The sequence below is a fragment of the Ambystoma mexicanum genome, chromosome 1p (genome assembly GCF_040938575.1).
Source record: "Ambystoma mexicanum isolate Mex_15411 chromosome 1p, UKY_AmexF1_1, whole genome shotgun sequence".
NCBI classification, from domain to species: domain Eukaryota; kingdom Metazoa; phylum Chordata; class Amphibia; order Caudata; family Ambystomatidae; genus Ambystoma; species Ambystoma mexicanum.
Window position 1 is genome coordinate 520,364,899 of NC_090921.1, and position 144,179 is coordinate 520,509,077.

At 46.8% G+C, this 144,179-nt stretch overlaps 1 protein-coding gene across 2 annotated transcripts; it reads left to right on the forward strand.

The window, feature by feature from the left end:
- Positions 1-29,475: 29,475 nt before the first annotated feature.
- Positions 29,476-94,347, forward strand: DAPK3 (death associated protein kinase 3). Of its 2 annotated transcripts, none has more exons than XM_069649403.1 (9): positions 29,476-29,604; positions 63,813-63,946; positions 65,963-66,323; positions 75,220-75,349; positions 75,452-75,500; positions 88,965-88,991; positions 89,422-89,574; positions 90,047-90,092; positions 90,566-94,347. In XM_069649403.1, exons 2-9 carry the CDS (start codon positions 63,885-63,887, stop codon positions 91,106-91,108), a joined length of 1,371 nt encoding a protein of 456 aa, XP_069505504.1. In that variant the 5' UTR covers positions 29,476-29,604; positions 63,813-63,884; the 3' UTR covers positions 91,109-94,347. The 2 variants fall into 2 exon arrangements, with proteins under 2 accessions (XP_069505504.1, XP_069505505.1); XM_069649404.1 differs by having other exon boundaries at positions 63,813-63,968; positions 90,566-91,205.
- The last annotated feature ends 49,832 nt before the right edge of the window (positions 94,348-144,179 follow it).

Genomic DNA, 144,179 nt, shown 5'->3' on the forward strand with positions numbered 1-144,179 from the left:
TCACCCTTACAGTTGGAGGGTTTCAAGGAAAGAATAACCTTTTCGGTATCAATGATTGAGATGGTCTTAAAGCTAAATGGTTGTTGGGGGCGTGTTTCGATGGGTGAGCCGAGTGAAATGTGCGGAAAATGCATTTTTTTTCCCACATTTCGGACTTTGCAGGGGTGTCTGGGTAATACATTCTGGGGCGATGTGCGCAAATCATACCTCTGCGGATTCCCACGGGTGTCCTCTTTTCGGAAATGCATGGGGTTCCCTGTTTTCCTTGGTGGCTTGGACACCCGAGGCCCATATCTGTATGTTGTGCCGGTCGGCAGAGCGTCTGAAATTCCGGTCTGAAAACAGACTTGGGGTTACTTGTGTTTTAGGCTTTCTCCTTGGCGGCCAGGTAGGTGCACCCACACATGTGAGGTACCGTTTTCATCGGGACACCTGTGGGAACGCGGGACGGTAGGCCATGTATTGTGTTTGTGTGGTTTTCATAACGTTTTGACCTATTTGCTGGTGCCCTTTGTCTCACAACCCTTTCATTTCCCAAATGTGACCTACATTTAGTCGCTGCTTTAGGCACCATACTCTTTTGTAACCTGCAAAAGTCACCTACCCTTGAAAAGGTCTGTCTGTGCTCTTTCAAGAAATGTATGCTTGCCATTCCTCACAACATTGGCTTTCCCGATTTACACATGCTAAATGCGTCTGTTCAGGCTGTGAGCGTAAAACACCTGTGTACCATGGCTCAGTGTTTGGCTTGTGGTATTGCTTGTTTTGTAAAACACTACAAAAAATGTGTGCTCTCCTAACTGCAAGAGTCGGGGGAATGTAGCAGAGCATTGCTTTTCTCAAAATTCATAGAAGCCATTGCCGTACCAAGCCAACCATGTCCAAAAGTGCGGCTACAGTGGCATGTGCAAGCAGGTACAGTTGGCCAGAGGGGTTCATCTACTTCAAAAACCACAGGTACGGCTAAATGGCATACGCAAGCAGGTACTTGCATTCTGAACGACGGGGGCCTACCAACATAGCGACCATATTGAATGATGAAGGGACACTTATGTCAGATCTGAGTGACTTAGTGTATATGTTTCATACTTCTAGCAAGACACTGTATGCTAGGAAGAATACACAATTCCCTATGGAACTCAAAGCAAACCTATGCGATATGCCAATGCGCAAGTTAAATCAGAGCACCCTATACTCTTAAATGCCCCAATCACGGAAAAGGATATAATGAATGCCATTGCAGCGCTACCCACCTCAAAAGTCCTGGTATCGGATGGTTTAACCACGTTACTTTTTTAACGAATTTAGTCCTAAAGTGTCCATGCACTTGTTTAAAGTCTGGCAAGAAGCTTTCCAGCAAGGCTCCCTCCCTCCTTCTATGGGGAAGCCATGATTACGCTAATCCTGAAGCCCAGGAACGACCCCACTAATTGTGCCTCCTATAGACCCATAGCACAACGTGTGGTGGCATATATCTAGTTGGCAGATATGACTCTTGTCAGGAAGTTCTGTGGATGAGGGGGCAGATAGAAAAAGGGGGAGGGCGGTGTAAGGAACTCATGGTGGCAACACTAAAGACAGACACAAGTGATCACAGTTCAAGGGTGTTTATTAAACTGTATGCAGGTTGGAAAAACGCCTAATCTAAACCTATATCTAAGATAGGAGCAAGCGTCGACCATCAAACGAAAATAAGGCAGTCCTAGTGGCATTGTGTCAAATGAAAAAGGGCCTATACTAAGAAACCTATTGCCAAGCCTTCTAACTAATAGAAAAAGGGTGTGGGATAATTTTCAAAAAAAGAAAGAAGTGTTCACAAATAATATGTCAGGATATGGTAGCCTGGGTCTTCCTTGCCCACGTTTTGAGCATGGGGTAAGGTGGGATCTTAGAGCACAGCACAGTCTCGAGCTCTCCCAGCATGATACGACAGTTCTGTTTTAGCTTATCAGGAGCCTCGATGGCCAAGTCTCTTTTATCTTCAAAAAGTCTCTTGCCTTCTAGGGTGAGTAAAATAACAAACACAAAGTTCCTTTTCAGGTACCAATCGCTTTCCACAAATCATATATACAGTCCCCTTTCAGTGGGTCTTGGGTGATGACTTCCACCCCGGGAACCCCCTCTTCTGGGCTTGGATCCTAAAACAGTTCCTATCGATATCAAGGCCTTCAGTGGTTGAGTCTACTGTTTCCGAGGGCCTGATAGACTAAATGACTAACAAACGCAAAGTTCTGTTCTACGTATTCCTCAGGGGATTGTTAGGCAGAATCCTGTGCAGTGCCCTTAGGGACCACTACACACAATTAAGACTACAGTTGGTGATACAAGTTTTACCTTTGGTACAAGCCTGTACTACTATGTCATAGTGGTAGCAGTGGCGGAGCAGCCAGGCTTATCACAAGAGTATATGAGCAGTAGCAGAGATTACACAAAGGGACCACAATTACTGTGACTCAAGCAAACACTGACTCAAGGTTTCAGGTAGAAAAATATAAGTACATTTATTTTTAAACCATTCGTTATAAACACAACACTTCTATGAAACTGCAATAAAAACCACACATTAAATATACAACAACTAACCAATTCACTTTGTACAGTAAGTCTCAAGGTAAGTACCCTGTGTTGGAATGAACCGGTGTTAGGCACAAAACACGTTACCGCGAATACGATTGCGATCACTTTTTGACAGTTCGGTCTACTAAACAAACGTGTATCCGTGACATGAAATGCTACCAGGGCAAAAACACACTTAGCACCTGAGATACCCAGAGGGAGTTGGAGGCAAAAATCACAGGCAATATTTTGGTTAGGCAGGCAGAATCAAGAAACACTCAGAGACAGGAGTTCAAAAGTCAAAGGGCTGGAGCCAGGGTCGAAAGACGCCGGGGCCAGTTGCCGAAGATCACACGGTCAGACAGTTCACGATTCAACGCAGCCAAGAGTACTTCGATATTGTCAATGTTTGGAATCAAAAGTTATAAGAAGGAGAGAAGACAAGGGCAAGCCTTGATCATGAAGAAAAGGGATTCACCCAGTTTCCTCAACAGAACACAGTATCTTGTTCCAATGGTGCAGCTGGTGCCCTGGCAGTTGTTCCTGTTGGTTTCCTGCAGACCCACGATTCCTGGAGCTTCGTCGAGAAGGAAGGACGTCTGAAGGGGGTCTGCACCACACAGGGATGAGGCCGGCAGCAGCGACACGGAATAAAAGGTGCGCTCCTTAAAAACAGGCGAGGCTCTTCCGGTGGCTATCCGGACCACTACAGCAGTGTGCAGCGATTTCGACCATGGAAGAGGATCCTCTGGCTGAAGAAGATGAGCTGGTTATCCCCACCAAGCTCAAGGGAAGAAGACTCCGGACTGGATCTTCTCTGAGTCGTTGAAGGGCAGATAGCTCAGGACTGCAGCAGGGCTTCACCGGGATGGGGTAGTTGCAGCAGCCATTGTTCTGTCTGCTTTCCTTCGGTTCCTTGTAGTTCCAGTGGCGACTCTCTGACTTCTAGCCCAAGAGACCTGCCTTTTATGCGAAAAAACCCCATTCACGCAGCCTGGCTGTCAATCACCCAGCAGGGGGGTTGTCCAGCCCGGACAACTACCCTGGCCAATCATGACAAAGTGCAACTTGGGTTTCCTAGGATACCCTGGGCAGGGGGTGACTACACCCCTCCCTCACATTCAGCCCACCTAGACACCCAGGCGCCTTGAGGAGGGCTTCTGAGCAGAAGCCTGCCAAAAGACAGTGAACAAAGAAGGCAAACCTGGTTTGCCGCGCAAAGTAAAACACAAGAAGGACTTTAACAAAAAGAAATGGCGAATAAACCCAACTGGAGCAAAAAGAAAGACGATTTGGTCAAGCGGGTTTATGTTCGAGGCTAATATAATAGCCAAGAACAGTACCACGTTTATCTAATATAATCGCGGTAGAAAAGTTAGGGTAGATACCACTGCCACCAGCCAAGTCCAAATGCTAAAAGAGAGAAACAATGCTCTAGGAGGTACAGATAAAAAGGCATACGAGTTAACCCTTTCCAGTACTCCATGGAAAATGGGGTGTACTGGATCTGTGGTAGATTGACTAAGTAAAGTTAATGGTAACTTTACCCTTTTCTGGGGGACAGTAGTCGCCTCAGAAATGGAGTCGAGGGAAGTCTCAAAGACAACCCTGTGCCACGGCACTGAAGGTGCTGTGTGACACACACAAAGAAGGGGGTAACCGAAGTGGTGTACTTCAGAGTCCACACTCACAAAAACAGATGGAAACACATAGCAAAACACAGGTAAGAGTGAGGGAAAAGCTCTCACTCTTACCAAGTGGAGAAAAATAAACTCCAGAAGTCGAGCAAAGCTGCTGGGGGACTCACTGGGTGAGGGAAATTCGCCATATTTGAGAATTCTCCCTTACAGGGATGGCTTCAGCCCTGGGTGCCGCTCTTCCGGGCGCAGACCCCTCTTTGCTTTCAGCCTCCCTCCACCAAGTTCAATATGGCTTTCTCTTGGTTCCCAAATCGTAATGTCTTTTCTAACAGTTCATAGTGGACATCCCTCTACCAGGTTCACATTTGTCAAAGCACTGTTTTTTGGGACTTTAGACTTTGTCCCCTCTTAGTCAGCATCACACTTCCGGGTTCACTCTGGCCAACTTCACATCCACATTTACTTTCAACGTTTGCAGGATTTCTCCAGCATGGGGTCTGGCATGGATTCACATGCTCATGAATATTCCCTGTCGTGAGGCTGGGAATCCTCGGTAAAAAAAAAATCAGTTTCAGTTTCGTTTCTGAACTGTCTTTCTACTTGTAACCAATCACTGGTCTCGGGGTCATTACTGCCCCCAACCAGTGACTGCCCTCTACCTAATCCCCTCCTCTGGCAGCCATCTTTAGATTTTTACCACACGTTCAAGAGTCCTCGTGCTATAGCTCTCAAGCTTTTACTGCATTTTGCGATTTTTCGAAGAGTTTATTTCCGATCAACGGGGACCCGTTTCGGAATTTTCTATGCCCCTCAAGGGCACATTTTCGCTGAGATTTCACTTCTTGGAGGATTCCGGAGGACCTTTGAGGCCTACACCGCGTGGTCATGGCCCAGGACAAGGGAAACACGACTCCAGGACCCAAGCTGTTCAGAAGCTGCCCTGGATGCGGACTACAGAATGTCTTCAAGGAAGATGAGCACTCCCAGTGCCTCTACTGCCTTCACAACGACAAATCGCACATGGAGAAGGACTGTGCGTTTTGTAAGAACATGTCGGAATGGACAATGAGGGATCGTCGTACCAGACTTGCCAACTGGCTGGAGGGGATAGCCCCGGTCGATCCCGACGGCGACAGCCGAGGGGGAGCGAGGCAGCGACCCTCCCCACAAGGTGAAGGCCTCAGGTGCGCCCAAAGTCGGAAAGGCCCAGATTCACCCGGCTAATGCGTCGATCGAAGGAGTCGTGGCGGCCCTGGCAAAGCCTGTGGAGGTTAACCCAGTAGAGACGACATCCGGGCCTAGTTTCCCTGCCACCCCGGAGGGAGTCCTGTTTTCAGCCTATCAATAAGACCCCCGTGAAACCCCGGGTGGAGAAAGAGGGGGGGCACCATAGCCATAACAGACACAGATACCACCTCTGAAGATGAGCTGGCTGGCGTCGCAAAGATCCTGGACAAGAGGTTTGAGGAAGTCCGGTCCTACGGGAGGGATCCCAACGAGGCAGACGTAGAAAGAGACGGTGGAGCCGACAAGGAGCCGTGGACCGTGGAGCAGACGGAGGACCCTACTCCCCAGCCGTCGCTCCCGTCGCAACTGACAACTCATGCCACAGGACAACTCAGGAGCAATCTTGATGGCTATCCAGGCCCTGTGTATGGAGATAAGGACAAGATTGCCCTTAACCCCAGCGGATGATCCAGCAGCGCCTGGATCGTCGGGAAGCCCACTGAACAAGCGGAGGTGAATCCATCCTCCCCCCTCCTTTCCAGCCTTCACCTCCTTCCCCTCCACCGAGGGATGAGACTGGAATGGAGACAGTGACAACAGGGACGGACGACGGCGGTGGTGACGACGGGACGGATCTCCCATCACCTCCTGCCCGGGCCTCCCCTCCCAACGAAATTGGCTCTTTCCACACCATGATCGCCAGGGCTTCGGAGCTCTTCCAACTTTGTACCGAAGAACAGAAGAAGGAGGGCTTCCTCTACCAGTGACGGGAGGCCAAGAAGAAGAACGTCCTCTCAGTACCGTTACTAGACGACATCTGGGACGAAGGACTGTCGCTACTCAAGAACCCGTCCACAGCTCCTGCGAAGAGGGACCGTTATGAGAAGAAGTACTGGGTCCCAGATTCCACCCGATGTGCCTCAGAGCTCAGCTATCCCCGGATTCGGTGGTCTGCGCAGCGGCCAAGAAGAAATCGGCAGGGGCGACAGGATCAGCTTCCACTTCCCCACCAGACGGCGAGGGGAAGAAGCTGGACGCCATGGGGCGACAAGTCATCTCATCGGCGGCGACGACCATCAAAGTGGCTAACGCCCTCGCGATCGTGGCGCGCTACGACAGGGAGCTGTGGTTCAAGATCGCTCCCCTCCTGGACTTCCTCCAAGACGACAAGAGGGCAGAAGCCCTTGAAATCCTGCAAAAAGGTGAGGTGGCTTCGGACCACGCCATCACGGTGGCCACGGACATCGCCGACACCAGCTTTCGCCAGATGGGCAACAGCGTTTGCCTTTGTCCGCGCGGTTGGCGTAAGGCCACCGATTTCCGTCAGGACGTGCAGACCAGGGTACTGGACATGCCCTTCGACGGGAACTACCTGTTCGGCAAGGTAGTGGACGAGTCTCTGCAGGCCATCAAGGCGGACACCGAGACGGCCCGGGCCTTGGGTTCTCTCCAACAACGACGGTCGCCCTTTCGGACCTCCGGAGGCAAGTCTCAAGGTGTCTCCAAAGGATTTGGTGGCGGTTCCTCATCGTACCGCGAAGCGGCCCATTCATCGCCGCAGGAGGCCTACAGAGGCCGCGGCAAGGCCGGAGGACATCGTCGTCGCCAGGGCGGTCAAGGCGCCAAGGCCTCGGCAAAGCAGGATTGAACCGGCCACGTCATCGGGCCCCCACTGCAGCACCACAGTGGGAGGCCGGCTGGTGAAATTCGTCAGCGTGTGGGAGTCCATCTCCACCGACTATTGGTTGCTGGACGCGCTGGGCCGTGGGCACACTCTGGAATTCCAAAGAAAGTGTCCCCGTCTACCACCTGTGGCCAGGAAGGAAAACTACGTCCCACAGCTACTTCGGAGGTACGAGCAATGCTGAAAAAGGGTGTGATAGAACTTGTCCCGAAGAGGCTCTGGGGCTCCGGAGTGTACTCGCGGTACTTCCTCGTCCGAAAGAAGACCAGCGGTTGGCGACCCATCCTGGACCTTCGTCGTCTAAACAAACACATCAAGTCCCAGAAATTCCGGATGGTCACCCTCCAGCACGTGCTGGTACAGAAGGAGGAAGGCGACTTCCTATCGTCGCTGGACTTGGAGGATGCCTACGTCCACATCCCCATTCTCAAAGGACATCGAAAGTTCCTACGATTCGTGGTCCAAGGACAACACTATCAGTTCAAGGCCCTTCCCTTCGGATTGAAGTCATGTTAGGGTTGCTTTCTCTAAGTGTGTGTTTGAGGTGTGTTTGTTTGTTGTAGGAAAGGAGGTGTTAGGGTTGGCTTTTATACTTGCATGTGTGCTGAGCCAGGATTGATGTCACCATCAGAATGTAGGCTGTGAGTCTGGAGTGTGAGATTAGAATGTTTGGGGTTGAATGGGTTCTAACCCAGGCAGTTAGATTATGTGAGCCTGGGTGGTGGGAGCCAGTGGGCTCCTGTCCCTTTCCTCTTTATCTCCTAATGACTTGTTGACATCTGATCTTGTAACCTAAGAAGCTAATAAAGTAACCACTATGCGTACCTGGCCTGTGTATCCTGAGTGTCCCTTGGAGTGAACCCTATGACCAAGAGCCGGTCATAACAAGTCAGCACCCAGGATCTTCACCAAGTGCCTGGCACCGGGGGTGGTGGCGCGGCTGCGCATGCAGGGGATCCACGTTTACCCCTACCTGGACGATTGGCTCATCCGAAGCAAAGTCAAGGAAACTCGCCGTCGATCACACAGTGAAGACCGTCCAACTGCTCACGGATCTGGGATTCTCGATCAACTTCACAAAACCCCACTTGGTACCGTCTCAAGACGCCTTGTTCCTGGGAGCCAGACTCGACACAGTGGCGCAATTGGCTTCGCGGTCGGAGGAAAGGACGAAGGCCATCTTGGGCAAGGTACAACGGGTGTTGACCATGGACGTGGCTAGGGTGAAGTCCATCAAGTCCCTACTCAGCATGATGTCATTGTGCATTTACCGCGTGCATCTATGCAGGTTGCGGATACAACCACTGCAGGAATTCCTCGATGCCTGTTGGATGCAAACGGCGGGCAGCTTCAAAGACAGGATCTCACTCAGCGAGACTTTCCACCAAGCGATCTGGCGGTGGGGCACCCGCGCGCATCTAGCGGCGGGCATGGACTTCTAGATCCCGGCACATCAGGAAACGGTGACAACGGACGCTTCCCTGGAAGGATGGGGAGCGTACACCGGAGATCTCCACGCAAGAGGCCTTTGGCTCCCGGAGGAGAGGTCACTAAAAATCAACGTCCTGGAGCTCCGAGCCATGTTCTGGGCCCTCAGGTCATTCCTTCCGTCCCTCAAGGGCAAGGTGGTAAGGGTCTTCACCGACAACACCACCACAATGTTCTACATCAGGAAGCAGGATCTGTGGCACTGGGCCGTTGCCCAAGGGATGTTCCTGGTACCTTTCCATCTGGCAGGAATAAAGAAAACCATTGCCAACTCACTCAGCAGGGAGCTGCGCTCGTGCCACGAGTGGGAGCTTCGGCAGGATCAAGTGGATCTCCTATTCCGACGATGGGGCAATCCCCAGATCAACCTATTTGCGACGACGACGAATGCCAAGTGCTGGAGGTTCGCCAGCAGGTTTCCCCAGCCGGGGAGCATGGGCGATGCCTTCTCATTCCCGAGACGGCCTGTTCCTGTATGCGTTCCCTCTGTTGCCGTTGCTGCTGTGACTCAGTCAACTCAGACGGTCCTGGTGCAGGATGATCCTCGTCGCACCGGCGTGGCCGAGGCAGATCTGGTTCCCGGATCTTCTGGACATGTCAGCATCCCCCTGGTCAAACTACCAACAGACGCGGATCTTCTCGCCAGTGAAGGAGGCGCCATCCTCCATCACGACCCAGGATCGCTAAACCTGCAGGCTTGGCTCCTGCAGCACTAGAGTTCGGAGGGTACAATAACCCGGTGGACTGCAAGGAGGTGCTTGCTTGCAAAGGCCAGGGCATCCTCGACTCTCAAGTGTTATGGACACAAATGGAAGAGGTTCACTGTCTGGTGCCGTGCACAGAAGATTAACCCTCTGCGGATTACAGCCCCTTAAGTGCTGCCGTACTTGCTATCGCTGGCCAAGGCGGGGCTGGCACATGCCTCTATCAAGATCCATCTGGCGGCTATCTCCTGCTACACCAGAACTCCGGAGCGGTCATCTCTGTGGTCTCATCGCCTGGTGAAGGAGTTCATGAAAGGACTGTTCCGGTCGTTCCTGCCGGTGAAGGCCCTGGCCCCGGCGTGGGAGCTCAACATGGTGCTGACCAGGCTCATGAGGCCGCCATTCGAGCCTCTGCATTTGGCACCGTTGAAGTTCCTGTCGTGGAAGGCAGTGTTTCTTATGACCATCACTTCTGCACGACAAGTGGGAGAGATCCAGGCCCTCTCCTGTAAACCTCCATACCTGACATTTCACGAGATGAGTGTAGTGCTGAGGATGCACCCCCTCCTTCATGCCCAAGGTGCCGTCGGACTTCCATCTCAATGAGCCTTTGGTGTTACCTGCTTTCTTCCCGTCGCCTTCGTCGCCAGCTGAGAGGACTTTGCACTCGCTGGATGTGGCAAGAGCGCTGAAGTTCTACATGGACCGCACAAAGAGTCTTCGGAAGACATCACAGCTGTTTGTGAACTTTGGACCTGTGAACCAAGGGAATGCCCTCTCGAAGGCTTCCATTTCCAGATGGCTTCCGGCTGCATCATCCACTGCATCATGGTCTGTCACCGGTTGGCAAACCGACCGTTGCCCGGCCGTCCGAGGGCCCATTTAACCAGAGCGATTGCTGCTACCATGGCGTTCCTGTCTGGTGTTCCACTGCTGGACATCTGCAGGGCTGCTATGTGGAGGTTGACGCATACCTTCACGAGATTCTACTGCGTCGACCGGGATTCCAGGGAGGAGTCCAGAGTCAGCCAGGCAGTGCTGCGCAACCTGTTCGCCTGAAGGTGAGCCTGGTGAGGAGGTAAGAGATGCTTAATGTTGAGTTGTTGAAATGCTTAATGTTGAGCCTTGCCACCTCCCGTGGTTGTGCATGTATGTACTGCTATGTATTCTTGTATTCATGAGCATGTGAATCCATACCAGACCCCATGCTGGAGAAGGAACAAGTTACTTACCTGTAACTGTTGTTCTACAGCATGGGTCTGGCATGGATTCACATGTGAACCCTCCCTCCAACCCCTCTGCTGCTCTTCTCTTGGTCCTACTGCCACTTTAAGTGCTACCAAATCTGAAGATGGCTGCCAGAGGAGGGGCTTAGGTTGAGCACAGTCATTGGTTGGGGGCAATATGACCCAGAGACCAGGGATTGGTTACTACTAGAAAGACAGTTCAGAAACGAAACTGAAACTGTTTTTTTCTTTACCGAGGATTCCCAGCCCGACGACAGGGCTTAATATTGAGCCTTGCCACCTCCCATGGTTGTGCATGTGTGTACTGCTATGTATTCTTGTATTCATGAGCATGTGAATCCATCCCAGACCCATGCTGGAGAGCAACAGTTACAGGTAAGTAACTTGTTCCTTACTTCCCTTGCTTTCATATAGTTATTAGGTCAAAGGCTTTCGACTGCACAGGGATTTTGCTTGACCTCCTGTATGACCACTTTGAGCTATCTCGACGGCTCTCCTACGGCCTTCTGGTATCTGTAGTTTCACTCAGGGATCAATCAGAGTCGACCAGAGTTTCTCGAAGCAGCACCCACGTGTTGCAGGTCCCCTTCTGCAGCTGGTCTCCCCTTTACAATTTTTCTTTGAACTTCTTTTACTTTGCCACTTTGCAACTTTCATTCCCCACAGCCCGGTTCTTATCAGTTTTCCCTTCGACTCACTGGCTGTGATCAACCACTTGGTTTTCTTCGCAACTGGAGTCAAGGCCGGTACCATGGTAGCAGGATTCTCCCTCGATCCAGCTTATCAGTGTCAATACGCTCGGTGTACCTTTGACATCTGTTGCAGGACACTTGGGCTATTGTCCTCAGTCTTACGATTCCTTTTGCAGAGGTTTCACTGGGTTTTGTCAAGAAAGGCAAGGTCGTGTCTCTCCTCGTCTGCCTCTCGATGTTTGTCGCCTTTCTCCTCCTCTTGAACTGCCTGGTCTTGATAGCTGTCTCATTGTGCGGTCTGCCTCGCTCGTACTGTGCTCTCTAAGCTCTCTTGCTCCCCTTTTTATCCCTCTGGGGAAGGGAAAGGGCCGTCAGGTGTGTGTGATTCTGATAAATTGCCTGACTTTTGCCTGACCCTGGTATTGGGACAAGTCAGGTAAACGGCTCTGGTGTTAGTCCATTGTCTTTCATGTTGTACGAAAGTGTTCGTGTTGGAAAAGGGGGGGGCAGTGTTTTTGAATGTACTACGGAAGAGGATGGGGAAAAGGTGTTCAAGGAAGGGGGATACCACGTCTCACCCGTCAGTGTCCCACTCCCACTCCCCTAGGACACCCCATCCAGGTGATCCTCCCTCACTAGTCCACCCACAGGATCCAATAGCGATGGCCATGTCCCGGCCACCTGGACGACAGATCTCCGGAATTTAGCCAGGGTGACACCTGCAGGTTTCTCACCGCGGTTAAACAGGCATAGGGTGCAAGCTTTAATCGGCCACTGAGTGACTACTGTATGTGTTTTATGTTGAAGGGAAAGTGTGAAAGGGAATTGTATCTGGGCAATCACAAACAATGGAGGCTCTGCCAAAACTAGGGTGAGTTGGCAGTTAGTTGACAAGTTGTCCCAGCTTGATCATAACCCTGGGGAGTGGCTTCCTCTGAGGGTTTGACAACTGAGAACTGGGTCTGCCTCCCATCACAGTCTTCAGCTACAACCCAAACAGACTTGTTTCTGGGACACTGAGACTGCTAGGATCCCTCACTGATTGTTTCAATGTGTCCCTCCTCAGCACACGAGGGAAGCGGCTACATCCCTCATGCACAGCCACCACCCACTCACACAAATACTAGAGCAGCATCTTCTGATTCTAGAATAGGTCTCTGAAGTACAGGCAAGTCCCAGTTCGTTCCAGAACCTTGCTACGACCCACCTCAGCAAGCTCTACCCCATGAGGCAGACGGGCGGCTGTAAGCCCGGTCTGCCTCAGGGCGTCCCTCTGTATCAGGTGGGAGATAGGGCACCGCTGCCACACTAGCTCAGGGAAGCCTTTCAGAAGTTACCCTGTACTGGTGTAGCAGCAACGTCCTATTTAAATGAACAGCTCCAAGCTGCTGTGTACGAGCGGAGAGCTTATCACTTAACTAGTATGCCACTGCCACACCAGCATGGGCAGTCTTTCAAAGGCTGTCCCATTCTGGTGTAGCAGCAGTGCCCTATTGAAATGAAAAAAAGTCCTGCTCCCGTGCTGGAGCACCCAGAAGAAGGGACATTTGTTTTTATGAGAAGCAAATCGTAATATATTTTTCAGTTTTTCAGGTGTGGGCTGCAGGGGCCACTGCTCTTCCATTGTTTAGAATGGTAGGTATGTGCAGTGCATGTAACAGACAAATCACAGCAGACATATTAACCCTTTGTGCAATCTAACTGGGAATGGGAAATTAGGACCTGTAGGATACAAGTATATCTCTGTAACAGAGACATTAACACCCCTGGCTACATTACACGGACTCAACCTTACTTTTATCTTATTTGATTCATTTTTTATTTGACTTTTTGTTTTAGTAGAATTATTTGAGTACTGATTACATTTGAATTTTTAAGTTTTGGCTCCATGAGGTGGTGGTTTAGTTCCCCTCTGCATGTGAGCCAAAATGAATGCCCTAAATGATGACTAGGAGATAAGGCGTCAGGTTCAGTCCTTACCTCTTTGCTTCTGGACTCCTTTGCTGGAAAGAGGTAAGGCCTGTCCTTTCAGGTAGCCACCATGCAATCCGATTACAGGATAACAGGTAAGCACTACGGCTACCCCGGGAGCCAGGTCCCAGGGGGGGAAAAACCTTTAGGGGGGAAAAGAACAAGGTGCTGAGAAGACGTTCCAGGTAAATTTGTTATTCTGGGAATTTGTCTATACAGGAACCAGGAACAAGTAGAAAGCACAAGGTTGCAAGGCAAACTAGCGTTCCACAATACAAAACAATTGCAATGTGAGAAGCCTTCTGAATTACCTCTATTTATTTCCGGGTATCAGATGTTGCTGAGCACGTGAACGCGATGATGTCACCGTGTGGCAAGAGCGTCTGGGAGCCATCTTGGATCGAGACACAATTTGAAAGCGTTTCCAAAATTAAACCTGATCAGATGAGCGCCAAGTAGGCGAAAGCATGACATAAGGGTTGGCAGAGGCAGATATAGAGTCTGGCTTTTGTTTGGCTGAACTGTCTTTTGTCTTGGTTATCTGCAGTTAAAAGGGTTCGCATTTCCAATATTCATATTACCAAGCGTTTTTTAGGATCAGACAGCATGCGACCATTGCTAAACACAGTTGGCTATTGCTGACTTTCGCCAGCGTCCAAACCAACCACAGTTGCCTATCCCCAAGTCAATCATTGCCAACCATGGCCCACCATCCCCAATCATAGCTAACCATTGCCAAGCATCGCCAATCATGGTTAAGTCTTGCCGATCTTGGACAGCGATTGTGGACCATGGCCGACTATAGCCATCTGTTGAGACAGTAAGGTTGTTCTGTGGGTTGAGTCCCCACCACAGAGATCTGAGGAACACCTCTAGACTGCACCTTTTATACTTTCAGGGTCTATCAAAGACCTTGAAGTTATATGAGGTTAATGGTCAAGGTGTATTATTGAAGTGGCAAGAGTGCATTTAGTTTATGGAGGGTGTTTTGTCAAAGATTGTGTGAGAGAGACAGGTAGAGAGAGATAAAGACTTACCATTCCAGCACCCAATATGGCATCCAGAAAATCATCATGGAAGGGATAAACACGTTATAAATATAATCCCCACCTGTGGAACACCACCAATCACTGGGGCACCCTTGAACGGCATTAATAAGCATGCCAATTAATCTGTTTTTACATACTGCCTGCGCCTGCTGTATGCATCTCATTCTTAACAAATGTATGATATACAAAGCCTATAAGATAGGTAGACTGGTAATATTGCTGTGGAGAGGATTAATACACTTGCTACCGTGATCTCCATGTGAGCAGGAGTAGGGACAATTTTTATTTTATTTATTTAAAATATTTTCATGGTGAAACATATTCTAATGAGGCCTCACAGCTTCCACTGCCGCAAGGTTGATGAAATAGGAACAGTTCCACTTTCTAAGAGTATCATCTGGTATGGAAGACTTTCCTAACCAAGGGATTACACCGAGAACTGCACTAGAAGCAGCGAACATGCTTTAACAAGCTTGTGGCAGTGGGGTTTGAAAGGGAAGGCTTTATCAATCCTACTCACTGACAAATAATCCGGCAGGGCTTCTGTATTGATCTGCACAAAAGAGGAATCCATCAGTACAGTACTCCACTCATGCACATCTTCTGAACTAAGGACGTTAGACCAAAGGACATGCAGGAGAGAAGAGGTGGCACTTTGCAGCAGCACAACATCTCACTTATCTCCTGGCTCAGGGTCTGAGCCCAGGCCATTGTAAAAGGGAGGCAGCATAATGCGTGCCTGCTGCAACCATGCACCAAAGCAGTATCCCACTTGTGTTCGGAATTGAGGGCTTCTTACCTGCAGATGCTGTAAGGGGTGAGAAGCACAACCATGTATGCCTACTGTGTTGATGTTTCTGCACAGCCTACTGTGTTGCTCGCATCGCTCTGCCCCACGCCAGAAGGGCACGCTGTTCGTGGTTGAGGAGGCGTGTGAGGGTCTCGCACGGCGCTGCACAGAAAAGCACAGAGCGGCAGGCAGAGAGGTTTCTCCCATGGGGCTCTCCTGCTTGTGGAGTGAACTACACTATGCACACCAGCCGGGTGTGATAGCAGCATAGGTACTTTATGAAGAATAATACTGTATCTTGTTAACAATAACAAGACTATGGGCCTCATTACGGGTCTGGCGGTAACTCTGCCGGTAAAACTGGCGGGTTGCCGCCAGACCCGACAAAAATGACCAGCACCTGATTTCCCGGTAACACCAAGGTATTACAAACCTGGTGGCCGGGAAGTCAGGCGCCGGTAATTCTGTTCGTCCCCATTCCCATTGAGTCCAATAGGAACTCAAGTCCTATTGAGTTCCTTGAGTCCTATTGAGTCCAAGAGGACTCAATGGGAATGGGGACCAAGGAAGCAACGTCACCGTTAATAACGGTTTTGGTGCTTCTGTGAAACTCTGCGGGCGGGACGGCACCTGCCCGCAGAGTCGTACTGTGCCGGTCTGGTAACAACAGTGCCCGTAGGCTTGCCGGCACCGCTGTTACCGGGCTGGCACAGTCGTAAGTCAACTTTATGTGTAGAAATGCTCATTTCTACACATATCTCTCAGGCATATTACCTCCATGTTCCTCCTCCTTGTCCCAGTACCTACTTTTAAGGTATCAGCCTCTTTGACAGAAACCCTTCAGGTGTCAGCATATGAGGAGGGTCACACAGCTTGCAGACTTAATTGCTGCTGTAAACACGCTACTGGTGTAATAAAAATGCTGAAGCCAGGTCTGCATTCAGCCACTTAAAGGATAGTTCCGGGACTTTTTTTTAATTGTCCCTACGGTTCGGCCATGTGTTTTTAAGCATAACTCGGTAGATCGTAGAAAACTTTCCTATGGACCTTACCCGACTTTTCGTCCATTAACGCACTCGAAATCAGCCGCCATTTTCTGATAATCCTATCATTTCCCCCCCATCGACCTGGCTCACCTGCTTTTGCGGCACTAAATCAAATCCCCCGCCCCTGAAAGACTTTATCAAAACATTCATATTCCCCGCCTCTATCCGTGACGTGACTGTGCTGCGTAGGCAAACGCGCCCAGGCGTCTTCTACGCGACTCCACACAGAACCCGGAAATCAACACAGATCAGCTCACAACACAGCGCGCCACAATTGGGAATATGAAACTGTACTTTTAAATCAAACCGCAAGATTGTAAATTTGGTAAAGTACATTTATTTTACATCAAATGTTTAGAGAATATTCAGCGATTTTCATTTTTATTTGCTCACGTTCCAAAAAGTTCGTTTTGAGGCACGCGATGTTCCTTTGCTGTACACAGGATCTTAGATCATCTCACAATACAGCGCCACAATTCGGAATATGAAACTGTGGTTTAAAAGCAAACGGCAAGATTGTACATTTGGCAAAGTACATTTATTGGACATCAAATGTTTAGAGAATATTCAGCGATTTGCATTTTTCTTTGCTCTCGATCCAAAATAGTTCGTCTTGAGGCAAGCGATGTTCGTGTGCAGTACACAGGGTGTTGGTTTACGATAAAATAAGCTCTTCGGTCGCACTGATAATCGCATGGCTGTTCCAACAACGAGGCACTAGGCCACCACAACGGTCTGTATGTTGCATCTAGCCGTTAGTACCGCGTAAGGGCATACTTGTACTTGGCGATCGTCCCATAAAATGGTCAGGGCGGTAACGTTGTTCACGCGGAGAAGCAACTGGCGGTTGAAAAAGCCATCCGCCGGTGTCTGGTACTCGTGACACATACAATAATGAAGGATGTACCTGTTTTAAAAACATAAAAAATGAAATTAGTCTCACCATCAGATCTTTATTAAAATTATTCATTTTATATATTAGGTCGGGAAATTATTTCATAGCTAGGACAGTGCAACTGGGTATTATACGTCATTTCCAGTAACCCACCCCCTCTCCTCTGCCTTTTTCAGAGCCGCCTGAGCGCCAGTGGACCACTTCGTCACTGATATGATATAATATGGCATTTGCAACGCGCCTATACACAAGTGTTTCAAGGCGTGGCGAGGCAGGGAGGGGGGGGGACAAGGAGAAGACAGACAACGATCCTACAAGGCCAGGTGTCATTCAGATCGCGCAAGTGCAGGGGTAGGGGGAAGGTAAAAGTGCAAGGGGAAGGGGAGGGGGGAAGTGGAGTACAAGGTAAGTAGCATAAAATAATAAATACATAGGGCCAGCTGGTGGCGAGTGCAAGGTAAGTGCAGAACAAGTGCTGGGAAGGGGGGGCTGTAGGATACTGAGACAGTCCCCCAGTGCAGGGGTTGACAGGGAGGCAGTGCAGGTGGAGAGTGGAAGGGCCCAGGACTGAGGTCGCAGACAGTGGACCAGTTGTAGCAGGGGAGAGGGAGAGAGAAAGCAGAAGCAAAGAGTAAGGTTTTGAGGTGCTTCCGTAAAAGGAGATTGTTCTCCTCAAGATAGTGCGCGGTACAAAACAATATGCCATATTGAACGAACAAGTACAACTTAACCCGTCTTTAAAGCTACTGTATAGTAATTAAATTGCGGTATAAACTCATCTAAAGAGTTACTTACATTATGTTTGCATTTTCCATTGTGTCTGTGCGTAGGGCAGCCCCGAAATACCACTCCTTCTATGCCGACGTTATTTCTTCTAATGAACGAACATTAAATGGCTTTCGTTTCTGAAATTATATTCATTATCGTTTCTTACGTTATTGCCCCACACCCCCAAAAAGAAGTCTTTCGGGATGGTCCCGGCCTGTCAAGGTCAAATAACAATAGAACCTTATACTGAGTCGTGGGCCATTCCGGCACCCGAGCAAAAAATCAAAGCAGCCGACCTTCACTTTGAACGAGCACACATTCCTAGTTAGCTACATTCAGTGTAAGGCCATCTCACAGGACTTGAAATTTACACTCCATCTTTGTATTTTGTCTGCGTGCATTTGCAGCCCCAGCGAACCATAAATACGGAGACATTCTATATTTTTTGAAAAATGATTTATATTACTGTTTGGTTTAATTTAATGCGCAAATGAACAAGGGTGGAGAGACACATTGCATGTACACTGAGCAATCACTTTTATTTACACAATACATAGCTACACATATTCAATGGGCCTGCGACATGAGGAGACTCGAGAGCAAAGTCACAGGTGACACCCGGGTGGTTTGCACTACTGCACGGTGAAGGGAGGGGCAAGGGTGGAGAGACACATTGCATGTACACTGAGCAATCACTTTTATTTACACATTACATAGATACACATATTCAATGGGCCTGCAACATGAGGAGACTCGAGAGCAAAGTCACAGGTGACAACCGGGTGGTTTGCACTACTGCACGGTGAAGGGAGGGGCAAGGGTGGAGAGACACATTGCATGTACACTGAGCAATCACTTTTATTTACACATTACATAGATACACATATTCAATGGGCCTGCAACATGAGGAGACTCGAGAGAACAGACAATCAAATTACAATCATTTAAACCGTGATGTGTATTTCTCAATGAGCTCTGCTTTAGGTGGACATGGAACAGAGGCAATGTTGGGTGGCAATGCAGTTGTCCCCTGCACAGGTTCGTTCACAACTCCATGTATGTGCCTATCTAGGACATCAACAATAAGTCTCTCAATAAACTCATATTGCATATCCTCAAACACTGGTTTGATCACCCATTGTTTACTTCTTTTAGTGAAGGCCTTATTGTAGCGAAGCGTCCCTAAAGTTCCGGTCGTCCTACTTTGTTGACGGCCAACATTATGGTTATGTGCCAAGACCGCTAGAAGAGTCCGATTTATCATGCCCTCCATGCCAAAATGCAATCGTTTTGGCCTGTACTTTAGGCACATATTGTGGAACACCTCCAAATCTCCTGTGTGGCAGAATTCCGTGAGTCCCCTCAAATCTCTTGTTATAGTTTTATCAAATACAATCTTTTCAATGGCTTTGTGAGTGGGTGATGAAGGAATCAACCACTTCTTCTTCCGTGCCTCCTCTGTGGACAAATGGCCATGTTCACAATTGTGGAAATGTTGGTTTGTGTTCCAGCGGTGAAAGTTGCTACAGTGTAGCATTACTGACCGCCATTTTTCCAGTAGAATTTCCAACGACCCTCCACATGTTTTTGAGCTCCACCAAAGATGGTTGCTGATTGACTTGGACCACTGTGAAATACCTTGCATATCTTTTTTTTTACCTGCAGCCGACATTTTTTTATTGATTGTTTTTGCAAGATGCCAAACGTCAAATTGGTGATTTATATTTTTGTACTCTTCTCTCATTGTCTTGGCAATTGAAACGTGTCTGTCCGTGGCTATCAGGTCGATCACCATTCCCCGCGATTATAGTTCTTGCAATGATGCTACAAAGCCAACTTTCTCCATGGCCACTGAGGATGTACTTTGTGACACCTGCACGACCACCGAACTCACAATTTTCTTACTTTCCATGTCCTGAAAGTGGTAGGTGCAGTACTTGGCTGAAAATCCTGGGCTGTCGCACTGTCCATCACCGGCTAGCCTGAACCGTTTGCCCGCGAATGTACTATCAATAGACATTTTTTCCATTCTCCAAGCTTCGCTAATGGCTGGAAATAGATAATCGGTTTGGTATTTGTATAACTGAGTTTTCGCAATGAAACTGAAAGAAAGACTCTAACTTTTTAAAACTTGAACCACTAAAAAGTGCAGCCGCTGCACAAAGTAGATTGCCTGCTGGCAGTTGCCCCAGCATGGGTTGTGCAGACCATGAGAAAGGATGATATTTTGTACAGGTGGCATGTATTTTAAGGTTAGTGCCTCGAATTGCACGAGTCACATTAATCAATGGCTCCCCACATACTTCCCCACCAACCGAATGCCCACATTTCATCCGAATAATAATATCAATCAAACAACTATCGAATACAATGAATTTGGCCTCTTTCCTTATACTGTCACTCTGCATCCCAGCTGGTTCGGCCTGTAACGTTGAGGACATGTCACTCACATGAAAGGTAGAATCTCTGATATCGTCTTCCGCTATGTTCAGTGATATTGATGGTGTTTCATTGTCGTCCACTTCATTCTCTTCCATTGCAACATCTGTTCCTTCTCCGGCGATGGGTGAATAAAACAATTTCTTCAACTTTCTTGCGGTCTTAGTTTTTGCGGGTGTGGATTCTGTGAATTGATCTCTGACTGCATCCGAACTACCAGGAGGACATTCACTATCAATGGCTGGTGGTGGTATAGCTCCGTTGTCAATCACTTCATATTCTTCCCATTGGCACGATGCATCTCCAGTCTCAAGTCCCTGCCAAAAGGTTTGACAAGCAACATCTCTCGTTCGCTTCACTGTCTGTGTAGATCTAGTTCGTACACCCACTCGCAACTAGAGGACAGATTGGAAAAGGGATGTTCAGTTTAAACACAACTTACAGTATTGAACTATTAACAGTGAAAAACAACATAATATAGTGACCAGGACACTAACCTTCTTTTGCTTTCTTTTCTTTGAAACTTTCTTGCCTCGAACTTCAACATCAGGACGCTGTTGCTCCGACTCGTGTGTGCATGTCTCCACTTCCTCTTGCGCTGCAACGACTATATTTTCATGATAAGCACATCCATCACGCACTGACGCTCCATCGACTCCCTGAAACATAGAACTTTCATTAGTATGTATAATAATATTGAAAACACAAAATGTACTTGGGGACCAATACCCACGTACATCTCAATAGCAAAACACGAATGAACGCTTTGTGTAGAACATTCAAACGACAATTATTCACGCATTGTTGATCTAGTTAGATGGAACTGTCAAGATCCATACCTCGGGCTCCTCATAGACTTCCATTGATGATATTATTGAAGATGATGCTTCAGTAACTCCCTGAAACACAGTAATTGCATTAGTAGGGTTTTCTATTTTGTTAAAAAGAACATAAACTTTGTGCAGGCGTCAACGGCTCATCTAAATAGACCTGCACAAACGATCAGTTGTCTAAAATAAATAATGGATATGTAAATATGATTCGATTTGCTCGATCGTTGGAAGTGTCACCACCCAGAGATCTGCATCAACTACTAGGGGTGATGTTCTTGTAGAAGAAGCTCCGTCATCTCCCTGAAACATAGTATTTGCGTTAATAAAGAAGGAAGTATAGCGGATGTAATCACGTCATATGATTTCACTTGATCAAACTGTCAGTATCCATACCTCTAAATGCATAAGAACATCAAGGGACGATGTAACTGCGGTGCACACTTCTGCAAGCTGTTGCGCCGACCCGTAACTGCATGCTCCCCCTTCTTCTTGGACTAATGCTCCATCGACTCCCTGAAACATAGGACTTTCATTAGTAATTAACACAATATTGAAAAAAGAAGACACATAGGAGGGCGACGACAGAAGGACATATCAATGGCTAAAAACGAAAGAAACATTGTGTGTAACAATCACGCTACAAGAATGCAAGATCTGATGATCTCCATCGATGGAACTGTCCAGAAACGTACCTCGAGCATCTGAGTGACATCAACGGTTGTCGTCAATACGTTGGACTCCTCAGTATCTCCCTGAAAGACAGTACTTGCATTATTTTGGATAACAATAATTATAACTGAAAACAAAGACTAGAGGACGAGTACAAGGGTGTACCATTAGGTAAAATAATTACACGATAAATTAAAACTATTGATTTACATGCCTAAAACAAGTCAGTGGCAGAATAGCCAAGTAAGATTACCCGATAGGCGCTTGAAGTGGCTGATGACTGCAATAACGACACGGATGGAGAATCTTCCGCCTTCATATTGAGTGGATACATAAATGGGGAAATTATTATTAGCTAATGCTACACACTACCGCAAGGCCGAGAGATAAATACATAAACTTGACTCACCAGTGGAGGGATGTGGACGAATAGAGTGGGAATAGCGGTTGAGAGCAATTTTCGCCTCGCTCGCGGTGTGTTCTTCTTTATTAGCAATGATGTGGAGTACATGTCTGAGCTAAAGTGCCTGCTGCAGATGCGGTATCGATCACCCCTCTTGTCCGCAAAGACTTCTAGGACTCTACTTTCAAGCTCAGACGGTGGATATCCGCAATATCGGACCCATTCTCTTATCTGATCTATTGTCTTAGGGAAAACATGCATTATAATACCTTCAGATTTATTATGGGTCTTCGAAGGGCAACCGCCAATGGAACAGGCAGGCATTGTGGAAAGTTCTGAAAAGTAAAGATCAACAATTCTCTATGAATACCAATGTGTTAAAAAATTAAATGACACATAAAAGGTTCAATGCAAGGTTCTTTTTGGTTCTTGGAACTATACACGTTATTCACATGCGGATAAGTATTTGAATAACTTTAAAAAAATAGAAAAATAATTTCACTAAACTCAGAACATGTGACTGGTTCCTTGCATGTACTGTCTTGAACGAAAAGAAATTGGACGCAAAATGATTATGGTACATGGCCTTACCTTGACGAACAAACAGTTAGATGCAGGGATCAGGGTAGTTTCTTGTCGTAGAACAGGGAGCAGTTCACAGGTTGCAAACTGACGAGTTTCCTCGAAGTGGTCACGGAAGTTAACAGAGACGAAGAGCAGATAACCAGCACCTTCACGGGTTGACTAGCAAAGCGCAAAGAAGTTCTCATTAGAAATATGAAGTGGGTTATAAAGAATTCGAAACAGGGGTGTGTTTGTGAATGAATGACGTGTATATGTCGTGGCATTATGCGGTTTGCAGGGGGCCGTCCATCGTGAGGGGGGATGCTTGGCAGGAGACACGGGGTCTGGAGGTAGACATGGGAACAACAACCCATGCTCTATAGACCACTTTGAAGTGTACATGGTCTTTGGCACCTCTTGGCCTTTATCGCTCCCTGACAGCTCCACTTGCCAGCGCAAGTACCCCGGTGCGAACTGCCTTTGATAGGGCGGGGGGTGGATTGGGGCGGTGGTCGTGCAGACAAGACACAGGAAGACTCGTGAATGGAGACACTTATGTGGATTGCAGGGGGCCGTCCAGCGTGAGGGGGGATGCTTGGCAGGAGACACGGGGTCTGGAGGTAGACAACCCATGCTCTATAGACCACTTTGAAGTGTACATGGTCTTTGGCACCTCTTGGCCTTTATCGCTCCCTGACAGCTCCACTTGCCAGCGCAAGTACCCCGGTGCGAACTGCCTTTGATAGGGCGGGGGGTGGATTGGGGCGGTGGTCGTGCAGACAAGACACAGGAAGACTCGTGAATGGAGACACACTTATGTGGATTGCAGGGGGCCGTCCAGTGTGAGGGGGGATGCTTGGCAGGAGACACGGGGTCTGGAGGTAGACATGGGAACAACAACCCATTCTCTATAGACCACTTTGAAGTGTACATGGTCTTTGGCACCTCTTGGCCTTTATCGCTCCCCGACAGCTCCACTTGCCAGCGCAAGTACCCCGGTGCGAACTGTCTTTGATAGGGCGGGGGGGGTGGATTGGGGCGGTGGTCGTGCAGACAAGACTCGTTTGCCGCAGGGCCTCACCAAGGAGAGGCCATCTAACTGCTTGTAAGAGGCAGGCTGCAGGATCTAGTACATGGAAGGCAAGGGGGTGAGTTTATAAATACCTCACCCTCCCAGGAGAATATATGGGTGCAGTTCACCCTGGAGACCCTGGATGCCTAGGCAGTTAGTCAGCAGCAGGCTGGCCTGTGGTGGCAAGGCGGCACGGGCCAGAGGGGGTCATCTCTGTACCCGGTGCCCAAAAGGATGATTTATTATGATCAACCATATTGATTATTTACCTATAACCATGTTTTGTATCAATAAAATCCAACGGCCTTTTATTGCCAACGATTGAACAAAGTGGTGTGGTAAGTATTTTTGGGGGAGGAGGCAAGGCCGGGAGGCTTGATGCCAACCCGCAAAATAACATATGTATGTCTGCTGCATACGGGTTCAACGGTTATGTGGATTGAAGGTGGGCGGCCAGCGTGAGGGAGGATGCTGGCCGGAGACATGTGGTGTGACAAGACAAGGCACAGGAAGACTATTCAATGGAGACACACTAGATTCATTTAAAAAATCAAAACAACCATTGTTAAAATATATGTTGGGTTTTATTTTAGATCTTAATTTCAATTGAACATAAATAATAAACATTACACACTGTAAAGTTCCGGTTGTAGCACATCTAGGGAAAATCTGCGGTATTGTCCACTGTCGCTGGGGAAATGTTGTCTAATGGCAAGTACCGCACAGGCAGGTATTACTCTCCGAACGCGGTGTCCGAGCCTCCCGTGAAGCCACCAAGTGAAGCAACGATAGGCCACCAGCCTGTACCACCTGTGAAAATGAAAGATGCAAACTGTATTAAAATGACAAAACTTTCTTATCACTGTCGATTCAGGTAAAAAAATGTCATTCTGCTTTGAAAAAAATTCTATCTAGAAAATGCACAATATGGAACCAATTTACATGCGTTCGAATGATATGTAGATGTAATTTTATATGTGGGAGACGACCATGAAATAGTAGTGGCATCACTGACATCACAACCAGAGTATACTTACTCGTTACTCGGATTACGCGGACGAACAGTGCCGCGAAGTTCGTGCATAAGCACCATCATCATCCTCAACACGGTCCGTGAGAGGCAGGCTTCCCTGAACTCTGGCAGCTCGGTGATGCATTGCGGACTTGGCTCGCCTTCCGAAATGTAGGCCAAGCACCCGGAATTTTCACGGCAGCAGCAGTTCTCCTCCTCAGTTGGCATTAGCTCGCACCGATTGCACGTGCACCAGGTGGAGACGCCGTCCATGCGACATGGTCCAGGCTCTTCATCCGTTGACTGGTCCTCCCAACTGCCGTCCGAATCCCCATCGTTTTCGCGTGCTTGCCTTTCCAGTAGTTCCTCCTCGGTGTACTCAGGCTCGTACATATACGGCATTATTGTAGCCATTGTGTGGTAAAGAAAGTAAAATAATTTACAGAGATGGTACAGGTGTTCACAAGGCCTAGAAGCGGCGAATGTAGCTGACCAGAGCACAGAAACGAGTCACAGAATACTCAAAGTAACACAGAGAGAGGAATGGAATCGAAAATCTGCTGCTGTGTGTTGTGAAACGGTGTGTTTATACTTATTGAGGAAAGAGGCGTCCTGCCATTTCCATGGCGACACTTCATTAGCTGAGTCGCAGCGATTGTTGACACGAAACGTGCTTTGGCGTTGGGAAATGGGCGGTACGTGTCTGCTGATGTCAGGCTCAGGGGCGGGGGATTTGATTTAGTGCCGCAAAAGCAGGTGAGCCAGGTCGATGGGGGGAAATGATAGGATTATCAGAAAATGGCGGCTGATTTCGAGTGCGTTAATGGACGAAAAGTCGGGTAAGGTCCATAGGAAAGTTTTCTACGATCTACCGAGTTATGCTTAAAAACACATGGCCGAACCGTAGGGACAATAAAAAAAAAGTCCCGGAACTATCCTTTAATTTATAAGCAGTCTGTGTTTATTTCATTGAAGTGCTGTTAAGCACAAGCATTGGCAAAGCCAACAGTTTTGGCTTGTGTATAATATTAGGAACTTGCCGGGCACTGCTTAGATGCCCAGGTACTGCCACCATTTTGCACCTGCAACTACCAATGGGCAGTTAATACCAATATGTCTGTGCCTGACAAGTGCCTTTGCCATGCCTACAAAAAAGCCCAAACTGTTTGCATTGCTAATGCTTGTTGTATCAGTGTGCTCTGTATTGTAGATGTTCCTGTTGCTGTCTGTCACAAACACACCTTGTACCCACCGACTTTCCTTATGTATTGCTGTTTGTGGTTGTTTTTATTAGTGCCTCTTTGATGGAAAATTGTATTTGAAAGGTTGCATTTTTTGCTTTATGTAAGGAATCTGGTATATGATGAGTATGTATCACTTTGTTGAAATTACTGTTCACGCTCTTTCTTGAATATAACATTTTGACAAAAAAAGTGTAGAACCTAATGGAGGAAGTATTATGTGGTGTTTTAAAGCCCTTCAATCAGGAGGATGGGTGAAATGCACAAGGGTGGCTCATGAACTCATAGATGTGGCACCAGGGACTGTAAAGCTTCATATCTTGATCGGCTGAAGAACACCTGGACACAGTGGCGTACCGAGCGGGGGCTGGGGAGGGCACACTGCCACCCCACATGCTCTTTTGAGAGCCTGACTGGGACTTTCGTCTGTGGGCCACCTCTCCTGTTCGGCACCTCAATGAAGGTGCCCAAACGGGAAAGTGTCCCCCTGGCAGGACAATGTGTGCTGAGTAATTCCTGCTCAGCACAGTAATTGTCCTGGCAGCGGGACACCTTACCCTTTCCGAAGCCTCTGCCAGGATAATGTCCCAAGGAGCTCCAGGCAGCAGCAGAGGGGCTCGCAAGTTGCTCTGTGTCAACAGAGCATTTCAATGTGAGCCATTAGGCACTGATGGGACGGAGGGGGTACTATTAGCAGGGACTTTTGTCCCTTTAGAAATGTGCATGGGAGGGAGTGATCAGGTGTAAGACGGTTGCATAATGCTGCAGGCTTTATGAAATAATGAGTATTGCTTTACCCAACGGGGGGGTTTGTTAGGCTCACATTAATGTGCATGATACTATTGTGACTTTGCATGCAGGATGGGGACAATAAAACTAAATCCATCCTCTTATTCCTCAACATATTTATATAATGGTGTATAGTTAAAGTTAATAATGAAAGGGTAGTTTCTTATGTAATGTGCTTTGCTTCCAAGGCATTGCTATAAATAAAGTATTATTTAAGCAGATGAAATGCAAAGGGAAACATTAATAAATATCTATATAAACTAAAACTGTGAAGATGTGCTCAGTTGCTTAAATTGTCCACATCCCAGTTTCACCATTTAACCAAAGTGTGTGATCCTGGGCAGACCATGTAATCAGACTGCGTCTTATCTGCAGCTCTGTAAGTGATTCACTTCAAAGCTTTAATATATCATGCTGTTATTAAAAACAAAAGCCTGACTTGCTCCATATATAACAGTGCAATTTAGGTATTTTGCACCACAAAATTATTTGCCACTTGGCTTACTTATGACAACTTATTCTAAAGTCACTTGCATTCTGCCTCCACGTATCAAAGACTGATGATGCTCCTTGCGATTTGCTTTCTGTGAAGTAATTTCTGTTGGTGCAATCCATATGCAAATTAGTTGCATATGCATAGCTCTCAACCATTTATGTCGCAAAAGCGGGTGAAAACACCCGATTTTACTTTTGGCGGTGAGAGGCCCATTGAAATGAATGGGCGTGCATGAGGTTTGGCGGGTGAGTCCGCTGTTTACAAGGCGGATGACACCCGCCAAAAGCGTGTGAGTTGGGAGCTATGCATATGGATGTATGTATTTTGCCCCAGAGCGCCTGGACAGATCTTTAATAGATGAGTTCCCTGCATCTGTATTTATTCTGCCATTTTTTTTTTGTTGTGTTAAAATGCGAGATGCCACTAGTAATGTTACCAAAAAAATTGATTGGGGCAGGGGTGGGCGGTTTGTGGGCGCGAATGAGACAACCTGGAAATGCGTCAACTGCATTTGAGCAGAAAGTAGTAGGCGTTTCACCGTGGCTGTCCCCCTCACCACATCTTGCAATGCTGAATACTCCACTTACAGGATAATATAGGGAGGCTTTTCATAAGATGTAACTGTCTTGTTATTACCACAAAGCGCAGCTCGACATTTCATGAACTGTAACGAGTCATTAATGGCTTCAGTCGAAGCCTCGTATTTTAATGACAAGTTAAAGTTTATGCAATGCCGAGCTTCGTTCCGGTGTGGGTATAGATTAATCACGGTTTATTATTCTGAGAGAAAGGTTTACATCAGCGGCTTCCTCAAAGACAGCCTCTCTTTTTAATGCAAAGCTTTCTCTCAGAATGAACAGTGTTTTATCTATTCAGCAACGGAGCCAGCTCGCTCTGTGCTCTACTGCTTTTGTCTGTGTCAGCTCGGAAGAGAGCCCGTGCTCAGGCTCACAGAGGTGGTGCTAAGGTTTAATGCAGCCAATCAGCGATCAGCCGAAGACCAGGGGATACCGGATCGGTATGGGATACCAAATATTACAGAACACCACCAGTTAACTTTGTATGACAGTGTGTTGAGGCAAAGTGCCCTTTATGGGCCATCACCATGGATACAAAGCAGAGGGTGTGAAAGCTAGCCTTCAAGCTCTACATTACAAAGGTTCGAGCAAGTGACTGCTTTGCAGTCTTGGGAAACTTGTGGTTTCATGTAAAGGCGAAAAAAAACAATGTATGAACCCCAAAAACAAAGTACATTATTTAAAAGTAGCACACAGTGGGAAATTTCTGTCTTGCTCACTAAATTAAAAAAACACCTTTCATTTAATTTGTAGCAGGGGGTCTGTCCAAATAAAGATTGCAGTTTTTCACAGCTTCCAAAACGAATAGTTCTATTATAGCAACATGTGCGTGGAAATTCAGAGTACACATAAAACAGTTGAAGAGAAAATGGATGATGAAAGAGAAAAGGCAGGCCTCTAGATGAACTACTCGCACCTGGCGGGTGAACTTGATACACATGTAGGTGGGTTGACGCAATTAGGGACGGCCCCTGGGCGCTTAGACTTTTAGTGAACCGAGGGGCAGGGAGAAAAGATTTGTAGGTGCAGGGCTGGCGGGCAAAAGTCAGCATGATGGTAGGCGGAGTCTTCAGTGGATGTGGGCGTGGCATTGTGTGACGCAAATCTCAGGGTTTTTCTTTTTGAAATGTAGGCAGGTATGGGCTTAATTTCCAACTGGATGAGCTCGTTGCGGTTTTAACAGTGAAAGCCAAAGCCGTGTTGTGCGGAGAGGGGTGAAGAAAGATGGTGTATAATGCAACTTGCTGGTGGCAGCCAAATATTTCCTGAAATTTACTCGGCGTGCACGGCACGGCCGTAAATCACTTGTTTGGGGTCGGGGAGATACCAGCCTGTCCAGCCAAGAAGACACACAAAGATCCACTGTTGCTGCAATCAAAAGAGGAAGAACAAAAACACCGGCACCTAAATATACCTGGCGCCTCGAAACACTTCGAGATGTAGAAGCGCCTTAGAAATACAACAAAAAAAAGAAAATAACGGCCCTGTACCGGCATCGAGTACTCCTTCCTCCATGTTTCTCTTCCTAACCGTAGACGTCCTACGTGGAAACGTCACGACGACTTAACAGAAATACGTGAAAAACGTCATAAAAAAGGAAAGTCATTTGAAAAAGTGTCGGCATACTTTTAAACAAGCACATAATGCAATCGGGTCTCATAGGAACTTTAGGGGTGTGATTGATAAGGAACGCAATGAAAGCAAAACCTCAGTTGATGAAACGCTCACTTGCTGATTCCAGGTAGCATCGGGTGAGTGTGCGCGCTTTAGCTCTTGTGGATTTAATATGCATTTCTTTTATCATCCGGTAACTTAGACGTTCTCACCCCTTTGTTATATCAGTAAGAGGAGCCCCTTTGCAACCTCTGCAAATGCACGTTGAAGCTGTAGTTCGTTGTATTGTAGGTATTACATGTTGAAATTAAACATTGTAAGTACTTGACTTTCTAAACATCTGGTTTTTGAAATGCCACTGGGCAGCCTGTTGTGGGTATTGTAGATACAGCATACCTGTGGAGTCTCCGGTTTTTCGGGAGACTACAGACGGCCCACCGCTGATGGAAAGGAAAGCTGCAGATTAGGTTTCTGTTCCTTTTCCAGACTTGCTAATGGGGCACGTTATTAGTCGCTCTCCCACTGCGCTGAATTTATCAATAACAATAGAACACCTTCTACTCCTATGCCCGTAGCTCTCAACCTTTCATGGCCCTTGGGCGGGTGAAAACACCTGATTTTATATTTGGCGGGTGAAAGCCCATTGATTCCTATGGGTGTGTAGTGAGCTTGCCGGGTAATGGAGCTGCCTAATGGTTGGGTGACACCAGCCACAAGCATGTGAGTTGAGAGGTATGTACGCCTCAAGGGGCAGCACAGGGGCCACACCATTCGAGAAAGTACCTGGGCCACTATGCAATATTCAGCCAGATTAATTTCATTGCAAAAACAAATGAAGACACCCCCAGCTCTCAGGATGGGTCAGGCCCCACCCTTGGAATGTTTGGCCCCTCAAAAGGGTGTTGATGAAGGCGAGCGCAGCAAATGGGAGAACGGCTCTGCAGAATAATAAAGCCAAACAGAAAACTGCAGCTATTTTACTTAGAACACCATAAACAGGCAATATTGTTTTTTCTGAGTGGCTTGTCTTAACTCTACAGCCTTGCAGATTCTGACTTATTAAAAAACTAGATCTCCAGTTTGCCAAAATGGGGGCAGGGATCCGGTGACGTCATCATCCGTGTTTTCCTATGCCAAATGTAGGCTGGTATGAGACACCGTAGCTGCTCCGAAGCACATATAGTTCAGACTCTGGAATGCTTCTAGACGCAGTAACTGCTGTGCAGCTGCTGCACTGAACCTGCCCTGGTGAAAGTGACTATATATATATATATATATATATATATATATATATATATATATATATATATATATATATATAATAACTTTGTTAAAGGGACCTTATGGTTACAAGTAAAACTGAAAAACCCCAGTTATTGTAAGATAAGCAACCATAACTCGTGCTCCACCATGCACTGCTGAGACTAACACCCAGGACATCAAAGATGACATCACAAATGTCATTGATGACATCACATATCTGGGCCACTTGTTTTTGTTCACTGACATATATAGGCTAGGTGGTTTTGTTCAGTCAGAATATTAAAATGGAAAAGGTGCTATATATCTAGACGTAAACCTTGTCATATGTTCTTTAAGTACTTTCCTTAGGGTTTGGTCGCAGCTCATGGTGCACGTACATGGGGGAAATGAGCTGGCCTCAAACGCACAATTCATTTGTATACATGAAGATAAACTTTAATGTTATTGACATTTACTGATGATGCTGTTTCTTTCTTCCTTGCTTTAGTTTCCCTGCATGTGCCTCTGATTTGTATGCATTGTGATTCTTCGTATGCGTTGTTTGTACCAGCACAAGTGTTGTAAGTCTTGAATTGTTAGCTAGTTATTACATGTTTAACATTACCCAAAACTCTGATAAGGTGATATTCGTTATTGTACTGTCCAAAATTACAAGATTATATATAGGGTACTTCTATGGTGCATCCTGCAGTCATTGCCTATGTTTATATATGATTTAGGTTTCTGTATTAACAACAACACTCCAATACAATGATTTTAGATGAGTACATTCTTTAATAGATTAAGTAGTTCATGATAGGTCTCCCGATCACCCGTGACATCTTATTACCAACAATAAAAAAACACAACTCCGTGCAGGGACTCTTCATCAAAGATTATTTCACATGTGATATCGTCTTTGATGTCCAGTTAGCCATAGCGGTGCACGGTGGTGGCGCGAGTTATGGTTGCTTAGTTTACCAAAACTGGTGAATTTCTGTTTTTTTTTTTCCTCAGTTTTACTTGCAACCATAACGTCCCTTTTATTTTCCTTGAATTTTATAGGTTTTTGGGTTTTTACCAGTGCATGCTATTTTCCTAAAACTTACTAATATCATGCTTACTCAATATAGCAATATTTGTGTGCAATTTACAGTGTCACCTTAAAACTCTGCCATTTCCCACCTTCTAGAATCATTTTTAACACTTCTATACACTTTTTGCAACTATTTCAACTGGTTTTGCATCCGTAGACGTCTACGAACATCTAACTTCATTGCGGACCTTCCGGACAGTGCCACATGACCATACGCTGGCGCGCGGCATGATGACGTGTCCGAGAAGCCGCCTGCACTTCACGATAAAATCAGTGCTTCGCGGACAGTTCGTAACTGCATCTTCTACTGATCTAGGAACTTTCAACTTCAAAATTTCCCTTGCACAACTCCTACATCTATTCCTACTCATTATCCATTAACAATCTAGTACACAGTACATACTTTTAACAAAACTGCTGTTTATCTTAAAATGGCATCAGCTAATGCCACCACCATTGCTGTAATCGAGGAGCATGAGAAACACTGCCCCCTAACTTAGAAATAACACCCGTGCAACATTTTCCCCTGTTCACCTGCCCCTCCATATTAGTGTTTGGTGCCTCTTCCCTCATTTCCCTCCCCACCTTTCGTTCTAAGCTCTCCTGGCAAAAATAAAATACATCCGAAAATGTTCCTTTAGGAACCACCCTTCACAGTTAAAAAATAGAACTAAAAAAAATCTTATAGGCTCCATCTACTTAACATTTCTCAGTAAAGTACATGGACTCAATAAGATTTTCCAACATTTCCATTTGCATTTTGTGTTATGCTAGTGGTAATATTGTGGCGTTTCCCCCCCCCCCACCCCCATTCCAGGGACTAGAACGGTAGATAACGGCCCGGCAGCCCATGTTATCAGCCAGTCGAAACATGGGTGGATAATGTCTCCAGACCATTATCCTCTCCCCCCCTCCCCCCCCATTCCAGCCCCTGTAATGGGGGATGAAGGCCATTAGCACCCTAGGTTCCCAAAGCGGGAACCCGGGGTGCTAAAAAAGGATTTTTCTTCCTACGCCGGGATGAGGCGTCCCGGTGTAGGAAGGAAAATCCTTTTCCAAGATGGCCACCATGGAAAGGGAAGGCGAGGTTCCATACAGGGCCCCTCTTCGCTTTCCATGGCAGCCTGCAGAAGGCGAAAAGAGAACCCTATGACCATATTACCACAAGCACATTTTTCTTTTCAAACCTATCCCAATTTTGAATAACTTTACGACAAAGCCAGTCCTAGGTTGTCATGGCCACTTTAACCCCATGTGTTGTCTCTCGTGGTTATGGCCAGTAGCCAGATTGTCCGGATCATGACCTTATTCCATGACCCGGACAATCTGGCCACTGCCCATGGCCACAGGCTACCCCTCAGTCACCAAGGGTATATCACTATTTTTTGTACCTACATTATGACACTTGTCAAAAAATAAAACACAGGCACATTTGCAAAACTATATGCTTTCGGGTCCTTGCCAATTACACAAGTTTGCTGGAAATGCACCCATGTTTTATTTTTTCAAAAGTGTCAAATGTATGCACATACAATAGTCATAAAACCTAGCCTTCACTTGACAAAATCCATTCAGACTTTACGAAAACATGTATATCTAGATCTATAATCTTTTTGCAAACCTTTGTGTAGATTTTTCAAATGGCACCACATTTATAAGCCTTTACAATATTTTGGGATCCCTCCCTCTAATTTTGCCCCCTCTTGACAGAATCCCACCAGACTTTGCAAACTCATTCGGAATCAGGTCATAAATATAATTGCAAAATGGCGCCACTTAAAACTGCATGACAAAGTTATAAGCCATCCAAGAACTGCTTGTCACCAACCCTGTAATGCACAGGTGTCGGCGAACTTCATAGGACTGTTCGCGAACATCCGAACTGGTCGCTGACTTTTACGGTGAAAAATGCCCTTTTTTTTGCTTCTTGCAGACATAGCCTATCCCATCCTCATCACCCCTAACCTCCCCAGAGATTATTTGATAAGTTTGACAAGTGCAATGTTGTGTTTTTTTAATATGTTTTTACTGCGATGTCTGCGGACAGTGGTCGAAGTCCGCGAATCCTAGATGACGGGTGTTTCCAAAAATCTGACGCACTTCACGCTTTTCACCATCCAATTAGTGGGCGCGTCTGATGTCCGTGGACAGCACGTTGCCTTCTAAGCCAATCGGAGTCTGGACCGTGGACCAAACGGGGAAATGAGTTCACTGACCAGACCCAGATATCACACTTCTTTTTTTTTTTTTTTTACCTGTTTTCTGGTCGTTTAAAAAAAACTACTGGACGGATTTCCACAAAATTTACAAAAGCATGCTTTCGGGACCAAGCTGCCGCGCCTGCCGCAAATTTGGTGAAAATCCGTCCAGCGGTTTGGGCTGTAGGCTTGAGCAGTTGTTTTCCATTCAGTCTATGGAAAAAACTTTTTTGGGACCCCTTATAACTGTGCCCCCCCTTGGACGTACCTCACCAAACTTTGCAAAATGATTTAGAGCAGGCCATATACTTTTTTTTTTTTTGCAGTCTGGTGAGGATTCGTCCACAGGGAGCAAGTTATAAGCTGCCCAAAAAGTGGACTACCTATGGGTTTAGCAACTTAACCATAACTACACGGCCGCTAGCGCGTGCCGTGTAATAATACCTGTGCCGGCTAATGCTCGCAGATGCAGTAACTGCACAGACCCTGCTCTGGTGTAAGTGACTACATATATAATACCTGCGCAGGCTAATGCTTGCAGATGTGTACTACTATCTCCGGTTCAGTTCCTACTCTGAAAAGAATAGTTCCCCAGGGCTAATGGCTGTAGATCTGGTACTTTCCCTGGGTCTAATGACCCTTCTGTGGATAATAACTGTAGGCACAGTGTCTCTTCTAGGTCTAATGGCTGCAGACACAGAAACAACACCCCGATGAATATCGGCAGACACTACCATCTCTAGCGCTAATGGTAGAGGTCCATCACACCCTCTAGCTGGAGTGAATTGAGTGTAGGCACAATACCTGCGCTGGAGCTAATGACTTCCCATACATTGCGTACCTGCTCATAAGCTACATCGGACTACCTGCCCTGGGGCAAATAATTGCAGACCCAGACCCAGTACCGTATCTGTGATACCGATGCCAGACACAGTACCTCCTAATCCGTTACATATGACAGGATACCTGCCCTGGGCTTTATGACTACAGACACATTGCCTGCTCTCCACAGTACGTACTTTGGGGCTAACTATTCCAGTCGCAGTATCTGCTCTGGAGCTAATGGTATTTAACATAATACCTGTTCATCAGCAAATCTGGGGTTAATAACAGAAGAAACAGTAAAAACCCCATGCATCCTTTCCTTCTCGTGTGTCCTTTCCCATTCCTAATTCACCTCTGACACCTGGAACCACACTCTGAAATGAATGTACAGCGTAAAGAAGTGATCATTAGGGATAAACCATCGTGCCACGATTTTCAAAACGTGTTTGGTGCAACTGATGGGATGCTCATTCACTTCGCTTCCGCCAAAAAGGTGGTGAACTGTGCACAAGGACAATTAAATGTGTGCATCATAGTTGTGCACATTGAGGTGCTCTTTTCCCACCAAATGCAGAACAGCGCAAGGCAGAGGGTGGAAAGGGTTTTTTGGGCACTTTAAGTAAATCCAAAAGAGGTGCACTTTTCAAAGAAAGCACAAAAACATTTCCCTGTGCCTAGCTGGAACAGGTGCAGGGGGATATAAAATGTATGGGTAGGTCAGTTATGATCCTCTCATGCAGTGAGTGAGCGAATGCTGTGTGTGTATAAGCGAGTGTTGAGTCAAATAATGTGGGTATGTTCGTGCTGGGCCACAAAGCTGATTTTGGCTGGTGAGGGCAACACAGTAACAATGCGCTTAAAAAAAAAAAAAAAAAATACAAAAAACGAATCAGTAAGAACACGTCACCCCCTTCCCTTCTCCCCTCTTCCCGTCCCTTGATCCCAACACATGTAACTAATAACGCACACACCCCTTAGAACATAAACTATGTAGATGGCGCCTGGTCCCAAGTTTCTGTGAGTGGCCAGCTCTCTCGCCAGCTGTTGTATGGGCCATTGCACTATTTGAGAACCCCCCCCATAGTCGTAGTCTCTCCTAGAAACTTCAGCCATATCTCCTCGCAACTTCCTGTGGAGTGAGTATTCACACCAGCCCCGGCAATCTCATTTTCTTTGGGCACCTTGCACCCTGCGAGTCCTGCTGGAGGTGATGCAGGACAATATCCCAGTCTGAGAGAAACCTTTGGTGATCCCCTTGAATCGAATAGGTCACCCAGTTCAGTGCCACAAAGTTGCAGATTTTACTAACCCATTTGTATTCTTTGGGGCCAGCTTTGTTTCCATTTGTGTGCCACCACAAGCGTTGCCGCCACCATCAGGATGATGTACGTCTTTCTTTGAGCTTTTGAGGGTAGATTTTCCAGAACCCTGCCTATTCCCAGGATGGCCATCCTTCTGTTGTCTGGCATCTGACTCCCAAAAATACTATTCATTGCTGCACAGGTCATGTCCCAATAAGGCTGTATGACTGGGCATTCCCACCAGATATGCTTCCACAATCCCAGTTTCCCACATCCCCCTCCAGCAGAGCGCTGACACAGTTGGTTAGAATGTATGTAGTTTTTCTGGGGTGAGATGCCATTAGACCATTATCTTAACCCACATCTCCTGAATCTGGATGGCCTGCGTGAGCATGGGGATATCTGCCCATAACTGAGTCCAAAGTTCCCCCTCCATCGGCTGCCCAATTGCAGTTTCCCACTGCTCCATATAGTGCCATGCCTGGAACCTTGCCCCTTCTGCTTTAATCCCATAAAATGCCTGTCCCATCTATCGTTACGAACCGTTCAATGGGTGCGAGATCCCTCGTGGCTGCTGACCTGACCATTGGGTTTGTAAGCCAGTGCCTCAGTTGAGAGTAGTGATACTCCCCCCTCGTCTAGCCAGAAGTCCTGCTTGCACTGTGCAAAGGATTTAATGTCCTGACCAGAGAACATGCCACGTAGTTTGCGGCACCCTGCTGCCTCCACTCATTAAAGGCACCCCTTTCCATACCCGGTGTGAACTGAGGATTCCTAAACCTAGATGTCTGCAGGGAGGGGAAGGTGTTCAAGTTCACCCTCCACACCAGCTCATACCATGAGTCCCCCATTACGGCCCCTATCCTGCTGTGATACCTGTTTGCATATCTATCCCCCTTAAGTCACCTCGTCCAGAGGTGAGCCCACCACCGCTTTGTCCATTCGACACCAGAACTTCCCGCGGTCGCCCCTGAACCAATCCCGGCTCACTCTGATTTGAGCCACATGGAAATGGAGGCGGAAGTTTGTTGCTCACAGCCCTCCCTTGATTCTGGGAGACATTAGCATCTGCATAGCTACCCTGGTTCTCTTGCGGTTCCAAGTAAATGACCCCCACATAAATGGTCCTGAAGAAACCTTGGGGAACCCTCACTGGCAGGGCCGTGAAATAGTGCAGGATTTTTGACAAAATCACAATTTTAACGGCATTTATCCTCCCCATCCAGGATATTGATAAGGACACCCATTCCGCCAGCAGCCGGTGCAGCTTTTCAGCTAATGGCAGGTAGTTGGCACGGTAAAGAGCACCCAGAGAACCAGTAATCTGGACCCCCCAAATATATAATGCCAGTTTCTGCCCATCTATAGGGTAGTATAACCTGCAATTCCTGAACCTTTTCTGAGGGGGCTGACACATTTAATAACTGATTTGTGGGCATTTATTTTTAACCCTGCCACCTCCCTAAATAGAAGTTCCTGTAAGATCCCTGCAAATGAGGTTTCTTGTTCTCTGATCATCAGGAGCATGTCATCAGCAAACGCTGCAACTCTATGCTCCTCACCCCCAAAAGGAATCCCGCTAATATCCGGGGAGGCTCTAATGCTGACCAAGAGCAGCTCCAGGTGGATGGCGCATAAGAGCGGCAACCCTGCTTAGTGCCTCGTGAGACTGTGATCTTCTGGGAAAGTTGCCTGTTGATTGCCAGGTGCAAGGAGGGAGTTTGGTAGTTAGCTCTTAGCATTGAAAGGAATTTTGAACTGAATCCCATAACCTCCATGGTATGGAAGAGGAATGGCCATTCGACCCAATAAAATGCCTTCTCAGCATCCAATGCTAGTATAAGTGCAGGGGTTCTAGATTTATTTACTTTTTCAATTAGATGACAGACCCACTGAATGTTATCCGAGGTCTGGATCAATCAGTTTGGGGAGGAGCTTATCCGGGCGTGATGCCAGAACCTTGATGTAGATCTTTGTGTCTAGATTAATAAGGGCAATCGGCCGGTACAAACCGCATAGTGACATCCTTACACGGCTTTGGGAGCAGCACACTCTTGACTTCTTCCATTGTCGGGGTGATACACCCTACCCGCCCCCAAAAAAGAATTGAAGCGCTTGACTAAGCACAGTATCACTGCTTCTCTAAAGGTTTTGTAGAAGCACGCTGGAAAGCCGCCCGGGCCCAGAGCCTTTCCTAATGGCAAGGTAGCTATAGCCGCCCTTGCTTCTTCAGGCGTAATTATTCCATTTGGGCTCCATCCTCAGGGGAATCTGATGGGTAGAAGACCTGATTCTGTGAAGACCTAAATTATGTCAGTTAGAGCAGTGCTTTCTTGCCCCCCACCTTTATTTTAAGGATTGTCCTTGATGCTTCTTTTCTAATTAACCTCGCTGACAGGCGATCCACGTTATTGGTTTTGACATAATACCTCTGCTGGAGCTAGAGCAATGAACGCTCTGCAGCTCTAGTCTGCAAAACATCTAAGTGGCCCCTAATCAGCCAATATTCCCTTTGCAGCATACTCCAGCGTTATTTGCCATTTGAGCCATTATTTGTTTAAGTTTAGCTTCCAATTCCTCCTGTAGAGACCTCGTTGTTTGTCCCTCTGGCACTACATCATGATGAGCTCCACCTAACCCCCTCAATGTAGCCTTAAACGCGTCCCACACCACCAGGTCCTGTAAACCCTCTGTTGCTTTAAGTGCTAACTAACCCAAGATTCTATTCTTTGTCCTCACATAGGACTTCACCCTTAAGGGTGTGGCTAGGGAACCTCCATCGCCATAGGCCTGGTCGTTCTGCTCCATATTTAAGTTAATCGCTATGGGTGCATGGTGTGACGGGGCGATCACTCCTAGCTCAAACCCCGCAATCCTACCCAATAGTGACCTCAACATCCAGGAGTAATCTATCCTTGAGAAGGATCTATGAACGTGGGAATAACATGTGTAGCCTCCCCCTCAGTTCCCTCCAGCCATCTACTGACGCCAATTGGCCCATGTGTTCGTTCAAGCAGGTAGATGGCACCACCTGGTTGGGCAACACCCTTGCGCTCCGTCTTCTCCTGGATCCCAGAGCAGATTAAAGTAGTCTACCAATATTATCTGCCCTTTGGCAAAAGTCTCAGATTTGGTCAGTGTCGTCTGCAAGAACCCATCTTGCCTCGTATTGGGGGCGTAGATTGCTGCCACTGTATGTTCCCCCTTTCCCATTGGAAAGAGGCTGCCGTATACCTAGCCTCTGTGTCTTGTGTCTCCCTTTGTAACAATGACCTGGAAGCCGGGGATGTCCCGAATAGTGATTAACACACCACACCCGTCTTCTCAGTGGTGTTGGATTGGAACATATGGCCGTACCCCTTGATTTTTATGCCTGTCTCACCTGCGAACGTGTCTCTTTTGGAGGGCTACAATTCCAACGACTTTCCCCGCCCCCAAGAACTGTTACAACTTCCTTCTCTTAACCGGGGAATTGAGCCCCCTGGTGTTAAGGGCGGTCACCCGAAGCACTTTCATCTTTCCCACAGTCGTTTTATCGTGCGGCTCGCACTAATGAGTTGCTGCCGTAGGGATCCTACCCCGAATTCCCTTCACCCTACCGCCCGCCTCAGCCTCTAGCTTCCCCAGACCCATCATCTCTGGAATTGAGCCCTGTAACAACCCAAAGTAAACCTGTGCGGGTCCCCCTAGATCCATGTAGATAACCAAGACATCCTGTTCTACCCACCTCCTCATGGTACCTTTCCCCTAACTACCTCCCCCAGGCGGACTACAACAATCCTTCCTGTAACCCCCCCACCCCTTTTCCCTCAGTGTGGCACTCCAGTGTCGATGGGCACCTTCCACTCCTGCCCCCTCGTCGGGGGGGACGGAGGGGGTTAAACTAGGCCCCTTAGGCCCTGTTTATTTTAGTCCCTTGTCAAAAACTTCATCCACTGTCACATTTACCTCTTGAGCGGTTCTCTCGCTGGTATTTGTTCTTGCCTTGGTGACCATTCATCCTCAATTTTAAGTTCCCTTAAACCTTCCTCGCAGGTGGTGACCCAATGCTGTTTCCCTTACCAATCGAACAGTAGTTCAAAGGGAAAAGCCAATTTATAACATGGGTCCGCTCGCATTTAGGCACACACCACCGGGCCCATCATCCTACACTTCACCAGGGTGGTCTGGGCTAGGTCCTGGAATAGCTGAAGTTCCGAGCCATTATAGCTGATTGATCTGGCCCTCCTGGCAGCTGCCAGCACCTTCTCCTTCTGCCCGTGCTCGTGTAAGGCCGCCACTACATCTCTGGTCCTGGCCCTTGGCTCTCCCATCTTTGGCCCCACTCTGTGTATGCGGTCCAGCTCTATCCCTGACCAGTCTACCCCTTCTATCAGGTCCGCAAAGACTTGCTTTACCATCGTGCGTAGATCTTCTCGAGCGGTTTTCAAGGTCTTCACTCTGGGTCTCGAGGTTCTGGGTGTCTCTTGCTAATTGCTCTACCAGCTCGTCTATCTTCCTTGTGTCCCCTGCAACCTCTTGTATTGCGCTCTCTGCTGCATCGGTCCGCTCCTCTAGTTTCGTTATGTCCTCCTTCACCTCTTGCAACGATTGGAACAGTTCAGCTCGCATCATGCTCAACTGCGACTGAATGGTGTTTGCTATCTTGTCCCCCAAATCCTGAAAGCATTGGTGAAGGACCTCCTGTGTGACCACTTAATCTTTTGCAGTGCCTACCAGCGCTCCAAATCCTCTCCTGCCCCGGGCCCCTCATCTCACCCAGCCGGTACCTTGCTGTCTCTGCGCCAGACTCTCTGCAGATTGCCCTCCAGTAGTTTCTTCACAAACTTGGGGGTAGCTTGCATGTCCTTCCCCTTGATTTTGGACATAGTGCGTAGGCAGGTCTGATGGGGGGGGGGTGATCTCCCTTATATTGTTTTGCATTCCTTTGGACCTCTTTTGGCCATTTTTTCAGGGCGTAGGAATCTCCTCCCTCTGCTGCTTTGTGGGTCTGCTCTTGACTGTGCAGGGGGTATGAACTCCCCTCTAACTGTGCGCAGGTGAGCCACTGTTTGTCCTCCTCGTCAGGTTTCAAATGACCCTCCTCCTGGTCTTGGTACCAGGATCACTCTGCCCTGAGCCCGACCAAATGGCCTCTCCCTTATTCTTCCTTGGCCACCACAGATGTAGATGGACTCTTTAGCCCTCTATTCGGCCTCACGATTGGCCCGGGGATGCTAGTGCCCCACTGGTCACTGTCTCCTATGCATGGCGCCTCTTGCTCCCTTGCTGCGCTTCTGGATGGGGGAGCACTGGCTGAGGCACTATATGCAGCTCCAAAATGTACTTCAAAAGGGCCTCCAGCTGCCCCGGATATAGCTGACTTCAAAGCTTGGGCAAGGACCCTACCGACTAGCTCCCCCACTCCTCAACGTGCTTAAAGCTGGTGATAACTGCTTGCTGATCACTGGCCTGCCTCTGCCTGCTGGCACCCTTTGCTTGGACCAGGGCGCACACTGACCTGTGATGGTTCTCCCCCCAAGGAGAGGCGAGGGGGCGTCGAGCACCTCGGGATCGCCGCCTTCCTGATGTTTGACACTTGCTGTGAGGCCCCTCCTGGGCCTCTTGGCTGCTCCGGGTGCCCTTCTCTGTTGCGCAGCTCTCAGCGGTGGGCTTCGGGTATGGTCCCTCCGGATCCTCCTGATCTCTCTCTGATGAGCTGCTTCTTCTCCAGCGCGGGGGCGGTTCAGTCCCTCCTCGATCTTCCCGCTTGTGCGCACCATCAGGGGAGCTCCACAAATGCAGCCCCGGTGGGCCTCCAATATCACAGGCAGCTCCTTCCTGACGGGCTCCTCCGCCGCCTGACAGCGGATGCTTTCCGCCATCCCACCTCACAGCCGCACAGGATCCTCCACCGCCCTGGGTCTCTCCGAGTGGTTTTTCTTGCTCGTGGTCTATGAGCGTGTCTCTCAGCTTGGCCTGCACCCGCCGTGGGTTCAGTGCCCCCGCACCTCAGACAATGTGGAGACGAAGGCCTAGGCCGTACACCCACCTCTGCCGAAGTCTCCCAGTGATCCGGGCTGTTGCACTCCACCACTGCAGCCTACATTGATAAATCTCTGCCTGGGGAAGGCTCTTTTAATCTATCTTTATTGTCTTTGGCCCCATGGGGTGAGAGCTCCACGATCACGCTCCTCTCCCCTCTGTGGCCATCTTGGAATCCCAATCACAATGCACTTTTTAATGGGTGTCCATCATGGATGCCAGCACAAAATGCTGTTTTCAATGATAAATTTTTTTTTTTTTATAGAAATGATACATGCTTTTATGTGGCTGCACTGGCATTTTGGGGCACCCAGTCTCGCCATTCTTTGCTGCGGCATGACTTTTTAATGTGTATTCTTAATTTATTTTTCTTTTTTTTTCTTTTTTTTTTTTTCTTTTCTGGGTTTCTATGACAAAGCAAGCATGGTGAGTGTTATGTGTCTAGACTGGCATTCAAGGCCGCCAGTCAAGCCATTTCTTATTGTGGCATGGCTTTTTTCAATGGGTATCCACAGGAAAGCACACATGATGAGCTTTATTACGCATCTATACTCACCCACATTGTGCAGCCAGTTTGGACATGTTTTCTGGTTGTGACAAGACATTTTTAAAGGCAAAACCAACAGAAGTGTGTGGCAGAGCCCTGGTGGGCATGTTTTCTTATAGTATAATTACTGGCGTTATGTTAAATTGATTTGTACCGCGCCGCTACCACCCATGGTCAGTCTCCAGGTGCTCGCGTTGCTCTGCAAAAATGTGGGATGGGGTTAGTGGGGAAAAGGGTGAGAGCATGGGTTCAGAACCAGGAGGAACTGGCATTTGAATGTTTTGCATATAGACACTGTGAGCGGCCTCACGCATTGTAACCATATGGGTAAGATTCCATGCCTCGGGTGTGTGATAGTGTGTGTTTTGTGTTGGTGTTAGTGTTGTGTGGTTATGATTGGTCGTATGCACTGTTAGATAGTGTCCATAAGGGATCTGGAGTCACAAGTGGTTGTTGCTATAAGGTAGTCTGGCATCGTGTTGTTGCATTTTAGATGGTATTGGGCTCTGTGGGTGGTTCACTCTGGATGTTGGCATAGTAATGGTTCTCTGTATCTTTGTGTGTCTAGTCCAAGATCTGGTGTAGAGGCGTCAATTGTGTAGGAGGAGCAGGAAGGGAAGAGGGTTAGTAAAGTCAGTCAGTTTGTTGTGGTCTCTCTCTGGGGCGGCCCTTTGGATACCGCTTGATGGTATCTAGCCAGGTTCTTGTTTGCGATTCTTTGGCCCCTCTCCTCTCCTCTCTAGCTGTTTGTCTGCAGTGTTGTTGTTGGTGTCCATTCTAGGTTTGTCTGGTGGATAGTTGGGTTTTGAGCAGTTTCCTGAAGGTGATGTGGTCTTCTGTGGTTCTAATTACTTTGGGCAAGTTGTTTCAGTTGTTAGCAATTAGACGTGAGAACACTGTTCTGTCGAATTTCCTTTTTTTGTTATGTTTTGCCTCTATTTGTAGGTCGTTGCTGGATCTTAGTTCCCTTCCTGGGCGTTACGGCTAATCTTGTCTTTGAGGAATTATGCTCCTTGTCTGTGCAAGACTTTGTGGGCGATGCAGAGTGCTTTGAATTTGATGTGCTTTTTTACTGGTAACCAGTACTTAAGTGATGTGGTCTTTTCAGTTTAGTCTTAGTAGGATCCTGGGATTTTACACCCTTTGGGGTTTCATGGTGAGTCTTTCTGGCTGTTGGTGCAGGTAATTCATGTGAGTATCTGGGATATGATTGTGAGGGTTCTGTGGGAAAAGGAGAGGTAGTGGGTAATCCTCTGAATAGTTCTAGGAGGAAGAAGCATTTTTTTGGCAATTGCGTTAACCTGCGGTTCCTGTGATAGTCCGTTGTCCATGAGTATTCCTTTGTTGTTTACTACATTGGTAGTCTCTGGTTGCGTTCCCATGCTGATTTGGCCAGTCCAATTGTGGATTCCCTCTGTTGAACCCTGAGCATAATTTCCATTTCTACAGGGTTCAGTTTGAGGTTGTTCGTTGTCATCCAGTTGTATATGTCTGTGAGGCAGTTGTTGAGGGTTGTTATTTTGTTCCTGTGGTCGGTTTTTCACATTCTGTTGTGTTGTCTGCGTAGTTGTAAGTCTGTGGGATCGAATGATTTTCATCAGTGGGCATATTGAAAAGTAGAGGGGAGAGGCTGGAACCCTGTGTGTCTCTGTATGATATAATTTCGGTGATTGAAGTGAACGGTGGTAGGAAGGGTTCTTTTGGTTCGGTTTGTTAGGAATAAGGTAAGCCACTTTAGGGTGGATTCCTGCCACATTCCATCAATCTTTTTATTCATGTTGCATGGCTGATTGTGTCAAAAGCCACTGAAAACTCCAATAGAAGGAGGGCTGATTGGGTGTTGTCTGTGTTTATGTTCAGGTGGTCCTATATCGATAGAGTGCTGATTTTGTTACTCTCATCTGTCAGAAGCCAACTTGTGATTGACCAAGTATTCTGTTTGTTTTAATGTGTTTGATGGATTTTGTAGACGTGGTTCTCCGTGATCTTCGCTGGGTAGGGCAGGTTGGATATCGGTCTGTAGTTGCTTGCGTCTTCTGCGCTTTCGCACCTTTTTCTTTAGTGGTTTGATGTATGCTGATTTGAAAAAGGATGGTACTATTAGTTCCGGAAGTGTCACTGGGGTTCTGTGGTTGAGGATTCCTTTGAAGACATCCGGGAGGCAGGATCCCTTGGAGATCCTGTAAGCGTGGTGTCCTTGATCAGTGTGGCAAATGTTTCCTCTGTGATTGGTTCTATGCAGATAAGTTTTGCTGTAATCTGTGTTTCATTTGGTGCCTGTGGTCCTGTGGTTGTATTTGCCCCAGCTAGCTAGGTTGATGGTCTCCTGTATTGTCTATTTTTGCTCTCAGGTGGTTGGTGATTTTGTCACAAAGTGTTTGTGTAGGGGTGATGGAATTTTTGCACGAAGGGTTTTCAAGAGTTCTTTCTGTGGATTGTTTGCCGATTCTATTCCTGTGGTGTAGTAGAGGAGGGTTTTTATTTTATTTATTTTATTTATTTTCTGCTTTGGGGACTGTTGCTTTGTACAGTTTGTTGTCTTTGGTATTTTATTTGGTCTTGTCTGGTGTATTGTTCTCTCCATTTTGCTTCCAGTTGTTTTGCTGTTGCTTTGAATGTTTTAGCTGCTGCTAATTGGTCATTGTATCTATGTTTGTATCAGTGAGATCTCTTTCGCTTGGGATGGTTGTGTCTAGAAGGTTTGTTAGGGAATCTAGGTCCATGTTCTTCACGTTTCTTTTCTTGCTGGTGTGGAGTATTTCCTTCCTGGCCAGTAGGCGGGTTTGGGGTGTGATGTAGAATGGTATCCAGTAGTGGTCACTCTACACCATTGGTGTAGGTGGCGCTGATGCACATAGTTATTCCCTGCAGAACATTTCACCCAGGATGTGTCTGGCGTGGTGGGTGGATCCATTTACTATTTGCTTGAACTGCAAGGTTTCCAGGAGTGTGCAGAGTGAGTTTGCTGTGTATACATTTTCTTTTTCGAATCATATGTTGAAATCTCCCAGTATGACTAGATTGTCATGGTGGGTTGTGGGTTAGTAGCATGGCATCCTCGTCCGCTAGTTTTGTTGCAAAGTTGGGGTTGTAAGAAGGAGGTCTATAGATCAGGAGGAATACTATGTTGGATTGGTCGTGAGTTCTATCTTGATTAGGAGGGATTCATAGTTTTCCGAGTTTGTTGTGGTGATTCGAGATGCTCGGGCGTGTTTTTTTTGTGTATAATTGCGATTCCACCTCCTCTTTGGTTTTCTCTGTTGGCGTGTATTAATTTATAATTGTCGGGTATTGCTTTGTTCGCAATGGCTTTATAGTTGTCTGATAGACAGTTTTCTGTAAAGGAAGAGCACGTCTGTGCCGCCTTCGCTTAGGTCATTGATTTATGTGTTTTTTGGCATGGATCTAACGTTGAGGAGGCTGCAGTGTAGTTTGCTTGATTTCCCTTTCGTGTTGGTAGTATTGTTTGTTCTGACCAGTGTTGGCAGTGCTCCAGATAGGAATTTTGCTTGAGTTTTTTACTCCCAGTTTTTAGAATTGGAGAGTAAATCCAATTTTCAAGAGTAAAAATGAGTTTCCTCCTTCGAAAGAGTAAAAAAAGTGTCTGACAACTATTCAATTGGTGCGTAAAATGAACTGTGTTCGGAAACATTAGTGACAAAGGACTTGTCAATGTGTACTACTCAGCTTCTTCTTCATTATACTTGGACACCAAAACTCTGTTAAGAACTACTACAGATGCCAGCCAGATGCCAGCTGGTTACATCATAAATAAAGTCCCTCACTCTACCAGCATCACTTCTCTGCCTGTTGGGCCTACTGTTGCTGCCTGCTAATACCTGCTTGACAGCCACTCATGTTTTTGCTCCATTCTCCTTCTCTTTGCTACTGTTTCCCCGGTCTTTCACTTTCTGATGTTCTGCCTCTCACTCTTGCTATGCCAGGCTTTGAGGTCTGTTGCTCTCACTCTTCCTCTCCCATCTCTGCATTCTATTATTGGTTTTTCCCTCCTACGTTTTTCTGTTTTGTCATTTTCTTTGTTGTGGTTGCTACTCCTTTTGATTATCTCTCTAGCACCTCCTTTTATGTTGTTGGCCTGCCTTTCTCTAATCTGGATTTTCTATTTCCAGATCTCCCCATATGCTGTTGATCTGTGTTTTCTTGTTTTGCTGTCTCTAGATGTCTCTTTTGCTCTGCTTCTATCCCTCACTCCTATTGTTTGTGTGTTCTATTATTTACCTCTGTTTCCCTTCTCACTTTCTTTGTTGCTCTCTTATGTAGCTCATTGGTCTCTCTCTCTTCCTGCTGCTCAAATTCCGGTTTTGGAGTGTGCAATACGTTCTTTGTTCTCACGGCCTATCCCTCACCCCTCACTTTGTTCTCCTGTATTGCTTAGGTTCAGAGTTGTTCTTTCTCTCCTTTTTTGTCTTTTGACATAGCACTAATCAATATTTAAAAAGCTGAAAATGCCTTTTCCATTTTTAAATCCAGTGCAGCTTTACCCTTGGGTGCTCCTTTTTAGATGTGTGCAAACCTTCTTTTGGGCATTAGGCTGGGAATTATAGAGTTAGAGGTGTGTCTCACCCGATGCTGTACTTGCTTGAATACAGATGCTTTACCAGCACTGTATGCCATTACAAGTGTAAGAGCCCAGATCAGATTTGTGTTCTAAGTCAATGTTTGCAAGTTTAACAGCCCTCATGGGACGTGCTTTTTCTTAGCCATTACAGGTAGATCATCCCTGATGCAATGTTTGTGGTCTGAGCCATTACATGTTTAGCAGCCCTCATGGGATGTTCTTCTTCTGAGCCATTACAGGTACTGCAGCCCTGACTGAGTGTGTCTGTCCTGAACCATTAGGAATATAGCAGGCCTGATGAGAGGGGCTATATGTGATCACTGTGGTGTTTTTACTGCCACCACCAAAAATGCTACCTTTCCCAACAAGCTGTTGACTTGGAAATGCAAATAGGGTTAAGGCACTGGCAATTCAATGTGAGGCTTGCCTTGCATAACTGGCTTGTCAAAACGTCTCCGCCTGTTTGGACTATCCTACATGAGTCAGTAGATTCATAATGAGGCTTTGAAATGTGCTAGATTTTTGGTAGTGGGACTCCGTAATGTGACCTTGGAGAAGAAGTTTTGAAAAGCGCAAGGCATCGCACCAGCTCAGAAGGGGGGGTGGGAAGGATTTACGTAAAAATACCAATTTCTTACTGAGGGGTCGAAAAATCTGCATGTAAAACACATTTTCTGTATTTTTAAAGCGATGGCAGACCGCTCGCAGCACACCCTGTGCCCAACGCCCCTCCCCATCTATTCTTTGGGGAAAGTTTTTTGTTTTTCATGCAAGGTTTTCGACATTGCAGTAATGAGATTCGTGAAATTTGTAGTGAAACCGGTAGGCGGAGCTCAGACACTGTTCTTGCTCAGTACTTTAGCTGGCCGCAGAAAATGCCAACGCATGTTTGTGCTTTGTCATTTCAGCAGCTCTTTAAGAAATTCAAGTACTGTCCCAAAACCTAGCAGCCCTGCTAAGAAATGTGGGTTTGATGCAATCATACCTGCTGTGAATAATTGACTGTAAAAGGGTTGGAATAGGATGCACGACAATGTTAGAAATGTTCAAACACTTATTACTTCATAAGGTACGTTGATCATTTGATTTCTGGTGCCATGGGTCAAATCCTGTCACGGTAAAGACCAATTCACAAAACTTATCATCAGACACACTGATGAAAACCCAGTCACTCTAACAAAAGGTCATTACATTGGCCAATACTTTAGTCAATGTCATCAATTTTTATTCTACATTAGCAAAACAGATAATTCAAATTCATAATTAGACGCCATCTAATAATTCCATTAAACACTTTTTTAAAGATGTGAACACTGTTGTGTCCATGATTCCAATAACTGATTGAAAATAAAGTTATCTTTCCTCCAAATTCCTTATGTGGAAGAGTCAACATTGTGATGCTGGAAATGCTTTGGAGGGACAGGGCCTCCATGTCCTGTAGTCCTTTTATCATGTGTGTTCTGTGTTATTTTCTGCACAGGCGTCCATGTGAGACTCCTGGAAGTGCAGCGCTTCCTCTTTTTTGGTTTGGTGTACAGACACTTGGGATACCCTTATGGCACCCATGGGAGGGGGTACAACCGTGTACCCCTAGTGTATGTTTTTGGGCACCTGTGTGTGGCCCACAGAGCAGGGTATGGGCTGGTGGCAGCTGCATGCTGAATTTGACAGGGGCTCTGAGTATCCTCCATTTTGGGATACCCAGGCCCTGCCATTGGTATCAGTTTATTCCAGATAGGAGACAATATGGCCCCCGTGGCCTCTTGCTTTCTGTTACCTGTTACCTTGTTTTCCCAAAGTCTTGGGAAGCCCTGACTCTGTCCCTTCCCTTGACAGGCTGTTGGGCGGAAGTTCCATATATGGTATTGTGGGTAGGTCCAGGCCAGACTGGCTGGAGCCTTCCCAGTGACTGTATGTTGTGGGTATGCCCTTGGGGTGGGAACTGGGTGATTAGAGTGTGTGACCAATATACATTTCATGTTATGGGTGTCTGGTTTCTGGTGTGTAACACAAAGAATGAAACGGCCCTGCCCGAAAATGGTATGAATGCAGTGTAGAGTGCTGAATGGCTGGGTGCTTGTCCCAATCCACATTCCTTGTTGTGAGTGTCTGTAGGAAGAAGAGTTGGCTGAATGCACTATGAGCCTGATTTCCTGCCTGCCTGCATGAATGCCCTTCTGAATGATTGGTTGCCCGAGTGTGACCCGGCAGAGTGAATGCTTACTCTCAAAACCGAGCGGGCAGAGGAATTGCTGCTGCTTTCCTTTGACGCAATCTGAAAGCTGTCGTGCCTTCGAGGACTGATCCAAGAGGACCTGGGTAGAAGACCTCTTCCTGAGCTACGAGGGAGCATCATGCACCAGCTAACCTTCACCAAGGCTCCCTGGAAGTCGGTCATCAAAAGGCTGCCGACTGGAGGCGGGGACCACCGAGGAATCTGAAGCAAAGCGCCAGGACGTCGAGGCCATCGATGACTGCCACTGTGACTGTGGTCCGGAGGACCTCTGTCACCTGGTCGACCTGAGCCGCACCGCTCCGTTGCATAAGACACTTTGAATCAAGGACTCCCTTGCTTATCGCTGTTGACCACTTTGTCCCGCCGGAGAAAGTCAAGGTCGCTGACTAGCACCGACAGGACCGACGATGCTGCTTCAACGCCTTTGTTCACCCTTTTCTTCGAGGGATCTCGACGATACGTGGCTCCTGCCTTAAAGGGAGTCCACTCATGAAGGACCCGTCGACGACCCGACGTCTAACCCTGCTAAACCATGTACATTGGGGTAGTAGAACATGGAAATAAGACTCTGCTAAACAATATGTGGACGTGGCTTGCTTAATATATTTACAGGTTGCCCTGGTAAGGGGGTGGGGGGATCCTCGCACAGAACTGTGCGTAGGTAACGGGACATGTGCGTAGGTAACGGGACAAAGTATTCTGCCAATTGTTTAACCAATTTGTTTTTCTCCTAAGTCTATGGTTGATACCTTTTTGCTATTGATTTGTATGCCATTTGAAACTGTCAGCAGTTGGTGCATTTTAATGGAGTCAAAGAGTAATTGTGGTACCACATAGAAATTGCACATTTATCATTCTAGTATTGCCTGAACACAAAGTGTTATTGTATGTGTATATAATTTGAACCTTATTTATATAAAGAACTGTTATCACTAACATAGTGTGTGGACATTCCTTTGTGGGGGCTTGGGGACTACGCTGTACTTAAGAACCAACCTGCATCGCCTCCTGATTGCTTAAGCCTTGATTGCTCATCCATAGCTGCCAAATGGAGAATCTTGGCTGGGGTGCTCTGTGCTTCTACTCTGCCTTACAGAGGGCAGGAGTACAGAAAAAACCCCTCAAGGCTTTGCAAACATCAAGCAATGTAATCAACAACATAGATCACAATCCATATTGTCTTAATCGGACACATGTGATGATACCCCTCTGTTGACTAGTTCTGTGTCAAACGGGAAAACTTAAGATATCCTATAACTTTGGAAGTGTTGGAATGGAGAGGTGAGAAGTGGTGATATGAATGTTCAGTGTTTAAGACCAGAAGATCACCAGCTATTTTTCTTACTCTGAGGGAATTCAAAGCAAAAGTGATAACCAGAGATTGTACATCACTGCCGTCTTGTACCCCACCCTATCCTAGTTTTTAAGCTCCAGCAAATTTATCAGAATACTTGGAGGATATTTCTCTCATCCAAACCTGCCTAAGCCTGGAAAGAGAATAGAAGAAATGTGTAACTCACTTGGATCTGGAAGGGAACACCGGGAATGTTCAAGAAATTATACATTTTGAAAGCCAATGACTGGAGGAAAGTTTTGTCCTCGTTTGTGGACGTTTCTGCATATTGACAAGAAACAAGATGGTGCATAATTAATATTAAAACCAACCAGGGAGCTATATATATTAATTTCTTTCATGGTCTTGCCCAGCAAATTAGCTGGGCCCGTAAGCTATAGATGGGTGTCAAATTATGGCCTGACCATGCTATTTATAGGAGTCCATGGAAATTATTAAATGACTTACCTGGTGTTTCCCACAATACCTAGCGGAGTTTGTTCTTGCCAGTTTACAAGGAGCAGCAACCAGCCTGTATGGCTTGGTTAACTACAGTAAGCTTGTCGGAGGCTGAGCCTCTTCATGGGTAAAGGATGTGATACCATTGTTTTTCTTAAGAGGGCATCTTGGTAGCCTTTCTAAGGAGATAATCTTGTCAAAAATAAGTTGGAAGCTTGGTGAGGAGGAATGGACTGTGACATGGATGAAGGGGTAGTTTGCCTATATGTGATTGTTCAGTGTACGATGCTTTTTCAGTTGCCTTTTGTAGATTTATTTTTCTTTTTGTGGCAAGGATTTGGGCCCTGTTGAGTATTTTGAGCAGGGAGTGTGGACACATGAAGACTAACCGAGGTTTGCTATTGATTGATAATGTTCTTAATTGATCGGTCAACTCCATCCCAAACTATAGTCCCATTTGTGAAACAATTTGAAAAATAAAAAGGCCTAAAAGGAGATCTCGCTAGGTAAATGTGTCCATGGGCTTGATCTCACTGGCCAACTTTCCCAGACCTGGACAAGAAAGGGGAAAATTATTCGGGTGGACCTATAGTTAATTAAACGGCAGGGTTAGTATAGCTCAGGGGCAGCGCGCTCGTCTTGGAAGCAAGACGACACAGAGCAACACAGGTTTGAATCCTGGACCCGCGCTTAGAAACCTATTTGGTATTAAGCGCGTTATAAAAAAACTATTTTGATTAAATATTATAATTAAGATTCAATGAGCAGGTGCTAAAACTAGCTCCTGGTTTTTGGGCATAAACACATAGGCAGGAGCCACTACTTGGGAACCAAGAGCGAATACACATTGCACAGCAATCTAACTTGCTAAATGAGAGGAAAAGTTTAACTTTTTGCCCTTTATGTATGATCCATTATGTTAAGATGTATCTTAATTCTTCTTTATTAACATTCTCAAATACTCTTATCATACCATATGCATGTTTGTAAGGCACAAGTTGGCACAGGGTACCTCATGGGAGCCATTTCAAGCTATCCAGGCTCTCCTAGGTTAGAAGCAAGAGCTAAATAGCTCCCAGCAATTTCAAACCCTGAATTGGGAGGATCGTTGATGAGCAATACAATTCCCTCCATACATAGGTTTGATGCTTAGTTTGCCTTTTAGAAGCTGTAGGAGCCTGGCGTTAAGCACAATATAAATCTCCAATAAAAATCTCCATGGGGCATTCATAACACTCTTCAGCTCCTCCACCTTCGTTACCTGGAAGTACTTTCTGGGGTAACTGTTACACCTGTCGGCGGATGTTCCTTTTTGTGTGCAGTGGAGACTGCAATTCAGGTATATTCGGCCAACTCTGGTATCTAGCACCTTGGAGTAGAAATGACTAGCAAGTAAAAACAGGAAAAGCACGCCTACTTTAGAGATTCAGCTAATTTTTCAATATGGGATGTCATTGCGTATTTTCTTTTTAATGGCATCACAGGATTTGGGGGAGCGGAAAGGCAAATGAACGAGAGACGGCAAGCACGAGTTAGCCAGATGGTCATCATACTGCCAGTCGCATGAGGGGCTGGGATACATTGTGGCATGGATTGCCTTCATGTTACAGATTGAAACAATGGGACTAGTTTGATGGAGGCCCAACACCCGGGTTAAGGGTTGTAAGAGCATTGGCCTTGCGTATCTAACCAGAAAGACACACCAGTGTCCGTGTGTGAGCAATAAGTCCCTCGCGCTCACAGCCCCCTCTTATCTCTGAAAATGTTGTCAGAGCCACCTCTTCCAGCCCCAAGCGATCGCATTACTCCAACCAGCTTAACGTCCCCACCGTCAAAAGGGCCAAAGCAGGCGGCGCCAGCTTCCCTTTCATTGCTCCTAGACAATGGAATGCCCTCCCAAATACCCTCAGGAATGAGACCTCGCACATGTCTTTCCGGCAATCCCTCAAAACCATGCTCTTTAACTATCCCTGCCATCTCTACACCAATAGTTGCTCCTAGATTCGGATCCAGTAGAGACTTGAGCTCTATCTAGTTCTCCTGTAACCTCTGAACCAGAGAGTCCCCCTATCACCATTGTACACTGCACGTTTTTAACTGTTAACTGTCTGATATTAGACTCAGTGTAACCAAGAACCACCGACCTGCTGTCTTTTGGTTTCTCCCTCTTGTTTCATGAGCTAAGTAAGCCTTGCTTGTAACTGCGCCACAATGCCCAAGGGCTGCTTTGTGTGCTTTATAATTGTAAAAATAAAATAATAAAAAATACTGTGTTGAATATGCTTGGCTTGAGAAAAGGTCAGTCTCATGGGTACGGAAGTGTCACTGCCATAGGCAGAGTGGAGGAAAGTCTTTCACCTTCCTACGACTCCCGGAATTTGATGAAGCCACGTTTGCATGCAGGCGTAGTTTGAGAAGGTGTGAAGCCTTACGCATGCAGAGATCTGTGACCTTAGGTCTTGATTCTGGATCAGAAGATGTTGAATAGGTTCAGGTTAGCCGATCTTGTGCTTGAGATGGTTGGTAAGGTGTAAAGATCGTCTACAGTTATCCTGGAGTACAGTTGTCGCTTCTGCTTAGTTTTGAATTTAACTCTGTTTGAGCTGGCTTGAAGTGTATGGCTCTTCAAGCCAAAGATGACCTGAGCTCTGTGAATTTGGAATTATTCAATGTACACTACTTCACTACTTCCAAGTATTTGTACATGGCTACCAAAAAGTCATCATCAGAAATTGTAGTTAACTGGTGCTTAGAATTGGGATTTTTTGCAATAGCAGGAGAAGAATGACCTCTATCATGATGCGAGGATCTGGGAAAGGGTTGATCCATGAGGTTTTAGTGGCACTCCTGGAGAGTATAGTGCCTACTTTGATTTGGTCGGTGCTCTTTCAGTGTGAACCAGGTACGTGCAGTCCTGCTATGCCTAGTGATATTGTAAAACAGTCAAGCAACACTTTGTCCTCCGTGGCGTTGAACGCTGCTTGGCGGTCTAATGGAGTTAGTGCAAATGCCTTGCATTGCTGCTAGTCTGTGAAGTGTCATCTGATGTTCAGAATCCGTCTCTCTCCCACTTCTGGGTTTGAATTCAGTTGTTTCTGGGAAGTATTAGCTTCACGATAGGAAGAGATTAAAAGACCCAACCTTTTTCAGTGTCTTTGCGATTGGGAGTCTAGAAAAGCAGCAGCAGTTGGGATGTTCAGATTTGCAGAGGACTACTTTAGCAGGAGAAGGGATGCTATTTATAGAACACGTGTTCCCCTGGTACCCTTGACAAACTTTCGTTTGGACTTTTCGTACAATCATGCTGGCTTATCTGCATTAGAACGGTCTTCTTTAGAGGAGCGTTTTGAAGCAGCTGTAAAATGACAGGTAGCACTCCAGAAAGCTTCCCATGAATAGAACGTTTTCCCTACCCAGCTGTTTAGTGCATGCTACAGCATATTTGACACCATATATCATCTGGTGTCTAATACCATTGTAATTCTACTTGCCTTTCACCTCTTTCACACATTGCTAGTTGGTCTTCTCTCGCCTTTTTAATGGTATCTGCAGCTCAGAGAGAGGTTTGGGAGTAGTGGTATATGCAGATGATTCCCAAAAGACCCTAGCGTTGGCAGAAGAGGGGTTGTCTTCTCAACAACACAGGATCCCGCAAAGGAAACGGGCAGGTAAAGCAGGGGTGTGGGTAGTGCAGGCAAAGAGAAATGGGAGTCGGTTAAAAACATTCAAATGTAATCTTTCCCTTCCCTCAGAGTTCTCGGGTCCACCCAGGTCCCCGATTTATAGAGTAGGCTGTTCGAGGGGTTACCGGGCAGAGGGGGGGGGGGGCATCTTTGGGCCCTTGGGCCGTGTATCTCGGTGCAGTCTGTGTTCCACTGATGCTGCTTTTGTTTCTGGCAGTTATCTAATCCCGGCTTTATTTTGGCTTTGCAGTATGCGTCCGTGTCTAAAAGCTCATCAAAGCACATAAAAGACTGCTTGATGGCGTGATAACAAACTCCAATACAAATAAGTGGACTTAAAAAGGTGGTTTTTTTTTTTTTTTAGAAGATTACAAAAAATACGAATCCCTATTTAAAATGCATTTCAAACTTCTCATGTTAAAACCCTACAAATTGTATTTGCAACAAAAGACCAAATTTTTACACTGTCCTTTTGGTGATTTAAAAAATCATAGCAATTTTCAAGTGACCAGTTTCCAGCAAATGTAGAGTTCCATCTCTTGCTATTTCAATCGCTTGAACAGGCAACCTTTATTGGCCATTATTCTTTTCCAATGCCGAGACCGTAAGTTACCTACCTGGGTCTAGCCTCGGGAAAATGCTAGTTCATATTGAGCGGTGAGCCATCCTTCAGAAAAGAGCTGTCACATCTGCCCTTCTTGCATATATGATGGAATACATTTCCAGTTTAATATTGTACAGACCATTGATTTCTCAGTACAGAAAAGGCACATGTTTTTCCTAGGCAAGGCGAGTGCAAGGGTTTTTGCCACCCTAGGCGAATTGACAGTTTCCCAACCTACCCCATGAGCATGCGGGTAGCATTTGCAACCAAGAGACAATCTGGTTTTCCCTGTTGGTGCATTCTAGGTGTCTGCCCAGTATTGATGGTCTCTAGAAGACCCCCTGATTGTATGAACACCGTCTTGTAGAACACAGTTGTTGTTTGTAATGACATACAGTCTAATGGTTTGCTTGATGACTAATACATGTACTACTCTGACCCTCTTTCACCTGATATTTCTAGGCATAATCATTGATTCCATTTTAGAGTAGGAAATCTCCCATTACCTTGTCCTAGTAATGTATATATCCGAGCTTCCAAGTATCCGTGAATAAGTCCACCACTCAAATTTGCATACGCATGCTGGACCTTCATAGCTGCCAGGTGACTCCAAATCATCGGCGACGCCTACCGAATCCTTACTTGGTAAGCTTGGACTTGTCTTTTTAGTAGGAAAGGTTATGCTAGTGCCGGCTTGCAAAGTTTTTGTGACTAAAACTTTAACACATGAGATGATATGGCGTTTATAACGCGCCTATACACAAGTGTTTCAAGGCGTGACGAGGCAAGGGAGGGGAACAGAGGGAAGACAAAGACAACAATCTTACTAGGCCAGGTGACATTGAGATCGCGCAAGTCCAGGGGGAGCGGACGGGGGAGCTTGAGGGGGGGGGGAGAAGGGAAGTGCAGTACATAGGATAGCAGTAATTAAATAGAAACAAAAAATAAGAAAAATGAGTGCGGTCAGCTGGTGGCAGGTGCAACGGTAAGTGCAGACAAAAGGTGTCAAGTGCTGAATGTTCATATGAGGAGGTAATCTCATTTTTATTTGTGCCTATTCTTCTCAAATAGCGGTGCTTGGGTCAATAATTTTGAGAAGACAGCTGAAAGCGTACCATTAAGGATTAAATAGCTTTTTACATTTTTATTTCAAGCCTGAGGCATTCACATTGGACAACTGCCTGGGGGTATATAAGGCAAAGGTGTTCCATGATTTTGTATGGCAGTGAAATCTGGGGTGGCTCAAACTGTCATGTCCTGGAGTCACTTGGTACATATAGACCTCGATATGCGAAAGCAATTCTTTTATTTACTGCAGCAAAACCTTGTACTGGTTTGCAAAGAATTCTCCATTACTAGAGGTTGATCAGTTGCACCTTGCTTAATCCCCATAGCACGGAGTTAATACTTTCCCAGTCCTGGTCTCTCATTTAACAAACAAGTTATTTGGGATACATCTTAGGGTGCGAAATTGGCTGCAGGGTGCGAAATGAGCAGGAGCGAAAATCAGCTCCTTGGTGTCTGGCATCAACCAGTAGGCAGTAGCTACCACTGTGCAACCAGGGACGAGTGCAAAGGGCACTGCAAATCTACTTCCACATGAGAGGCAATCTTTTTGCCCATTATGTATTTTCCATTATGCTTAATTGTGTACTAAATGTGTCCCAATACTTTATTAACATTCTCAAATATTCAAAGGTATTCTAACATATGTATGTTTGTAAGGCATCAGCAAGACTGGGGAGCCAAAAGTAGCTCCTGGTAGCTGTTGGTTTCAAGCTACAAGTAGGAGCTAAATAGCTTCCAGCTCCCAGCAATTTAGAACACTGCATCTTCAGTTATCCCACTACTAGTCAGTTTAATCTCACTCCTAGGTTGCATTCAAGTACCACTTGTTAGTGTGAGAAACCTGAAGGTGTCTCACTTACTAGTCGCGTGTGGGGGGGGGGGGGGAAATCTGTCACCAGGTGACAGGACACTGTCGTCTCCATTGCATCCAGGGTCTGCGGTGGACCAGGATACTCGCTCTACGCTCCCACTCACTTTTTCCGACACAAACACTTTAAAGGTGGAGCATGAGAGTACACTACGAGCAAGGCAAACCGCACAACGAGACAGCTATCCCAGAGCTGCAGTTCAAGAGTAGGAGAAAAGCAGCGACAACCGAAGGGGCGACAAGGAAAGAAGCGACCTTGCCCTTTTCGACCCAGACCCACAAAGCCTTGTGAAGGGAAATCTTAAGACTGCAAACAAAAGCCAGCGTGTTGCAGCAGATGTATACAGTACACAAAGCCCTCCTACACTGATGATCAGGGCAGGAAGAGACTCTTGCTACCGTGGTACCGTCCTTGACTCCAGAGACCAGAAAAGCCAAACGGTTGTTCACAGCCGGTGAGTGGAAGGGAGGACCGATAAGAAACCGAACTGTGTTGAGCGGAAGTTGCGAATGGTAAACTAAGGAGAGAGGGGGTCTGGCACCACGTGGGTGCTCACTCAATAGACTCTGGGTGATTCCCCTATTGTTGAAATTACTCATCCCAGAAGGGGTGAAGTGGTCCTATAGGGGTCCAGCAAAACCCTGTACAGTAGAGTCTTTGACCGGCACTTAATTGGGAAGCTAAGGGAGATGAATTCCACATAGTGAGAAAGGGAAAGGAACTGTGTGGTTGGCAAGAGTGAACCCGACAGAGGGATGCCGACTGAAATGGGGCAAAGCATGATGCCCCAATGAACATTGTGTTGACAAGAGTAAACCTGACGGAGGGATGTCCACAGTGGATTGTTTAAAAAGACATTAAGACATGTGAATGCAAAAAAAGTAATCTTTTGGAATAAAAGCCATAGTGAACCCGACGGAGGGAGCCTTACATTCTAGAAGGGTCTGAGTCCGGAAGAGAGGGGGATCCAAGGGCGAAAAGCCATCAGCCAAGGACTCGTGAATGCAGCAGGTGAAATCTTGTGAATAAAGTCCATAGTAAACCTGACAAAGGGAGGCTGTTATTCGAGAGGGGCCTGAGCCCGGAAGAGTGGGGTCCAGGGCTGAAAAGTCATCACCTAATGTACAGATGGAAAGGAAATGTTTGTTTTATTTTTTTTAACACATCAGATCCTCGGAGGCAAGAGACTTTTTTGGTAGAAAAGAGACCAGCTTAGAGCATGATGCCTGAGACCGGAACAGTAGTCTCGTGCTGGGAAAGCCAGAGAGTGTGCTATGCTCAGGAATCGCGCCTTGTCCCGTGCTCAAATTGTGGGGTATAGGGAGACCCCTGGCTATAACATCCTGACTTATCATTTGTGAACCTTTCTTTCTTGTGAACCCTATCCAACACTTTTTATATTTAGTTGTAAGGATTGGCAAAAGTGTTTTTTTTAAATTTTTTTATTTTATTTTAAGTATAGGCCTTTATTTGACAAGACGTCACTAGGAATGCCTTATTATTATTTGATGGTCGTAGCTTGCTCACATCTTAGGTTTAGATTAGGCATTTTCCAACCTATCTATACAGTTTAATAAGATCACGTGCCTGTCTTTACTGTTGCACCATGAGTTTCTTACGTTAGCCAAAACGATTGTATTACACCACAGAAAGAAAAGAGATGGTATGTGAAGAGGGAGATGGGATGTAAGGAGGGACCCACATCTTGTGGGTTTCGTTTGATTATTTATCATCCAGCCATTGACTTCCCATGGCAATGCTATTCCCTGTGGCATTTCCTGCCCACTACCTGCCTCCTGTTCACCCAAAACCCAATCTCCTTGGATCTCTTTCAGCTTGCTCTACCAAGTTGTAACATCAAATTGTGCTGTGTAAGGTATACCAATGTTACTTCTAAGCATTTTTTTGAGAGGTAATACCTTAATTGCATTTGTAAATGTACTACTGATGTAATTAAAAATCTTAAAGAAGTCTGACTCTGTTTTCTAAGCAATAGGTGTGTACTCCACTCTATTCCTTTCACTGACGCCCTGTTACAAACCAGTAGTGTCAAAGCCAATGATTTTGCCTTGTGTATAAGTATTAGATCGACATTTGGCAGGTTCTGGTATCATATGCCCGGGAACCTTTACCGTTATTAAGCTGTTTCCATCTTAGAGCCAGGTAGTACCATTATGCCAGTGCCTTGCAAATACCTACACAAAAGCCAAAACTGTGGTCTTTGCCAGTGCTTGTTAGTTAAAATAATTGCATGTCTTTTGCTTGGGGGCAGATGGAACAGCCCCCACCCTACCACCATGTTAAGTTAAAAAAAAAACGAAAGTAATACAAAATGTAACACTGAAAACAATCTAAATACAGTCAGTAAGTAATATATGCAAACAGACAAGTGGAATATGAAATGGGTAAACAATATAACTATGTGAAAGAAGTATTAATTATTGAATATCTAAGTGGTCATTTTGGTCATGTAATGGTGGTGGGGATTATAAATCCATTGTGAGAGCTGTAATCTTAGTCGACCCCAGTTTTAAAGGTTGAACCCAGCTCTAGAATAGAGGTTTTCTGGTGACATTTTGGTCAGCTAAGCCCTTTAATCTTGTCATAGCACAAGTGCCATTCTTTTGTCATCTGCTGCTGCACAGATTACAGCAGTCCACTAGGGAAATGGCTACACCAGAGACGTGGACTTATTTCCACCGTAGTTTTTAGATCGACTGTACTTTAAAACGTATGCATTCTTCAGGAACCAACAGGGTGTTCTGGCCCTTTCTTTTTCCTGTTTGTGTATTCTACATCCATAATACACTACGTAAGGAGAATATTTTTATATCCAAATGGTTTAATGTTTCAAGTGCAAATATGCACACCAAGCGGTAGGAGAACCGATCTGTGCAAAGAGGAATGGGTGTCAGAGTAAGGGGTATTTAATTTGGAGAGCTGTTGTGAGAAATCAATTTGGAGGAGAATGTGGAGGCACCATAATGGTTCTGTTGAGACTGAGTGAAGTCCACCTATTTGTCGCCGATGTAATTGAAGCACGCTGAGACACTCGTTAGTTTATCCTTCATTACGTCTGCGCCCACTCTTCCTCGTCCTTGTTATATGGAGGCCATCTTCTTTCCGACTGAACCCCTTCCCAAAATGCTTCTTTTTTTTCTGTAGCTCCTCTCCCCTCGTAGCCCGGGTTATAAAGCCACTGACGGTCCCATACTTCTCCTCTTTCTTTTCTGTTCTCCTGGTAAGTGGACCTGGGAGTGGCCTTCTGTGCTGGTCTCGTCTATTCCTGAAGACTTTGACCCATTTGCTGGGCTTTGTGGGTCTGTGGGCTTTGGTGTTTTTGATTGCTCCCTCAAACCTTGATGGGCCTGCACTTCGGGAGGGAAGGCCTATCTCTGGCTTGGTGAGTATGGGGCACCCCTGTAGGCTCTGCTGGACTGATTGCTCGGGGTGGCAAGGTCTGCAGGGGATTGCAGTTGACTCTTCCCTGGGACGGCAAAATACATGGCACTAGGATTCAGCAGCGGAAGTCATCGGAGTAGGGAGCGGTGCATGATGTGTGGTTTGCAGTTGCCCCTTAATAGAGCCTTAAGTGAGTAGGAAAGAATTGGAATAAGGTCGTAGTGTCTTGGAAACACTGTGGCTGCTATTCTGTGTATGGTGGCTGGTGATTTCCCCACTCGGGTTTGCAAGCAAGAAGGCTACTTGCAGGTGCTGCTGGACTTCCTTGTCTCTTGGTGGTGCTGCCCCCTGTTGCAGAAGTGGCAGCTTGAGCATAGTTTAAGGTGACATTTTGGCAGACTCATCCCTCAGCATAGTGGATGTAATAACACGACCCAGTACTGGCCACAGTTCCCTAATCTCATGGCTTTGGCCTCTGCTGCTTCGAGTCCTCAGTGATGATGTTGAGACTTACTACTGTGGCTAATGGTACCTGAGCTGCGCCAACACTTGCTTCTCAACAAGACCAGACATTGTAGGGCGGAACCGTTGCAATTTCAGCTTGATGAAGCAGGCACTGTTGCTGTTACCCAGCTGGGCTCAAAACGCGATACCCTGCTTCACTAGTCTTCTGCAATACTCTTTCCTTCTGTTTCTGTTCACATTCGTCTGTTTCTGTTCACATTCGTCTATCAAGTCTATCACTTGACTTGGCTGCTCTTGGGCTCCAGCCTAATACTGCTAACTATTCTGTAGTGTTTTTGGTCAGGGAGAAATTAAATGTATTTCCTGACAACAAAACATCCGTTCTTCAAGGGGGGGTCCCCTTGATGGCCATCTAGATTCCACCCAGCCACACACTGCTATTGTTTATCTGTAGTTTCAAAACAATATTTTTGGTCTTACAATACCATCATATACAATAAATACATAGTAACACAACTAAAAAAGATGGTGAAACGAGGTAAAGGAAAGAGGAAATAAATAAAATAAATACCACAATACTCCCGAACCCCTCTGGTGATGCACCAGCCATGAATCGCTCCAAATCTAACTGAAGAAATCTGCTCCATATACCCTCGAAGAAATTGGTTTTCTTTTGGCTCTGCAGGACACCTCTCTCTATCTGAAAAGTAGTACATTTCCTGAAGTTGCATAGATTTGGTTGGGATGACAGTAGATTTTCAATTTTGTAGAATAGTTTTTTGGACCACCATAGATGCCCTAAACAGCCAGGTTGCCTGCGAGTACAACGGGTCTTCCAAATCGGTATCCTCTCCCAAAATCAAAGTCCTATTTCTTGTCCACACCAAGAATTGGATTCATGATGCCTGTGATTTCGCTCTAAAAAAATGACTGAATCTCTCAATGTGATCCATTAAATAAGGTATCAAAGGCGGCAGGTCCTCCAGCACCAAAAGGAGGATTTCAGCATATAGCCATACCTTCTGCAGAACACCATGAAAATGCACCAAACAATTCTGCTCTCTGATCTGATGGCAGCTGCCAATGGTATCAGTGATGGAACAAAAAGCAAGGGTGAGAGGGGGCCACCATTGTTGACTGCCACAATGCAGTTTAAATTCAGCAGATACCATTGGTCATCCATCGCCTCTGCAGTCTGGTCCTTGTACAAAAGTCTCATCCAGCCCAGGAATTCTGCCCCAAAGTTTATATTTTCTAGAGTCAAGAATAGAAAATCCCAGAGGACACGGTTAAAAGCTTTTTCAGCGTTTGAAGACTGGTGTTGCAGCAATCTCTTTAGTTTGTTGGCTTCTGATAATGTTAACAGTTTCCGCATATTGGTCGCTGAGTGTCTCCCCTTGACGAAACCAGACTGATCGGGATTCACCAGTCTTGGTAAGACCACCCCAATCTCTGTGCCAAGGCTGTTGACAAGATTTGCTATCAGAATTTACGAGGCTTATAGGTCTAACTCCCAGGATTCAAAAGAGGCTTGCCCTTTTTTAGTAGTACAGATATTCTGGCATGTCTAAGGGTATTTTGAAGTGTGCCCTTAACTCAATCTAGAAATCTGTATTTACTTTCTTGAAACTCCCTTAAAGTACTCCCTGCTGACACCTTTTTTCAATGTACTTTTCTTAAATGTTCTGCCCTCCGGATCCATGATCCATTTTGGCTGTATCAAGACGCAGCAATTTTTTATTTTTTTTTTCCCCTCCCCAAACATCATCCCTCTTCCCTTAACCTGCTTTGAATCCCAGTTCTTGTAGTCTTTACACTCTTCACGTTGCCCCTAGAGCTCCATCCCTTTTCCTATTCTTCTTCAGACTGCGGTCCGGTTAACCTAGTGGGGTACAACACGCCAATGTCTATACAATCCTCTGAGGCCGCTACTACAGCGATTATTGCAGTATAAAGCCCTGCATTGGATCACTAACCCAACCTTGTCAGGTTTGTCATTTGGGTAATATACAAGAGGAAGCCAGACTGTAGAGTGAGAACTGAGATGCACACATTGCATGTGAAGGAGTTAGCAATAGCCAGTGTGTGGAGGGAGGATGGAAGGATAGGAGGGAAGGAAGGTGGATGCATTGGGCACAAATTTGTAGTTAGTTTAGTTTCATATTTGTAATGTGCGCCAGGGTGCAATAAGCATCAAGAGGGTTGTTCAGTTTATGTTACAATGCTGTACAAGATCATACATAATATACAAATAGTTATAGACAATACAGATGTGGAATAAAGGGCACACCTCTTTGGTATTGGAGAATATGTTTTTATCCGTAGGAGAAGGCTTAATAGCAACCAATCTGTTGGTTGGGGAAATGTGATGCACCAGGTGGCATTCATTTGGGTTGTGATTCTTGTCTTTCCAGGGCGATCTGTGATCGTTGAAGGGGGGCAGACGTGCAAGTGAGCCTCCTGCTGATGTGAAGCCCTTCGAAACGATGACGACCTTCAAGCAGGATAACGTGGAGTCGCACTATGACATGGGAGAGGAGCTGGGCAGGTGAGACCAGGCAACCGCATGCGTGAGTGCGTTTTTTATTTTTTTTAATCTTTTTACGTTGGGCAGAGGCCGATGTCCGACCGGTTGTGAAGGCTTTCTTTCAAAGCCGTGGAGTTCGGTGGGAGGAAGGGAGGGAGGGCCGGGTTCGGGGTGAGTCAGGGACGGGAGGAGGGTGTATACATTCTCCCTATGCTCCAATTAGGCAACGCTCTTCTCTGGCTCCTCTCCGCGCCCATGACTCATAAGCGTTTCCTCTCCTCCACATAGGCTCGTAAACTCATTGAACTGGCTATCTTTCCGTCCAGCTGTAGAGTCAGCAGCATAAGGCTGGTTTGGGGGTTGGGAGGACCTGAGTGACTGCTTCGTGTCTGAGCAGCATTCACCTTGGAGCCGTTAAGCCTTATGTGGTGAATAATTCGGGCCTCGTGCATTTCCTGCCTCAGTCGCGAGCAGTGATGTCACCACCTAAGAATGTAAACTCTGCGCCGCTCGACTTCTTGTAGGCTGGGGTGGGCGGGCATTCGGCCTAGACAAGACGGGGAAAGTATTCGTTTCTAAACAATGCTGTGGCGCTGCATTGTTTCTGTGTTTGTAACAATTTCCCATCTGTCAGAACTGAATGCCAAGAATCCTCTTTTCCTTCGCCCCTTGTTAATTTCTACTTTTGGTGTGTAGAAAAATACCTCTAAAAGTGATGTACACAAGCCAGGGCGTTAAAGGGAGAGGGGATGGACCGTGTAATTGACGCAGTACTGGCACGTTGTACATTTTATTTTATATTCTAGTGCAAACTATTTTATACATGTGCCGGAATCGAACAGCTGTTTGCGGTCTCCAAGGACCGCAACATCGTCACTAGACAACCCTGAAGTTGCCATGTATTCCAGCATCACATGGGAATCCAGTACAATAATGGGACCGCGAAGGGCATAGGCCGTATATACCAGTATGATTTCTTGGCCTCAAGCCAAACACTATTTAGATGAATAAAAAAATATTTACTCAGCAGAAGTACAGGTTTTCTAAAGCGAAGGGCAGACCACACCTCTGTAGGTAGTTTTAGGGCCCCCATACTATGATAGCCACATTCACGCATTCCATGTTTTAAAGTCCACAAAGTTTTAGATTTTGTGACTTGTTTTTGCTGCTCCAATTCCGATAATGTATCCATGATTCTGGTATGCAGTGTGCTGTTGATTGTCTGGGGGTGGCTGGCGTAAGATCCTCTGGGCACGGGCCATTTGTCAGCTATGCATTTGGGTGTATTGGGGGGCAGATGCAGTGGAGCATTTCCAATCTGGCCACATTTGTATTTGGGTTTATATAGCACAAACGCATCTAGGAGGCAATGGAACGCTGTACATGTAATTTGCAGTTAGCAGACACCTGTTGAAGGGGAGGTTGCAGGTTACAGTAACTTGAAACAAGGTAACAAAATGGACTGCCCTCTATGTGGGAGGATGAAGGGCTGAAAAGTTGTACAACAAAATGGTACATTATTCAGGGTATGTCACTCCTAGTTTGAGAAGTCTAATAACTTTAACAGATTTGCTATGTGCACCCAAACTTGACAACATTTTGTTCCCATGTGCCGTGTTTTACACTGCTTTCCCAAAAAACCATGCACTGAAAATAGCAAATGAAAATGATTAAGTTAAAAGATAAATTGGCAGCAAATTAAAGCTGTTCTACAAGCAAATGTGTTTGTGGATATCTGTGCTGATTGTTCCTGCTCATCCAAAATAGTGTCAAGTCTGGGTGCAAATAACACATCTCTTAAAGCTATTGGACTACTCAAACTATGAGTGACCTATCATGAATTATGTATTGTCAAATTTCTTTCCTGTTGTATGATACCATTTTGCTGTATAAGGTTACAGTAATTTGGACAACCACCCCCTGCCTCCACCATTTTTATTTGCTTTATTTCTTTTTTATCTAAACTATTTTGTTCTTAGACTGAGAACAGTTGCCTTTGTTTAGGTTTGTAAACTAACTTTACCCATCCTCTAACAGCGGCCAATTCGCCATTGTACGGAAGTGCTACGAGAAGAGGACCAAGTGTGAGTTTGCAGCTAAGTTCATAAAGAAACGTCGCCTGTCCTCCAGCCGGCGTGGTGTGAGCCGCGAGGAGATAGAGCGTGAAGTGAGCATCCTCAAGGAGATCCAGCACCCTAACATCATCACCCTGCATGACATCTTTGAGAACAAGACTGATGTGATACTGATCCTGGAGCTGGTGTCTGGCGGGGAGCTCTTTGACTTCTTGGCAGAAAAGGAGTCCCTGACGGAAGAGGAGGCCACACAGTTCCTGAAGCAGATCCTGGATGGAGTTGATTACCTCCATTCAAAGCGTATTGCGCACTTTGACCTCAAGGTGACCAAATGAATTTTAAAAGTACAGGACTAAGCTAGGATTTCAATTTTGGCATCCTTAGCATGTTAAATATAAGTATGTGCCAGTTTAAAAGACCTGGAACAAAAGGTCCACTGTTACTGCATTAATCCTTCTTTTGTCCTCAACCACCACTCCTCTGAAATATCACGAAAGAAACTAGCGTGATCACACTTTACTTCCCAAATTTCACCATTAATTGATGCATGCCCTCCCCGCCACCATATCATGTGCATAGCACCTTTTCTATTGCGCTCCACCTCCCACAATAGACGGGAGGACTTTCTTCTAGCTTTCCAATGCCGGAGTCCCAGTGTAAAGCCAGTTTAATGCAAACTGAAAATAAGGTATTTTCCGCCAGTGGATTTTTAACTTGAGCAGCACTGTAAATCGGATCCCTTGTCTCAATCCTCCTTCTGGCTCCTCCTTCTTCTCCCTTCTCTTAAATCCACGCTCATCTCCCCATTCACTTCTGACTATTCCCCATCCCCTTCCTTCTGTCTCCCACCTCCCTTCTTTTACCCCTCGCTTCCCTCCCTGCTGGCTCCTCCTGTCTCTTCCCCACGCGAATTGCTCCCGTCTCTACCTTCCCTTCTGCCTCCTCCAACTCCCATCTCCTCCCTTCCTTCTGGCTTTTTATTTTTTCTTTTGCACACTCTTTATCGCTGGTTAGCATTTTGCCATGGCTTGGAGGTGCTACATGTTGCCAACTAGTAGCACTTTTTCTCACACACTTTCTCTTACTTTCGCTCTCCCCCTTTTCTTTCCATTTTTCAGTCCCTCATTCTATTTATGCCTCCATTTCTGTGCCTCGCCCTTCTGCCTTTGTCGCTCTCCCCCCTTCTGCCTTTGTCGCTCTCCCCCTTCTCTCTCTCTCTCTCTCTCTCTCTCTCTCTCTCTCTCTCTCTCTCTCTCTCTCTCTCTCTCTCTCTCTCTCTCTCTCTCTCTCTCTCTCTCTCTCTCTCTGCCTTTGTCGTTTTTCCTCTCACCCCCTTCCCCTCACCTCTCTCTCGCACTTTTCCCCTCACCTCTCTCTCGCACTTTTCCCCTCACCTCTCTCTCGCACTTTTCCCCTCACCTCTCTCTCGCACTTTTCCCCTCACCTCTCTCTCGCACTTTTCCCCTCACCTCTCACGCACCTTTCCCCTCACCTCTCACGCACCTTTCCCCTCACCTCTCACGCACCCTTCCCCTCACCCCTCTCACTCGCACCCTTCCCCTCGTCTCTCTCTCTCTCGCCTCTCTCGCACTCTTGCTTGTACCCATATAGATAATATATTTCAGTGTGCAACAAGGATCGTGGATTGGCAGGTAAGGTGAGTGGAACTGATTGGAAGCTACGTTCATTTTTCTAAATGTAGTCTTCAGTTGTCGGAATGCTTGAACACTTTGGTTGTGAGAAAAAGGGCCATATTTCTTCTTTCTTTGTATGAGTTACAGAGCTCGGGTTCAGTGCCCATTGGTTATCCTGCCTCTTTTGCTTATCAGAGAGAGAACATCCCATGTCAGTGGCCCCACAAATCTGCTCCATTTACTCTAAAAAGAGACCGTTGCATGCTGTGCGTCCACAAAGGCTTAACATAGATGCCACTGTGTGAGTGGAAGGCCTGCTAAGGGACAAAGACTTCGCTTGACTTGGAACTACGAATGTTAAAAAGAGTGAGAGAACATGACCTGATGTACAGACATAATACCCTCTTTGCCCAACGCAAAGCCTTTTCACGCATACACACACCCACAAAAACATAGCCTCAGACCAAACGGATTTCTTAACTTTTTCCATGGTGCCCCTGCTCTTATAGACAAACTTCATACATGCCAATTTGTCGGCTGCCAAATGGCAGAACAACCATAGATATTCACTATAGGACAGGGTAGTCGCAAATGTATTGGAAAATGTTACTGTCTCGTGGTTCATCTCCCCATCCCTCTTCTGAAAGCTTACGTGTGCAAGTGTCTGAGTCTGAAAGGTTTCAACATGACATTTGTGACCCAGTTTTCCCAAACATCATGCACCCCACAAAAAACATTGGACCTCATTATGAGACCGGCCGTAGCCGTGCCGGTTAAATCATACTTTTTCCGGCCCCTGGGAATGGGCAATTAGGGGGGCATTACTGCCCCGGCGCACCCGGTAATTGCCCATTCCCAAGCGCTGGAAAAAAATGCTCCCCATTCCCATTGGAATAGGGAGGCCGGATGCACTCGAATGCACTCGGGAGGATAGCTTAGGAGCAACATGCTCGTCTTGGTAGCAAGCTGGCACAGAGCAACACAGGTTCGATCCCCGGGTCCGCGCTTAGAAGCCTCTGGGTATTAAGCGTGTTATAAATAACGTATATCATACCGGCACCATTCAGGAATGGTGTCGGTGGATCCGACATGGTCTGCTCGCGGTCACCCACGAGTATGCCGGTCCGGTAAGAACGGTACTGGCAAGCTTACCGGTATTGTTGTTACTGGACCGGCATACTTAAAATGAGGCCCACCCATTGTGGAGGAGTCTTAAGAGTAGTAAGCATGTTTTCATTTCACTGGTAGTTGTTGAGCCTCCTGTATGGTTTTTGGGTGCCTCCGTGAGTCTGCGTATGAGGTAATTTCTTATAGTGTACTTAATATAGATATTTGGTGAAACCTGCAACCTTCTCCACTAGAGAAAAGACAATGTATCCTAGAAGGTTTTCTCAAAATCTCATCTTCCACTAATAGGAAGAGTTTTATCTGTTATTCCTGTTGCATTAAGAATTGTTTGCTATCCATTTTGTGTTATTCCCGTTTTAACAATTGTTTTGTTTCCTGCGCCTAACCTGTTATATTGAACACTATTTGGAGCAAGCTAAATCACATATAAAACCTTGTTTTTTCAAAAATATATTTTCCATTGTATAGAAAACTCATTATATTCGACACATTTATGAAACTAAAGGTGTTCAGCGGTCTCTTATGGCAGTGTCTAGCAGTGCTGCAACAATCCACGTGACATGAATTGCATCTCCAGTCAAGGAACATTCTTCCCTCCTTTTGTTTTGAGTCAGTCTGGGTAACCGCTTTTACCATTTGGACTTAGGATGATATCCATGCATTTGCGAAACTTTCATGAGCATAGTTTCTTTCTGGCTGCTTTCGGCTGTGCAAAATCACAGCGTTGCATCCATTCTGCTTGGGCTCCAACTGTGATTTTTCATCTACACTGCATGGAGAACATTCAATATACAAACAATAAGGGCACCCATCATTCCTGCTATGCATTATTAATATCCATACCAGTTCTCTTCCCCACTGCCCCCACACTCACGCATGGGCTTTGCTTGGTTTCTGTAAATCTTTAATTATTACAACTGTTTACATTCATCAATCTACCTACTGGTATGTGTCTCCATCTCATCTTCTGGCACTAATAAGGATATGTGTCATTCAAATGTTATTCCGTGTGTTGAAAAACATTGTATTCCCTCTTAGCTATGCTTGGGTGTGTCAGCTTGAGCTAGTGGCCCACTCGCAGCTCAACGTTTAATAAAGAAAATACATTTAAAGATTTTTTTCATGTGTTATATACCAAACTCTCTGCCAGTATAGTCCTCGCAAGGTAACATTAATTGTCCTATCCCATGATTGTACTTGGTACCCACCTGGGGTGTCCATTGTCAACACTTTTTTATTTGCACTATTTAGAGAGCCTTTGATCCAGCACATGATTTCCTTTCATCACAATTGCCCCCTTACCGCAGCTGCTTCAGTCTCAGGCTTGTGACTATGTGGGTGATTTGATGGTCTTCATGGTCAAACCTGGATTATTTATCCATAAATGATCCATTCAACTTGCAGAGGTTGTGAATATTACTTGCTATAAACTTACGTTCAAGAAATTCTGGTACATCGATAACTTTTTGGTCAGACGGTAGGCACCTTTTGGATACTCTGATCTTCCATGATTCTTCTCTAGTGTATAGATCTAAAATGCAATCTATCACTAATTGGGCCAGTCACTAATTTGAATGATGGGCACATCTTCCCTACCTTTTGCTTGGCCGTAGTCCTCTATTTAAAGTAAACCCCAATACCCAAGTGTGTGTTTTTTGATGGCTCTTTTATTCTTTTAACCACAGTTTGTGGAAATCAACCATCATTGGCCAGTTTATCTAGCACTCCGGCCAGATTTGCTATTGGAGCAGTTGTTTTATCAACCCTGATGCTGCTGGGTGTCAGTCAGTCAGCTTAAATATCTATTCTTTCTACCCTAAAGACCCCTCCTCCCCATCACATTTGCATTCTCAAATACATTAGACATAAAGGGGCACACCAAACTCAATAATGTCAGATTCTTTCAGGTGTCAGAAATCTAGGTAGAATGATCACGGGTTTAGTCTAAGGAAAGCTTTGAGGATACTTGTGTATCAAGTAAACATGCCTATGTGGCAATACTTTGAATTACCCATTATCTTGCATGATGCGCTTCTGAAGATATGAACTATCCCATCTACGCCTGCTTTCAGAAGTTGCAGGGAGACTGTTTTTCAACACCAGAGTACTTGGTCTGCCCAGAAACACCCTTCTTTACATTGCGCCAAGCAAGAAGTCTCAAGCACACTTCTCCTACCATTGGCAAACCTGATTCTCTAACATTTCAAAAACCGGGCAATATAGCCTGGCCATATAATATACAGTATCTTTAAGTGGGCCTCAGACTTCCCAGATCTGGATATACTCTCTCTTCACTCGTAGACTGTTTCCTCGATTTGAAATAAACATCCATAATATTTTACAATTGCTTTAGTATAAGATCCTCCCTTGCCTCGATTATACCTTAAAATGCTAAGTCCTCCTGAGACTTGACCGCTTTTGTTTACCAACAAACGTGGATTTGCTGTGTGCTACTTGCACTCTGGTTGCCAATTGCTGGTAGCTTGTCTGGTGTGCTGGGCTTTCTCATATCTGTGTAGCAATATTATCTTCTGTACCGGTTTATGTTTTGATATATCTGTTTTCCAAGTTGTCGCCATGGCACCTTACTCACTACCTGGAAATGGAAGGTAACATTTCTCCAACTTCCAATCACTGATTGGTCGCATTGGATTAGAACTTTATGTGGAGCAACTATGAGGTATTGAGATGTGACCCTCGTAATAACTATATAAAGCTCATTGTTAAATGTGTGATTGAATAAACAAATGCAGTCATGATTTCTTTTTTATGTTCTTCTTTCAAAACCTTTGTATCTTGTTTTAGAAAAAAAGCCCAATTGTCCTCTTGCCCCTCTCCTGGAAACCTGAGGGTAATAGAAGTGGTGGAGGGGACAACGATGAACATTGTGTTTTGTAGGAGGGGTGAGATGGGTGAGCAGCTTTTGAGATCGGGTTTGATCTTGCAATCTGATACACTGTGGCATGGCATAACTTGGGTCCTGGAGCGCTGGAAACATGACCCCTTATATGTTGTGAAGAGGTAGGCCCAGCAGACCATGCACCTTTTAGTGACTTTAACAGAATGTAGTCGGACATATTACGTAGGTAGAGGGGTGGTTTACCTTTCCTGCACTTGTGAATATTGTGCAACAGTTTACCCTGATAACAATCTGAAACTACCACCAGCGTAAGGAGTAACATGCCAACTCGTGTCTGTTTCTGAGGCTGCACGCCAGATGCACATATGTGTTCTAAGCGAACTGCTGATAGTGGATGAGCTTAGCAGGGAGTCCGAACAGAGTCAAATCGCAAAATCTTATTTGCGCTTCAACAAGCTCAATTAACTGATTTTCGACTTTCTGACAAAGGATAGTGTAGGCATAGACTGTTCGCCTGGAAAAAAGGCTATACAATTACAGAGTGACGGAAATATGGGCAATTAAAGGTCTATGGTTTAGGGTGAATTCCTTTGGCCTGGCTCATTTGGAGCCTACTGGAGGCAGTCTTCATTCCCTGTCTCCTAGTGGAAATGGGTGAACCTCTAGTACAGGCTGGGGCATCCAAATCATTGGCAGTTGTGCCTCTGAATGTTAGATGGGGGCATGCCCATGTTAATCGCCTATATCATGCAATTCATTCTTTATTTCCCTTATCCACTTAAATAGAATCCATCCGTTTATTGTCACAGACTGCCTCAATAACACACCCTCCCAAAAGATAGTTCAGGGTTTTTATACATTTTCTTGTAAGAGACTATAAGGTCTCTGTCTTGTTTTCTCACTGTCGCCCATCTAATTTCTACTTTTCTGATAGTGCTGGCCTAAATAAGCTCCCCCTGGAACATCCTAGGTGGGACCTACTCTTCTTTCGTGCTAGTTCAAAAGGGTCATTGGGTCATGCTTTCCAGATACTCAAGCCATCTCTATATACTTCCTTTCACACCCTGATATTCCTCTCCTTGTATCTCTCAACCACGTTCCTTCCTTCCAGCTACTCCAACTCCACTACCCTTTCATTCCTCTCTCTCCCTGCGTCTTACTCCTCTGTCTCTGATATCTCTAAATCGCTCTACAACTTAACTGCACCCCCGATGGTGGTCATGCCTACTCTCTTACTACACTCCCCTCCCCTCTCCACTACTACTCTACACCACTACTAAGCTCCCTCTCAACAAAACCATCTACTCAGTCACCTTCCTTTCACTCTCGTCACCTTTCACTCTTTCACTAACATTCTCACTCGCCCACTTTACACGCACACTCACAACACAGTACCACTTGCTCTTAGCAACCAATACCACACCTTTGCTGAAATTCATCTCCACACTCGGTCTACCGTATTTCCCCTTCTGTTCTGCCGCCTTTCCTCCTCTGGCCTCACCTGAACAATATGCACCTTCTTGTCCCCATCTTTAACCCCCTCCCCCCCCCTCCTTTTCCCACTGGTTCCTCAGGCCAATCTGGCCCTATCATGGAGGTATTACAGACATTTGAATACATAACGGTTTCTAAGCCGCCCTCTCCCTCTTTTCTCTCACGGGGCCGCTGTGCTGGGTTAATGGCGACTCACATTAGATAATGTTCCCATTTGTGACAGGGATCCGCACCGCAGCTGAATCGTAGGTACTTTATTTTTGAGTCATGTTTGGGAGCCGCTCCATTGCTGTTATGTTAGTTGGGGAGCCTCACCACAGCTGCTCTGTCTCTGTGTGCATTTGCTTGAGGCATAGTGGTTCCATTCCCCAGTATGACAGGAGCAGTCTCTCTGGAGGCACAGGTGGGTGGCTATGTTGCGGGTGTCCCATATTGAACGCTGATTTATTTATTTTATTTATATTTATATAGCGCGCAAGCAGCCCAGGGGCATTGAGGCGCTGTTACTTGCAATAACCTAGTTACATGGTACACATGATAGCGATTGTTGACACATTATGAATAGTACAAGGAATCATACTGTTGTTACAAATATTGCATTTGGTCGTATATTACAACATATATGATCTCATGCTGATGTGTCGGTCCTTATGTGAAGAGGGTAGTTTTCAGTGTTTTGCGGAAGGTGGTGAGGGAGTCCTCACCACGGATAGTGGGAGGTAGGGCATTCCAGTGAGTGGGCGCGAGATAGGGGAAGCTGGATCCACCCGCTTTTACTCTTTTTACTAGTGGCACAGAGAGCATGTTGGTGTACGGTGATCTGGTTGGCCTGGTAGTGGAGACAGGGTGGATCCTTTGAGAGAGGTATGCTGGAGCAGTGAAGTGAATGCACTTGTGGGTCAGTGTTAGGGCTTTGAATACGATCCTTTCCTTTATTGGGAGCCAGTGGGCTAGTTTTCTGGCTTCAGAGATGTGTTCTCTTTTAGCAATGCCTTGGGCTGCCCGGAGAGTATTGTTCTGTATTACTTGTAGTCTCTCTAAGTTTTTGTTGGAGGTTCCTAGAAAGAGTACGTTGCAGTAGTCTAGCCTGGAGCCGGTGATGGCTCTGGCTATGTTGGTGCTGTTCTCTTTGGAGAGAAAGGGCCTGATTGCGTTGATAAGTTTGGCATGATATGCAGCTGCGGATGCTATTGCGTTGACTTGTCTATCCATGGATAGGCTGGAGTCCAGGTAGACTCCCAGAGTTTTGACAGAATCGGAGACCGGGATTTTAATGGAGTCAATGGTGAAGTGGCTGAATTGGGCATCTAGATTTTTTTAGCGTGTCGGGGGAACCTACCAGGAGGAGTTCGTCTGGTCAGAGTTGAGGCATAGTCTGTTGTCTGCCATCCAGGCTTGGATGGTGTTGTAGAGGTTGTTGAGGGTCAGGGAGTCGGTGTCATAGTTACCTGTGAGAGTGAGGAGGATCTCATGATGATTGTATTGGCCTGAAATGAGAAACAAAACTGCACAGCATTTTCATGCAGAGGTATGGGGTGATTAACAGTTGCTCCACTCACGCACATACATGTACTTGGGGAGGGGGCAGGAAATGGGGCCTTCTCAACTGCCACCTTCTCCCTATAGAAATGGCTCTGGCTTCCACCTGGTAGGCCTTCCACCCCAGTATGAGAGGGGGACCCCCTTCCTCTCTTGACAAGGTCCGCTTACGATGCAGTAATCCTGGGGATCAAGTGTGTTTGTGAATGCAAATCCACTTATCCACACCAGTGATCTCAGGTTGGTGGTTCAAACCAGAGCACTGGAGGTATTCTTCATTTTCTGTGTCCCTTCCCGGGCAGCTCTGTAGTGGACTTATTTTATTTTTAGGGAGCAGCATGCAGAATCTGCATTCTGGCCAATACCTAGCAGAAGTCTGGCCTTTATTTTTGGACCGCTTATGTTTGGTCTGATGTGCTGCCAATGTGGGCTCTTGATTGTGTGAGTTCAAGCGAACTAGTGGAAGGGCAAGCAGAGTCATTAAATGGGCATGAGGCTGATCGCATGCTTGGATCTTCATATTCCTGAATAATGATGATTGATTCAAACCTTTCTTCTCGAAAGCCTGAAAACATCATGCTTCTGGATAAGAACGTGCCCAGCCCCCGCATCAAACTTATTGACTTTGGAATTGCCCACAGGATTGAGGCGGGTAACGAGTTCAAGAACATCTTTGGAACCCCAGAGTTTGTAGGTGAGTGCTCTTACATAACAAACACCTTTGCTCCAGGTGGAATCATATTTTGGGAGCTGTTTGACCAGAACCTGACTTATGTTTTTTCTTGCCTCCTCAAAGCTCCTGAAATTGTGAATTATGAGCCCCTCGGGCTCGAAGCGGATATGTGGTGAGTGCAAAGGGAGGACAACTATTATGCCCAGTACTAAGAAAATTATTTTTTATGTACTTGTACAGGTGTCAAGGAATGAAAAAGAAATTGGATGCCAAAGTTCGGGGGAATGTCACTCCTAGGCAAAAAGCTGATTTTAATATTGGAACTACAGTCCATTTTATATTGGTTGGCATGGCACTACAGTTTTACCAGACCATTAGAGTGTTACTATGCCAAAATGAAGTTAATTGTTTGCACTGAGCAATGAGTTGGTACCGTTGTTCAGTAGTTTACTCTCTTAGGGCAAGTGTTTGTTTTTTCTCATGTTTGGTGAAAACGATGGTTCTGGGGTGTAATTGAATTATTGCTAATCAGCACCCCGGTGGGGTGGGTCTGGCAGCCAACCAGCTATTTTGGAAGCTCGGAAATGGGGCTTTACCACCTGGTAGAGCCCATGTTCTGAGCTTCCTCTAAAGTGGGAGGACACCATCTCACCAGCAGGGCAGCAGGTAAGTTCCCCCTCGCACTCCCTTTCCCCTATCCCCAATTTCCACCTTGCTTGCCCATTTGTACACCCCCTTACCTGCAGCTTCCTTGCCCTTCACCAGCGCCTTGAACACTTTGTTTTGTAGTTTTTTAAAGTTAAGAAACTGTAACGCACCATTTCTCAACTTTAAAAAAACGTATTGGCATCCTGGAAAACCTTGCTCATGTTGGCCCCAAGTGGTTGATGCTTAAGTAATGTTTTGGATCGAGAAAAGTATTATCTTAATGTCTGGCAAATGATGGTTAACTCATAGATGTGACAGAATGCCCACACCAGGGATATACTAGTAGGTTAAAGTTCTGACTAATCTGTGGAGAAAAACATGCTAGCACGTTTGAAGGGAACAGTTAAAATGATTGAGTGCCCAGTGAGTTAGAAGAAGTGAACATACACTTGAGCAGTTATCTGCCCAAGACTGTCCTTTTTATTGATTGTTTTTAAATATATTTCAAAAATTGTTATGCACCATTTCTCCAATCTCACTATTAATCATCCAAGCCAGAGGGGGGACAAGACTAGAACAATACTAACTAGGGAACAGATAGGAAAGTAAGGAAGGAACCTTGATATTCAGCCATGTCAAATAGATTCCATAATATGATTAGACGCAACACATATGGTTTTTAAGCATATACATCATTAAGAGTCCGAGATTAATTGATACTCGTCTAGCATTTGTTTGTTTTTTCAAAATGAGATGCGCTCCCTGGCTGATAATGTTATACTTGGATCCAGTCTTCATGCTGAGGCTTCTCGCTGCTTTTCCATTTCCTTAAAACGTTTTTTTTTTTCTGCTATAAATAGTGCTGTATATAGAGAGATATATCCAGAGTTGATGCTAGATGTCCCAATACACAAAACAATGAAGTATGTGGTATCTTAAATTGCATAATCTTCTCCATTTGACAAAGAACTTCTTCCAGTATCCCAATTTCAGAGCATATGTGTACCAACTTCTTTTTTGCAAGACCAGCAAAGATCCGATTGGGGTGGGGGGGTGGGGTTGGGAAAGGAGGAGGGAAGAGGGGGGTGAGGGGATGGGAGGGGAGATTGGGGGGGGGGTGTGGGGCGAGGGAGAGATGCAATTTTGGAGTTCTCCATATACATAACTCTAATTTTTTTTTTTTACATTCGTGATGTGGTTTGCATATTCCCAGTCTATTAATACATGGTGTACTGAAACTGGATTTTGTCTATTTTAAGATGATTATTCACTGATGGGCAATCCAAAGTGATAAATACATATTTTTCTTTTCTATATTCACCCAAATGGAAGTGCTTTTCGAGATTACATTCATCCAGTGATGAAGGCCATTCAGTGAAGACTAAGCATGAAATGTTCTTGTAATGGGGGAGCCAAATCCTCCCTCCGCCACAGATTGCAGAAGGATAGACATTGGGATTATTGGGGTGCATGCCATTTCCTCACAAAAAAATCATTAAAAACTTGACAAATTTCCTTGAGTCATTTCTTTGTATCGATTTAATCTCCTTCCACTAGCGCTCTGTCATTCAGGTTGTCAGAGTCATCTTAATCGTACCAATCTTCCCCCATATAGTAAGGTTTATTTCAGACCACCTCTTAGATTCACAAATCATTTCCCTGAGTTTGAAACGGACATTAAGTGTGTAATGCCTCTTGATAAATATGAATCCCTTCATGGCCCAATTTAATTCTCGACTAGGAAGACAACCTTTGACGCTTGCCATAGTAATTTGGAAGATTTCTGTTTTTGACTTATTCACTTTGATGTTCGATATTTTACCAAATCTAAAAAATATGTTCATTATGCTATTGAAGGAATCTTCAGGATTTGACTAGTAGTGACAAATCATGTGCATATAATAATACCTTTTTTAGATGTATATTTGTCACGCTTAATTCACCCGCACAATTTCATTTGGTCTAATTGCTATCGCTAATGATGCAATAAAGATGTTAAAAGGAAGAGGAGAGATTATGGCATCCCTGACGGGTTTCTCGTTGAATATCAAAAGCAGTTGATTTTTAACCCAATTACCAGAATCTGTACCTTTGTTCTGCTTTATAAAGCTTGGAAAAACTGCACAAAACCAGGACCCAAACAGCATTTTTCTAGTATAAATTTTAAATATGCCCAATTAACTCAAAATGCCTTTTCTGTGTCCACACCCCCTTCCGTCAGGGTTTCTGGCGAATCATTGTTTACATGTATATCATCAATCACTTCCCTCATATTATCATGACCACACCATCTTTAAGTACATCCTGTTTGGTTCTTGGGGAATTATTTGAGGCATTATAAGACCTAAGTTGTTAGCAAAAGCTGCTGCCACTAGATTGACACCCACATTTAGTAGGGAAAACCTCCTGTAATTTGCACAATTCGTATGATCCTTGCCAAGTTTGTGGATCAATTTGATTAAGACCAATTGAATAGATTCTGGTAATTCACCTCTCTTCATAATCTCCAAATGTACATTCAGTAGAATTGTGCTCAATAAGTCATTGAATGTACTATAGAATTCTACTGTGAACCCTTGAGGATCCAGACTTTTTTTGTTGTTGTTGCATATTCATCATTTCATTTAATATAGGAATCCATAGAAAGTGAGACATCTAACATTTGCACATCTGAATCTTGCAGATTAGATTTCCCTATCCCCTCCAAAAAAGCTATCTTGTCCTCTTCCATACCAAAATCCTCAGATTTATTTAAGGCTTAATAAAATTCCCTAAGGCATCAGTGATGTCCCCGCTTTTAGTCAAAACTACTCCATCTTCTGTAGTGATGGATATAATGCTTTTATTTTCCTCAACCTTTTTAAGTCGACTGGCTATACAATAGGTCTTTATGGTATACAATAGTTTGTTCCACCTTCTCAGTGAGCCAGCAATCTGTCTGCCAAGCTCTAAAGGTTGCTTCCCTATGTCTATCTGATGGTTCCTTAATGGCCTTCTCTTCCACTTTAGTGAACAGATTATTTTTTCTTCTTTACTCACGTTTTATTAAGATGCAACGAAAAACATATGATCTTTCCCTTGATGGAAACCTTCAAAGCATCTCAAACACAAAGTTGTCTTCAACTGACTGTTTTGATGTTTATAGTGTATACGTTCTTCTCTTATACACTCCTTAAAAGCGATGTCTTAGAGTAAGAATGTACTAAATCTCCAACCCATTTCTGTTCTCCGCCCCGCGGTTGAACAATCTAATAATGTGCTATTATCTTCGTGATCTGAAATGACTACGTTCCCCACATTAGCACTCAAGATCTCTAGTAACAACCTTTTAGAATTAAAAAATAATGTATAAGTGATGAAGAATTATGAGAATCTAATAAAGTATATTACATAACTAGTTTGATTCAGAGTCCTCTGCAGGTCTATCATCTCCCATGTTTGCACCATGTCTCATTTAATTTACAGCCTGTGGCAAGGCAGAGTGGAGACTCTTACTTGGAGGTGTCATAATTGGGGCTATAGACTCATATTTATACAAAAAGACAAACCTAGCTTTCCCTATGTCTAGAGGAGTTTCCCCTGCCTCAACCTAGGGGAAGGCTTAGGTGCACATCAGGATGTCAGTCAAAAGAAAAATATATACTATATTCTGTCTCGAATCCATTACTCTGTCCCTGCCACTAAACCTAAACAATGTTCAGTCAAATTCTTCGAGCAACACCAGGACAATGTCTCCCTTTTCCTGGTCCTGGTGATGTGATCCACTTTTGTGTAGTTTCCACAACTGTCTCTTGGGTTAGGGTCCAATTTACCAGTGCCTTAAAACCAGGGGAATGACTCCCTTCTTCTCCTGGTCAACATGGAAGAATTCTTCAAACTGGCTTTTGATGATTCCTTTTATAAACCAGTCTTTTCAGTTCTTCCCACAAACCTCTGAATGTCAGTGTCCAGCTTTTATTCCCCTTTTGGTAGACTCTCTACTTCTTCCTGAGGCAATCTGTCTTCTGCCAATTCTCCACTGTAACAAAGGAGATGGTTCCTGAGTCTTTCTGGACTCCTGGTATCGTCTATGGTACCCCTATGATGAAGGATAATTACTCCTGATGCACTCTTGCTTGGTATAACCTTTTTTTGTCACTACTGTGACAACAAAGATTACTTCTGATGCCCTCTTGCTTGATACTCTGTTCTCTTTCACCACTGAGACGAAGATTACTCTTACTGCGTGGGAACTGCCCTGGACCCCTAGCTGGTATACCTGCATCTGCTTACAGATATGAGTCCAGTTCTTCCAGGGACTCAGGAGCTCAGTTGTGTGGTTCTAGATTTCTGCACAGCTCTTTGGCTGGCTGTGTCTGCGTTGTTTCTGGACAAAACGATTCACCTGTCTGTGGTTACGCAACCACCACGACTATTGTAGTCTTGGTTTGAGAAGACTTCCTGCGAATCCTTCTGTGGTGTCTCAGCTTCTGCGTCTTTCATTCTGAGGGACCGCTTCAGCGTGCCTCCAAGATTCCTGGTTTGAATTCCCCAGGCTTGGCTGGCGTTCTGCTGCTTTTCTCTCTCTCTCTCTCTCTCTCTCTCTCTGCTTTCCATTTTATAAAGCTGATTCTGCCTTTACAATGTTTTGGTGGCAATCTTCATGCCTCTCAAAGGCCACCTTGTCACAGTATTCATCATAAGTCTGCATATTGTTAATCCACATGTTTCTTCCACTCTTCCTTGTCCCAAAAGTCTCCATACTTGTGACAGTCGTGGCTTTAGCATAACGCATGGAGCCTCAGAGTTTTGGTGATATCCTTCTGGTTGATCCGGCGGGATGCCACCAAAACGGTAATGCCGTTTCCGCCACTCAGAATGACTGACTTACCATCATATTCCAAGTGGCTGAAAACGCAGATAAATTCCCATTCCATGGAGTCCAAGGGATTGCCAGAATTACCGGTGCCAGTAATTCCGGCATTTTTCTGGAGGTAAATCAATGCTCCCACCGGCAAACTTGTGTTATGCAAATGCAGTAAAAGTGCTGGTGTCGAAATTACCGGCACATTTACCGCACTGACAAAACTGTAATGAGGCCCATGGTATTTCTGTCAATTGGGGAGGAGACAACCAGGTTAAGGTATTTTGGGATAGGGTGTTGGGGAGGCTTTTCCCCAGGGGGAGAGGGCCCACCCTATGAAGTCCTTCCGCATATTACCACCCCTAGGGGGGACTATTGGGCAGCAGCCACACCCCAACCCCTCCCCTCCCTCCACCCCCCCTTATCTTCACAGAGAAGGGCTCACTAGTGAATCCTCCCAAGCCCTACCTTGAGGCTGATGTGGGCTACCCTGTCCCTTTTACCCAGGTACTATTAATGACCAGATTAAAGTTGCCTCCCGGAATACTTGGTTCTCCTTCTCTAATGTTTCTAATATTTTCCCCATCTCTAGATAGAAATGACCTTGATCTGTGTTTCAGACATGCATATTCATGAGAATAAAGTAATCTCCATGACTATGTATCAACCCTCTGCATCTATTACTTTGTTACCCAGACCATGCTTCTATTTTGCCTAAACAATATAGTTGCCCCTCTTGATCTTTGATGATAACAGCTAGATACCTCATTATTATATTTACTATTTAAAATATACTGTCTTGTTTCATTGAGTGAGTCTCCTTCATGAAAGCTATGCCAGCCTTAATCCTATGTATGTATGTATGTATGTATGTATGTATGTATGTATGTATGTTCGTTCATCTCTCTGCTCTTCACATAATTGTGAACCCCTTTAACATTTCAGGATAGAAACTTCAGCTTCAGTACAAAATATCAGTATTTCAGTCTGCCGCTGCAGCACTATTTCATATATCACACATTAAAAGGGAACATGTATAGGGGCCACACCAAATGACTTTTTTGATATATGCTCTATTATCTACAAGCAATGTAACATTATATTCATTTCTAGGTTGGGAATTGACCATTTTACATTCATGCTTCGGAATAGTCTAAAGAGATTGCTCACCACCTCCCTTTTGCCATATATACCATAGTTGCTATAATATCCTATTAGAAGCTGCCCCCCAAAATGTGTGCGATTTATAGTTCTATCTGCATCCTTTTCAAAAGGGATTTCACTGAGTTTTGCATGGCATTGCATCCTTAACACCTGAAAACATTAAGTCTGAGACAGTACACAATTATCAGCTGATGTGGCTGTGTTGAATTCCATTATCAATCTAATCTACTAAATTAGTGTATAATAGACCATAATACAATCTACATTGACGGGGAATCGGTCAATGAGTGTGTGAAAAAAACATAGGCGAAAGAAGAGCTATTTCGGTCAGTTCACGTCGTTCACTATTCCTGGTCCCATATTGCATGCAAACAGTTAGGTTGTGCTAAATGCAAATAAGGATGCATAGGGCCCTGCGCAAGTCTATAAAATATCAGTAGCTAAACTGTTACTAGAGTTACCTTACAGTATTAGACGTAGACTGCCTGCCACTGGATCCGGAGAGGCCACTTCACAAGGTTAGTTGAAACCCATTTAGTCTTTACTTATTTGCAGTATTCAACTAAAGTTACAGAATTGAATTAGCCTGTAAAGTTGACAGAACCGCTGCTTTGCCTAAATGCTGCACAATATGTTAATAGTTTTCCATTTTAATGCATGTCAACGAGATCGGAAACAATGTCATCTTAAATAGAATTTTAAATCCATATCATGGTCCCACTGCACTTAGATCACTGTTAAAATTGATATTCATTATACTTTTATAATGAATTATATTCTGGCCACGAATGTACAACTCTTCCGTAAAATAATTCATTGTTCTTCATGCTATCGGCCCTTTAACACACCTTACCGTGACAGTGTCTGTCTGTCTGTGCTAGCGTTTCACTCCCTTCAGTAACGCTATGTCATATTTCACGCACAGCACCAGCACAGACCGAAAAGGTAGAAATTAGTCTCTCAGCTGCCCTTAATGGAAGAACACTAACGTATACAGGACCTCTTCCCCAATCCCTGTACGAAGGCACGCTAACGTCATATACTAATTAATTGTCCGGTTGCAGTTATGCAGTCCGAATGGCCTTTAATTTAACGGTAACCGCCCTTGCTCGCTGGCGCCATTTTGAACGGGGTGAAAATAATGGAATAAAACGTAATGACCCATTCTGTATTTATAATTTGGGGCTAATTTGAATTAGGAAACAAGAACAATGAATTGATAAATGATGTGTTGACACAATAACAGAAAAAAGGGGGGGTGATATTAATAATAGTTATCTAATAAAAAGAGAAGTTATCTTGGGGACTGCCAAACACTCACTATATTCTCAATTCAATATAGGGAACATATATGAATACATTAATATCATCTAATAGTCCGGAGAAGAATTAACATTATGACTTATTCGTAGCCAACAATCTTACAGCTTTTTCATATTTAGTAAAAGGTATGCATGTCTCCAAGCACCAGTTGTAGTGTAGCTGGGTGTAACATGTAGTATTGTATTTTCCTTTCTCTAGCTCTTTGTTTGACTTAGTTAAATCAGATCTGTGATTTCATTAAAGATTTCTTTGAGGCCCATTGCATCGGATTTTATTGGGGGTTTTCGAAACACTTTTCACAGAAAATCAATGCAGTGGGAGACCCCCGCAGCCACCCCCTCTGCAATCCCACCCACTTTGCGGTGAAATGTGTGTGTAAAAAAAAACAAAAAAAACAAAAAAAAACAAACCAAAAAAGTGATGTAATGGGCCTCGAAGTAATCTGCGATGTAATCGCGGGATACTGTTAAATCTCTTCTCTGTTCCACCCCAGCTTTTCCATAGTCATTAAAAAACATAATCCCCCAATCGTCTCACCACATAATCCTCTGCATTGTCCTCGCTCTCCTAATAATGATTTCCTTAACTGGGATTCGTAGAACGCCTACTATGATTGCTCTGACAGGTTGGCCAGCTTGTGGTTTAGGAGCCAGAGCCCTAGGAAATTGTTCAATCTTCAGTAGTTTTCATGGAGGAAGATCCAAAAGTCGAGGAAAAATGGTCTGCAGGAATTCCGAAGGTTTCCCTTTCGTCTGGAAAGCCAGTTATTCTAATGTTGGATCTCCTGTTATAGTTAGCCATGTCTAGTTGTATGGATAACGAAGCAACCTTTTCCCCCTAGAATAAAATCTTTGTCCTCTGAATTAGACACTTTCACCAAAGTGATCTGTCCATTGTTTCACTGTGTTGTGCTCCTTTTCTTTTTTGTCTCCATTACTGTCTCTCTAATTTCCCCAACTCTCTGGCCAGCCTCTCTTGGCCCTCTTCCACCTCCCACCTGTGAGGCTAAAAACCTTGGTTATCTTAGACTCCACACTCTCCTTCTCTCCTCACATCTCTAAGAAGTCACACTACCAGCGGCACCTCCTCGCAGGTATTCCTTTCCTCTGCTTCCCCCAGAAGCTCACTGTCTCCAGAGCTCTGCTTCTCTCTAGGCTTGACTATTGCAGAAGCCTCTTTCTAAATCTGCCTGCCTCTACTCTCCGCCCTATGCAACTCATCCAGAACAGGACTGCGAGACTTGTCCTAGGCCTCAAGCCTAGGGATCGTATCTCTCCAAGACTGAAATCTCTGCACTGGCTCACAATGGCTGTGAGGATTAAGTTCAAAACCCTCTGCATTGTCCATAAGGCCTCCTGGGTCCTCAATACCTTCCACTCTCTCTTCTTAAATAGCTTCCTTCTTCGGCTGAGGCCTCCCTCTGGAACAGCCTCCCTGAAACTTGAGAATCATCTCTGGTTCTGGAAGCACCTCAAAACCTTTCTCTTTGCTTCTGCTTTTTCTCCTCCTCTGCCCTGCTGACTTCCTGGCTGATACTGAAACTGCACTGGTTTACCTGGCCAACCCCTGGTCTTGGGCCCAGGTCCCCTCACCTGCTAGTCACCCTCCTGCACTGCCTTCCTGGCAACCCCCGCACTTGGGGACTGTTTTCTGTATCCCTACAGTCCCACTACCAGCACTTGACACCTGATGTCTGCACTTACCCTTGCACTTGCTAGCCATACTTTTACTTATTGTTATTTATTTTATTATCTCATGTACTGCACTGTCCCCTCCCCAATACCCCCGCACTTTCCTCCTTCCCCCTTCCCTTGCGCGATCAGAATGACACCTGGCTTAGTAGGATCGTTGTCGGTCCTCCCTCTGTTCCGCCGTTCACCCTCCTTGCCTCGTCACACCTTGAAACACTTGTGTATATTGTTATAAATGCCATATCATCTCATATATCAATTGACAAAATTACTGGATTGCCCTTCATATATCAATTGACAAAATTACTGGATTGCCCTTCTGCTCTGACTTTGGGAGTTGCTAGTGTGGTTGTTTCCCACTGTTCGGAGTGCCTGAAGATATTATAGGTTCCTCCTCCTCTGGTTATCTTACCCTTATGGAAGAAGGAGAATCTCCCATCTATATTTCAAGGGTAAACCGAGGGTGTTAAGCGCCCAAGACTGACCTTTGAAGGCAACCCCTGCTTTCCCCCCAGTTCAGTATCGTACCAAAATGGACTCCTTAAAATCCTTTCAAGATCACCGGGTGAGCAAGAAGAGTTACAGAGGGAATTAATAGTTGGGCAGTTGTGGGTATGAAGGTGATGATTGAGTCATGGAAGGGCTAAACCATGGATGGGGAATATCTGGACTTTCACAACGAAGGGGAAGTGGTAAGTTTTAAAGATGAAAACAATTGAAAAAAAGGATGCCAATTTCGATCTGAAATCACTTAAAAGAAATCATTTCAGATAGTGGAGGCATTCCCATAAAGCGTACCTCTGCAATAGCACAAAGATGGATGCAAACAAGCAGTGAATCAGCTTGCAGGTGTACAAAGGTGGGCAATATACAGCACAAAACAAACAGAAACAAATATGTAAGAAAATAGATGACAATTGTAAAATGAACCTTAGGGGGCACTTTCCTTAAACTAAAGAGGAGTACTATTTAAATGTACAACATTACATTATTAAGTGACGCTAAAGGCAGTGGTGGGTGGGGTCAGGTAGGGAGGTTGGAGGAGACGGTACAGCTAGGAGCAGTAGAAAGTGGTGGGTGTGAGCTTCAAGTGAAAATCAGACTGCAGTTTGATGAGCATGTCAAGAGTTTGGTGTTTGATGGCTGGAGACACTGCATCTGGTTTCCCTCACCCACTTTTTGGTCCACCCAAAAGTGAATTGTGTCCAGCATTGTTTAGCTGTGTTGTGAAGCTCTTTCCACTGGGGTTTGGAGAGACTGCATCTGGTCTTCCCCCTACACCCTTCTTCCATCCAAAGGCGAAATCCTGTCCAGCATTTTGTATGAGCTGTACCTTGAGGATTTTTAGGCTTTCTATATTGCAATGAAGCAGTTGGAATTATAAGTGTTTCTCACTTCCAAACGAGCACGTTCTCATAGAGTAAATGCTCTTTTCTTGTAGCAAATGTATTGTTGCAAATCAAAAATTGTTTTAAACTGTAAATCTGTAATTTATAAATCTCATTTATAAATGTCGTGTCCACAGCACACTACATGTTACAGAGGCATTCCTCCGAAACAAACGCTGCAACATTAAAAAATAAAGTCCACACCCAATACATTGTGATGTATTGGAAAGTTAAATAATTCACAACATGCAAGGGAAAATGCCTACCTATGACTTGGTCATCATTGAACCAACGTCTATTTATTTAAACATTTGTATAGCGCAAAGACAGCTGACCCAAATACTTAAGGGCGCTGACAAACAAGTAGCATACACAGGAAAAACGGGCGAACAGAGAAGAGGAGAAAAGATGGACAAGCAGTCGGGGAGTCATTGGGTGATTAATTCAGCTGTGTCGTCAGTCCCTTTCTGAAAACACGACTGGAGTTTTCCACTCAGTTTCAAGGGGAGATTGTTCCAAGCCACGGGGGCTGCAGAGAAAAAGGCACAGACCTTAGTCTGCAATAGTTTACATGCCGGGATAATGAGCTGGGATTGATTATTGGATCTGAGATTGTGTTTACTCGCCTTAGTTCCTCATTGAGATAGGTGGGGCCAGAATTCTTCAGACAATTGAAGGAGATAGATAGGAGCCGAAAGAGAATTCGTTCTTTAATAGGGAGTCCATGAAGTTCCCTTCTAGCCATAGAGATACGGTCTGACATTTTCTTGTCCAGAACAACCCTGACAGTGTTGTTCTGCACCACCTGCAGTCTATTCAGTTTGCAATTTGGGAGACCAGTCAACGGGCTGCTACAATAGTCTATCCTGGAGCTTATCAGAGCTCTTGCTAGCGTTTCCCTACTAGTTTGTGAGAGGAAAGGGCGGGCACGCAAAAGCAATTTAATATAATAGGAGGATGAGGCTACCAATCTGTGTTTTCATGTTAAGATTACTGTCAAGATAGATGCCCAAAGTCTTGACTTTTTTCTGACTACTATAACACATTCATCAATAACCAGTTTGGAGTATTGCCCTTCAAGTTTACGAAGCTTAGGATCAGTACCCACAAGCATGAGTTCTGTCTTGCTTGTGTTAAGACCCAATCCGTTGGAGCACATCTAACTTTGGATGAGCAGGTAAATCCTGTTGATGTTAATTTCATTATCCAAAAAGACACCAGTGATGGGTATAATGCACTGAGTATCGTCTGCGTAATTAGTAAACTCTGTTATTATTGTCAAGAAAGGGCACTGTAAAGATGTTATAAAAGATGGGGGGAGGGAGGGTCGGAAGACGGCCTCCCTGAGGTACGCCTTGAGTCGAATCTAAGTGATCCGGCCGTGGCTGAATTTACTGCGGCTGGAACGTTCGCATGAGAAAGGTGCGAATTACCAAAAGTTTGCACCTTTCTCATGCGAACACACTTGCATACGCACACCCCCACCCACAGCCCCAACATAAACATACCCTACTTACCTTCTTCTTCATGCTGGTTTCCTGCGGCACCAGTTCCCTTTCACTTCCGTGATCGGTAACTGGCGCTGCAGGGTCCTTTTTTTTTTTTTTACGGGGCTGCAGGGGTTTCCCCTGCTCACTATACTGTAAAGTATAGTGCGCGGGGTGTTGCAGGGGACACCCGCAGCCCCGTTTTTTGGTTTTTTTGTTTTGTTTTTTTGGGTTTGTTTTCCTTCTTTTTATACTTTCCTATAATGTTACCACCAAAGGTTCAAACATTTGGTGTTTCGAACCTTTGGTTGTAGCATTTCTTGGACTTTTAGTCCATGCAAACTTTTGGATGCGGTCTGTTCGACCACATCCCTTGAGTCATCTCCTTGATGTTGGCATCTGCCAGATTACTGCTCACTCTCCAATGGCGATCTTTCAAAAAAGAGTTAACCCAATCAACCGCCGACGCTGAGAAACCCGCCACCTCCTTCAGCCTTGAGACCAATACAGTGTGGTCTACCAGGTCGAAGGCGGCGGATAGGTCCAACAGCTTCAGCATGTTGGGGTCGCCTTGGTCCATATGTCGGAGGAGCCTAGATTTCAAATCCAGCAGGGCGGACTCTGTACCATACTTTTCCCGAACAGACTGTCTCTTATTAAAGATGTTACCATTTCTCAGATGAGCCAGTAGTTGAATATTGGCAACTTTATCAAGAATCTTAAGAAGAAATGGTGAATTAGAGATGGGACGATATTTAAGTAGGTCGTCGGGGGAGATGATGGGTGTCACCCATGAGTGTTTGATACAAGTGGGCACCACAGAATGCCTGAAAGAAGCATTGACAAACTTGCAGAGGGTGGGGATGAGCGCAGCTGCACAAGCTTTAATCGTTGAGGCAGGACAAACCTCTCCCTTACAGTTAGATGGTTTGAGATTTTGTCTGCCCTAAATGGCATGTTTGTTGAGTTTCTACCTAACTAGTCTTGCACCAGGAAGTCTGGAGAAAACAGATTGCTGTTTGTTTCCCTGTAATCTATGCTGAGCGAGTGCAGTGTTATTGAAATAACTAACATCCTTTCCCTCTCTCTTAGGAGCATTGGTGTTATCACGTACATTCTGTAAGTACCCTTCAATAGGGCTTTCTTTTTGTGTAGTGTTCTTGCAAATATTGGGGAATATTTTTAACTTTTACCTTTTTTATACTGCCTTCTAATGGGATGTGTTCTATAGTAAAGCTGGCCAACATGGCGTTTCCTTGATGGACGCTGCACCAGGTAAAGGTTGTTGTGGAGTTCCTTCAATGACTTGAGTTATCCAGTGCCAAACATAGATGTAGATTCCAGTTTTAAAGCCTCTTTAGTTGTCTTTGCTACCAATTGTATAATCTAGTGAAAGGTATTGGTCTGAGTTGTGTTACTACTAGATGGGTGAAGCCACTATCCAAGTTACTATCTATTGCTACTTCAATGTGTTTTCATTATAAAAATGAATCTCTTAATTCCATACGAAACAAATATATTCTGAAGCAGCCATGTCTTTGTTCTGCAGCTTGAGTGGTGCTTCTCCTTTCCTGGGTGAAACGAAACAGGAAACTCTGACGAACATCTCGGGTGTCAACTATGACTTTGACGAGGAATATTTCAGCAACACCAGTGAGCTTGCCAAGGACTTCATCCGTCGGCTGCTGGTGAAAGACCCCAAGTGAGTAACATAGTAATGAGTTATAATATAATTATAATAAATGAGTAAAATAAATAGCATGGAATTGCCTCTGCAACAGTTATGCATTGTGGACTAAATGTCTGTGCTACATATCCCTGCCCCTTTATTAAACGGATACCCTCAATTTGATCATGATCGACCTATGTTTCCACCAGCAAACTGAAACTGATAGGAAAAGGAACGGAAAACTCAGTAACAGTCCTTTTGGCTCCGTAGAATGATGTACGCATTAATAAGCACATCCCATTAAAGTCCCAGCATAACATCCATGAAAGGCGAAGGGTGGACGGCAATTTCTGATGCCAATACAAAGATTAGGAAGTGGTAAAAATCTATCTTGTAGACATTGAGGAGGTAATCAAGACTGTAAATATGCAAGGAAATGATTTTTCTGTGTGTAAGGTGTTACCTGTTAATGTGTTGGCAGGAAATTGACCATTTCTCCTTTTAGGAAACGGATGACTATAGAGCAAAGCCTGGAGCACCCGTGGATAAAGGTACAGTTTAATTGCTTTTACTTAATCCTTCATTCCTGTCCGTAAAGTATTTTTTACTGGGTTCCTAGCAGGGTTGCAATTTCAACCTCCATGGAATACCTTGCCATCGCTCTGCTCCTGAGATGAGCTGCCTCCGGAGTCTATAGCAACTGTCGAAGTTTAGATCAGATTGTTTCTGTGTACCAGTCCCACTAAGAAAACCCTAATTAGAACCAATTGGCAGGTGTATTGGGAGCAGAGCAGAAGCATATAATGGGAATCGGAAGGGTTTGTCATTCTGCTTCCCCCACCACAAGTTGTTGGGGTGCATTGGGTTCAAAAGTGCGATTGCTTCAGGGGGTGGTGGTCGGAGACGTGTGTCACTTCTGGCCCTCTGCTTCCCCATTGTGACGCTGGTGAAATAAAACAAATGGTATTGCGCGATATAGGTTTAGTTTCTCATTCTGATGCATTTCTTTCTAATTGCATTGCAGGTTATCAAGAGGAGGAATGTCCGTAATGAGGACAACGGCAAGCGTCCAGAGCGCCGGCGCTTGAAAACCACCCGGCTGAAGGAGTACACTATCAAATCGCACTCTAGCATGCCCCCCAACAACACCTATATTAATTTTGAGCGTTTTTCTAAGGTAATGGAGGAGCTTGGGGCAGCTGAGGAGAGCTTTCGGGAGCTGGAAAAGAACAAGCGCTCATTCCGTGAGGATGTTGAGGCACTACTATCAATCTATGAGGAGAAGGAGTCCTGGTACAAGGAAGAGAATGACAGCATTGGTCAAGACCTCTGCCAGATCCGCCAGGAGCTGCAAAAGACTAAGTCCATTAAAAGAAAAACACAGGAGGAAGTGAAAAGTACGCTGCTGACTGCCAACGGCTTGAAAAGGCGCTTTGGGAGGCTAGAGAACAGTTACGAGGCACTTGCCAAGCAGATGGCCTCTGAGATGAAGTTTGTCGAGGAACTGGTGAAAACCATTCAACACGAGAAACAGCTTGCTCTAGAAGGGGGTTCTGGGATGCGTTAATGTGCACCTGAGGACATTTTCTGGGTGGTGTCTCACCTTGGAAACTTGGGGAGGGGAGGTAGAAGGGGTAGAGGGGGGGTGTGGTATTAGTTGGTCGTTCATTCACAGTGGAACAGATGGTTGAGCTCATGGATAGTAGCAAATGAGTCAGATGTGTCATTCTGATCTTCATTCCATGAATCAACACTATACAACAGCTGTTGTTGAACTGAAGTCCTAAGCTGTCACAAGCATGTTGTAGAGAGGGCAGGCATGCCATGTATGCGCTAAACATATCACCCCATGCATTTATATATAGCATAACTGGCGGCCTAATATGGGGGAAATATTTTATAGGAAGCTACGGGTCACATCTCTCCACACTCTTTGTATGCTTGTGCCTAAACGTGTATACTGGTGTTAGGGGTATTTCCTATAATCTTAATTCTAGGTTGTCCTCCTCTAATCTTGCAGGGTATTGCATGGCATATGTAGAGGTGCCCCTATTGCTTTCTCCAATGAAGGGGAATTGAGATCTTGGGTGGTATGTCTTTGGTTTTTGTACGTAGGGCTGCTGTGGATGTGCACTAGGAGGAGGGCATTATGACAATGTCTAGGGAAGTGGGTAACAGTGAGACCAAGAAGGCCATTTGAACAGGAATTGTGGTAATTTGGGACACTGAATGAGGTAACTGTCTACCATTCTAGGACTAATGGCTGTTGCCACCAGTGTTCATGGTGTCTATTGCTACTTTGTGTGAAATGGCATTTCTGCTTCCCGTTGGTTGCTTCGGGAGAGGATGTGGATAGATGACTCCTTTACTCTGGGAGCTGGCTCATTTGGAGGAGCAGCAAGGAGGACCAACGAAAGCTGATGTGGGCATCATTGTGTGATGATCTGTGTACAAGAGATGGGTCTGCTGTTAGTTTGCAGACTGCGATTTCTGCAGATGCTTTTGATGTCACCTTTTCATGTGGCTGTTTGCAGGCAAGTGTTTCCGTTCCATGAATGCGAAAGCCGTCCTGTCCCAGTTTTCTTTTCCCTGGAATTAGTTGTAGTCCTAACTTTCAGAAATGGAAAAGACAAAACTACAAGTCTAGGAATGATGACGAATAAAACCTGACTCAATTGGGGCATGGAGTTGGTAAACTTGAAAGCTCAACTTCTTTGGTAACCCACTGACCCTTTTGAGTGGACAATCTTCTTGTGCCACAAGGGAATGAGCTTGTCTCACAGGTCTCGTCTTCACCCCTATGTCTTCACCCCTCATTTATTTTTTCATTATTCTATATCGTTTTTCTTTGAGAGCCATCTGATTGTGGTACACAATGTGTGTATACCTTTATTCCTCTTCGTGAGAGAGTTCATTTTAAAGGGAATGCTAGCACATGTAGTATTCCCTTTCGTAAAGCTCGGTCTAACCTTGTATGTGGAACATTCCATTTAAGATCATTCCATTTTTTGTTTGACCCATTTATCCACAAGTGTGGAACATTCTGTGCGTGGGTGCCATCACTACACGTGATGCATTCCTTTCCTAAAACACCCTGTTACTTCAGCTGTGAAAAACTGGTGTGTCAGTTTGTCGCTCTGGGAAATGTAGAGGGCCAATACACCCCACTTACAAAGTATTGCTTTTTTGATTCACCCCACGACCAAGAGAACATTCTTTCCTGAGAGGGAACCACTCTAAGCTATGAACCATTATTTCTCAATGTCATGGAGAAATAATGCTTTGATAGGCCCCTAAATTGCATGAAGAACAAGGTCCCCGAGTTTCTCCACGTCATACCGGAACATTCCAGTGAAGGGTCAGCCATCCCCTTTTGGTCTGCGACATTCCCAATCTTAGATGGACCATCCTTATACTCTGGTATAACGCTGATCTGTGATAGTCTTCTAAGTCACTCCACGCTATAGTATTGCTACTTGTGCCCTTGGCTGTTCTCCCTTTGTGACTCATACACTTTGTACCAGTGTACGAGTCATTCCCCACAAACATTGCTTATGCTTGCACTCCGGCCCCTGGTTTAAAGACTGCAAATGACCGGGTTACTGCTTACTCTAGGATAAATAGTCCAAAAATGCCAATGCGTGTGCTCACTGCTTGGTGTAAATGACAAGTGTTGATGCCAAATGTAATAACATGGCATTGTTTTTTATCATACCCTGGTGTGATGGTCAACATGTTTGTGTGGGTGTCTACCCTAACGTAAAGCCACTATGTGGGTGGAAAAGACAATCTCTGTCAGTGTTCGCTCTCACACGGAGCACAACGCTCTAGTACAAGTGTTCAGGGGGTTTTAATGCATTTTTTCACCACATAGAACTTCAATTATTAAGTGGGTTTCTTGAGCATACTGTAAGATACCTGCCAGTGTTTAGTTGTGTTCCTTGGTGTGAAGACCATGCTAGTGGCCACTCGCACTACCATGATCACATCAGCACATGTCTGTGTTAACCCTCCCTGATGTAAAGTCATGTCATACAAAGCTATCGCGGAAAATAGCTTGCTATACACCTACCTTCACATTCATGCCTTGGGGTGAGTCCCCACAAACCATTATTTGCACATGGTGACGTAAAGTTATCAGGTGCATGTGTTTACACTGATGACTTGATGTAAGGTCACCGTATGTCATTGTTTACTGTCAGGCTTTGATGTGATGCTGCAATGCGTCAATCGTGTGGGCGTCAAATTAATGAGACCACGTTTATAGCTGCTATGCAAACAATAATTGACCAAAGACGTTTTCTGACTTAAGAATGGCTGCATGACAGATTCAAAAAGTTATTTTGAAAGTCTTTCTGAACATAAGTTTGATAATCTTTAAGAGCCAGTGTTTATAACACCACTTGGATGGAAAGTCACTTTGCACATGTTTACGTTAAGTATTTACTCTGATGTAGATGTGTCTTGTGTTACTGTGTCCAAACTCGCCCCCTTCTGTGTGGCAATTCGATGCTCACCCATGGAGTAAAGTCACCACATGCCAATATGTTCAGTCACTTTATTTTGTGCCAATATTACTTTATTTTGTGCCAATACTACTTTTGTTTTTTAAATGCTACACAATGGCCTTAATTCTCGCAGGGTCTCCACTAAGGCATCAGTTTTGTTACTAAAATGGAAAATGGCAAAATCAAATGTGTGGCTTTCAAACATCCACTGCAAGTTTGTATGATTAACCAATCTCAAGTATGAAGTCAATTATTGGTGTTTTGCTGACCATTAGAATAAACTGATCAAGCGCTCATATATGCACTGTTCATTTTTATCAGCAGTCCCTGAACCCCCCCCCCCTCCCCCATCTCCTCCTCGCACAGTGTTCTTGCAAGAATGTCTTACACGGGAATTCTTCCCTAATACCATCCTTCTTCTAAAGAGGACCAGTGAGGAAAGCAGCATGAATGGATCTTCTGCAGCGGCTTGGCATAGACACACGGGCAGTGGATGACTGAAGCCAGGGTTTGCCACAATGTCCTGTGTATGACTTGTCGGCTGGACATCCAGTGCTGCCGACATTTGCATGTACAACCTGTTGGTGCTCCATGTCTGCATAAGTTACAGCCTAGGATTTTCAATGATGTCTTAAGCCTATTTTTATTCTTTAATGTCATTTAGATTCAAAATAAAATACACAGAATGACCATGTGCCGCATATTTGTGGTAGAATTGACACAAAATCCAAGACTAACAAAATATTATGCTGAGAAGGTACACTGCATTAGCTTTCATGTCATATAGATTTCTTCCTTGGGTGGAGATCACAGAATGAAATTAGTCACAATATACACATGCTGGATATTTTTTATACTAGAAAGAGAATCTTCAATTTTAACCTTCGTTGAGTGAAGGAAGAGTATGCAGGCCTGCGACAGCTGCCTTATCTAAAGATGCATACATCTGGCACGGTTTATAGGCATAATATTGAAAACATAATGCTGAAATACAAAAATGTCAAAGAAAATTTCGAAAACAAATCTGTCGAAAATGTATACATATAATAGAAAAAGACAATTAGTCGGAAAAAAAGTCGAACAACCGTACTAACATACCAATGTGAAGTATTGATAATAGTCCCGGTTTTATGGGGGGGGATAGCCCCCCTCAAACCCCCCCTTACCTTTACGCCCGCAATCACCCACCCCCCTCTCGCCCACCAACACATAACCATTTGCCTATCTGTAAATAAAATACATTATGACTAACGAAAACCCCATAAAATGAATAGTAGTAAGGGTTTGACACCCACGAGTAAAGAACCTTGCCTAAACACCAAGGAACAGATGACGGTTGTGGACAACTGTCATTACCTGACAGAACCAGAGTCAGAGCGAACTACAGTGGATTCGATTTGGCTACGTCAGGCAAACAATCAGGTAATATAAACATAAAAAGTATGTAACTAGATATGTAATTCGAAAAATATATTATTAGTGTATGACAAACATAGTAAAACATTTTTTTCCATTATTTTAGATTGAAGATGACAAACAGTTGAATACATAACCTCACAAAAAGGAGGAAAACAGCTAGTTTTGAAAGGATACATTTGTAATAAGGAATTGGAAAAAAATGAACGCACGTACTGGAAGTGCATTGAATATGGACGATCAAAATGTGCCGCACGAGTTATAGTTGAGTGTTCCAATACAAAAATAAAGGGAGAACACAACCATCTACCTGACAAGAAAAGTATAGTAATAAAAAAAACTCTCCACGAACTAAAAAGGAAGGCAATAGACAACCCCGGTCAGGCAAGCGGTTTGGTAATATCAACGGTATGTGACACGTTACCTTCGCGCATATCAGCGCAGATGTCTAGTGAAAAACAGATGCAACGGACAGTAAACCGCACTAAACGGCAAAAGGAAAATCTGCCACCAGCACCTACAACATACAATGACATCACCATACCAGAAGTGTAGAGTGACAGCTAATGGAAAAAATGTCCACCATGCTACCATTGAAGTAAGAGATGAAAACCATATTGATATTTTCAACTGCGACCAATTTCAAGCATATAAGTGAAAGTGCCCAGTGGCAAAGTGACGCAACCTTCAAAGCATGCCCACAACCCTTCCAACAATTTTATTCAATACATGGAACGATAAATAACAAACTGATTCCACTTGTTTGTTTTAATGCCCAAATAAAAATGAAGAAACCTACAGAATCATGTTGAACAAAATCAAGGACACTGTACTAGATTCGAAACCCAAAAACATAATCATGGATTTTGAATTTGCACAGATCAAGGCATTTTCTACAATATACACTGATTCTAGCATACAAGGGTGCTTTTATCATTTTACTCAGTCGATATGGAAAAAACTGCAGAAACTCGGACTAAGTACAAAATACACAGACAACAGCACTTTCCAACATAACATATAAAAAAACTATTCGGATTAGCATTTGTAAAAGAAGATCAGGTTATAAATTTCTACGAACATTTAATAGACAATTACTATTTAAAAAATCATGAGCAAGAAAATTCGGACATGTTAGATTACATGGAGAATACATGGATTGGTTGGACAATTAACTAGGAATGGCACCAGAAGAAGGCCAAAATACAGTATAAACTTATGGAATTGCTACAAAGCCACCTTGGAAGGGCGACCTAGAACAAACAATTCACTAGAAGGATGGCACAGCCGTATTAATAAATCGTTTAACACAAATAACCCCGATTTGTGGCATTTTTTTGAAAGAATTAAACAATGAACAATCGCATCAGGAATTTCGAGTATCACAAACGATTTCACTCGCAAACACAGAGTTAAAAAAGAAAAAATACAGAGACTATGAACAGCGACTAGAGAAAATGGTACGTAATTTTAACCAAGATGACAAAGAGAACTACCTAGATTCAATAGCGTATAATTTAAAATGTTAAAAATACTCACCATGAGAAATCCAAGCAGTAACCATAAAATATAACCCAACAGCAAAATCCAAGGAACCCAAAATCCTGAAGGCAATCCGTGGAAAAATAACATCCAAAAGAAATCCACATCTGCGATCCATAACAGTGAAATCCAGCAATGAAAAAAAGTTGAAAAGGCCAGGAAAAAGAATCCATAGATCAGAAAAACCAAAACATCCATCGAATCCAGCAAAAAAAAAAAAACATTGCATCCATGAAATGTGGTGAAAATCCATGAAAAACAAAAAAAAAAACAAGCGAAAACACGGAGACCCGAACGCGATGGAAACGGATGCAAGAATGAACTTTAAAAATGGCGCATACGTAGAGTTACGCAGCCTAACGTAGACATGAATAACATATATCAACAAAATGAACAATGTTATTTCTTATATAATATCGCCATCTATTGGACAAAAAGTAGACTAAATGTTCAACGTTAAAAGTACTATTACCAGTTTGTAATTTATTTATGTATTACCATTTAATATATATATATATATAGAAAATATATAATTATTTAACCTATAAATATATATATTAAAAATACCTCATGGAAAATACTATCAATGTTCAAAAATGTTTAATAAAACATATATACATACATACATTGAAGTGAAATTATTCGAAAATAAATCGAAAAATATTCACATTTTTGGTATTTTGACATTATTATTTTCGAATTAATATTTTCAACATTTTGACTTTCGAAAATATTGCATTAGAAAATATGACTGGACACCATCTGGCACCAAGGAAGAGTCGTAAAATACTTATTGACAACAATACCCAATTCTAGCAGTGCTGTGAATTTGATTATAAGAAGGCACACAGTATTCAAACAAAAATGTTGCACTTAATATGCTCATGAAGTTAGGCACAATCCATTTGAATGTGGGACCCATTAAAATAAAAATGTATTAATGGTATTTTAGAAACGTCTTCAAATGAAAAGGTTTTTTTTTTTTTTTTTAATTTTTTAAAAGCACAATTTAGGGGCAAGGTCTGTTTCACATTTATCTCAGGTATGCTTAAAATGGAATGGCCACAACCATCCTGCATTTTATTTCTAAATACAAAATGTATCTGCAGTTCCCTGGCAGCTTCATTTTTACCTGCAATTATTTCAATGTCCTATGAAGTTAAAGAATAACTCTTTGCACCACTGTCTGAAAGAGATATAGACATGAAGGAATTCGTAGAATGTTTTCAGTTTTGTTTACAACATTATTTTTCCTGTTGGGACATTTCGTGTGCATTTTATTATACATCCCCGATCCTGGATAGAGTAGGAGTAGACATTTCAGTTCAATAAAGACTGTACATGAAGCAGACGCCTTGACCCAATAGGTAGAAGAAACTCAACTGCTTTGTGTTCATGTCATACTAGGTTGCAGGAGTTTAAAGTGACCTTATGCGGGGAGTACCTGACAAAAATAACGGTTCAGTACGGTCTACTGGGGGGAAAAAATAACCTTGATTTGAGATTGCAACCTTTGTTCCCAGTTGAAGGAAAGATTCCCAAGGATATGACCCTGGTTCCCCATACAAGGATTCAGCAGTGATTCAGGAGTTTACTAGGATTGGCCCGTGGTTGTCTGTTTATTTTTAAATGCATTTAGTTTATGGACTAATTTAATTAGTGCGCCTTTAACAACAGAGAAATTGCATAAAACTATAGTAAAACGTAAATAATAAAAGTACATCATAAGAACTTCCTAAAATAGGAATTGATATTTAGAAAATACAGTTGGATACAAGGCCTACCTTCAGAAAACGTTATGTTAACAGTAATTTACTGAACTTAAGCTAGGTATTTGTAGTGTACATATGAACGGGTAAATCATTCCAGGAAAGAAAATGGCGCGCAATAGAGAAGGCCTTTTTTTGAGTTTGAGACGACTTTACTTCGACAGTAATTTGCCTGAATTTCTGAAGTTTTTATTTCTGCCTCGCAAATAAAGATATGAATGGTGACCTATACATAGTGCCTTAAAAATGTACCTAATTTAAAATAAATGTGTGAATGCAGGGGGGAGCCAATATAACTATTTCAGAATAGGTGTAACAGAATCAATTTCTTTTGCACCTACGTTCAGCCAAATTAAATGCTCTTTTGAAGGTTTCTGTTTAATTAATGTAGACAAGAAGGCAAAAGGTTAGTGAAAATGTTAGATTCTGCTAAGCCGAGATAGTTGATCATGAATTACTTGATAACATGAGGAATCAATGAAAGAAATGAAAGAAAACGAGAGATTTAGTTGAAGCGTTGGGTTCTAATCTTGAGTTTCGTCCCTGTTTCAAGCAGAGAGAGGTCCAGTCGTTGACTCACCTGGGGCCCTGCCCTGATTTCCATACTTTATTGTCCAATGATGTGCCCCATCTACATTCCCTGATCGTGGGGCCTTGGCTTTTGTGTTCACTCGCCCCTTCCTTCCCTACCCAGCATGGCTAACTTTACAAAGTGGCACATCAAAAGCAGTTGTGGAGCACACTGTTCAGTATGGCATCATACACAAAACTCTTTTTTTCTCCCAATCCACTCTTCTGGTAATATTATTCTAAGTTAGTTGATCGCAAACCCAGCACAACCAACAAAATCACAACACTGTGGGACTGTTAGGCATACATAGCACTGACTTGTTCGATTAGTCTTCCAGACCTATACGGGCCTGTCCAGCAAAAGATCTGGAGACACCCTAATTAGCATATGGAGAATGTGGTGTGCAATATATGAATAGTGTGAGAAGCCAAGGGGTGTCTCACCTACTAGTCCCCAGGAATCTCTCTTGAGTGGCCAGGGCACTGGCATTGCCTTTGGATCCAGACCCTGGTGTGGACCAGTGCGGGATGATCAGCTGACTCAGCCACTTTGATTCTTTAAATCAAAGTGCCCCTTTGCCCTTTGCCCCTGGGCCTGGTGCGCTATAGAAATAAATAAAATACTAAAAAATACTAAAAAAAATACTTATATTGCAACATTGATTTTCCTTTGCATGCATATTCCTCTTTGCACACTTTTGTATAAGAGATGTGGCAGGCAATAGGATTTGTTAGTATAGGCCGTTTTGATTTGACAGAGACTGACTAGGACTGTTTTCTTTATTATTTGATGGTAGAGACTACTCCCATCTTAGCTATAGGGCAAGGTAGGAGTTATTCCAAACACCGAGAATTAAAGGTTTTACCTAATTTTTGTTTCAGTGTCATACTTGTGATACCATGCCTCCCTTACAATAGTCACTATCACTAACCTGAAACAACTCAATAGTTTAGTAAACATGAGGTGTGTTTCTCATAGCAATACTGAATCATTTCTAGGGACACCCATTGGCAGCAGATCAGGCACAGTGAGATTAAATGATTTTCCCCGGATCACTCATTTTGTTAAAGTAATAATTAGTTTTTCGACCCAGGCTGCAATTTAAGCACTTTACTGCATAACTTCTCAGTGATAGGGCATATACGTATTTTTTAAAATTATTTGTTTAAATGTAATAATTTGTTTTCTAGCAATACCTTAAAGTATACAAATATCAGAAACCAACCATACATTATATACATTGTTCTAGGAAGAGGTCAAGCAAAATGACATAACAGCTTTATCACGATCCTGAATGCAAAAGTGCAGTAGCAGCATGCAAAGGTATGCGGACTCAAAAACAATCTTGTTTGGTTTTAATAAAATGTATTTACGTTGAAGAGAATGCAATATGAGGTCATTTTATTGAGCTAATATTTCACACCTCTCGCGTATATCATCACCCACCATTCGCACCTTCTACGGGACAACAGTCCTTACCCAGGCAAACGTGGGTCTAGGTCATCAACCTCTTTTCGGTTTATTGAAATGAGGTTGTCACAAAGCTGAACTGGGGGGCGGTGGAGGAGCAGTGGGAAAGGTGCTGTGTTTACCTGTGCTCAACTGTCACATGAAAAGTGTGAGCTAGGAACACTTTGGACAGCTGATCCTGCTTCAGATGAGCAGAGTCTGGGCTTATTTGTGTCCCGAGCTGGCTGTGTGCGAGACACGGGACGCGGGCCATGCAATTGGGACAATCCCGTGAAATGCGGGATGGTTGGCCGCCCTACAGACACACCCTGCTCTGTTTTCCCACCTTGGGCTTCACCTGGGCTTGTGTAGCTTTGAACTTGGTACAAGGTGAACAAAGAGAACTCGCACAAAGAGGCTTTTCCTTACCCATGTGGATCTTTTTTTTTTTAGCCCATTTCAATATAACCTCATCTATGTGACTGCTTTTTAATTATTTCCCTGTTCATTTATTGCAGCTGTGACTGTGTATAGGTGCGCAGCTCAGGGCAAGCACCTGCCCACCTTGCATTACAAATCTGCTCCCCTTCCACTCCTTTTCCTTTCTCCCATACTTGCTAGTTTTATCCTCTCTGCTATCCCACTTTCATTTTCTTACTCCCCTCTCCTGCTCTTTTTGCCCACTATGTTGTCTCTGCCTCTTCCCTTAATCCGCCTGCTTTTTTCTCTTTCCATTTCTGCGAAAGGTTCTTTTTAAAAAGATCCCGCTCTCTCTCTAATTCTGCTACTATACACATACTCCCCTGCCTCCCTGCACTATCAATTTTCTGTCCCTCTTTTAACCACGTCGCGCACTGTTTGCCTGTGCTGCCACTCCGCTCCTGTTTCCTCACTCCCTTGCCTTCCTTCTCTTGCCCACTCACTCTTAATTTGGGTTTGACTCTTTGGGCCTCCTTTATTCCCCATTCTCCTTACACTCCTGAACTCCCAGCTCTTCATTTCCGTTCCCTTTTAGCTTCATTAGAATTGCATTTCCTCTCACTCATGTGCCTCATTAACTGTTGCCCCATTCTCCTGCCCTCATTCACCCTTTTACCTTCACCCCGGTCCCTTCACTCACCTCGCCTCCTGCCGCCCCTCACTATCCCCCTCAATTTTGTGCACTCCTTCAATTTTCTGTCTCATCAGCGTGCATGTCACATGCCCAATCTCTCTGTCTCTGAAAGGCACAGGAGACCCCACTCTCTAGATCAGGGTATTAACGTAATAGTTCATCTCAGAAAGAAAATCCAGAGGAAACAATTTGCAAAGACGTATTAAGGGTTTTATTGTACCTAATACATTTACTCTGTGAGTTTAATCACAAATTAATCTGCACTCAAGCAGTTATTTATTTAACATAGCAGGAATATTTAAAAACATTTGATAAAAATCATCCTATTAATCATTCATACATTCATCCGCATCCATACGACATCCATCAAACTACTCATACAACACATCAATAAGTACAAGATAAAAAACCATAACAAATATAACAATTCATCCACAATTTAACTATTGTACAAAAAGTTTTTGTGCAAAACAACACATAGTGCATAGCCACAGTAGATTCTATAAGTGGTCAGCAATTGGGATAGGCCAAAGAGAATCTTCACAAGTGGCCTTATCCTAGGTTTCTCTACCGGTTTCGACGTATTAACGTTGGTTTTGTTACGTCTTCATCAGGAGATTACAAGTAGTTGTCTTAGAATACAACGGATTGACTCCTGTTGCGGTTGCTATGTGTATGGAACTGGAGACACCGTCGTACAAATTGGCAATGTTCCGGTTAAGGATCCTGCGTGGCAGATGGCTGAATTTTAGGGTCCAATTCGGAATTTCTGATATATAACTAGAGATGGTCAGTGCCAGGGAAAGTCTTGGAACTCTGATGGTGTTCAGAGGGTTAACGGAACTGTTCTTCCTCGGAAGGTCCCCACGTGAAGGAACCGGGAGGGAGGCAGCGGAATACGCAACGGCGACGGTGTAACGCTCCCAAAATCCCCCGAGGCAGGGCTGCTAAAGAAAGAAAAGTCCCTGGAAAAACTGCAATTCACTTTAAAATGAATTCCTAGATATTTGTAATATTTTTCCATACTCCATGGTCCTGTTTTACGAGTTGGTAGTACTTCATATAGAAATACTACAAAACAGTACTACTGTTACTGCATGCAGTAAACCTGCAGTGATTTTACGACTGCATAACGCAGAGTCAAGCTGGCCCGTTTTGTAGTTCCTTAGGCCTTCGTGGGGATTTTTTATTGCAGCATGTGGTAAATACCACATACAGCAATGCTTTTGTGTGCCGATAAAAAGCAGGCAGAATGGAAGAGTTTCACGCCTGTTTAAGTTGTTTTACCACTCCACCAAACTTCTAATCTGGCCCGATGGCTATCGTTGCCATTCCCTATTCAGATCAATTTCACATTTCCCCCCCCCCCCATCCTGCTCTGTCTAATAAATGGGCTCCCGGTTGGGGGCAAGGGCAAAGCAAGGAACGAAACCTGGCTGTGCTATGTTCCCACCATATCTCCATAAGCAAGGATAGGCAGCCCCATCTCCCTCTTGCTGGTCTGAGCGCCAAGAGGCTGCCAAAAAGGAGGAAGTTCAGCTACACCAGGGCCAGTTATATTACTTTACATGCAGGTTTCAAAAATAAAAGTTCAGGCAAACAATAGCTCATATATCATCCGCTCTTATTTTCCAGTTGAAGTCCAGAGGTCAAACGTCCTAGATATCGCGTCCTCGTTCGAAGTAATGAATGAAAAGAAGTCCACGACATAGGGAAAAGAAGCCACAACAATGACCGCCTATAGGGCTTTAAGTGGGCTGGTGCCAGCTGGGGGACAAGCGGCGGCAGTCTCCAAAAAGTGGGACACCCGACGGGGACCCCCAGTCCCACAATGCTGTGCGGCTGCCCGCTGCCATGATGCAAAATGCTGGACTGAGAGCGGTGCCAGGTGCAGTGTTGTTCAAACTGGAACTCATGACCCACAAGAGGAAGTTGCAGTTTATGTGACGCTGTGGCTGGTACTGCGATCAGTCACAGCGGTGGCAGCCAACAGCATCGCAGTAGGAGGAAGCACCATCCGCACCCTCCCAAAAGTAAAAATCTTAGGAGTGGTACTAGACCAGTTGTTAAACCTGAAGGCCTATGTGGGTAGCACGGTCGCATCCACTTCCTACTACATCAAATTGCTGGCTCATCTGAGACCTTTCATCTCCCAACAGAACGCAGAGGCGATTGCACGAGCCATTATAGGTGCTAAATTAGACTACTGTTGCAGTCTACTGGCGGGGGCTAGCAAAGTCACTATTAGCAGACTTCAGGTAGTCCAGAATGGAGCGGTAAGAGTCGTAGCTGGTCTCTCCTTTTGTTCCCATGTGACCGAAGCACGACAGGCCTTGCACTGGTTCCCTGTGGAGGCTTGTATCTCCTTCAGACTTCTGGTCATCACCTTTAAATGCCGTATGGGAACTATGCCCCCATATTTACAAAGGTACTTTGGGGAAAAACCATGTCACAGAAACCTGTGCTCTAATAGCCAAAATCTCCTCTACCAGCCTAGATCTAAATCTAAGAAAGCGCAATTGGGTGCCTTTTTTTCAGTGTGGCCCCTAGGCTCTGGAATACTCTGCCAACTCATCTGAGAAGCTCATTTTCTTTGAGCATCTTTAAAAAGAGCTCAAAACCTTCCTTTTTAACTAGTCGCCTCTCCCTGCTTTTCATCCTCTTTCTGTCTCTCTGGCTTTTTGGGACAGCTTGGTTTCTGTTTTATGTTATGTTAGTCTTGTCCGCGCCCTCACAACCACGGGTCTATGGCTGTGATGTACAAATGTAATAAAGTAAAAAAAGTTGCAGCAACTTCCTCTGGTGACCCCTCGCGAGGTCTGTAAGCAGTGCGAGAGGAAGTTGCAGCGCCAAGCCCAGGCAGCCAGCTCTGATAAAAGGGGTGCCATGTTGAAGTGGCCTTGCCTCCTGCACGTGGATGCCAATTCAAGACCCTGCTCAGGACGAGAGGAGAAGAGGGGATCCCATGCTGCTTCCGGACTAGATGAACCATGACCAGGTAAGTTACACAAAATTCCTTTTCTTTGTACATTTATTAGTGTGTGCTTTGTGTTTTACACGTACACACACACATACATTTTCTTTATGGCAGTTTCTCTTTCTGTCACAGTGAGAAAGCGAAACTACTGACATAAAAAAAGAAAATGTGTGCGTACGTGTAAGCAGGGGAGTATCCACCATTGCATGAGGGAGGGAGGGAGGGGCGAGGCACGGAAAATCCCCCCCCCCCAAATGCAGTGCGCGCAATTCCATACGATCTCCTTCATGCACTCAAACCGTCCACGCCCGGCCCAATCGACTCTTTTGGCAACAAAACAAAAAAAATTAAACTGCAGGACCATTACAGATGAAGAAAATTCATCTATTGGAGCTCACTCCGGGCACTCGGGGAAAAATACATGCAAACCTCCTATTTTGTACATGGATTGCACCAACAGAAGTGACTTCACAGAAAATGACATTTCAAGGAGAATCATCAGTCTTTGGTACTTGGAGGCATCATGGAAATGACTTTAGAATAAATTGCCATAAGTAAGCCAAGTGGCAAATAAATTTGTGGTGCGAAATAACTAAATTGCACTATTGTTATATATGGAGCAACTCTCGTTTTTGAATAAAAGCATGATATATTAGCATAAGCTATGAAGCGAATCGGAATCGCAGAGCTGCCGATAAGACAGAGTGCAAATGATTTGCCCAGGATCACACACTTTGTTGTACCAAGCAGATGGTGTTGCGATATGCACTTAGGCCAGACCACCCCGGTGAATTTGTATAAGTTCTTCTTTAGGTCACGCCCAACACATCTTAAACCATGCCCATCAGACAAGCCACGCACCCAAATGTGCCCCTCCCCTCAATTTCCAACCCCACATAAAGCACTGACCGTCTATGTAGACACGCAAGATGGTGCTGTCAGGTCTAGGTGTCTGCTGGCTTTGGAAATATTACAAGGTTGAGGTGATAATCAGTGAACACAAAATAAAACCAATATGGACGCACAATGTAATTCTGCATATTGCTAATTGGAGCAGTTTCTAAAACCAGTATAACTGCAAACTCAAACGGCGCGAGGACTCGAGCGTTTAAGCACTGTCATCGTAAACCTGAGGATTTCAAAACAACTGCTTATTATAGCACTATCTGTGGAACGCGTTGAGAGCCACTCCTAAATATTATGAATAGCGACTTAAGAGCACACCCACAGCCGAGTGAAATCTAGTTAAATAGATTAAAAAACGAGCACTCCTGTTGGCAGGCTTCTTTCTCTCTGCCATGTATGAGGCCATGGTACATGTTCCTGTTAACGGTTTGCTTCAGAACATTTACTCCAACTCTTAAAGGCAGTCGCTGCTGTTACAAAATATCAGTAATAGTCTTCACCACAGGAAGCCTTTTTCAACTCAGAATTGAAATGACACAAGTCTGTAATTGAAATGAACCAATTTACTAGTACATGTCCAACGCTAGTTTGCAATCATATTTGGACCCGTATCCATATGTTTCGTTCGTTGTAGATTTTCCTCGTTCTTGCTTGCCGTTGTTCTACATTTCCCTTGTTCTACCTGTCCCGTGTCCTTTCGTTTCCTGCTACTTTCTTTACTTTTTCAGCTGATTAAGTTGAGTCTGTGCATTCCTATGAGGCGTGGCTCAGGTGACGCATAGGGCAAGGGTTTCCAGGGCCAGTCTAGGCTTGCCGTGTTCTAACAAGCCCCTGTTGCCTGAGAGTGACTCATCCTTTGCTCTCCTCTGGCTCTGCTCAGCTGGCCGGAAGCACCTGGGAGCCTTGGAGACTGGAGAGTCTTTACTGAGTCGGGTGGAGTGGGCCAGAAAGAAGTGACCCTTGTCTGATAGTGGTACGAAAGCTGCTTCGCCAATTGCCAGAGGGTGGTCTGACCCACCTCCTCCAACCCTGTTAAATGTAGTTGGGAGTGGCGCCTTCTCATTTACCGTACTAGTGAATTTCTGATGCTTCTTAGATGTTAAAGGAGAATTTCTCTCAGGAATTGTATTGATCCAATAGAGAGGGCATTTATTTTCGAGCATAAATGGATCAATCAGATCTTTTTCACCCAATACATCTTACTTTTGATTTTCTGACATTTAGGCACGCAAACCGTCATCTTGTAATAATCTTATCCGTTGATCAATTGCCCTAAATTCAAGTGGCGTGGGGTCAGTAAGTCCTAACACGCACCCTTCAGCTGACATCGCAATGTCAAACCAATATGCAACGCCAGTTGTCATGACGTTGGTGCACTGTGCAGCCAAACGTCTGCTATCAGCAGCTACACCATCACGTTACCTAATGCAAAATGCAGAAGATACACAAACACTTGCTTTCCACAAAAAAGATAACAAGTTACACTTTTCAATAATTACTTGTAGTCGGTAATGTACTAAGTCATTCCATTTCTTATGGCAACGGTAACTGTTAAATATAACCAACAGAGCAATTATAACTTTTTTCACACAATCAATGGAAGAACAAATTGTTTACTCCAAGCTCTTTTTTGGTTGATAGTCACATTCAGTACAATCTTTCAGATTTCATTCTTCAATGTTTTAATCCTAGTACTTCAATTGTGCAATGGAAAGTCCAGTGGAGTAAAATATAATTTAAATCCATTTCCATTATCCATTTTGTCTTGAAGCACAGGGTGTTCCGTTTGGGAGAAAAAATGATTTGTTACACATGGTATGGAAATGAGACTTCTAGAGCACAATCACACACCTTGAAAAGGCATCACAGCACTGTAAAGGCTCCATGCAGCCAAGCCACACTTACAAAGCCACCCAGGCAACATTACTGGGCGAACAGGAAGGTCTTCAAACCTTGTCTGAACTCCAGATGGTTGCTGATCAGTAGAGGCGTGTCCAGGATTGTCTAACAAGTGGGGTCTGAAGCTAATGTAGCTGGGCCCACCGCAGTGACATTAACATCTGTAAATGCACGCTCAGCTTTGCTGAGCGGGCATTTACATATTTTGGTTGCGCCTTGCCTGCTCAGGCCCTGCCTTGTCTATGCCTCTGCTGATCAGGCGCAGGGACAGGGAGGCCATTCGACAGTTTGGTTGCTTGGACAGTGAACGAACGGCCTCCCTATCTTTCATATTTGAATCTACGTGTCACAAAGAGTCCAGCAGAGGAACACTGCAGCGATCTGGCACGGATGCACCAAAGAAATCTAGCCCTAACAAAAGGAGGGGTAGTTTTATAGAAGACCCTGTGCATCAAGCAAAGTGCCTTAAAGTTGACCCGTTGAGCAACAGGCAGCCAGTGGAGTAGTCGCAGCGTATAGAGAGGGCATTTGAAATGATGATGAAATATGGTCTCTGCGATTCAATTGAAAAAGACTTGCAGAGGCGTTCTGAATAATGTGCCGGCTGTGGAGAATCAGTTTGGGTAAACCCAGGTAGATTTCATTGCAAAAGCCAAGCCTACTCGAGATTAATGAATTAAGTAGTTGAATCTTATGAGGGAATGAGAAGCAGTCCGAAAATCTCATAAGAGAATGAGGATAAAAAAAAAGAGCTAGCCACCGAGGCCACTTGGCTCTCTAAGGAAAGGGAAGAATCAAGCCATACACCAAGATTCCAGGACACAGGAATTTGGCACTCGCTCAGTTCCTGCGGCCAGAGCAGGGGTAAATCAGGCTCTGGGCCCCTTGCATCTTCCAGCTCGTCCCATAGCTAAACTGGTGACAAGGTGGGGCATAACAACAGTTCTGTTTTTTTGGTGTTACCTTTCAGTCGATTGGAAGTTATCCACCCATGACTCTGTTCAAAGACAACCCTTCATATCACCTGCAGGATCACCCAATGACTCTCCCGTCTGGAAGATCAGCTGCGCATCGTCGACATAGATATAAACCCCAGCACCGAGAGATCCAATTAGGTCTGCTAGAGGTTTCATATACAGATTAAATAGAAAGGCGCTTAAGGCTGATCCCTAAGGAGCATCGCAGGGAACCGGTTTAGCCACAGATATAAAAGGGGCGAGAACAACTGTCTAAGCCCTGTTGCTAAGCAAATGGGTCTGCCAAGCCAAACCCTGAGCATGAATTGCTGTCCCTCCATTTTTTCCAAAATAGAATGCAGGTCCATCTCCTCTTTCAAGAGTTATTCATAAATGAAAGTAGTATTTAGTCCCATATGTTACTTTGAAGTTCATATTATCTCATTCTGTTCTGCTTAATGGCTAAATGTTATCCTTGGAATTTTTTCACTTGTCATTTCAGGGACGCCTTACAATGAGACGCTTATTTCAGTCTTGAAAATTCCAAGGTCTCCTTAACTTTCAGATTAGCCTTTACTGCAGAAATATTATGTTTCTATTTCTGTATAGACCTTGAGAAAAAAATGAAGACCATTGTTTTTAACCTCACCATAGTGTTTTTTCAAACGTTACTATTCATATACATATTTTTTATCAAAACATGAGTAAACTTTTAATAAATAATGATACAATACTTCATGCAAACGCAGGACAGTCTTGTGGTATTTCTGGTCTGCCACTTTTACATAGCAAAAAGATTAGTGCTGGTTTTCAGTCACATTTGTTTGGCAACATGAATAACAAGTAACCTGTTTGTAAACCAAGGAAAACATGTTTGTTTATTTGTAGAGCGCAACATTCGCCGCAGGGGCATCTTGCCTCTACTCAGCAGAACAGGGAGTTATTCTGCAAAGATGAGTTTTCAACGATCGCCGAAAAAGAAAGTGATTAGGCATACTGGGAAGTTTAAACGGCAGAGAATTCCAAAGCACAGAGGCTGTGATTGAGAAAGCCCAGCCACCAATCTGACTACGTCTGTACCTAGGGACTAGTAGCAGACAGGCATCAGCAGAGCGAAGTGCACAGCGTGGTACAAAAGGACAGCGTTTATCCTGGAAATATTCTGCCCCCTAGCCATAAAAGGCACAGTGTACCAAGCACGCAGCTTTGAATTTGATACGCTTAGAAACCGGCAGCCAATGAAGATGGCGAAGCACTGGTGACATAAGTAGCAGGAGGAAGATGTGGCAAGACTGGGTGCAGAATTCTGAAGGGCCTGGAGTTTTTGCAAAAGATAGGCAGCTTGCGCCAAGAATAAAGAATTACAGTAATCGACAGAAGAGCTCACCAGTGCAGATGTCACAGGGACTCGAAACACAGCTGGAATAAAGGGAAATACCTTACGAAGAAGTGTCAGCTGGAAATAGCCCCGTTGGCACACAGCCCCAATCTGAGGCTCCATAGAAAGGGACGCAGATAATTTCACACCATGGTCTTTAATCATGGTGGAGGGAGTAGGCAGAGGGCCAAAGGAGGAAGACCAAAATGCAGCAGTACAGAAGGAAGAAGCAGAAGGGCCCACCACCAGCACCTCTGTCTTTGCACCATTCAGCTTTAGCCAATCGGAGCCCATCCATTCTCCCATGGCCTCAAGGCAGGCCATAAACCTGGTCACAGTCTCGTCAACCATGAAATCGAGGCAGACCAGGATCTGGGTATCGTCTGCATAAGAGTAGCAAACAAAGCTGTGGGAGAGGATGAGCTTGGACACAGGATGAATGTAGATGTTGAACAGTGTCGGTGAGATGGCAGACGCTTGAGGGACACCACAGGTGAGAGCCTTACCCAAAGAGAGGAAAGCAGGAAGAGATAAAGTTTGCTGACGGTCTGAAAGAAAAGAGGAGAACAAGGCCAGAACTGTCCCAGCAATGCCAGCTCCGGTCAGGCGATACAGTATGATAGCATGATCAATGGTGTCAAATGCATCAGAGAGATCAAGTAGAACCAATGCTCCCAGGCCGCCCTGCTCATGCAGCCTTGCCAGATCGTCCAGTACAGAAACCAGCATGCTTTCGGTCCCCCGGCCTGGTGAAAAGCCTGATTGTGAAGGATGAAAAAAAGTGGATTCTTCCAAGAGGAAACAAAGAAGAGGGCCGACTAGCGATTCCAGAAGCTTCATTATAAAACGAAGGAGAGAAATAAGCAAGAAATTTGATAAAATAGAATGATTCATTGAATATTTTTTGAAAAGTGGAATCACTGTTTCATGTTTCAGCCCAGAAGGAATGCTACCTGTCTGAAATGAGTGGTTAATGGCCAGCTGAAGATGGAAGGCAATCTAAGGAAGAATAACTTTCAAAATAGAAAGAGGAATGGGTCCTGAGTGGATGCCGATTTAAGTTTGACTGCAGTTGTAATATCTTCAACCATAAACACAGGAAATTCAGACCATGAAACGGTACAGGGCTGAGATGAAATTAAAGCAAGAGCCTCCACGAACTGGGGGCTGGTAGATTTAATATCTGCCCAAACATTTCCAATTGTATCCACACAAAAAAACTGATCAGGAATTGCAGAGGGCCTGCGAAGCAACCAACACCTCTAAGGGAGCAGACGAGAGAGAACAAACAACCTTAAACAAATCCTTGGACTTGTTGATGGATTTCACAAAATATGATTACAAAAGTAGACCTGCTTGGCAATAAAAATAGCTTGATGATACACCCAGGAGACTTTCTGAAAATTTGCTTTAGCAGAGGCACTATAGTTGAGGTGCCATTTTCATTCAGTTTGCCTGGGTCCTTGGTGTACCAGGGCTCCAAAGGGTGAGCTCGCCGCCTAGAGTGTTTAAAAGGGGCCAATAGATCAGCCACAGAAACAAACGTATCTGAGAGGGTTTCATGATCAAGCCAAGGAGCGATATTCAAATGATCTCCAATTTGCTTGATGATCGTGTCTTTGGACACGTAACTCCACCCTTGCTTAAGGATAGTTTGAGACTGTAAAGAGGGACTTAAGAAGTGAGGCATCCCAAGAAAAAGGAACAATGGAGTTGCTGACCATAGAATGGGAAGCACTGGGAAAACGAATGTTGCTATATAATTGAATATAATTTTTTCTTGTTTTTGAATAAAATAGGAAAGTATCACAAAATAGCGTCCTCTTGGTCGAATATTGCAAAAACTAAGTACTGTCTTAGATTGTGATAGACAATGAGGGAATAGGTGGTGTCAGATGGGGTTCGGGTGGAGTTATGGCACCTTACTACGGGGCAGCGATGTGTGTATAAGAGCTGGACATGATTGATGCAGAGCATTAAGGCTAGATTCATTGAGAGACATTTGCGTGATGTCTGTACAACCATGTTTTCGAGAGTTGGCGGGGATACAGAGTTACAGAGATTGATACAATCAAACACAACACTACAGATATGCAGTCAGAAAGAGGGTGGGTGTGATAGGGCTACTAGGTAGGACCAAGTTTAAAAAAGGTGCATAGATGCTGAGAGGGATGGATAGATTAAGATGTACACAGAGAGGTTTGCATAGAGGGAGATGTTAGAACATATAAATACACCAAAAAGGCACCAGGGCAGAAAACTGCAGCTCCACTCCAATTCATAGACACCAACACATGGAAAATATTAAAAATGCTGTGCAATTGTAATAAATCAGGCAGCAAGAAAAAACAAACTAGCAACACATTTCGCACCTCACACAGTGCTTGATCACTCAGTGAAAAGATAGACAAATATACAGAGTTAAAAATAATGTGCCTAGATTTGGGGGAGAGATGGATAGAGAGATAGACAGGTGCATAGAGAGAGGTGGATACATACTGATTGAGAGAGAGATGCATAGGAGATGCATACAGATCAATTAATAGAAAGATGCATTCAGGAAGATGGATAAAAGTAGATGGATAGAGAGTGAGTCATTGAGACATTGATAGATATTTAAAGAGGTATTGTGAGGGGTAAGAAATGCGAGGCGGACAACTTTGTAAAGGCTTTTCACAAGTAGATATTTTATTAACTCAAAAGGGTATGATAAATACCTCGCTGTATATAACCTAAAGAGGACTCTAAAAGGAATCTGTCCCTCCCGCTTGTACATATAATAAGGTTATAAAGGTTAAATATGGCAAGTCAAGTATAACACAACTAACATGCATTCTCAACATGAACCTGATACTGATGTATCTGTAGCTGGGTTTGGATCCCCTTCCCCAGTTCCTTTTATTTATATAGCCAATGTCTATTCACAAAGTTCTTCTTACTTCAAAAGTCTTTCACTTGGCAAAGTTCCCACAAAATGAAAGAAAAAGTCTTTATCTTCAAACGCAATATATCCTACTGTTACTCCTTGGAAAAACAAACACCTCCACAATTCTTCTGGATTCACAATACTAGTTTGTCAGAATGGCTTACTTCTTGAAAGACAAAACACTTCCAGAATTATTCTAAATTCATAACAGTTTCTCAGAATGGCTTCTGCCACAATGCATCAAACACAACAGTGGTCTTGCCACGTTCTTTCCTTCACAACCTTCAACCACAATATAGTACTTTAATGTCTTCTCCCAGGTTCACTAACCTGCAAGGACTACCACTAATAATCTCTTTCCTAGTTTACTCGCCTGCCAGGACACACACTCCTAACGCTACTATAAGTACTTTGTGGTAAGGCTTTCTTCACACTCTCAGGAAAGTTCTTGACTTTCAATATCGAGATTCATCGTCTCTTCTGCAAGGATACAATACACATTGGTGCTGTTTGCTCCACTGGTTCATTTACCTTAGGCAATGTAGGTTATAGTCCTCTCTTCCTTGATGCTTCTTAGAAGGAAGATCTGTCTCCTGCCACTCTTTATTTCCCAACTCCACGTCCAACAATTGTTGACAATGGTCCTCATTATAAATTTGCCAGTCTGGAAACGACTGTGCCACTAAGCCTACAGACACTGTTGTATCTGGACCGGCAAACTACAAGTCTGCCTACAAACATTGTGCCCGACAGGTCTGACACTAATGGATGCAGCGGCCACAGTAGGCAGACTTGTCACGGGAGCACCAGCACTGTTGTTAACGGTGCTAGTGCTCCTGTGTCTCCATTCCCATAGCAGTCTATACGAATGGGGATTAACGAAATTGCCGGCACCCGACTTCCCGGCCACCAGACTTGTAATATCCTGGTGGCACCGGGAAGTCAGGTGCCAGTAATTCATCCCGAGTCTGGAGGCAACCCACCGGTAGCACCGGAAGGGTTACTGCCGGACTCGGAATGAGGCCCAATGTCTCTTTATCACATTTGCCTTTCCTTGGCTTAGGTAATGCTTGCTTGTACAAGGCTTAACAATTGCCTCCTCCTCACTCTGGAAATAGTTACAATTTCTCTGCAATATTGTTCTCTGGTTATTTTGCCACGGTGAGCTAGAGGTTTTTTGATATATTATTCTCTCTTTACTTTGGCAATGGTGGTTATTGCCTTTTAATATTGACTTCTCTTCGGCAATGCTGGTTTTTATTCTGTTTTAATAATGCTACATCTTTAAGTAACAGCGATCGTAACATTTCTTAAGTTCTTGCTTCCTTTCAAAGTAATTAACTTCCTTGAATTAGTTTGGTATTCAAAATAATGTTCAGCTTGCAGTGTTCGGCCACGCAGCGTCCCGAGGTTTCCTATCCAAGGCAAACTCACCGGCTGCTTCACACGCGTCTGATCGAACCACTACCACTGCTTCTTCTGGATGCCTCACTGCTTCGGTCGCATTTGCAAGGCCCGCGCCGCTTGGGAAAGGAGCCTGCCTTGCTCCTCCTCCTGCACTCTGGTGCGCTCCAGCCACTGGGTTCAGGTACCATATACAGATAGCTTTTCTCTCTCAAGGGACAGCTTGTCAGTTTGCCACTCCCCGCTGAGCGACCTCTGCAATTCAGGTGTTCTACAGTGAAGGCCCTCTCAGGACCGATCTCCACATCAAAGGTAGAGGCGGCTCTGGCGTTTTCATTCCTCGACTTCTGCAGCTGCAACTGTGGCTGGCTACTGCTACTCCTGCTCAGCCTTCTTGGGTTCATGGCCTGCACCTGAGGGGTTCTTAAATTCCTGCAAGTCCCACTCAGGTGGGGATCATTAGAATCAATTACCTGCACTTTGCAGTTTTGGTCCTCTGAGTTCCTCTTCCATTAAAACCGTAGGGTCTCTGGGGAATATTTAGAGGGGAATATTTAGAGGGTTCTCCCAATTTTCCAGACCCGAGTCCCCTCTCATGAGATTTTCCCACAGAACACCACCTTCAGGGTCTGGACGCGTCAGCCTTTCCCTGGCCACATGAGAAGGGTCCCAGGCCAGGTTACTTGGGATAATTGCCTCTAATTTATCACATTACATAGAGTTAAATTTGCAGGGTGAGATGGATGGTGAGCCATAGAGAAATCCATACATTGAGATGTGTAAAAGATAGACCGAGATGGATATGTAGCTTGATATAGATGGATAAAGAGATACATAGTTACATGTATAGAGAGAGATAACTACATGCATAGATGGGATATATATATATATATCCCATCACATGGCCACGGTAGTGGCCATGTAGTTATGGTTAAGTTGGTGTTTCCATAGGAAGAGCACTTTTTGGGCGGCTTATAACTTCGCTCTCCCTGGATGAATCCTCACCAAACTTTGCAAAAAAAGTATTATGGGTCACTCTGAATTCATTTGCAAAGTTTTGTGAGGATTCGTCCAGGGGGGGCAAAGCTATAGGGGGGGTCCCAAAACTTATTTTTTTCCCATAGACATAATGGGAAAAAACATTGCTTACGCCTACAGCCCAAACCGCTGGACGGATTTACACCAAATTTGCGGCAGGAGCGGCGGCTTGGTCCCGAAAGCGTGCTTTGCTTTATTTGGTGTAAATCCGTCCAGTAGTTTTAAAAAGAAAATGACAAAAATGTAAGTGAAAAAAATTAGTGATATCTGTGTTCGCTTCGCGGACACACTTCCCTGTTCGCTCTGCGGACAGGACGGTGATTGGGCAAGCACCTTGCGTGATGTCCACGGACATCTGACATGCTCTCTCATTGGATGCGGTGAAAGCGTGCAGTGCGTCTGGCTTCAGAGACGCCTGCCATCTTTGTTCCTCGCCGCCTGCACAGTAAGTCTTGTGTCTGTCTCCTGTTCCTCCCACCCCCGCTCATGCCCCGTGTGTCCTTCTTGTCCCCCCCACCCCACTCATGCTCTGTGTCTCCCCTGTTCCTCCAGCCCCCCGCTCACGCCATCGTCACACGGTGGCCAGCGGAGGGCGGAGGGCCGAGGAGCGGGATCTGCCACCTGCACACGAAGGCTGTGTGTCTCTCTCTCTACCCCCCACTCCCCGCTCATGCCGTGTCTCTCTCCCTCCCCCCACCCCTCGCTCATGCCCCGTGTGTCTCTCTCCCTCCCCACCGCTCATGCCCCGTGTGTCTCTCTCCCTCCCCCACCCTGCTCATGCCCCGTGTGTCTCCCCCTCCCGCCCACCCCCTGCTCATGCCCCGTGTGTCTCTCCCCCTCCTGCCCACCCCCCGCTCATGCCCCGTGTCTCTCTCCCCTTCCCCCGTTCATGCCCCGTGTGTCAGTCTCCCTCCCCCCTCATGCCCCGTGTGTCTCTCGCCCTACCTCCCCCCCACCCCCGCTCATGCCCCGTGTCTCTCTCCCCTTCCCCCACCCCCGCTCATGCCCCGTGTGTGTCTCTCCCTCCCCCCTCCCCCGCTCATGCCCCGTGTGTCTCTCCCCCTCTCGCCCACCCCCGCTCATGCCCCGTGTGTCTCCCTCCCCTCCACCCCCGCTCATGCCCCGTGTGTCTCTCTCCCTCCTGCCCACCCCCGCTCATGCCCCGTGTGTCTCTCAATCCTCCCGCCCACCCGCGATCATGCCGCTTGTGTCTCTCTCACTCCCGCCCACCCCCCGCTCATGCCCTGTGTGTCTCTCTCCCTCCCCAACCCCCGCTCATGCCCGTGTTTGTCTTCTGTTCCCCCGCTCATGCCCGTGTTTGTCTTCTGTTCCCCCCGCTCATGCCCTGTGTCTGTCTCCCGTTGCCCCCACCCGCTCATGCCCCGTGTCTCTCTTGTTGCCCCCACCCCCCTGCTCATGCCCCGTGTCTGTCTCCTGTTCTCCCCGCTCATGCCCCGTGTCTGTCTCCTGTTGCCCTCCAACCCCCGCTCATGCCCTGTCTGTTCTCCCCACCCCCCGCTCATTCCCCGTGTCTGTCTCCTGTTCCCCCCACACCCCGCTCATGCCCCGTGTCTCTCCTGTTGCCCCCCGCTCATGCCCCGTGTCTGTCTCTTGTTGCCCCACACCCCCCTGCTCATGCCCCGTGTCTGTCTCCTGTTGCCCTCCACCCCCGCTCATGCCCCGTGTCACCCCCCGCTCATGCCCTGTGTCTCTGTTGTTCCCCTCCCACCCCCTGCTCATGCCCCGTGTCTGTCTCCTGTTCCTCCCACCCCCCGCTCATGCCCCGTGTCTGTCTCCTGTTCCTCCCACCCCCCGCTCATGCCCCGTGTCTGTCTCCTGTTCTCCCCACCCCCCGCTCATGCCCCGTGTCTCTCTCCTGTTGCCCCCCCTGCTCATTCCCCGTGTCTGTCTCCTGTTCCTCCCACCCCCCGCTCATGCCCCCGTGTCTGTCTCCTGTTGCCCTCCACCCCCCCGCTCATGCCCCGTGTCTGTCTCCTGTTCCCCCCACCCCCACTCTTGCCCCGTGTCTCTCCTGTTGCCCCCCGCTCATTCCCCGTGTCTGTCTCCTGTTGCCCCCCAACCCCCGCTCATGCCCCATGTCTGTCTCCTGTTGCCCCCCACCCCCCGCTCATGCCTTGTGTCTGAGTCCTGTTCCCCCCACCCCCCGCTCATGCCCCGTGTCTCTCTCCTGTACCCCGCCACCCCCCGCTCATGCCCCGTGTCTCTCTCCTGTACCCTGCCACCCCCGCTCATGCCCCGTGTCTGTCTCCAGTTCCCCCCACCCGCTCATGCCCTGTGTCTGTCTCCTGTTCTCCCCATCCCCGCTCATGCCCCGTGTCTGTTTCCTGTTCCCCCATCCCCCGCTCATGCCCCGTGTCTGTCTCCTGTTGCCCTCCACCCCCCCCGCTCATGCCCCGTGTCTGTTCACTCCACCCCCCGCTCATGCCCCGTGTCTCTCCTGTTGCCCCCCGCTTATGCCCCGTGTCTGTCTCCTGTTCCCCCCACCCCCTGCTCATGCCCCGTGTCTGTCTCCTGTTCTCCCCACCCCCCGCTCATGCCCCGTGTCTGTCTCCTGTTCCCCCCACCCCCGCTCATGCCCCGTGTCTGTCTCCTGTTGCCCCCCAAACCCCCGCTCATGCCCCGTGTCTGTCTCCTGTTGCCCCCCACACCCCGCTCATGCCCCGTGTCTGTCTCTGTTGTTCCCCCACCCCTTGCTCATGCCCCGTGTCTGAGTCCTGTTCCCCCCACCCCCCGCTCATGCCCCGTGTCTCTCTCCTGTTGCCCCCCACCCCCCGCTCATTCCCCGTGTCTGTCTCCTGTACCCCCCTCATGCCCCGTGTCTGTCTCCAGTTCCCCCCACCCGCTCATGCCCCGTGTCTGTCTCCTGTTCTCCCCACCCCCGCTCATGCCCCGTGTCTGTCTCCAGTTCCCCCCACCCGCTCATGCCCCGTGTCTGTCTCCTGTTCTCCCCGCTCATGCCCCGTGTCTGTCTCCTGTTCCCCCATCCCCCGCTCATGCCCTGTGTCTCTCTCTTGTTGCCCCCCCGCTCATGCCCCGTGTCTGTCTCCTGTTCTTCCCACCCCCCGCTCATTCCCCGTGTCTGTCTCCTGTTCCTCCCACCCCCCGCTCATGCCCCGTGTTTGTCTCCTGTTGCCCTCCACCCCCCGCTCATGCCCCGTGTCTGTTCACCCCACCCCCCGCTCATGCCCCGTGTCTCTCCTGTTGCCCCCCCGCTCATGCCCCGTGTCTGTCTCCTGTTGCCCCCACCCCCCGCTCATGCCCCGTATCTGTCTCCTGTTCTCCCCACCCCCGCTCATGCCCCGTATCTGTCTCCTGTTGCCCCCCACCGCCCGCTCATGCCCCGTGTCTCCCTCGTATTCCCCCCACCCCCCGCTCATGCCCCGTGTTTCCCTTGTCTGACCCCCCTACCCCCCGCTCATGCCCCGTGTCTCCCTCGTGTTCCCCCCACCCCCACTCATGTCCCGTGTGTGCCCTGTACCCCCCGCTCATGCCCCGTGTCTCCCTCGTGTTCCTCCCCACCCCCCGCTCATACCACGTGTCTCCCTCATGTTCCTCCCCACCCGCTGTTCATGCCCCGTGTCTGTCTCCTGTTCTCCCCACCCCCACTCATGCCCCGTATCTGTTTCCTGTTCCCCCATCCCCTGCTCATGCCCTTGTCTCTCTTGTTGCCCCCCAACCCCCACTCATGCCCCGTGTCTGTTTCCTGTTCTCCCCACCCCCCGCTCATGCCCCGTGTCGGTCTCCTGTTCTCCCCACCCCCGCCCCGTATCTGTTTCCTGTTCCCCCCATCCCCCGTATCTGTCCCCTGTTCTCCCCACCCCCCGCTCATGCCCCGTGTCTGTCTCCTGTTCCTCCCACCCCCCGCGCATGCCCCCGTGTCTGTCTCCTGTTGCCCTCCACCCCCCCGCTCATGCCCCGTGTCTGTTCTCCCCACCCCCCGCTCATGCCCCGTGTCTGTCTCCTGAACCCCCCACCCCCGCTCATGCCCTGTGTCTCTCGTGTTGCCCCCCGCTCATGCCCCGTGTCTGTCTCCTGTTGCCCTCCACCCCCGCTCATGCCCCGTGTCACCCCCCGCTCATGCCCTGTGTCTCTCTGTTGTTCCCCTCCCACCCCCTGCTCATGCCCCGTGTCTGTCTCCTGTTCCTCCCACCCCCCGCTCATGCCCCGTGTCTGTCTCCTGTTCCTCCCACCCCCCGCTCATGCCCCGTGTCTGTCTCCTGTTCTCCCCACCCCCCGCTCATGCCCCGTGTCTCTCTCCTGTTGCCCCCCCTGCTCATTCCCCGTGTCTGTCTCCTGTTCCTCCCACCCCCCGCTCATGCCCCCGTGTCTGTCTCCTGTTGCCCTCCACCCCCCGCTCATGCCCCGTGTCTGTCTCCTGTTCCCCCCACCCCCACTCTTGCCCCGTGTCTCTCCTGTTGCCCCCCGCTCATTCCCCGTGTCTGTCTCCTGTTGCCCCCCAACCCCCGCTCATGCCCCATGTCTGTCTCCTGTTGCCCCCCACCCCCCGCTCATGCCTTGTGTCTGAGTCCTGTTCCCCCCACCCCCCGCTCATGCCCCGTGTCTCTCTCCTGTACCCCGCCACCCCCCGCTCATGCCCCGTGTCTCTCTCCTGTACCCTGCCACCCCCGCTCATGCCCCGTGTCTGTCTCCAGTTCCCCCCACCCGCTCATGCCCTGTGTCTGTCTCCTGTTCTCCCCATCCCCGCTCATGCCCCGTGTCTGTTTCCTGTTCCCCCATCCCCCGCTCATGCCCCGTGTCTGTCTCCTGTTGCCCTCCACCCCCCCGCTCATGCCCCGTGTCTGTTCACTCCACCCCCCGCTCATGCCCCGTGTCTCTCCTGTTGCCCCCCGCTTATGCCCCGTGTCTGTCTCCTGTTCCCCCCACCCCCTGCTCATGCCCCGTGTCTGTCTCCTGTTCTCCCCACCCCCCGCTCATGCCCCGTGTCTGTCTCCTGTTCCCCCCACCCCCGCTCATGCCCCGTGTCTGTCTCCTGTTGCCCCCCAAACCCCCGCTCATGCCCCGTGTCTGTCTCCTGTTGCCCCCCACACCCCGCTCATGCCCCGTGTCTGTCTCTGTTGTTCCCCCACCCCTTGCTCATGCCCCGTGTCTGAGTCCTGTTCCCCCCACCCCCCGCTCATGCCCCGTGTCTCTCTCCTGTTGCCCCCCACCCCCCGCTCATTCCCCGTGTCTGTCTCCTGTACCCCCCTCATGCCCCGTGTCTGTCTCCAGTTCCCCCCACCCGCTCATGCCCCGTGTCTGTCTCCTGTTCTCCCCACCCCCGCTCATGCCCCGTGTCTGTCTCCAGTTCCCCCCACCCGCTCATGCCCCGTGTCTGTCTCCTGTTCTCCCCGCTCATGCCCCGTGTCTGTCTCCTGTTCCCCCATCCCCCGCTCATGCCCTGTGTCTCTCTCTTGTTGCCCCCCCGCTCATGCCCCGTGTCTGTCTCCTGTTCTTCCCACCCCCCGCTCATTCCCCGTGTCTGTCTCCTGTTCCTCCCACCCCCCGCTCATGCCCCGTGTTTGTCTCCTGTTGCCCTCCACCCCCCGCTCATGCCCCGTGTCTGTTCACCCCACCCCCCGCTCATGCCCCGTGTCTCTCCTGTTGCCCCCCCGCTCATGCCCCGTGTCTGTCTCCTGTTGCCCCCACCCCCCGCTCATGCCCCGTATCTGTCTCCTGTTCTCCCCACCCCCGCTCATGCCCCGTATCTGTCTCCTGTTGCCCCCCACCGCCCGCTCATGCCCCGTGTCTCCCTCGTATTCCCCCCACCCCCCGCTCATGCCCCGTGTTTCCCTTGTCTGACCCCCCTACCCCCCGCTCATGCCCCGTGTCTCCCTCGTGTTCCCCCCACCCCCACTCATGTCCCGTGTGTGCCCTGTACCCCCCGCTCATGCCCCGTGTCTCCCTCGTGTTCCTCCCCACCCCCCGCTCATACCACGTGTCTCCCTCATGTTCCTCCCCACCCGCTGTTCATGCCCCGTGTCTGTCTCCTGTTCTCCCCACCCCCACTCATGCCCCGTATCTGTTTCCTGTTCCCCCATCCCCTGCTCATGCCCTTGTCTCTCTTGTTGCCCCCCAACCCCCACTCATGCCCCGTGTCTGTTTCCTGTTCTCCCCACCCCCCGCTCATGCCCCGTGTCGGTCTCCTGTTCTCCCCACCCCCGCCCCGTATCTGTTTCCTGTTCCCCCCATCCCCCGTATCTGTCCCCTGTTCTCCCCACCCCCCGCTCATGCCCCGTGTCTGTCTCCTGTTCCTCCCACCCCCCGCGCATGCCCCCGTGTCTGTCTCCTGTTGCCCTCCACCCCCCCGCTCATGCCCCGTGTCTGTTCTCCCCACCCCCCGCTCATGCCCCGTGTCTGTCTCCTGAACCCCCCACCCCCGCTCATGCCCTGTGTCTCTCGTGTTGCCCCCCGCTCATGCCCCGTGTCTGTCTCCTGTTGCCCCCCAACCCCCGCTCATGCCCCGTGTCTGTCTCCTGTTGCCCCCCACCCCTCGCTCATGCCCCGTGTCTGTTTCTGTTGTTCCCCCCCACCCCCCGCTCATGCCCTGTGTCTCTCTCCTGTTGCCCCCCAACCCCCGCTCATGCCCCGTGTCTGTCTCCAGTTCCCCCCACCCGCTCATGCCCCGTGCCTGTCTCCTGTTCTCCCCACCCCCGCTCATGCCCCGTGTCTGTCTCCAGTTCCCCCCACCCGCTCATGCCCCGTGTCTGTCTCCTGTTCTCCCCACCCCCGCTCATGCCCCGTGTCTGTCTCCTGTTCCCCCATCCCCCGCTCATGCCCCGTGTCTCTCTCTTGTTGCCCCCCACCCCGCCGCTCATGCCCCGTGTCTGTCTCCTGTTCTTCCCACCCCGCCGCTCATGCCCCATGTCTGTCTCCTGTTCTTCCCACCCCCCGCTCATGCCCCGTGTCTGTCTCCTGTTCCTCCCACCCCCCGCTCATGCCCCGTGTCTGTCTCCTGTTCCTCCCACCCCCGCTCATGCCCCGTGTCTGTTCACCCCACCCCCCGCTCATGCCCCGTATCTGTCTCCTGTTGCCCCCACCCCCTGCTCATGCCCCGTATCTGTCTCCTGTTGCCCCCACCCCCCGCTCATGCCCCGTATCTGTCTCCTGTTCTCCCCACCCCGCTCATGCCCCATATCTATCTCCTGTTCTCCCCACCCCCGCCCCGTATCTGTCTCCTGTTGCCCCCACCCCCCGCTCATGCCCCGTATCTGTCTCCTGTTGCCCCCACCCCCCGCTTATGCCCCGTGTCTGTCTCCTGTTCCCCCCACCCCCTGCTCATGCCCCGTGTCTGTCTCCTGTTCTCCCCACCCCCCGCTCATGCCCTGTGTCTGTCTCCTGTTCTCCCCATCCCCGCTCATGCCCCGTGTCTGTTTCCTGTTCCCCCATCCCCCGCTCATGCCCCGTGTCTGTCTCCTGTTGCCCTCCACCCCCCCCGCTCATGCCCCGTGTCTGTTCACTCCACCCCCCGCTCATGCCCCGTGTCTCTCCTGTTGCCCCCCGCTTATGCCCCGTGTCTGTCTCCTGTTCCCCCCACCCCCTGCTCATGCCCCGTGTCTGTCTCCTGTTCTCCCCACCCCCCGCTCATGCCCCGTGTCTGTCTCCTGTTCCCCCCACCCCCGCTCATGCCCCGTGTCTGTCTCCTGTTGCCCCCCAAACCCCCGCTCATGCCCCGTGTCTGTCTCCTGTTGCCCCCCACACCCCGCTCATGCCCCGTGTCTGTCTCTGTTGTTCCCCCACCCCTTGCTCATGCCCCGTGTCTGAGTCCTGTTCCCCCCACCCCCCGCTCATGCCCCGTGTCTCTCTCCTGTTGCCCCCCACCCCCCGCTCATTCCCCGTGTCTGTCTCCTGTACCCCCCTCATGCCCCGTGTCTGTCTCCAGTTCCCCCCACCCGCTCATGCCCCGTGTCTGTCTCCTGTTCTCCCCACCCCCGCTCATGCCCCGTGTCTGTCTCCAGTTCCCCCCACCCGCTCATGCCCCGTGTCTGTCTCCTGTTCTCCCCGCTCATGCCCCGTGTCTGTCTCCTGTTCCCCCATCCCCCGCTCATGCCCTGTGTCTCTCTCTTGTTGCCCCCCCGCTCATGCCCCGTGTCTGTCTCCTGTTCTTCCCACCCCCCGCTCATTCCCCGTGTCTGTCTCCTGTTCCTCCCACCCCCCGCTCATGCCCCGTGTTTGTCTCCTGTTGCCCTCCACCCCCCGCTCATGCCCCGTGTCTGTTCACCCCACCCCCCGCTCATGCCCCGTGTCTCTCCTGTTGCCCCCCCGCTCATGCCCCGTGTCTGTCTCCTGTTGCCCCCACCCCCCGCTCATGCCCCGTATCTGTCTCCTGTTCTCCCCACCCCCGCTCATGCCCCGTATCTGTCTCCTGTTGCCCCCCACCGCCCGCTCATGCCCCGTGTCTCCCTCGTATTCCCCCCACCCCCCGCTCATGCCCCGTGTTTCCCTTGTCTGACCCCCCTACCCCCCGCTCATGCCCCGTGTCTCCCTCGTGTTCCCCCCACCCCCACTCATGTCCCGTGTGTGCCCTGTACCCCCCGCTCATGCCCCGTGTCTCCCTCGTGTTCCTCCCCACCCCCCGCTCATACCACGTGTCTCCCTCATGTTCCTCCCCACCCGCTGTTCATGCCCCGTGTCTGTCTCCTGTTCTCCCCACCCCCACTCATGCCCCGTATCTGTTTCCTGTTCCCCCATCCCCTGCTCATGCCCTTGTCTCTCTTGTTAACCCCCCAACCCCCACTCATGCCCCGTGTCTGTTTCCTGTTCTCCCCACCCCCCGCTCATGCCCCGTGTCGGTCTCCTGTTCTCCCCACCCCCGCCCCGTATCTGTTTCCTGTTCCCCCCATCCCCCGTATCTGTCCCCTGTTCTCCCCACCCCCCGCTCATGCCCCGTGTCTGTCTCCTGTTCCTCCCACCCCCCGCGCATGCCCCCGTGTCTGTCTCCTGTTGCCCTCCACCCCCCCGCTCATGCCCCGTGTCTGTTCTCCCCACCCCCCGCTCATGCCCCGTGTCTGTCTCCTGAACCCCCCACCCCCGCTCATGCCCTGTGTCTCTCGTGTTGCCCCCCGCTCATGCCCCGTGTCTGTCTCCTGTTGCCCTCCACCCCCGCTCATGCCCCGTGTCACCCCCCGCTCATGCCCTGTGTCTCTCTGTTGTTCCCCTCCCACCCCCTGCTCATGCCCCGTGTCTGTCTCCTGTTCCTCCCACCCCCCGCTCATGCCCCGTGTCTGTCTCCTGTTCCTCCCACCCCCCGCTCATGCCCCGTGTCTGTCTCCTGTTCTCCCCACCCCCCGCTCATGCCCCGTGTCTCTCTCCTGTTGCCCCCCCTGCTCATTCCCCGTGTCTGTCTCCTGTTCCTCCCACCCCCCGCTCATGCCCCCGTGTCTGTCTCCTGTTCCCCCCACCCCCACTCTTGCCCCGTGTCTCTCCTGTTGCCCCCCGCTCATTCCCCGTGTCTGTCTCCTGTTGCCCCCCAACCCCCGCTCATGCCCCATGTCTGTCTCCTGTTGCCCCCCACCCCCCGCTCATGCCTTGTGTCTGAGTCCTGTTCCCCCCACCCCCCGCTCATGCCCCGTGTCTCTCTCCTGTACCCCGCCACCCCCCGCTCATGCCCCGTGTCTCTCTCCTGTACCCTGCCACCCCCGCTCATGCCCCGTGTCTGTCTCCAGTTCCCCCCACCCGCTCATGCCCTGTGTCTGTCTCCTGTTCTCCCCATCCCCGCTCATGCCCCGTGTCTGTTTCCTGTTCCCCCATCCCCCGCTCATGCCCCGTGTCTGTCTCCTGTTGCCCTCCACCCCCCCGCTCATGCCCCGTGTCTGTTCACTCCACCCCCCGCTCATGCCCCGTGTCTCTCCTGTTGCCCCCCGCTTATGCCCCGTGTCTGTCTCCTGTTCCCCCCACCCCCTGCTCATGCCCCGTGTCTGTCTCCTGTTCTCCCCACCCCCCGCTCATGCCCCGTGTCTGTCTCCTGTTCCCCCCACCCCCGCTCATGCCCCGTGTCTGTCTCCTGTTGCCCCCCAAACCCCCGCTCATGCCCCGTGTCTGTCTCCTGTTGCCCCCCACACCCCGCTCATGCCCCGTGTCTGTCTCTGTTGTTCCCCCACCCCTTGCTCATGCCCCGTGTCTGAGTCCTGTTCCCCCCACCCCCCGCTCATGCCCCGTGTCTCTCTCCTGTTGCCCCCCACCCCCCGCTCATTCCCCGTGTCTGTCTCCTGTACCCCCCTCATGCCCCGTGTCTGTCTCCAGTTCCCCCCACCCGCTCATGCCCCGTGTCTGTCTCCTGTTCTCCCCACCCCCGCTCATGCCCCGTGTCTGTCTCCAGTTCCCCCCACCCGCTCATGCCCCGTGTCTGTCTCCTGTTCTCCCCGCTCATGCCCCGTGTCTGTCTCCTGTTCCCCCATCCCCCGCTCATGCCCTGTGTCTCTCTCTTGTTGCCCCCCCGCTCATGCCCCGTGTCTGTCTCCTGTTCTTCCCACCCCCCGCTCATTCCCCGTGTCTGTCTCCTGTTCCTCCCACCCCCCGCTCATGCCCCGTGTTTGTCTCCTGTTGCCCTCCACCCCCCGCTCATGCCCCGTGTCTGTTCACCCCACCCCCCGCTCATGCCCCGTGTCTCTCCTGTTGCCCCCCCGCTCATGCCCCGTGTCTGTCTCCTGTTGCCCCCACCCCCCGCTCATGCCCCGTATCTGTCTCCTGTTCTCCCCACCCCCGCTCATGCCCTGTATCTGTCTCCTGTTGCCCCCCACCGCCCGCTCATGCCCCGTGTCTCCCTCGTATTCCCCCCACCCCCCGCTCATGCCCCGTGTTTCCCTTGTCTGACCCCCCTACCCCCCGCTCATGCCCCGTGTCTCCCTCGTGTTCCCCCCACCCCCACTCATGTCCCGTGTGTGCCCTGTACCCCCCGCTCATGCCCCGTGTCTCCCTCGTGTTCCTCCCCACCCCCCGCTCATACCACGTGTCTCCCTCATGTTCCTCCCCACCCGCTGTTCATGCCCCGTGTCTGTCTCCTGTTCTCCCCACCCCCACTCATGCCCCGTATCTGTTTCCTGTTCCCCCATCCCCTGCTCATGCCCTTGTCTCTCTTGTTGCCCCCCAACCCCCACTCATGCCCCGTGTCTGTTTCCTGTTCTCCCCACCCCCCGCTCATGCCCCGTGTCGGTCTCCTGTTCTCCCCACCCCCGCCCCGTATCTGTTTCCTGTTCCCCCCATCCCCCGTATCTGTCCCCTGTTCTCCCCACCCCCCGCTCATGCCCCGTGTCTGTCTCCTGTTCCTCCCACCCCCCGCGCATGCCCCCGTGTCTGTCTCCTGTTGCCCTCCACCCCCCCGCTCATGCCCCGTGTCTGTTCTCCCCACCCCCCGCTCATGCCCCGTGTCTGTCTCCTGAACCCCCCACCCCCGCTCATGCCCTGTGTCTCTCGTGTTGCCCCCCGCTCATGCCCCGTGTCTGTCTCCTGTTGCCCCCCAACCCCCGCTCATGCCCCGTGTCTGTCTCCTGTTGCCCCCCACCCCTCGCTCATGCCCCGTGTCTGTTTCTGTTGTTCCCCCCCACCCCCCGCTCATGCCCTGTGTCTCTCTCCTGTTGCCCCCCAACCCCCGCTCATGCCCCGTGTCTGTCTCCAGTTCCCCCCACCCGCTCATGCCCCGTGCCTGTCTCCTGTTCTCCCCACCCCCGCTCATGCCCCGTGTCTGTCTCCAGTTCCCCCCACCCGCTCATGCCCCGTGTCTGTCTCCTGTTCTCCCCACCCCCGCTCATGCCCCGTGTCTGTCTCCTGTTCCCCCATCCCCCGCTCATGCCCCGTGTCTCTCTCTTGTTGCCCCCCACCCCGCCGCTCATGCCCCGTGTCTGTCTCCTGTTCTTCCCACCCCGCCGCTCATGCCCCATGTCTGTCTCCTGTTCTTCCCACCCCCCGCTCATGCCCCGTGTCTGTCTCCTGTTCCTCCCACCCCCCGCTCATGCCCCGTGTCTGTCTCCTGTTCCTCCCACCCCCGCTCATGCCCCGTGTCTGTTCACCCCACCCCCCGCTCATGCCCCGTATCTGTCTCCTGTTGCCCCCACCCCCTGCTCATGCCCCGTATCTGTCTCCTGTTGCCCCCACCCCCCGCTCATGCCCCGTATCTGTCTCCTGTTCTCCCCACCCCGCTCATGCCCCATATCTATCTCCTGTTCTCCCCACCCCCGCCCCGTATCTGTCTCCTGTTGCCCCCACCCCCCGCTCATGCCCCGTATCTGTCTCCTGTTGCCCCCACCCCCCGCTCATGCCCCGTATCTGTCTCCTGTTCTCCCCACCCCCGCTCATGCCCCGTATCTGTCTCCTGTTCTCCCCACCCCCGCTCATGCCCCGTATCTGTCTCCTGTTGCCCCCCACCGCCCGCTCATGCCCCGTGTCGCCCTCGTGTTCCCCCCACCGCCCGCTCATGCCCCGTGTCGCCCTCGTGTTCCCCCCACCCCCACTCATGTCCCGTGTGTGCCCTGTACCCCCCGCTCATGCCCCGTGTCTCCCTCGTGTTCCTCCCCACCCCCCGCTCATACCACGTGTCTCCCTCATGTTCCTCCCCACCCGCTGTTCATGCCCTGTGTCTCTCTCGTGTTCCCCCCACCACCGCTCATGCCCCGTGTTTCCTTCCTTCGCCCACACCCCCTGCTCATGCCCCGTTTGTACCCTGTTCCCTCTCACCCCCTGCTCATGCCCATGTGTCTCCCCTGTTCCTCCTCACCCCCCGCTCATGCCCTGTTTTCTTTATACACCCCGCCTTCCCTTTCCATGGTGGCCATTGTCTTGATATTGGGCAAATCTTCCTCGGGACCAGCCCTTGGGAGCAAAAACTACCCAATTCAGCCCAAAATACAGGTTCTATTGTGCCGAGCAGTGAACTCATGCTAGTGACAAATGACACCTTCAAAAAGTTTTAGTATTTATTCTAAACAGTGAATTTCAGCAACATCTTGGGATTCAAGTTAGAGAAGATTACAAAGCACAAAACTTAGAGAAATGCAAAATATAGAGGAACATAGAACTTAGAGAAACATAGAGAAACACAGTCTTACGCCCCTTCAATCAGCACTGGGAGACCCTGGCCCTCATAAGCTAGCTGTAACAAGCCCCGCTCAGAGGACAGCGCTGTAGGGTGCCGACAGAGCCACAAATTCCGGACACTTGATCTTGCTCGAACCAAGTCCACAGATCGATCTCCCACCTGAGTCATGTGGGCATGCATTTTTATAATCTCGTGCTGTCAGTCCATGACGCACAGTTCCAGAACTTTCCCTGTGCAAAATATAGGCTTGCTCATGGAAAAACCCAACTCTGTGAATTTCCACTGTGCTCCTTTTCTGTGCCCCTCCCTACTTGGAGCCCATCTGCGCGAAAGCTCAGGAATGTCTTATCAGTGCCTTCTCAGAGAAAGAGGATTTGTTTACGAAGCCATGCAGGCCTACCGTTAGAAAGGCAGAATATTCTAAGAGAAGCCGAGATGAATTAACCCCATGTGAGCAAGCTCTAAAAGGCATGCACTCATAGCTTAGTGTTCATAGCGCTTAAGACTGCCTATCTAAGCGCTATATAGGTGCCATAATGTTCCAAACACTCCAATAATGTCTATTAGCTACAGAGCTGGGGCCTTCGCCCTGCCTGTTTATCTACAATGCATAATGTGACCTACCACCCCTACTAGGCCTGCATATTCCTTGTAGCTCACTACTGCATAATGGAAGTGCTACAACAGACTACTGTCAGCATTTTTGGCACATACTTTGAATAAACTATTGGCTTTCAGCGGCTAATACTGTCATCTAAAGCCCTGATTGGCAAATTTGCAATTTTGTGTATCACTACACTCCACCCCTATTCAAAGTGTGTGCGACAATGCTGACTAATACCCATCAACATAGTATGTAGTGCAGTGATAAAGACCTTGGGGCTTTGCAAGAGGTTTAAGCAAACTATCTTCTAGCGGTTAGTCAGCGTGGCATGCAAGGTTAGTAAAAACACTACCTAAACAAAAATGTACACAAAGTGAACAGTGACAAATACCCTTGCCAAAACCTGGCCTACACAAAAATACCTACACAAAGCGAACATGGACATTTACTCTAGCCAAAACCTGGCCTACACAAAAATACCTAAATAATTATTGTATAACTGATTGTCAGTTAAAAAGCAGCATGCAGTTAGAATGTCAAGGCAATCCGGTGTAGTCTAATCTACAATGCACTATTGCATTTATGTATGGTTACCAATTCTAAACCTGGCAGCCTTTCACTTTAAGGGCCTACCCTCCCCCTGGTCCCAGGGCATTCAAACGTGACTATGGGCTGTGTGATTAGACACTTCCCCCCCATGTATGTGGAACCAAACCAAAAACCATCTAATTTCATGAGCAAGGTGAACCCATGGGCACCAGGTTATCAAAATAAAAACAATTCTACTAACTTGCATTAAAACATGGCATGTGTTATTCATGCAATCAAAAGCAAGCGGTTTGATCCATGTGTTTGCTGGTAACTGTAGCTCTGTGTGCCAGTGGGTTGAGGATGGTCGCCCCCCACTCAGTAAAAAGCCAACACCTGCTGATTAAACAATGTTTGCCATAAAATGCATCGTGCGTATTTAGCAGTCTTGTTGACCTGCCCTATGGCAGAAAAAGTGTCTTCATAACTAAAGTTTTGCCATCTGAGGTGGTGGCCAATACTTGTAGCAGTGTTGGGCGTATCAATGGGCCCCACTAGGCCAGAAGTTTTATAGCAGAGCTGGCATCAGAACCCATAGTGGCTAGCTTATTGTGCACAGTTTCTATGTCAAAAGCGTATAAAGCTCCTGTTACTCCCCGCTGCTCCCGCAATTAATGAATCTAGCTCCCTAGCTACGCGCAATCTGGTGATGGGCCATAGAAATGGACTCCATTTGTAGCAGCTTGGTAGTACTAAGGAAACATTGCCTCCTGATAAATCTATGTCTAAGTGTATCACTGTAATAATAGAGGTGTGCATTACCAGCCTACAATTTAATTGTTGCCTTACTACTGGAAAATCTAACATGTTCACAGTTTCTACCTTGTGTGGCTTGGAGAATACCCTTCTCCAAGTGGGATGCCTACCATATACAAAATTAGTTTTAGCTACAAACACCATACTACCATCCGGCAGTGGCTGTTTCATCACACCATTGTGTGAAATGCATTTAGTCAAATTATAGTCCATAAAATCTTGGCGAGAACACTCGCTGCAGTTCTTGGTCAGAAAAACAAATCGTTGGATCCATTCACTGAAACATTTGGGCCTAGGATTTCATACGCACCAGTCATATGAGTCAGTGACAAAAGATGCCCGACAATGTGCCAGGCCAGTCTGCTAGCAATTCCATGTGGATACTAATTTGTAGCGCTTTTCCAAAGAATTATTCTAAATGTCTACAATCAAAAGGTGACTCTTTGCATTAGTGTGCTGGAGACAGCTGTCCCCACAAAAACATGAAACTGGTTGGTGTAACAAAAACCGTGTCACACACTGTGTTATAAAATCAAATATCAAGTCCGTCATGGTTTCATTTACCCTTAAGGCTAGCTGTAAAAGTATCCAGTGTTTCAAAGGTTACCATCTCAAATTAGAGCTCACACACTTGGCAGCATTACTTCCAATTAAGAACCTTAACCAACGCACAGCTGACTTTGGTGTGCGCACTAATTTTATCTCAAAATAAATTACGCTCCTGCTTGCATAATCCTGCTGCCCACACAATTCATAAATCATTTTCCTGCCTGCGTGCAACGTAGTAGTTTTAGAAAAGGCAAAATATCTCTGGTTAAAGCATTTCAGTTGGAAGAGCAAAACATTTCGTTTTTTCAGATTCATCTCAAAAAGTGCATTTAAAAACCGTTTTTCAATGTGTTAGCATTCAAGTGCTGTGTCACACAGCTGTTTGTGGTGCATGATGTTACAGTTCACAACCCATTGTCCACAGTCCTTTAACCAAGAAAGGCAAAACATATCAACCAGGTTATTTCCAGCAACTGAATCATTGGAATGTGCAGCATCAAATGTTTGATAACTAGCCAAGTCTGCACCGTGCCAGTTCAGCAAAAGTTATTACTCTGTTGGACACCTTTCGCAGGTTGCAGAACAAATGTCCTCATACGTCATGCATGTTAGCAGCATTGAGTGCGGTGCGGTGCAGGACAGGTTCAAAGTTCACATATCATCTCGCAGTGACTCGCTTTCTCTGAGAATGCGTCTACTTGACTGATCAGTGTCACCCGCAAATTGCACACATATACCCCAATCATGGCACGCAACTGTCTTGGTTTGTTGCCTAGGCAAAATACAAACAGAAATGTTAGGATTTCATCAAAAGTACAATGTCATTATTCTTCATGTTAGGATGTCATCAAAACTTCAATATCAGCGTTATCCACCCCTTCCCTTAACACCACCCCCACCTTCAGAAGTCTCATCAGGTAACTACACACTTTATCATTGCTACCACAATTATTTGTCACCCTTCTGCATGTTACTGGGGGCTTATTTGCACTCAACCATACGGGGTGTAACTGCCTAATCATAAACTCATTTGTGCAATGCGATCATAGTTGGTCAATGGTACCTCAGACTGGTCTGTGATTTTACAAAAGCCATATAATAAGTACCCAGGTCGCACTTCTCAATAGATCAATGCTTTTCTTTGTCACCAGAGCGATCACGAATGTCAGGCGCCAACTTGCTTCCAGTGTCTCATGATCTTGATTTAGGTTGCCCTGCTGGCATCACTCCATATTTCAAAGGTAAAGTCCTTCAGTCCCATACCGCCTGCAGTTAGTTGCACAAGCAGCTTTGTTTATTTTTTCTCCATACAGCTAGTGTCTTTCAAGCCTCTGGTTTTCCACTTGTCATTTTCCCAAAGGGTGTCTGCTGATTTCGTGGCCCACTCCTTTGAGAGCAATAGTCTAAGTCAGTTTCTTTTGTTCCTTCAACAAAATCATTCATTCTTGCACTAAGCCGTGAGGCTTCTGGATCATGGCTAATGTGCAGTGTTCATGTTATACTCCAAAGCCCCGCTCTGCATGTTGTTTCTTGCAAAACGGCTACCTTTGTCAGTTTTGCTTCCATCTGGAACGCCATAATGTCTTTGTCAGTTACTCCAGCCTTGGCAATGTAGCTTGCATTTTTGCCAGCTGTGTATTTTCACTTCTCAAAGCGCCTAGTTGCTTCTCCAGTGCACAGCGCTTTACTTCAGTTCACATCACATGGAGTACTGGAATGCAGCTTGCACGGCAATGTTGCTTTACATCACATCACATCACATGGCGCATGGGGATGCAGCTTGCACGGCAATGTCTCTTGAAATGGGCAGCTGTCTTTTCTTAGCCCATTCACAGATGCACAGGTTCCCCAAATGTTCAGATGCGATGTGCCCATTCTGCCATCCTGCATGCAGCATTTGTTTTCCTTCCAGTGTTGATCCTGGGCAAATTCTTTACTTCTGATCAGCTCTGTTATTGCATGCTGTTAGAAAGCATACGTACATCAGCATGTAAGGTAGATTGCACTCTGTTTCAATTTCTCACTCACAGCAATTATTGCCTTCAGTTCTGTTTCAGCATTCTGTCTTTGCACCCCCCTCCTCAGTTTTTGCTCACACTGACGGTGTCTCTCAAAGGAGATGGAATGCAGGAATGTCATTGTTTATCTTTCATGTGCACATGGCAGCGCCATGAGCACGCAGCAAACTTATCTCTTTGCCTATAACTCTTAAATTGGGGCGGCTTCAATGAAAGGCACTCGTTTCAGACAGTTCATCCAGATTAACTGTTTCCTGCCTTCCTCTAACAGTTTTTTTTCTTTTGCGCACCTCGCCCAAGACAGTGCAAGTTATCTTCAAGGCACAAGCTCTACACAGCAAGACTCTTATTTTCAAAAGAGGCACTTTTTCTTGTCCTCAGATTCTACTCCATGTAATTTTGCCAAAATGTCAAAGCTTCTTTTAGCCTGTTTTGAACTGATCAATGTTCCATTTAAAGGCATACATTTTTCTTTTCTTTTTCCTCGTAACCTTGTAGTTTGGCTTCACAAACTCACTCCAATGCAATGTGCGATCTTTAAAAAGAACCCGCAACCCACTAAATCTTTGTGCTGTCTTATCACACACAGATTTTTCATTCTGTTGTACCATTGCCAGAATATAACCACTTATTTCAGTGCATTTAAAACATGCCATGTGTAGTGCAGCTTCCTGCACGTTTTTTTTTCTCTGCAAGAGCAACCCACACTCTATATTGCTTGTGGGCTGTTAATGTGTCAACAACATTTTTCACCATGTACCTCAATCAACAGGTCACTATTTCCAAAACATACATCACTTATAACGCAACAGTACAAATCCATGGCATAGCGTGGGAACAGTCAAAAAATACTCCAGGGGCAATTTAGGGGCAATTTAGAAAAATATAAATTGTCTTTTCCCCCCAAACCATTGCAAACTGATTCTGCAATTCCAAATCAATACACAAAAATCGGAAATCCAAATACCATTCACTCACTTTCTTTTTTAAGTGAGTCTCTCACCCATTGTAAGCATGGCACAGCAAAAATGCAATATAGCCATTTTAGTGTGTTTCCTTTAAACAGAATGCACCACCAGCACGTGGAATTTACAGTTGCCAAAAGAAAAACAAACCCTTTAGGCTCTCAACACAGATGTTACGCTTTCTCCTAAACACGGCTCCTTCCCACGTTATCTTCAGGAATGTGAGCACTTCAAAAGCATACATTAAAAAAAAGCGAACCTTCGCCTCCTTACATTACAGCCCCCCACTCGCTAGCACACTGGGGCTGAGTCAATGGTTAGAATTACTGTTCACAATTTGCATATCAAATCCTCGCAACTATTTTCCTGCCCTCATGACAGAATAGAGTTGAGAACTCCGTCTCACTTTGCATTTCAAATCACAACTTTAAACCGCATGATAAAATTCTTTCCTAATTGAACATAAATCTTTCTTGACCATTCATCGGAGCGCTTTAAACATAGCCATTTCCCGCTTGTTTATCGCCATGTGCTCCCTGGCTCCATTCCCAAGCAATAAGTCAGTCACAACTGATTTACTGAAGGGAGTCTTAACCACACAAGCTATCGGCCATGGCAAGCTGACACAACGTTGCTGTCTTTTGAAGTCTCAGAGCTGCAGTGAGACCACCAAGGAAAAGTGACAGCCTGCTCCTCACTCTGCACTGTGTTCTCTCACACAATTTGTCATTTCACAGCAAGGCACTGCTCTGCACAAATCCCCAAGCTGCCACCAAATGTCTTGATATTGGGCAAATCTTCCTCGGGACCAGCCCTTGGGAGCAAAAATTACCCAATTCAGCCCAAAATACAGGTTCTATTGTGCCGAGCAGTGAACTCATGCTAGTGACAAATGACACCTTCAAAATGTTTTAGTATTTATTCTAAACAGTGAATTTCAGCAACATCTTGGGATTCAAGTTAGAGAAGATTACAAAGCACAAAACTTAGAGAAATGCAAAATATAGAGGAACATAGAACTTAGAGAAACACAGTCTTGCGCCCCTTCAATCAGCACTGGGAGACCCTGGCCCTCATAAGCTAGCTGTAACAAGCCCCGCTCAGAGGACAGCGCTGTAGGGTGCCGACAGAGCCACAAATTCCGGACACTTGATCTTGCTCAAACCAAGTCCACAGATCGATCTCCCACCTGAGTCATGTGGGCATGCATTTTTATAATCTCGTGCTGTCAGTCCATGACGCACAGTTCCAGAACTTTCCCTGTGCAAAATATAGGCTTGCTCATGGAAAAACCCAACTCTGTGAATTTCCACTGTGCTCCTTTTCTGTGCCCCTCCCTACTTGGAGCCCATCTGCGCGAAAGCTCAGTAATGTCTTATCAGTGCCTTCTCAGAGAAAGAGGATTTGTTTACGAAGCCATGCAGGATTACCGTTAGAAAGGCAGAATATTCTAAGAGAAGCTGAGATGAATTAACCCCATGTGAGCAAGCTCTAAAAGGCATGCACTCATAGCTTAGTGTTCATAGCGCTTAAGACTGGCTATCTAAGCGCTATATAGGTGCCATAATGTTCCAAACACTCCAATAATGTCTATTAGCTACAGAGCTGGGTCCTTCGCCCTGCCTGTTTATCTAGAATGCATAATGTGACCTACCACCCCTACTAGGCCTGCATATTCCTTGTAGCTCACTACTGCATAATGGAAGTGCTACAACAGACTACTGTCAGCATTTTTGGCACATACTTTGAATAAACTATTGGCTTTCAGCGGCTAATGCTGTCATCTAAAGCCCTGATTGGCAAATTTGCAATTTTGTGTATCACTACAGCCATCTTGGTAAAAGATTTTCCTTCCTAGGAAGGAAAATCTTTTTGTTTTTTTTACCACCTGGCGTTCCCACTTTGAGGACATAAGATGTTAGTGGTCTTCATCTATTGAAAAGGATGTTATGGTGATGTTGCACTAATAAAAACCTTTAAAATTTAGTAAAAATAAAATGTTACAGGGACGTTATGGTTAAGTTGCACTACTAAAAACCTATGAAATTCAGTGAAAAAACTCTGTTAAAGGGACGTTATGGTTCCAAGTAAAACCGAAAAACCCTTGAAATTCGCCAGTTATGGTAAGCTAAGCAACCATAACTCGCGCCACCACCGTGCACTGCTAAGACGGCATACAGAGTTTGAACAACTACAGTGGGAAGAGGGAAAGTGGCACGTGGGAAGCAAACAGTGGCGGGAGGCGAAGGAGAGGCCCTCTGGCAGACGGAGAGGAGAGAAGGTCCGTGTCCTGATACGGACAGCACTCTGTAGTAAAGCAGTGTGCCAGTTCAGGTGCCCTGTGGGGACTGCAGTGGTGAGAAGTGGGGCAGGGCGCTCCCGTGGAAGAGTGAAAGAACAAAGGCAAGTGTCCCACATGCCGATACGCAGGAAGAGAGCTAGTGGAGAGACCCAGGCAGGCGCAATGTGGGGTAGACCGCGAGATGCAACTGCCCAGAGAGGAAGAGGAGCCAGAGCTGTGACTGCAGGCCAGGCAGGAAGGAGGACAAGTGTCGGAGGTAGGACTAGTCCCAGCGGGAGAGAAGAGCCCCACCCGCCCTGGAGTAGCGCAGAGAGAGGAGGAGGAGACCCTGTGAGGAGGAAGAAGAGGGCATCTGGGTGGGGGAGAAGTGCAGAGTGAGGCCTACAGTGCGACCAGCCCCCCCAAAGCACTGTCTCCCTCCCAACAAACCGCAGCGTAAGCAGTTGGAAGAACGGAAGGTGCGGCCGAGGAGCAGGGGGCACGGGGAGATAAGGCGAGGCACAGACAAGACCCGGCCTCCAAGTGATGACCCACGGGGGGACCACACACCCCAAGGAATGCCCAGTACATGGCAGGGGGGTGGAAGCACATCCGTGGGAACCCCCAAGCACTGACAGAGTGGGGTGCACACACCGCACGAGACACCGGCACCAGTAAGGCCCAGGGAGAGCGAGCAGGCCGCAGCAAAGTGCACAAAAGCCCCTGTATGAGGGGGGCAGTCAGCAGCACAGCGGGGCAGGAAGACCACAAAGCGAGGAGAGCCGGCTACATACCTGAGCAGCCAGGAGGACAAGAAAAGGACATTGAAGAGTGAGCGTGGGGCAGGGGACTCCCCTCCGATACCCCCTGGCCCTGTGGCAGGCGACTACAGGTAGAACACATGGCAGGGGATTGGAGAAGCCCAGAAAGGCGCCCGAAGTTAGCGTGAGGGGTGAAATCTCGAGAAATAAGTGGAGAGGGGCACACACTCCAACCCGAGGACTGCAGGCAGAGCGGTCTGGAACAATGTGACAGTGAATAGTAGGGAAGTTGGAACAGCACCAGTGGTGCCAATATTTACCGGCGCTAATATTTACAGGCATCAACATAAAGGCGAGGAGGAGGGACGTACCCAGGACTGGAAATTCCCCCATAATTATTGCATGCACACAAGAGGGACAGGGGCCTGGCCAACACAGACAAAAGCTAAGAACAGGAGGTATGAAATGTGGCTGCTAATCAACGGTAGCAGGGTCCCAGTGCACCGACCCAAGGAACGACATGGAGTGTAGGATGCCCAAAACTGAGGAGGCAGTGAAGGTAGTTAAAAATCACTGTGGGGAGAGAATAAAAGTAACAAAGGTGGTGCAGAGTGGAAGAACGCAGGACTGTGGGGGCCTGTGGGGAGAACGAAGGCAGATAAGTCAACAGCTGAGGTTGGTCACACAGTGAAGAACCCGGAAAGAGCAAAGCAGGGCTCCTGGGTCAGCGACAAGACAAGGATGGATGGAGTGATGCCACCATCCAGGGAAGCAAGGAGGGTCAACAAGGAAGACTCCGGCGATGAAAATGATGACGGAGATTGACATATCCCTAATCTCGACAAAGGAGGACTCGGGAAATATTTTGGCGGAAATTAAGGCCCTCAGGGGAGATACACATGCCTCGTTGACTGACCTAACTAGCAGGATGACCACTGTAGAGAGCAAGGTAGAGGGCCTAGAGCACAACCAACTCAACACAGACATGGTCGAAATGAGGCTTGATGCCAGGATGACAGAGCTGGAACTCTGAGACGAAGTATGTTGAAAATGGATGACTTAGAAAACAGAGAGAGATGGAGTAACATAAGGATACTGCACCGGAAGGAGACGGCGAGAGAAACCCTGGGATAAGTAGAGGAGAGAGTACAGGCCTTAGTGCATCACCTATTCGAAGCAGAGTGGGGGAAAACGGTGCAACTTGAAAGAACAGAGGAGGTAAACCATAAGGGAGAGGCCCCCACTCCATAGTAGCAAAATTCCTGAGCTACAAGGACAAAACTGATGTACTAAACAGGGCAAAGCAACGAAGGGAACTGGACTTTGAAGGCTCCAAGGTAACGATCTATCAAGATTTATCTAACCTCACGATCTCAAGGCGCGGTGACTGCATGCCCCTTACAAGGTGGCTGCAAGAAAAAGGGCATCAGATACAGATGGGGTTACCCATTCTCGCTGCAATTTGAAGTCTAAGCGGTGGATTACCGCATAAACTCCACGGAGGAAGATCTATGTCACCTCACAGTGGACATGGAAACCAAATCGAGGGGACCGAATATGAGCAGGGAAAAAGACCAAGTTCTGCACCGGGCCCGCAGAGGAGGTGGAAACGACAAACGGGCAGAAACGACAAACGGGCAGATAATATATGCGGCTTAATGGACCATCACCTCACAAGACACCCACAATGCCAGAGCAGCTGCAGGAGAATAATACTAGAGAAACGACAGTGTGACGGCTGAGGAGATAAACGTAATACTGAGTGGCAAAGAAAGGTATGAAAATGGATTGCTGGAGGGAGATAAATGTCTCAGCTCCAAGGTGGCCCTCTGTGGGAGACAGGGCATCTCAACAACCTTTACTGAATACAAGTTAAAGTTACAAACAGTTATGCAGTTAATAGGGTTTTTTTGTAATGGGTGTAGCCCAGGGAAAAGGGCAACGGCCACTGAAAAAGTAGTCTCCAAGACAGGGAAGAGGACGGAAGGGAAGAGTCACTAGCCATGCGAATGAGGAACAGGAGGGCAAAGTGGTGCAATTGCAATGGAGCGAGGTGAAGCTAACAGGGGTCTGGTTGTGGGTACGTTGAATGTAAAGGGTCTAAATTCCCAGATGAAGAGGTCCCTAGTCGCAAGGGAATTCAGTAGGCTCTCCCTTGACGTGATGTTTGCAGGAAACGTGCCTAACAAAAGGGGAAGAGCAGGCACTAAGAGGGGCGGGGATAGGACAAGTCTACTGGGCGTAAGTGAGCACCAAGAGGGGTGGTGTCAAAATTGTATTACATAAACCATGTAGGCTGTAGGAGTGTGTAGCTGCGAATCTGCTGGAAGGAAGGTTGCTGATACTGCAAGGTACCTTGGAAGGGGCAAGAGTACTGTTGGCGGTAGTATACGCACCCGAAAAGGGCAAGCACAATTTACGCTCCGTGTGCTCAGTTCGATACAAGGGGTGGAAGACGATCTGTATATATCATAGGGGGGACTTTAACTCCTGCGTGAATGAAACACGGGACGGGAGGGAAGGAGGGGAGGAGGGACTGAAGAGAGGAGAAGATAGACTGGGACACTTTGGGCAGGTAATAGAGGCATGCGGCCTAAGACGTGTGGAGACTGCACCATCTGCAAGAGGAAGGGTACACCTTCTTTTTCTCAGCCCCGCACAAAACCCACACTAGGATCGATTACTTTTTTTTTAAACAATGACCAGAGAACAAGGGTGGTCCGGTGGACTGACCATGGTATGGTACAAATGACCTTAGATATAGAAGGGTTCCATAGGCCGGGCAGTAGCTGGCGCTGTAATGGATTGCTCTGATGGACCCTCTCTTCGCAGACCAACTGGCTAATACTTTGAATTTAACAACAATGGGGAAGTACGCACAGATGTGATCTGGGATGCAGGAAAGGCAACCTGGAGCCGGCTACTGATAAGTGAGGGGGCATGGCGGAAAAGGGAAATGACCCTACAGGAAAAGAGATTGAGGAAAGAGTTGGTGAAGGGGGAGGAAAGGATGCATGCTACAGAGGGGAACACAGACAAGATACAGGGGGAGATGCTAACGAAGAGAGCGGAATTGAAAGCCCTAGGGATGGGGGAAACCATATGGAAATTGAGTTATCTCAAACATAAATATTACGAAAAAGGGGACAAGGCAGACACACTACGAGCCCAAGGCTCTGGGCGCAGAGAGTGGAAAGATGGGTGTCCACTCTGGGAGGCCCTGAAGAGGGCAGCCGGGACACGCCGAAGGATATATCAGAAGGCTTTGCCCAATATTACGAGAAGCTTTATAAATCCAAAGCCCCCAGCGGGCAAGCCACAGTGGGGGAATTCCTAAGGAATGTGAACATAAGCTCACAAGTCTAGAGGTGGAACACCAAGAAAGCCCAATAACAGCCGAAGAGGTACAGGAGGCGATATTGCACCTCCTGAATGGAAAGGCCCCCGGGAGAGGATGGGTACACCATAGGGTTCTATACAAAATATGCTGGGTTCCTGTTGCAACATATGGTGAAGCTATATAATCACACCCTAGACACGGGAGAGGCACCGGCCACGATCAGTAGGGCATTAATATCGGTAATCCTAAAGGAAGGGAGGGATCCGGCCCAATGTTCATCATATCGTCCCATTTCACTCTTAAACGAGGATGACGAAATATTCACACGCATATTAGCGACACGGTTTGAAGAGAAATTGCCCTGCATTGTCCACCCAGACCAAATGGGGTTCATAGCAGGAAGACTGGGGCCAGATGCAATCCCGGAGACCTTGGATCTTATGTTGGGGGGGGGGGAAATGGGGCTACACACTATTGAGCTTGGATGCAGAAAAAGCCTTCGACAGAGTCGAATGGGGGGTTTTATTTGCCATACTACGGAAGATAGGGGTGGGAGACAGGATGTGACGAGGTATCAGAGCGATTTACTCAGGATCCGCAGCAAGGGTGGTCGTAAATGGGACAAAGCCTAGGGAGTTTGGTCTTAGTAGGGGTACTAGGCAGGGATGCCCCCTGTCACCCCCTCTATTTGCCTTGACAATGGAACCACTGGGGGAGAAGATACACAAAGAGGACCATACAAAAGGTATTCAGGTGGAGGAAGAGAGCCATATAATTAGCATGGATGCAGAAAACATATTGTTATATCTCAGAGATAATGGGATCAGTCCCAAGGGTGCTTCAGATACTGGAAGAGTACAGGAGGGTATTGGGTTTCAAAGTAAACGTTAATAAGTCAGTACTCTTTCCCCTTAAAGGGGTAACTGGGGAATAAAATGAAGAATGGAGAGGGCTAGGAATACCAGTGGAAGAGGACAGTATAAAGTATCTGGGAGTGACAATACCCAAAGAACTGGACAATCTATACGAGTGGAACTAAACCCCCTCCCCCACCACCCGGCACATTCCCCCTGCCCCCCACTACTGCACAGGCTCTTTAGTGAGATGGAAACCTGGTCAAAACTCACTATCTCTTGTCTAGGATGGCTGAATGTGTTGAAGATGATGCTTCTCCCCAGGGTGTTGTACTTATACCAGGCACTGCCAATAGAGTTGCCAGACCTGCATTTTACAGACTTGAAGAATAGTGATGTTTTTATGGCAAGGGAAGAAACAAAGGGTAGTTTATAGCCTACTGGTGCAGCCCAAACAAAAAGGAGGAGTGGGTCTGCCCGATATGCGTACTTATAATAGGGCAGCTCAATTCAGCGTCCTGGTCCCGCACTTGCGGGTGGACAAATAGAAGTAATGGGTGGGCATTGAGAATTATCTATTTGGCCCGGCCATGCTGGAAGCAGCCCCGAGAAGGGTAAAGGCGCACAAGATTCTGGGTCCACTTTGGAGTCTGTGGAGGATCAAAAGGGAAATGGCAGGGGTCACAACATGGCCTTTGCCTCTAAGTCATATATCGGCCCCCCTGATAAGAGATCACATCCTGAACCATGAGAGATTCCAAGATTGGTTTGAGGCAGGGCTGGAGAGAGTAGGTCAAGTCCTAAAGAAAGATGTATTTATAGATCTGGGAGAGCTTGAAGAGATTCTGAGTGTAGGTAAAATCTTGGTGTTCAAATATCTGCAGCTTAAAGGTGTGCTGATGTCAGATGAATGGAAGGAAGAATTGCAAAGGGAACTAACTGGTACGTAAAGGATACTGAACATAGAGAAAGGAACAAAGGGTCTAATATCCAAACTGTACCAGGCTCTACTGGAGGCACAGGGTGGAGAGATTGAAGCATTTAAGAAGAGATGGTAGAGGGTCATGGGAATAGAAATGGAAGTAGACCAGTGGAGAAGGTTATGTGTGAAAGCACACTGCACCTCAGTAGCCTGTCAATATAAACCGCACAGACTCAAAATCCTATACAGGTGGCAGTCAAAGATGTACCCAGGGGCTGATTCCCGCTGTTGGAGGAAATGTGGGCAAGCAGCAGACTACTGGCATATGTGGTGGGCATGCAAGAAGGTACAGAACTACTGGAAGGAGATTCTGAGATGGCTAAGGAGCCTGGATGGGGTAGACAGACATTTGGACCCCTTACATGTACTGTTTGGTATGGAGACACTTGAAGGGGACTGGATTAATCTACTGCATATGCCCCACTACCTACTGTTGGCAGCAAGGACTTGCCTAGCAAGAGAGAGGAACTGCCAAGTGAAAGACTATGGGCCTTGAAAGCTCTAGACAATTACACAACCTGACCACATCAATGAAAATGGAGTGGTCAGCCTTTCTCAAGAAGTATGATCCGTAGAAGCCACACTTAGATGATAGAACAGGGGGCCCGGAGTCTACAGAGGGGCTTGTGGAGAGGGTGTAAACCAACACAATTAGCAGAACCAGTGGTGGGAAGGGGAGGAGAGAGACTATTTGAACCAGAGACGGGGGGGTAGTGGAAATGAACAATGTCAACTGACCTCAACCCAGACCCTGGAGAGATATAGCAGAAACCACAAGTGCACATGGAGGAAAGACTCTAATTAAATGTTTGAGTAATTGATTAAAGGAGCTTGGGAACAGCAGGCTCCAATAAGTCAGCCGAAGTGGCCACCCTGGGACAGCATAAGAATGAAGGGGGAGAGTGGGTGAGGGGGAGAAGGTGTGGGTAGGCATATGGGGGGTGGTTGGGAAAGAGTTAAAAGTTCTTGGGGGGATTAGAAAAGCACATAAGAAAAAACACTGTTTAAATCTGTTCTATTTGTGCCAATTCACTAATAAAGTATATTGGAAAAAAAAGTAGGAGCTTTAACCACAGCTAGTTTGATTTCCTCAAACTCTTGTTCACATTCATCATCCCATTGAAACCTCACCACTTTTATGTTTTACAAGTATTCTCATATTAACAGATTTACTTACTAATTCAGAAATAAATTTGGAATAATATTTGGCCACCCCCAGAAATGACACGTCTTTGTCAGTGGAACTAGGAAAGTTTACAATATTCACTAGATGCTTTTTAGGTTGAATACCATGTTCAGATATCTCATGTCCTAGATATTGTATAACAGATTTATGGAATTTGCATTTATCCATACTTCGTGTTAAACCAGCAACTTTGAATATGTCTAAAACTTTCTTTAACCTAACATCATGTTCTTTAACAGTTCTGCTATATACCAACGCATCATCCTGAAAGCACAACACCTCTTTCATATCATGGAACAGTTGATGCATAATACGCTGAAATACAGCTGCAGCAGGCACCAAACCCAGGGGCATGCGTTTGCATTGAAACAACCCCCCTGGAGTGATAAATGCTGTTATATTCCTGTAAGCTGGATGCAACACCAGATTGTGTTGCATCCAGCTTCCAGGAATATAACAGCATTGATAGGCAGATTACAAATGTAAGGTACTCATGACTTTTTCAACACTTATTGTGCTCAACATCTCCGTTATATTAGGTAAAGGATGTCTATCAGGTATTATGCATCACTTTACAGGTCTTGGATCTAGGCACAGTCTCAGTTTTCCATTTGGTTTGTGCACAACTACTAACGGCACAACCCATTCAGAAGACTCAAACCTTTCGATCACAACCTATCTCTCCATCTGATTCAACTCATCCTTTACAGCAGCCCTGTTGGCTAACTGCACTGCTCATACTTTTTGTACCACTGGAACAGAGTTGGTTTTCATTCGAATTCTGTGCATAAAACCTTTCATGTTACCCAGTTCCTCTCAGAAAACTGCATGTTCAGTAAACAATTCAGGCATT

Excerpts from the sequence above, each read along its gene's own strand:
- DAPK3 (XM_069649403.1), top strand. The coding sequence starts at position 63,885 with ATGACGACCTTCAAGCAGGATAACGTGGAGTCGCACTATGACATGGGA. Across the intron at positions 63,947-65,962 it reads ATGGGAGAGGAGCTGGGCAG|CGGCCAATTCGCCATTGTAC; the intron begins GTGAGACCAGGC and ends ATCCTCTAACAG. Across the intron at positions 89,575-90,046 it reads CTGCTGGTGAAAGACCCCAA|GAAACGGATGACTATAGAGC; the intron begins GTGAGTAACATA and ends TTCTCCTTTTAG.